A 144,179-nucleotide genomic window follows, 5' to 3' on the forward strand; every position below is an offset into this window, starting at 1 on the left:
ACATGGAAATATCTACACCGCTATCTGTATAAACATGGAAATATCTACACCGCTATGTGTATTAACGTGGAAATATCTCCATTGCTATCTGTATAAACATGGACATACCTCCACCCCAATCTGTATAAACATGAAAATATCTACACCGCAATCTCTATAAACTTGGAAATATCTACACCGCGATCTGTATAAACATGGAAATATCTACAGCGCTATCTCCATAAACATGGAAACTTCTACACAGCTATCTCTATAAACATGGAAATATCTGCACCGCCATCTGTATAAACATGGAAATACCTACAAATCATCTTTATAAACATGGAAATATCTACACAGCCATCTGTATAAACATGGAAATATCAACACCGCCATCTGTACAAACATGGAAATATCTACACCGCTATCTGAATAAACATGGAAATATCTACACCGCAGCCTGTATAAACATGAAAATATCTACATCGCTATCTCTATAAACATGGAAATATCTACACCGTGATCTGTATAAACATGGAAATATTTACACTGCTATCTGTATAAACATGAAAATATGTACACCGTTATCTGTATAAATATGGAAATACCTACATCGCTATCTCTATAAACATGGAAATATCTACAAAGCCATCTGTATAAACATGGAAATACCAACACAGTCATGTGTAGGAACATGGAAATATGTACACCGCGATCTGTATAAACATGGAAATATCTACACCGCGATCTGTATAACATGGAAATATCTACACCGCTGTCTGTATAAACATGGTAATATCTACACAGCTATCTCTATAAACATGGAAATATCTACACCGCAATCTGTATAAACATGGAAATACCTACAAAGTCATCCTTTTAAACATGGAAATATCTACACAGCCATCTGTATAAACATGGAAATATCTACAGAGCCGTCTGTATATACATGGAAATATCTACACCGCTATCTGTATAAACGTGGAAACAAATACACCACTTTTTGTATAAACAAGGAAATATCTACACCACCATCTGTTTAAACATGGAAATATCTACAGAGACATCTGTTTATACATGGAAATATCTACACCGCTATCTGTATAAACAAGGAAATATCAGCACTGCCATCGGTAAAAACATGGAAATAACTATACAGTCATCTGTATAAACATGGAAATATCTACAATGCCATCTGTATACACATGGAAATATCTACACAGCCATCTGTATAAACATGTAAATATCTACACTGCTATCTCTATAAGCATGGAAACATCTATACCGCCATCTCTATAAACATGAAAATATCTACACTGCCATCTCCATAAACATGGATCTAACTACTCCGCCATCTGTATAAACATGGAAATATCTACACAGTCATCTGTAGAAATATGGAAATATCTACAACGCTATCTCTATAAACATGGCAATAACTACACCGCTATCTCTATAAACATGGAAATATCTACACCGCTATCTCCATCAATATGGAAATATATACACCGCCATCTCTTTAAACATGGAGATATTTACAACGCCATCTACATAAACAAGAAAATATCTACATTGCCATCTATATAAACATGGAAATATATACACCGCCATCTCTATAAACATGAAAATATCTACACTGCCATTTGCAGAAAGATGGAAATACCTGCACCGCCATCTGTATAAACGTGGAAATATCTACACCGCTATCTCTATAAACATGGAAATATCTACACCGCAATCTGTACAAACATGGAAATATCTACACCGCTATCTGTATAAATATGAAATATTAAAACCGCTCTCTCTATAAAAATGGAAATATCTACACAGCTATCTGTATAAACATGGAAAAATCCTCACTGCTATCACTATGAACATGGATATATCTACACCGCTATCTCTATGAACATGGAAATATCTACACCGCCATCTCTATAAACATGGAAATAACTACACCGCCATCTGTATAAACATGGAAATATCTACACAGCTATCTGTATAAACATGGAAATACCTACACCGCTATCTGTATAAACATGGGAATATGTACACTGAGATCTGTATAAACATGGAAATATATACACCGCGATCTGTATAAACATGGAAATATCTTCACCATGATCTGTATAAACATGGAAATAGCTACACCGCCATCTGTATAAATATGGTAATATCTACACCACTATCTATATAAACATGGAAATATCTACACCGACATGTGTATAAACATGGAAATATCTACGTTGCCATCTGTATAAACATGGAAATATATGCACCGCAATCTGGGCAAACATGGAAATATCTACACCAATATGTGTAAAAACATGGAAATAACTACACCACTATCTGTATAAACATGGAAATATCTACACCGCGATCTGTATAAACATGGAAATATCTACACCGCGATCTGTATAAACATGGAAATATCTACAGCGCTATCTCTATAAACATGGAAACATCTACACAGCTATCTCTATAAACATGGAATTATCTACACCGCCTTCTGTATAAACATGGAAATACCTACAAAGTCATCTTTATAAACATGGAAATATCTACACAGCCATCTGTATAAACATGAAAATAACAACACCGCCATCTGTACAAACATGGAAATATCTACACCGCTATCTGTATAAACATGGAAATATCTACACCGCAGCCTGTATAAACATGGAAATATCTAAACCGCTATTTGTATAAACATGGAAATATCTACACCGCTATCTCTATAAACATGGAAATATCTACACCGTGATCTGTATAAACATGGAAATATTTACACTGCTATCTGTATAAACATGAAAATATGTACACCGCTATCTGTATAAATATGGAAATACCTACACCGCTATCTCTATAAACGTGGAAATATCTACACCGCCATCTGTATAAACATGGAAATACCTACACAGACATGTGTATATACATGGAAATATCTACACCGCTATCTATATAAAAATGGAAATAACTACACCGCTATCTGTATAAACACAGAAATATCTACACCGCCATCTACATATCCATGGAAATACCTGCGCCGCCGTCTGTATAAACATGGAAATATCTACACGTTCATCTGTGTATAGATGGAAACATCAACACCGCCATCTGTACAAACATGGAAATATCTACACCGCTATCTGTATAAACATGGAAATATCTACACCGCAGTCTGTATAAACATGGAAATATCTAAACCGCTATCTGTATAAACATGGAAATATCTACACAGCTATCTTTATAAACATGGAAATATCTACACCGTGATCTGTATAAACATGGAAATATTTACACTGCTATCTGTATAAACATGGAAATATCTACACCGTTATCTGTATAAATATGGAAATACCTACACCGCTATCTCTATAAACATGGAAATATCTACACCGCCATCTGTATAAACATGGAAACATCTGCACTGCGGTCTTTATAAACATGGAAATTTCTACACCACGATCTGTATTAACATGGAAATATTTACACCGCTATCTGTATAAACATGGAAATATCTACACCGCTATCTCTATAAACATGGAAATATCTACAAAGCCATCTGTATAAAGATGGAAATACCAACACAGTCATGTGTAGGAACATGGAAATATCTACACCACGATCTGTATAAACATGGAAATATCTACACCGCGATCTGTATAACATGGAAATATCTACACCGCTGTCTGTATAAACATGGTAATATCTACACAGCTATCTCTATAAACATGGAAATATCTACACCGCAATCTGTATAAACATGGAAATACCTACAAAGTCATCTGTTTAAACATGGAAATATCTACACAGCCATCTGTATAAACATGGAAATATCTACAGAGCCGTCTATATACATGGAAATATCTACACCGCTATCTGTATAAACGTGGAAACAAATACACCACTTTTTGTATAAACAAGGAAATATCTACACCACCATCTGTTTAAACATGGAAATGTCTACAGAGACATCTGTTTATACATGGAAATATCTACACCGCTATCTGTATAAACAAGGAAATATCAGCACTGCCATCGGTAAAAACATGGAAATACCTATACAGTCATCTGTATAAACATGGAAATATCTACAATGCCATCTGTATACACATGGAAATATCTACACAGCCATCTGTATAAACATGTAAATATCTACACTGCTATCTCTATAAGCATGGAAATATCTATACCGCCATCTCTATAAACATGAAAATATCTACACTGCCATCTCCATAAACATGGAACTAACTACTCCGCCATCTGTATAAACATGGAAATATCTACACCGCCATCTGTGTGAATAAGGAAATATCTATAATGACATCTGTATAAAGATATAAATATCTGCACCGCGAGCTGTATAAACATGGAAATATCTACATCGCTATCTGTATAAACGTGGAAATACCAACACCGCTATCGGTATAAACATGGAAATATCTACAAAGCCATCAATATAAACATGGAAATATCTACACCGCTATGTCTATAAACATGGAAATACCTACACCGCTGTCTCTATAAACATGGAAATATCCACACCGCCATCTGCATATCCATGGAAATATCTACAACGCCATCTGTATAAAGATGGAAATATCTACACGGAAATCTGTGTACAGATGGAAATATCAACACCGCCATCTGTACATACATGGAAATATCTACACTGATATCAGTATAAACATAGAAATACCTACACTGCAGTCTGTATAAACATGGAAATATCTACACCGGTATCTGTATAAACATGGAAATATCTACAATACGATCTGTATAAACCTGGAAATAACTACAATGCAATCTCTATAAATATGGAAGTATCTACACCGCCATCTGTATAAACATGGAAATAACTACACAGTCATGTGTAGCAACATGAAAATATCTACACCACCGTTTGTATAAACATGGAAATATCTACACCGCTATGTGTATTAACGTGGAAATATCTCCATTGCTATCTGTATAAACATGGACATACCTCCACCCCAATCTGTATAAACATGAAAATATCTACACCGCTATCTCTATAAACATGGAAATATCTACACTGCCATCTGTACGAACATGGAAATATCTACACAGTCATCTGTAGAAATATGGAAATATCTACAACGCTGTCACTATAAACATGGCAATATCTCCACCGCGATCTCTATTAACATGGAAATATCTACACCGCTATCTCCATCAACATGGAAATATATACACCGCCATCTCTATAAACATGGAAATATCTACACTGCCATTTGTAGAAAGATGGAAATATCTACACCGCGATCTGTATAAACAAGGAAATATCTACAGCGCTATCTCTATAAACATGGAAACATCAACACAGCTAACTCTATAAACATGGAAATATCAACACCGCCATCTGTATAAACATGGAATTACCTACAAAGTCATCTGTATAAACATGGAAATATCTACACAGCCATCTGTATAAACATGGAAATATCTACACAGCCATCTGTATATACATGGAAATATCTACACCGCTATTTGTATAAACAAGGAAATATTTACACAGCCATCTGTATAAACATGGAAATAACTACACCGCTATTTGTATCTACACCATGATCTGTATAAACATGTAAATATCTACACCACTCTTTGTATAAACAAGGAAATATCAACACCGCTATCTGTATAAACATGGAAATAACTACACCGCTATTTGTATAAACAAGGAAATATCTACACCGTGATCTGTATAAACATGGAAATAACTACACCGCTATCTCTATAAACATGGAAATATCTACACCTCTATCTCCATCAACATCGAAATATATACACCGCCTTCTCTTTAAACATGGAGATATCTACAACACCATCTACATAATCAAGAAAATATCTACGTTGCCATCTATATAAACATGGAAATATATACACCGCCATCTCTATAAACATGGAAATATCTACACTGCCATTTGCAGAAAGATGGAAATATCTGCACCGCCGTCTGTATAAACGTGGAAATATCTACACTGCTATCTGTATAAACATGGAAATATCTACACCGCAATCTGTATAAACATGGAAATATCTACACCGCTATCTGTATAAATATGAAATATCAAAACCGCTATCTCTATAAAATGGAAATATCTACACAGCTATCTGTATAAACATGGAAATATCCTCACTGCTATCTCTATGAACATGGATATATCTACACCGCTATCACTATGAACATGGAAATATCTACACCGCCATCTCTATAAACATGGAAATATCTACACCACCATCTGTATAAACATGGAAATATCTACACATCTATCTGTATAAACATGGAAATATCTACACCGCTATCTGTATAAACATGGAAATATCTACACCGCCATCTGTATAAACATGGAAATATCTTCACCACGATCTGTATAAACATGGAAATATCTACACAGCTATCTGTATAAACATGGTAATATCTACACCACTATCTATATAAACATGGAAATATCTACACCGCCATGTGTATAAACATGGAAATATCTACACCGCCGTCTGTATAAACATGGAAATATCTACACCGCAATCTGTGCAAACATGGAAATATCTACACCAATATCTGTAAAAACATGGAAATAACTACACCGCTATCTGTATAAACATGGAAATATCTACACCGCGATCTGTATAAACATGGAAATATCTACACCGCGATCTGCATAAACATTGAAATATCTACAGCGCTATCTCTATAAACATGGAAACATCTACAAAGCTATCACTATAAACATGGAAATATCTACACCGCCATCTGTATAAACATGGAAATACCTACAAAGTCATCTGTATAAACATGGAAATATCTACACAGCCATCTGTATAAACATGGAAATATCTACACAGCCATCTGTATATACATGGAAATATCTACACCGCTATCTGTATAAACATTGAAATAACTACACCGCTATTTGTATAAACAAGGAAATATCTACACCGCTATCTGTATAAACATGGGAATAACTACACCGCTATTTGTATAAACAAGGAAATATCTACACCGTGATCTGTATAAATATGGAAATAACTACACCGCTAATTGTATAAACAAGGAAATATCTACATCGCCATCTGTTTAAACATGGAAATATATACACAGACATCTGTTTATACATGGAAATATCTACACCGCTATCTGTATAAACATGCTAATAACTACACAGCTCTCTGCATAAATGTGGAAATATTTGCACCGCTATCCCTATAAACATGGTAATATCAACACCGCGATCTGTATAAATATGGAAATATCTACACCATGATCTGTATAAACATGGAAATATCTACACCGTGATCTGTATAAACATGGAAATATCTCCACCGTGATCTGTATAAACATGGAAATATCTACACTGCCATCTCTATAAACATGGAAATATCTACACCCCTGTCTGTATTAAGATGGAAATATCCACACCCCTATCTCTATAAACATGGAAAAATCAACACCGCTATCTCTATGAACATGGAAATATCTACACCGCTATCTGTAAAAACTTGGAAATATCTACACCGCTATCTGTATAAACATAGAAATACCTAAACTGCAGTCTGTATAAACATGGAAATATCTACACCGGTATGTGTATAAACATGGAAATATCTACACCACGATCTGTATAAACATGGAAATATTTACACCACTATCTGTATAAACCTGGAAATATCTACACTGCTATCTCTATAAATATGGAAATATCTACACCGCCATCTGTATAAACATGGAAATAACTACACAGTCATGTGTAGGAACATGGAAATATCTACAGCACCGTTTGTATAAAGATGGAAATACCTACAACGTTATCTGTATAAAGATGGAAATATCTACACAGTGATCTGTATAAACATGGAAATATGTACAGCACTCTCTGAATAAAGATGGAACTATCTACACCGCTATCTGTAAAAACATGGAAATATCTAAACCACTATGTGTATAAATATGGAAATATTTACACTGCTATCTCAATAAACATGGAAAAATCTACACCGCTATCTCTATAAACATGGAAATATCTACACCGCCATCTGTATAAACATGGAAATATCTACACCGCTATCTGTATAAACATGGAAATAACTACACCGCGATCTGTATAAACATGGAAATATCTACAACGCGATCTGTATAAACATGGAAAAATCTACACCGCCATCTGTATAAACATGGAAATATCTACACAGTCATCTGTATAAACCTGGAAATTTCTGCACTGTCATCTATATAAACATGGAAATATCTACAGAGAACTCTGTGTAAACATGGAAATATCGGCACAGCTTCCTGTATAAACATGGAAATATCTACACTGCTATCTGTATAAACATGGAAATATCTACACCGCTATGTATATTAACGTGGAAATATCTCCATTGCTATCTGTATAAACATGGACATATCTCCACCGCAATCTGTATAAACATGAAAATAACTACACCGCTATTTCTATAAACATGGAAATATCTGCACTGCCATCTGTAAAAACATGGAAATACCTATACAGTCATCTGTATAAACATGGAAATATTTACAATGCCATCTGTATACACTTGGATATATCTACACAGCCATCTGTAAAAACATGGAAATATCTACACAGTCATCTGTAGAAATATGGAAATATCTACACCGCTATCTCTATAAACATGAAAATACTTACACCACCATCTCTATAAACATGGAGATATTTACACCGCTATCTCTATAAACATAGAAATAACTACACCCCCATTTCTATAAACATGGAAATATCTACACCGCCATCTGAATAAATATGGAAATATCTACACAGACATCTGTATAAACATGGAAATATCTACACTGCCATCTGTATAAACTTGGAAATATCTACACTGACATCTATAGAAAACTGGAAATGTCTACAAAGCGATCTGTATAAATATGGGAATTTCTACACCGCTACCTGTATAAACATGGAAATATCTACACCGCTATCTTTATCAACATGGAAATAACTACACCGCAATCTGTATAAACACGGAAATATCTTAAATGCTATCTCAGTAAACATGGAAATATCTACACAGCTATCTGTGTAAACTTGGAAATATCTACACCGCTATCTGTGTAAATTTGACAAAACCTACACCGCAAACTGTGAAAAGATGGAAATAACTACACCGCTATCTCTGTAAACATGAAAATATCTACACCGATATCTGTATAAACATGGAAATATCAACACTGCCATCTGTATAAACATGGAAATATCTACAGCGCCATCTGTATAAACATGCAAATATCTACACCACGATCTGTACACACATGGAAATATCTACACAGCCATCTGTATAAACATGGATATATCTACACTGCTATCTCTATAAACATGGAAATGTCTACACCGCTATCTTTATAAACATGGAAATATCTACATCGCTATCTTTATAATCAGGGAAATATCTCCACCGCTATCTGTATAAACATGGAAATATCTATGCCGCTATCTGTATAAACATGGAAATATCTACACCGCTATCTGTATAAACATGGAAATATCTACAAATCTATCTGTGTAAACATGGAAATATCTACACCGCTCTCTGTGTAAACTTGGAAATATCTACACAGCTATGTGTGTAAAAATGGAAATATCTACACAGCAATCTGTGCAAAGATGGAAATATCTACACTGCTATCTCTGTAAACATGGAAATATCTACACCGCTATCTGTATAAACATGGAAATATCTATACCGCAGTCTCTATAAACATGGAAATATCTCCACCGCTATCTGTATAAACATGAAAATATCTACACTGCTTTCTGTATAAACATGGACATATCAACACCGCAATCTGTATAAACATGGAAATATCTACAACGCTATGTGTGTAAACATGGAAATATGTACACACCTATCTGTGTAAACTTGGAAATATCTACACAGCTATCTGCGTAAACATGGAAATATCTACACGGCAATCTGTGCAAAGTTGGAAATAAGTACACCGCTATCTCTGTAAACATGGAAATATCTACACCGCTACCTGTATAAACATGGAAATATCTACACCGCTGTCTGTATAAACAAGGAAATATCTACACCGCCGTCTGTAGAAACATGGAAATATCTACACCGCAATCTGTATAGTCATGGAAATACCTACACCGCTATCTGTATAAATATGGAAATATCTACACCGCTATCTCTATAAACATGGAAATACGTACACCACTTTCTCTATATACATGGAAATATCTACACTGCAATCTCTATATACATGGAAATATCTACACTGCCATCTTTATAAACATCAAAATATCTACACCGCCATCTTCAGAAACATGGATGAATCTACACCGCCATCTGTATAAACTTGGAAATATCTACACCACTATCTGTATAAACATGGAAATATCTTCAATTCCATCTGTATAAACATGGAAATATCTACACCGCCATCTGTATAAAGATGGAAATATCTACACCGCAATCTGTATAAATATGCAAATACCTACACCGCTCTCTCTATACACATGGAAATATCTACACCGCTATCAGTATAAACATGGAAATATCTCCACTCCCACCTGTATAAAGATGGAAATATCTACAAAGCGAACTGTATAAACATGGAAATATCTACACGGCTATCTGTATAAACATGGAAGTAGCAACACCGCTATCTGTATAAACATGGAAATATCTACACCGCTATCTCTATAAACATGAAAATACTTACACCACCATCTCTATAAACATGGAAATATTTACACCGCTATCTCTATAAACATAGAAATAACTACACCGCCATCACTATAAACCTGGAAATATCTACACTGCCATCTGCATAAACATGGAAATATATACACAGACATCTGTGTAAACTTGGAAATATCTACACCGCTATCTGTATAAACATGGAAATATCTACAACGCGATCTTTATAAACACGGAAATACCTACACCGGTATCTTTAAAAACACGGAAATACCTACACCGCTATCTCTATAAACAATGAAATATCTACAACGCTATCTATGTAAACATGGAAATATCTTCACAGCTATCTGTGTAAACTTGGAAATATCTACACCGCAATCTCTGTAAGCATGGAAATATCTACAACGCTATCTTTGTAAACATGGAAATATTTACAACGCTATCTGTGTAAACAGGGAAATATCTACACTGCTATCTGTAAAACGTGGAAATATCTACACCACTATCTGTATAACCCTGAAAATATATACACCGCTATCTGTATCAACATGTAAATAACTACACCGCTATCTGTATAAACATGGAAATATCTACAATGATATCTCTGTAAACATGGAAATATCGACAAAGCTATCTGTGTAAACTTGGAAATATCTACACCGCTATCTGAGTAAAGTTTGCAATGTCTACACCGCAATCTGTGCAAAGATGGAAATATCTTTACCGCTATATCTGTAAACACGGAAATACCTAACCGCTATATGTATAAACATGGAAATATCTACACTGCCATCTGTATACACATGGTAATATCTACACAGCCATCTCTATAAACATGGAAATATCTACACCGCTATCTGTAAAAACATGGAAATATCTACATCGCTATCTGTAGAAACAGGGAAATATCTCCATCGCTGTCTGTGTAAACATGGAAAAATCTACACCGCTATCTGCATATACATGGAAATATCTACACCGCTATCTGTATAAACAAGGAAATATCTACATCGCCATCTTTAGAAACATGGAAATATCTACACCGCCATCAGTATAAACAAGGAAATATCTACATCGCCGTCTTTAGAAACATGGAAATATCTACACCGCCATCTGTATAAACATGGAAATACCTACACCGCTACCTGTATAAAAATGGAAATGTCTACACTGCTATCTCTATAAACATGGAAATACCTACACCACTTGCACTATACACATGGAAATATCTACACCGCAATCTCTGTAAACATGGAAATATCTACACCGCCATCTATGTAAACATGAAAATATCTACTCTGCCATATTCAGAAACATGTGTGTATCAACACCGCCATCTGTATAAACATGGAAATATCTACACCACTATCTGTATAAAGATGGAAATATTTATACCGCTATCTCTATAAACCTGGAAATATCTACACCGCTATCTTTATAAACATGGAAATATCTACCCCGCCATCTGTATTAACATGGAAATATCTACACAGTCATCTGTATAAACCTGGAAATATCTACACTGTCATCTATATAAACATGGAAATATCTACAGAGAACTCTGTATAAACATGGAAATATCGGCAAAGCCATCTGTATATACATGGAAATATCTACACCGCTATCTGTATAAACATGGAAATATCTACAGAAAACTCTGTATAAACATGGAAATATCTGCACTGCCATCTGTAAAAACATCGAAATACCTATACAGTCATCTGTATAAACATGGAAATATCTACAATGCCATCTGTATACACATGGAAATATCTACACAGCCATCTCTATAAACATGAAAATATCTACACTGCCATCTCCATAAACATGGAACTAACTACTTCGCCATCTGTACAAACCTGGAAACATCTACACCGCCATCTGTGTGAATAAGGAAATATCTACAATGCCAGCTGTATAAAGTTATAAATATCTGCACCGCGAGCTGTAAAAACATGGAGATATCTACATTGCTATCTGTATAAACGTGGAAATACCAACACCGCTATCGGTATAAACATAGAAATATCTACAACGCCATCTATATAAACATGGAAATATCTACACTGCTATGTCTATAAACATGGAAATAACTACACCGCTATCTCTATAAACATGGAAATTTCTACACCGCTATGTGTATAAACACGGAAATATCTACACCGCTATCTGTATAAACATGGAAATATCTACACCGCGATCTGTATAAACATGGAAATATCTACACAGCTATCTCTATAAACATGGAAATATCTACACCGCCATCTGTATAAACATGGAAATACCTACAATGTCCTCTGTATAAACATGGTAATATCTACAAAGCCATCTGTATAAACATGGAAATATCTACACAGCCATCTGTATATACATGGAAATATCTACACCACTATCTGTATAAACATGGAAATAACTAGACCGCTATTTGTATAAATAAGGAAATATCTACACCGTGACTTGCATAAACATGGAAATATTTACACCGCTATCTGTATAAACATGGAAATTTCTACACCGTTATCTGTATAAATATGGAAATTTCTACACCGCTATCTCTATAAACATGGAAATAACTACACCGCCATCTGTATAAACATGGAAATACCTATACAGTCATCTGTGTAAACAAGGAAATATCTTCACCACCATCTGTATAAACATGGAAATATCTACAATGCCATCTGTATACACATGGAAATACCTACACGGAAATCTGTGTATGGATGGAAACATCAACACCGCCATCTGTACAAACTTGGAAATATCTACACTGCTATCTCTATAAACATGGAAATATATACACGGCGGTCTGCATAAACATGGAAATATCTACACCGGTATCTGTATAAACATGGAAATATCTACACCACGATCTGTATAAACATGGAAATATATACACCGCTATCTCTATAAACATGGAAATATCTGCACCGCTATCTCTATAGACATGGAAATATCTACAAAGCCATCGGTATAAACATGGAAATACCTACACAGTCATGTGTAGGAACATGGAAATATCTACACTGCCATCTGTATACACAAAGAAATATCTACACAGCCCTCTGTATAAATATTGAGATATCTGCATAGGCATCTGTATAAACATGGAAATATCTACACTGCAATCTGTATAAACATGGAAATATCTACACCGCAATCTGTATAAATATGAAATATCTAAACCGCTATCTCTATATAAGTGGAAATATCTACACTGCTATCTGTATAAACATGGAAATATCATCAATTCTATCTGTATAAACATGGAAATATCTACACCGCCATCTGTATAAACATGCAATTATCTCCACTGCTATCTCTATAAACATTGAAATATCCACACCGCCATCTATGTAAACATGAAAATACCTACACTGCCATATTCAGAAACATGGCTGTATCTACACCGCCATCTGTATAAACATCGAAATATCTACACCACTATCTGTATAAAGATGGAAATATTTATACCGCTATCTCTATAAACATGGAAATATCTACACCGCTATCTTTATAAACATGGAAATATCTACACCGCCATCAGTATTAACATGGAAATATCTACACAGTCATCTGTATAAACCTGGAAATATCTACACTGCCATCTATATAAACATGGAAATATCTACAGAGAACTCTGTATAAACATGGAAATATCGGCAAAGCCATCTGTATATACATGGAAATATCTACACCGCTATCTGTATAAACATGGAAATATCTACACCGCTATGTGTATTAACGTGGAAATATCTCCATTGCTACCTGTATAAACATGGACAAATATCCACCGGAATATGTATAAACATGAAAATATCTACACCGTTATCTCTATACACATGGAAATATCTACACTGCCATCTGTACAAACATGGAAATATCTACACAGTCATCTGTAGAAACATGGAAATATCTACACCGCTATCTCTATAAACATGGAAATAACTACACCGCTATCTCTATAAACATGGAAATATCTACACCGCTATCTCCATCAACATGGAAATATACACACCGCCATCTTTTTAAACATGGAGGTATCTACAACGCCATCTACATAAACAAGAATATATCTACACTGCCATCTATATAAACATGGAAATATCTACACCGCCATCTCTATAAACATGGAAATACCTGCACTGCCATTTGTAGAAAGATGGAAATATCTACACCGCCATCTGTATAAGCGTTGAAATATCTACACCGCTATCTGTATAAACATGGAAATATCTACACCGCGATCTGTATAAACATGGAAATATCTAAACCGCTATCTGTGTAAACATGGAAATATCCACACAGCTATCTCTACAAACATGGAAATATCTACACCGCAATCTGTATAAACATGGAAATACCTACAAAGTCATCTGTATAAACATGTAAATATCTAAACAGCCATCTGTATAAACATGGAAATATCTACACAGCCATCTGTATATACATGGAAATATCTACACAGCCATCTGTATATACATGGAAATATCTACACCGCTATCTGTATAAACATGGAAATATCTACACTGCTATTTCTATAAACAAGGAAATATCTACACCGCCATCTGTTTAAACATGGAAATATATACACAGACATCTGTTTATACATGGAAATATCTACACCGCTATCTGTATAAACATGCTAATAACTACACCGCTATCTGTTTAAATGTAGAAACATTTGCACCGCTATCCCTATAAACATGGTAATATCAACACCGCGATCTGTATAAACATGGAAATATCTACACCATGATCTCTATAAACATGGAAATATCTACACCACCATCTGTATAAACATGGAAATATCTACACCGTGATCTGTATAAACATGGAAATATCTACACCGCCATCTCTATAAACATGGAAATATCTACACCCCTATCTGTATAAACATGGAAATATCCACACAGCTATCTCTACAAACATGGAAATATCAACACCGCTATCTCTATGAACATGGAAATATCTACACCGCCAACTATATAAACATGGAAATATCTACAACGCGATCAGTATAAACATGGAAATATCTACACCGCTATCTGTATAAACATGGAAATATCTCCACTGCTAGCTCTATAAACATCGAAATATCTACACCGCCAACTGTATAAACATGGAAATACTTACAAAGTTATCTGTACAAACATGGAAATATTTACACCGCCATCTGTATAAACATGGAAATATCTACACAGCCATGTGTGTATACATGGAAATATCTACACCGCTATCTATATAAACATGGAAAAAAATACACCTCTATCTGTATAAACATGGAAATATCTACACCGCCATCTACATATCCATAGAAATATATGTGCCGCCATCTGTATAAACATGGAAATATCTACACGGTTATCTGTGTATAGATGGAAATATCAACACCGCCATCTGTACAAACATGGAAATATCTGCACTGCTATCTGTAAAAACATGGAAATATCTACACCGCGGTCTGTATAAAGATGGAAATATCTACACCACTATCTGTGTAAACATGGAAATATCTACACCGCTATCTCTATAAACATGGAAATATCTACAAAGCCATCTGTATAAACATGCAAATACCTACACAGTTATATGTAGGAACACGGAAATATCTACACTGCCATCTGTATAAACATGGAAATGTCTACACAGCCCTCTGTATAAATATGGGAATATCTGCATAGGCATCTGTATAAACATGGAAATATCTGCACCGCTATCTGTATAAACATGGAAATACCAACACCGCTGTCTCTATAAACATGGAAATATGTACACCGCTATGTGTATAAACATGGAAATATCTCCACTGCTGTCTGTATTAACATGGAAATATCTACACCGCGATCTGTATAAACATGGAAATATCTACACCGTTATCTGTATAAACATGGAAATATCTGAAAAGCTATCTCTATAAACATGGAAATACCTACACCGCCATCTGTATAAACATGGAAATACCTACAAAGTCATCTGTATAAACATGGAAATACCTACACAGCCATCTGTATATACATGGAAATATCTACACCGCTATCTGTATAAACCTGGAAATAACTACACCACTATTCGTATAAACAAGGAAATATCTACACGGCCATCTGTTTAAACATGGAAATATATACACAGACATCTGTTTATACATGGAAATATCTACACCGCTATCTGTATAAACATGCTAATATCTACACCGCTATCTGTATAAATGTGGAAATATCTACACCGCCATCTGTATAAACATGGAAATATCTACACCGCTATCTGTTTAAACATGGAAATATCTACACCGCTATCTGTATAAACATGGAAATATCTACACTGCGATCTGTATAAACATGGAATATCTACACCACGATCTGTATAAACATGGAAATATCTACAAAGCTATCTCTATAAACATGGAAATATCTACACCGCTATCTGTATAAACATGGTAATATCTACACCACCATCTATATAAACTTGGAAATATCTACACCGCCATCTGTATAAACATGGAAATATCTACGATGCCATCTGTAGAAAGATGGAAATATCTACACCGCCATCTGTGTAAATTTGGAAATATCTACACCGATATCTGTAAAAACATGGAAATATCTAAACCGCTATCTGTATAAACATGGAAATATCTACACCACGATCTGTATAAACATGGAAATATCTACACCGCGATCTGTATAAACATGGAAATATCTACACCGCCATCTGTATAAACATGGAAATATCTACAAAGCTATCTCTATAAACATGGAAATATCTACACCGCTATCTGTATAAACATGGAAATATCTACACTGTCATCTGTATTAACGTGGAAATATCTGAACTGCCATCTGTGGAAAGATGGAAATATCTACACCACGATCCGTATAAATATGAAAATACCTACACCGCTATCTGTGTAAAGATGGAAATATATACACCGCAATCTGTGCAAAGATGGAAATATCTACACTGCTATCTCGGTAAACTTGGAAATATCTACGCCACTATCTGTATAAACATGGAAATATCTACATCGCTATCTGTATAAACATGGATATATCTACACCGTTATCTGTATAAACATGGAAATATCTACACCGCTATCTGTATAAATATGGAAATATCTACACCGCCATTTGTGTAAACATACAAATTTCTACAGAGTCATCTGTATACACATGGAAATGCCTACACAGCCATCTGTATAAACATGGATGTATCTACACAACTATCTGTATAAACAAGGAAATACCAACAGCGCTATCTGTATAAACATGGAAATATCACCACCACAATCTCTGCAAACATGGAAATATCAACACCGCCATCTATATAAACATGAAAATATCTACACCGCCATCTCCATAAACATGGAATTATCTACACCGCCATCAGTATAATAATGGAAATATCTACACCGCTATCTGTATAAAGTTGGAAGTATCTACACCGCTATCTCTGTAAACATGGAAATATCTACACAGCCATCTGTATAAACATGGAAATATCTACACTGCTATCTCTATAAACATGGAAATATCTACACTGCTATCTCTATAAACATGGAAATATCTCCACCGCTATCTGTATAAACATGGAATTATCTACATCGCTATCTGTATAAACAGGGAAATAACTACACCGCTATCTGTATAAACATGGAAATATCTACACCGCGATCTGTATAAACATGGAAATATCTACACCGCTATCTCTATAAACATGGAAATATCTACACCGCCATCTGTATAAACATGGAAATACCTACAATGTCCTCTGTATAAACATGGTAATATCTACAAAGCCATCTGTATAAACATGGAAATATCTACACTGCCATCTCCATAAACATGGAACTAACTACTTCGCCATCTGTACAAACCTGGAAACATCTACACCGCCATCTGTGTGAATAAGGAAATATCTACAATGCCAGCTGTATAAAGTTATAAATATCTGCACCGCGAGCTGTAAAAACATGGAGATATCTACTTTGCTATCTGTATAAACGTGGAAATACCAACACCGCTATCGGTATAAACATAGAAATATCTACAACGCCATCTATATAAACATGGAAATATCTACACTGCTATGTCTATAAACATGGAAATAACTACACCGCTATCTCTATAAACATGGAAATTTCTACACCGCTATGTGTATAAACACGGAAATATCTACACCGCTAACTGTATAAACATGGAAATATCTACACCGCGATCTGTATAAACATGGAAATATCTACACAGCTATCTCTATAAACATGGAAATATCTACACCGCCATCTGTATAAACATGGAAATACCTACAATGTCCTCTGTATAAACATGGTAATATCTACAAAGCCATCTGTATAAACATGGAAATATCTACACAGCCATCTGTATATACATGGAAATATCTACACCACTATCTGTATAAACATGGAAATAACTAGACCGCTATTTGTATAAATAAGGAAATATCTACACCGTGACTTGCATAAACATGGAAATATTTACACCGCTATCTGTATAAACATGGAAATTTCTACACCGTTATCTGTATAAATATGGAAATTTCTACACCGCTATCTCTATAAACATGGAAATAACTACACCGCCATCTGTATAAACATGGAAATACCTATACAGTCATCTGTGTAAACAAGGAAATATCTTCACCACCATCTGTATAAACATGGAAATATCTACAATGCCATCTGTATACACATGGAAATACCTACACGGAAATCTGTGTATGGATGGAAACATCAACACCGCCATCTGTACAAACTTGGAAATATCTACACTGCTATCTCTATAAACATGGAAATATATACACGGCGGTCTGCATAAACATGGAAATATCTACACCGGTATCTGTATAAACATGGAAATATCTACACCACGATCTGTATAAACATGGAAATATATACACCGCTATCTCTATAAACATGGAAATATCTGCACCGCTATCTCTATAGACATGGAAATATCTACAAAGCCATCGGTATAAACATGGAAATACCTACACAGTCATGTGTAGGAACATGGAAATATCTACACTGCCATCTGTATACACAAAGAAATATCTACACAGCCCTCTGTATAAATATTGAGATATCTGCATAGGCATCTGTATAAACATGGAAATATCTACACTGCAATCTGTATAAACATGGAAATATCTACACCGCAATCTGTATAAATATGAAATATCTAAACCGCTATCTCTATATAAGTGGAAATATCTACACTGCTATCTGTATAAACATGGAAATATCATCAATTCTATCTGTATAAACATGGAAATATCTACACCGCCATCTGTATAAACATGCAATTATCTCCACTGCTATCTCTATAAACATTGAAATATCCACACCGCCATCTATGTAAACATGAAAATACCTACACTGCCATATTCAGAAACATGGCTGTATCTACACCGCCATCTGTATAAACATCGAAATATCTACACCACTATCTGTATAAAGATGGAAATATTTATACCGCTATCTCTATAAACATGGAAATATCTACACCGCTATCTTTATAAACATGGAAATATCTACACCGCCATCAGTATTAACATGGAAATATCTACACAGTCATCTGTATAAACCTGGAAATATCTACACTGCCATCTATATAAACATGGAAATATCTACAGAGAACTCTGTATAAACATGGAAATATCGGCAAAGCCATCTGTATATACATGGAAATATCTACACCGCTATCTGTATAAACATGGAAATATCTACACCGCTATGTGTATTAACGTGGAAATATCTCCATTGCTACCTGTATAAACATGGACAAATATCCACCGCAATATGTATAAACATGAAAATATCTACACCGTTATCTCTATACACATGGAAATATCTACACTGCCATCTGTACAAACATGGAAATATCTACACAGTCATCTGTAGAAACATGGAAATATCTACACCGCTATCTCTATAAACATGGAAATAACTACACCGCTATCTCTATAAACATGGAAATATCTACACCGCTATCTCCATCAACATGGAAATATACACACCGCCATCTTTTTAAACATGGAGGTATCTACAACGCCATCTACATAAACAAGAATATATCTACACTGCCATCTATATAAACATGGAAATATCTACACCGCCATCTCTATAAACATGGAAATACCTGCACTGCCATTTGTAGAAAGATGGAAATATCTACACCGCCATCTGTATAAGCGTTGAAATATCTACACCGCTATCTGTATAAACATGGAAATATCTACACCGCGATCTGTATAAACATGGAAATATCTAAACCGCTATCTGTGTAAACATGGAAATATCCACACAGCTATCTCTACAAACATGGAAATATCTACACCGCAATCTGTATAAACATGGAAATACCTACAAAGTCATCTGTATAAACATGTAAATATCTAAACAGCCATCTGTATAAACATGGAAATATCTACACAGCCATCTGTATATACATGGAAATATCTACACAGCCATCTGTATATACATGGAAATATCTACACCGCTATCTGTATAAACATGGAAATATCTACACTGCTATTTCTATAAACAAGGAAATATCTACACCGCCATCTGTTTAAACATGGAAATATATACACAGACATCTGTTTATACATGGAAATATCTACACTGCTATCTGTATAAACATGCTAATAACTACACCGCTATCTGTTTAAATGTAGAAACATTTGCACCGCTATCCGTATAAACATGGTAATATCAACACCGCGATCTGTATAAACATGGAAATATCTACACCATGATCTCCATAAACATGGAAATATCTACACCACCATCTGTATAAACATGGAAATATCTACACCGTGATCTGTATAAACATGGAAATATCTACACCGCCATCTCTATAAACATGGAAATATCTACACCCCTATCTGTATAAACATGGAAATATCCACACAGCTATCTCTACAAACATGGAAATATCAACACCGCTATCTCTATGAACATGGAAATATCTACACCGCCAACTATATAAACATGGAAATATCTACAACGCGATCAGTATAAACATGGAAATATCTACACCGCTATCTGTATAAACATGGAAATATCTCCACTGCTAGCTCTATAAACATCGAAATATCTACACCGCCAACTGTATAAACATGGAAATACTTACAAAGTTATCTGTACAAACATGGAAATATTTACACCGCCATCTGTATAAACATGGAAATATCTACACAGCCATGTGTGTATACATGGAAATATCTACACCGCTATCTATATAAACATGGAAAAAAATACACCTCTATCTGTATAAACATGGAAATATCTACACCGCCATCTACATATCCATAGAAATATATGTGCCGCCATCTGTATAAACATGGAAATATCTACACGGTTATCTGTGTATAGATGGAAATATCAACACCGCCATCTGTACAAACATGGAAATATCTGCACTGCTATCTGTAAAAACATGGAAATATCTACACCGCGGTCTGTATAAAGATGGAAATATCTACACCACTATCTGTGTAAACATGGAAATATCTACACCGCTATCTCTATAAACATGGAAATATCTACAAAGCCATCTGTATAAACATGCAAATACCTACACAGTTATATGTAGGAACACGGAAATATCTACACTGCCATCTGTATAAACATGGAAATGTCTACACAGCCCTCTGTATAAATATGGGAATATCTGCATAGGCATCTGTATAAACATGGAAATATCTGCACCGCTATCTGTATAAACATGGAAATACCAACACCGCTGTCTCTATAAACATGGAAATATGTACACCGCTATGTGTATAAACATGGAAATATCTCCACTGCTGTCTGTATTAACATGGAAATATCTACACCGCGATCTGTATAAACATGGAAATATCTACACCGTTATCTGTATAAACATGGAAATATCTGAAAAGCTATCTCTATAAACATGGAAATACCTACACCGCCATCTGTATAAACATGGAAATACCTACAAAGTCATCTGTATAAACATGGAAATACCTACACAGCCATCTGTATATACATGGAAATATCTACACCGCTATCTGTATAAACCTGGAAATAACTACACCACTATTCGTATAAACAAGGAAATATCTACACGGCCATCTGTTTAAACATGGAAATATATACACAGACATCTGTTTATACATGGAAATATCTACACCGCTATCTGTATAAACATGCTAATATCTACACCGCTATCTGTATAAATGTGGAAATATCTACACCGCCATCTGTATAAACATGGAAATATCTACACCGCTATCTGTTTAAACATGGAAATATCTACACCGCTATCTGTATAAACATGGAAATATCTACACTGCGATCTGTATAAACATGGAATATCTACACCACGATCTGTATAAACATGGAAATATCTACAAAGCTATCTCTATAAACATGGAAATATCTACACCGCTATCTGTATAAACATGGTAATATCTACACCACCATCTATATAAACTTGGAAATATCTACACCGCCATCTGTATAAACATGGAAATATCTACGATGCCATCTGTAGAAAGATGGAAATATCTACACCGCCATCTGTGTAAATTTGGAAATATCTACACCGATATCTGTAAAAACATGGAAATATCTAAACCGCTATCTGTATAAACATGGAAATATCTACACCACGATCTGTATAAACATGGAAATATCTACACCGCGATCTGTATAAACATGGAAATATCTACACCGCCATCTGTATAAACATGGAAATATCTACAAAGCTATCTCTATAAACATGGAAATATCTACACCGCTATCTGTATAAACATGGAAATATCTACACTGTCATCTGTATTAACGTGGAAATATCTGAACTGCCATCTGTGGAAAGATGGAAATATCTACACCACGATCCGCATAAATATGAAAATACCTACACCGCTATCTGTGTAAAGATGGAAATATATACACCGCAATCTGTGCAAAGATGGAAATATCTACACTGCTATCTCGGTAAACTTGGAAATATCTACGCCACTATCTGTATAAACATGGAAATATCTACATCGCTATCTGTATAAACATGGATATATCTACACCGTTATCTGTATAAACATGGAAATATCTACACCGCTATCTGTATAAATATGGAAATATCTACACCGCCATTTGTGTAAACATACAAATTTCTACAGAGTCATCTGTATACACATGGAAATGCCTACACAGCCATCTGTATAAACATGGATGTATCTACACAACTATCTGTATAAACAAGGAAATACCAACAGCGCTATCTGTATAAACATGGAAATATCACCACCACAATCTCTGCAAACATGGAAATATCAACACCGCCATCTATATAAACATGAAAATATCTACACCGCCATCTCCATAAACATGGAATTATCTACACCGCCATCAGTATAATAATGGAAATATCTACACCGCTATCTGTATAAAGTTGGAAGTATCTACACCGCTATCTCTGTAAACATGGAAATATCTACACAGCCATCTGTATAAACATGGAAATATCTACACTGCTATCTCTATAAACATGGAAATATCTACACTGCTATCTCTATAAACATGGAAATATCTCCACCGCTATCTGTATAAACATGGAATTATCTACATCGCTATCTGTATAAACAGGGAAATAACTACACCGCTATCTGTATAAACATGGAAATATCTACACCGCGATCTGTATAAACATGGAAATATCTACACCGCGATCTGCATAAACATTGAAATATCTACAGCGCTATCTCTATAAACATGGAAACATCTACAAAGCTATCACTATAAACATGGAAATATCTACACCGCCATCTGTATAAACATGGAAATACCTACAAAGTCATCTGTATAAACATGGAAATATCTACACAGCCATCTGTATAAACATGGAAATATCTACACAGCCATCTGTATATACATGGAAATATCTACACCGCTATCTGTATAAACATTGAAATAACTACACCGCTATTTGTATAAACAAGGAAATATCTACACCGCTATCTGTATAAACATGGGAATAACTACACCGCTATTTGTATAAACAAGGAAATATCTACACCGTGATCTGTATAAATATGGAAATAACTACACCGCTAATTGTATAAACAAGGAAATATCTACATCGCCATCTGTTTAAACATGGAAATATATACACAGACATCTGTTTATACATGGAAATATCTACACCGCTATCTGTATAAACATGCTAATAACTACACAGCTCTCTGCATAAATGTGGAAATATTTGCACCGCTATCCCTATAAACATGGTAATATCAACACCGCGATCTGTATAAATATGGAAATATCTACACCATGATCTGTATAAACATGGAAATATCTACACCGTGATCTGTATAAACATGGAAATATCTCCACCGTGATCTGTATAAACATGGAAATATCTACACTGCCATCTCTATAAACATGGAAATATCTACACCCCTGTCTGTATTAAGATGCAAATATCCACACCCCTATCTCTATAAACATGGAAAAATCAACACCGCTATCTCTATGAACATGGAAATATCTACACCGCTATCTGTAAAAACTTGGAAATATCTACACCGCTATCTGTATAAACATAGAAATACCTAAACTGCAGTCTGTATAAACATGGAAATATCTACACCGGTATGTGTATAAACATGGAAATATCTACACCACGATCTGTATAAACATGGAAATATTTACACCACTATCTGTATAAACCTGGAAATATCTACACTGCTATCTCTATAAATATGGAAATATCTACACCGCCATCTGTATAAACATGGAAATAACTACACAGTCATGTGTAGGAACATGGAAATATCTACAGCACCGTTTGTATAAAGATGGAAATACCTACAACGTTATCTGTATAAAGATGGAAATATCTACACAGTGATCTGTATAAACATGGAAATATGTACAGCACTCTCTGAATAAAGATGGAACTATCTACACCGCTATCTGTAAAAACATGGAAATATCTAAACCACTATCTGTATAAATATGGAAATATTTACACTGCTATCTCAATAAACATGGAAAAATCTACACCGCTATCTCTATAAACATGGAAATATCTACACCGCCATCTGTATAAACATGGAAATATCTACACCGCTATCTGTATAAACATGGAAATAACTACACCGCGATCTGTATAAACATGGAAATATCTACAACGCGATCTGTATAAACATGGAAAAATCTACACCGCCATCTGTATAAACATGGAAATATCTACACAGTCATCTGTATAAACCTGGAAATTTCTGCACTGTCATCTATATAAACATGGAAATATCTACAGAGAACTCTGTGTAAACATGGAAATATCGGCACAGCTTCCTGTATAAACATGGAAATATCTACACTGCTATCTGTATAAACATGGAAATATCTACACCGCTATGTATATTAACGTGGAAATATCTCCATTGCTATCTGTATAAACATGGACATATCTCCACCGCAATCTGTATAAACATGAAAATATCTACACCGCTATTTCTATAAACATGGAAATATCTGCACTGCCATCTGTAAAAACATGGAAATACCTATACAGTCATCTGTATAAACATGGAAATATTTACAATGCCATCTGTATACACTTGGATATATCTACACAGCCATCTGTAAAAACATGGAAATATCTACACAGTCATCTGTAGAAATATGGAAATATCTACACCGCTATCTCTATAAACATGAAAATACTTACACCACCATCTCTATAAACATGGAGATATTTACACCGCTATCTCTATAAACATAGAAATAACTACACCCCCATTTCTATAAACATGGAAATATCTACACCGCCATCTGAATAAATATGGAAATATCTACACAGACATCTGTATAAACATGGAAATATCTACACTGCCATCTGTATAAACTTGGAAATATCTACACTGACATCTATAGAAAACTGGAAATGTCTACAAAGCGATCTGTATAAATATGGGAATTTCTACACCGCTACCTGTATAAACATGGAAATATCTACACCGCTATCTTTATCAACATGGAAATAACTACACCGCAATCTGTATAAACACGGAAATATCTTAAATGCTATCTCAGTAAACATGGAAATATCTACACAGCTATCTGTGTAAACTTGGAAATATCTACACCGCTATCTGTGTAAATTTGACAAAACCTACACCGCAAACTGTGAAAAGATGGAAATAACTACACCGCTATCTCTGTAAACATGAAAATATCTACACCGATATCTGTATAAACATGGAAATATCAACACTGCCATCTGTATAAACATGGAAATATCTACAGCGCCATCTGTATAAACATGCAAATATCTACACCACGATCTGTACACACATGGAAATATCTACACAGCCATCTGTATAAACATGGATATATCTACACTGCTATCTCTATAAACATGGAAATGTCTACACCGCTATCTTTATAAACATGGAAATATCTACATCGCTATCTTTATAATCAGGGAAATATCTCCACCGCTATCTGTATAAACATGGAAATATCTATGCCGCTATCTGTATAAACATGGAAATATCTACACCGCTATCTGTATAAACATGGAAATATCTACAAATCTATCTGTGTAAACATGGAAATATCTACACCGCTCTCTGTGTAAACTTGGAAATATCTACACAGCTATGTGTGTAAAAATGGAAATATCTACACAGCAATCTGTGCAAAGATGGAAATATCTACACTGCTATCTCTGTAAACATGGAAATATCTACACCGCTATCTGTATAAACATGGAAATATCTATACCGCAGTCTCTATAAACATGGAAATATCTCCACCGCTATCTGTATAAACATGAAAATATCTACACTGCTTTCTGTATAAACATGGACATATCAACACCGCAATCTGTATAAACATGGAAATATCTACAACGCTATGTGTGTAAACATGGAAATATGTACACACCTATCTGTGTAAACTTGGAAATATCTACACAGCTATCTGCGTAAACATGGAAATATCTACACGGCAATCTGTGCAAAGTTGGAAATAAGTACACCGCTATCTCTGTAAACATGGAAATATCTACACCGCTACCTGTATAAACATGGAAATATCTACACCGCTGTCTGTATAAACAAGGAAATATCTACACCGCCGTCTGTAGAAACATGGAAATATCTACACCGCAATCTGTATAGTCATGGAAATACCTACACCGCTATCTGTATAAATATGGAAATATCTACACCGCTATCTCTATAAACATGGAAATACGTACACCACTTTCTCTATAAACATGGAAATATCTACACTGCAATCTCTATATACATGGAAATATCTACACTGCCATCTTTATAAACATCAAAATATCTACACCGCCATCTTCAGAAACATGGATGAATCTACACCGCCATCTGTATAAACTTGGAAATATCTACACCACTATCTGTATAAACATGGAAATATCTTCAATTCCATCTGTATAAACATGGAAATATCTACACCGCCATCTGTATAAAGATGGAAATATCTACACCGCAATCTGTATAAATATGCAAATACCTACACCGCTCTCTCTATACACATGGAAATATCTACACCGCTATCAGTATAAACATGGAAATATCTCCACTCCCACCTGTATAAAGATGGAAATATCTACAAAGCGAACTGTATAAACATGGAAATATCTACACGGCTATCTGTATAAACATGGAAGTAGCAACACCGCTATCTGTATAAACATGGAAATATCTACACCGCTATCTCTATAAACATGAAAATACTTACACCACCATCTCTATAAACATGGAAATATTTACACCGCTATCTCTATAAACATAGAAATAACTACACCGCCATCACTATAAACCTGGAAATATCTACACTGCCATCTGCATAAACATGGAAATATATACACAGACATCTGTGTAAACTTGGAAATATCTACACCGCTATCTGTATAAACATGGAAATATCTACAACGCGATCTTTATAAACACGGAAATACCTACACCGGTATCTTTAAAAACACGGAAATACCTACACCGCTATCTCTATAAACAATGAAATATCTACAACGCTATCTATGTAAACATGGAAATATCTTCACAGCTATCTGTGTAAACTTGGAAATATCTACACCGCAATCTCTGTAAGCATGGAAATATCTACAACGCTATCTTTGTAAACATGGAAATATTTACAACGCTATCTGTGTAAACAGGGAAATATCTACACTGCTATCTGTAAAACGTGGAAATATCTACACCACTATCTGTATAACCCTGAAAATATATACACCGCTATCTGTATCAACATGTAAATAACTACACCGCTATCTGTATAAACATGGAAATATCTACAATGATATCTCTGTAAACATGGAAATATCGACAAAGCTATCTGTGTAAACTTGGAAATATCTACACCGCTATCTGAGTAAAGTTTGCAATGTCTACACCGCAATCTGTGCAAAGATGGAAATATCTTTACCGCTATATCTGTAAACACGGAAATACCTAACCGCTATATGTATAAACATGGAAATATCTACACTGCCATCTGTATACACATGGTAATATCTACACAGCCATCTCTATAAACATGGAAATATCTACACCGCTATCTGTAAAAACATGGAAATATCTACATCGCTATCTGTAGAAACAGGGAAATATCTCCATCGCTGTCTGTGTAAACATGGAAAAATCTACACCGCTATCTGCATATACATGGAAATATCTACACCGCTATCTGTATAAACAAGGAAATATCTACATCGCCATCTTTAGAAACATGGAAATATCTACACCGCCATCAGTATAAACAAGGAAATATCTACATCGCCGTCTTTAGAAACATGGAAATATCTACACCGCCATCTGTATAAACATGGAAATACCTACACCGCTACCTGTATAAAAATGGAAATGTCTACACTGCTATCTCTATAAACATGGAAATACCTACACCACTTGCACTATACACATGGAAATATCTACACCGCAATCTCTGTAAACATGGAAATATCTACACCGCCATCTATGTAAACATGAAAATATCTACTCTGCCATATTCAGAAACATGTGTGTATCAACACCGCCATCTGTATAAACATGGAAATATCTACACCACTATCTGTATAAAGATGGAAATATTTATACCGCTATCTCTATAAACCTGGAAATATCTACACCGCTATCTTTATAAACATGGAAATATCTACCCCGCCATCTGTATTAACATGGAAATATCTACACAGTCATCTGTATAAACCTGGAAATATCTACACTGTCATCTATATAAACATGGAAATATCTACAGAGAACTCTGTATAAACATGGAAATATCGGCAAAGCCATCTGTATATACATGGAAATATCTACACCGCTATCTGTATAAACATGGAAATATCTACAGAAAACTCTGTATAAACATGGAAATATCTGCACTGCCATCTGTAAAAACATCGAAATACCTATACAGTCATCTGTATAAACATGGAAATATCTACAATGCCATCTGTATACACATGGAAATATCTACACAGCCATCTCTATAAACATGAAAATATCTACACTGCCATCTCCATAAACATGGAACTAACTACTTCGCCATCTGTACAAACCTGGAAACATCTACACCGCCATCTGTGTGAATAAGGAAATATCTACAATGCCAGCTGTATAAAGTTATAAATATCTGCACCGCGAGCTGTAAAAACATGGAGATATCTACATTGCTATCTGTATAAACGTGGAAATACCAACACCGCTATCGGTATAAACATAGAAATATCTACAACGCCATCTATATAAACATGGAAATATCTACACTGCTATGTCTATAAACATGGAAATAACTACACCGCTATCTCTATAAACATGGAAATTTCTACACCGCTATGTGTATAAACACGGAAATATCTACACCGCTATCTGTATAAACATGGAAATATCTACACCGCGATCTGTATAAACATGGAAATATCTACACAGCTATCTCTATAAACATGGAAATATCTACACCGCCATCTGTATAAACATGGAAATACCTACAATGTCCTCTGTATAAACATGGTAATATCTACAAAGCCATCTGTATAAACATGGAAATATCTACACAGCCATCTGTATATACATGGAAATATCTACACCACTATCTGTATAAACATGGAAATAACTAGACCGCTATTTGTATAAATAAGGAAATATCTACACCGTGACTTGCATAAACATGGAAATATTTACACCGCTATCTGTATAAACATGGAAATTTCTACACCGTTATCTGTATAAATATGGAAATTTCTACACCGCTATCTCTATAAACATGGAAATAACTACACCGCCATCTGTATAAACATGGAAATACCTATACAGTCATCTGTGTAAACAAGGAAATATCTTCACCACCATCTGTATAAACATGGAAATATCTACAATGCCATCTGTATACACATGGAAATACCTACACGGAAATCTGTGAATGGATGGAAACATCAACACCGCCATCTGTACAAACTTGGAAATATCTACACTGCTATCTCTATAAACATGGAAATATATACACGGCGGTCTGCATAAACATGGAAATATCTACACCGGTATCTGTATAAACATGGAAATATCTACACCACGATCTGTATAAACATGGAAATATATACACCGCTATCTCTATAAACATGGAAATATCTGCACCGCTATCTCTATAGACATGGAAATATCTACAAAGCCATTGGTATAAACATGGAAATACCTACACAGTCATGTGTAGGAACATGGAAATATCTACACTGCCATCTGTATACACAAAGAAATATCTACACAGCCCTCTGTATAAATATTGAGATATCTGCATAGGCATCTGTATAAACATGGAAATATCTACACTGCAATCTGTATAAACATGGAAATATCTACACCGCAATCTGTATAAATATGAAATATCTAAACCGCTATCTCTATATAAGTGGAAATATCTACACTGCTATCTGTATAAACATGGAAATATCATCAATTCTATCTGTATAAACATGGAAATATCTACACCGCCATCTGTATAAACATGCAATTATCTCCACTGCTATCTCTATAAACATTGAAATATCCACACCGCCATCTATGAAAACATGAAAATACCTACACTGCCATATTCAGAAACATGGCTGTATCTACACCGCCATCTGTATAAACATCGAAATATCTACACCACTATCTGTATAAAGATGGAAATATTTATACCGCTATCTCTATAAACATGGAAATATCTACACCGCTATCTTTATAAACATGGAAATATCTACACCGCCATCAGTATTAACATGGAAATATCTACACAGTCATCTGTATAAACCTGGAAATATCTACACTGCCATCTATATAAACATGGAAATATCTACAGAGAACTCTGTATAAACATGGAAATATCGGCAAAGCCATCTGTATATACATGGAAATATCTACACCGCTATCTGTATAAACATGGAAATATCTACACCGCTATGTGTATTAACGTGGAAATATCTCCATTGCTACCTGTATAAACATGGACAAATATCCACCGCAATATGTATAAACATGAAAATATCTACACCGTTATCTCTATACACATGGAAATATCTACACTGCCATCTGTACAAACATGGAAATATCTACACAGTCATCTGTAGAAACATGGAAATATCTACACCGCTATCTCTATAAACATGGAAATAACTACACCGCTATCTCTATAAACATGGAAATATCTACACCGCTATCTCCATCAACATGGAAATATACACACCGCCATCTTTTTAAACATGGAGGTATCTACAACGCCATCTACATAAACAAGAATATATCTACACTGCCATCTATATAAACATGGAAATATCTACACCGCCATCTCTATAAACATGGAAATACCTGCACTGCCATTTGTAGAAAGATGGAAATATCTACACCGCCATCTGTATAAGCGTTGAAATATCTACACCGCTATCTGTATAAACATGGAAATATCTACACCGCGATCTGTATAAACATGGAAATATCTAAACCGCTATCTGTGTAAACATGGAAATATCCACACAGCTATCTCTACAAACATGGAAATATCTACACCGCAATCTGTATAAACATGGAAATACCTACAAAGTCATCTGTATAAACATGTAAATATCTAAACAGCCATCTGTATAAACATGGAAATATCTACACAGCCATCTGTATATACATGGAAATATCTACACAGCCATCTGTATATACATGGAAATATCTACACCGCTATCTGTATAAACATGGAAATATCTACACTGCTATTTCTATAAACTAGGAAATATCTACACCGCCATCTGTTTAAACATGGAAATATATACACAGACATCTGTTTATACATGGAAATATCTACACTGCTATCTGTATAAACATGCTAATAACTACACCGCTATCTGTTTAAATGTAGAAACATTTGCACCGCTATCCCTATAAACATGGTAATATCAACACCGCGATCTGTATAAACATGGAAATATCTACACCATGATCTCTATAAACATGGAAATATCTACACCACCATCTGTATAAACATGGAAATATCTACACCGTGATCTGTATAAACATGGAAATATCTACACCGCCATCTCTATAAACATGGAAATATCTACACCCCTATCTGTATAAACATGGAAATATCCACACAGCTATCTCTACAAACATGGAAATATCAACACCGCTATCTCTATGAACATGGAAATATCTACACCGCCAACTATATAAACATGGAAATATCTACAACGCGATCAGTATAAACATGGAAATATCTACACCGCTATCTGTATAAACATGGAAATATCTCCACTGCTAGCTCTATAAACATCGAAATATCTACACCGCCAACTGTATAAACATGGAAATACTTACAAAGTTATCTGTACAAACATGGAAATATTTACACCGCCATCTGTATAAACATGGAAATATCTACACAGCCATGTGTGTATACATGGAAATATCTACACCGCTATCTATATAAACATGGAAAAAAATACACCTCTATCTGTATAAACATGGAAATATCTACACCGCCATCTACATATCCATAGAAATATATGTGCCGCCATCTGTATAAACATGGAAATATCTACACGGTTATCTGTGTATAGATGGAAATATCAACACCGCCATCTGTACAAACATGGAAATATCTGCACTGCTATCTGTAAAAACATGGAAATATCTACACCGCGGTCTGTATAAAGATGGAAATATCTACACCACTATCTGTGTAAACATGGAAATATCTACACCGCTATCTCTATAAACATGGAAATATCTACAAAGCCATCTGTATAAACATGCAAATACCTACACAGTTATATGTAGGAACACGGAAATATCTACACTGCCATCTGTATAAACATGGAAATGTCTACACAGCCCTCTGTATAAATATGGGAATATCTGCATAGGCATCTGTATAAACATGGAAATATCTGCACCGCTATCTGTATAAACATGGAAATACCAACACCGCTGTCTCTATAAACATGGAAATATGTACACCGCTATGTGTATAAACATGGAAATATCTCCACTGCTGTCTGTATTAACATGGAAATATCTACACCGCGATCTGTATAAACATGGAAATATCTACACCGTTATCTGTATAAACATGGAAATATCTGAAAAGCTATCTCTATAAACATGGAAATACCTACACCGCCATCTGTATAAACATGGAAATACCTACAAAGTCATCTGTATAAACATGGAAATACCTACACAGCCATCTGTATATACATGGAAATATCTACACCGCTATCTGTATAAACCTGGAAATAACTACACCACTATTCGTATAAACAAGGAAATATCTACACGGCCATCTGTTTAAACATGGAAATATATACACAGACATCTGTTTATACATGGAAATATCTACACCGCTATCTGTATAAACATGCTAATATCTACACCGCTATCTGTATAAATGTGGAAATATCTACACCGCCATCTGTATAAACATGGAAATATCTACACCGCTATCTGTTTAAACATGGAAATATCTACACCGCTATCTGTATAAACATGGAAATATCTACACTGCGATCTGTATAAACATGGAATATCTACACCACGATCTGTATAAACATGGAAATATCTACAAAGCTATCTCTATAAACATGGAAATATCTACACCGCTATCTGTATAAACATGGTAATATCTACACCACCATCTATATAAACTTGGAAATATCTACACCGCCATCTGTATAAACATGGAAATATCTACGATGCCATCTGTAGAAAGATGGAAATATCTACACCGCCATCTGTGTAAATTTGGAAATATCTACACCGATATCTGTAAAAACATGGAAATATCTAAACCGCTATCTGTATAAACATGGAAATATCTACACCACGATCTGTATAAACATGGAAATATCTACACCGCGATCTGTATAAACATGGAAATATCTACACCGCCATCTGTATAAACATGGAAATATCTACAAAGCTATCTCTATAAACATGGAAATATCTACACCGCTATCTGTATAAACATGGAAATATCTACACTGTCATCTGTATTAACGTGGAAATATCTGAACTGCCATCTGTGGAAAGATGGAAATATCTACACCACGATCCGTATAAATATGAAAATACCTACACCGCTATCTGTGTAAAGATGGAAATATATACACCGCAATCTGTGCAAAGATGGAAATATCTACACTGCTATCTCGGTAAACTTGGAAATATCTACGCCACTATCTGTATAAACATGGAAATATCTACATCGCTATCTGTATAAACATGGATATATCTACACCGTTATCTGTATAAACATGGAAATATCTACACCGCTATCTGTATAAATATGGAAATATCTACACCGCCATTTGTGTAAACATACAAATTTCTACAGAGTCATCTGTATACACATGGAAATGCCTACACAGCCATCTGTATAAACATGGATGTATCTACACAACTATCTGTATAAACAAGGAAATACCAACAGCGCTATCTGTATAAACATGGAAATATCACCACCACAATCTCTGCAAACATGGAAATATCAACACCGCCATCTATATAAACATGAAAATATCTACACCGCCATCTCCATAAACATGGAATTATCTACACCGCCATCAGTATAATAATGGAAATATCTACACCGCTATCTGTATAAAGTTGGAAGTATCTACACCGCTATCTCTGTAAACATGGAAATATCTACACAGCCATCTGTATAAACATGGAAATATCTACACTGCTATCTCTATAAACATGGAAATATCTACACTGCTATCTCTATAAACATGGAAATATCTCCACCGCTATCTGTATAAACATGGAATTATCTACATCGCTATCTGTATAAACAGGGAAATATCTCCACCGCTATCTGTATAAACATGGAAATATCTACACCGCTATCTTTATAAACATGGAAATATCTACACCGCTATCAGTATAAACATTTAAATACCTACAACGCTATCTGTGTAAACATGGAAATATCTACACAGATATCTGTGTAAACTTGGAAATATCTACACAGCTATCTGCGTAAACATGGAAATATCTACACCGCCATCTACATATCCATAGAAATATATGTGCCGCCATCTGTATAAACATGGAAATATCTACACGGTTATCTGTGTATAGATGGAAATATCAACACCGCCATCTGTACAAACATGGAAATATCTGCACTGCTATCTGTAAAAACATGGAAATATCTACACCGCGGTCTGTATAAAGATGGAAATATCTACACCACTATCTGTGTAAACATGGAAATATCTACACCGCTATCTCTATAAACATGGAAATATCTACAAAGCCATCTGTATAAACATGCAAATACCTACACAGTTATATGTAGGAACACGGAAATATCTACACTGCCATCTGTATAAACATGGAAATGTCTACACAGCCCTCTGTATAAATATGGGAATATCTGCATAGGCATCTGTATAAACATGGAAATATCTGCACCGCTATCTGTATAAACATGGAAATACCAACACCGCTGTCTCTATAAACATGGAAATATGTACACCGCTATGTGTATAAACATGGAAATATCTCCACTGCTGTCTGTATTAACATGGAAATATCTACACCGCGATCTGTATAAACATGGAAATATCTACACCGTTATCTGTATAAACATGGAAATATCTGAAAAGCTATCTCTATAAACATGGAAATACCTACACCGCCATCTGTATAAACATGGAAATACCTACAAAGTCATCTGTATAAACATGGAAATACCTACACAGCCATCTGTATATACATGGAAATATCTACACCGCTATCTGTATAAACCTGGAAATAACTACACCACTATTCGTATAAACAAGGAAATATCTACACGGCCATCTGTTTAAACATGGAAATATATACACAGACATCTGTTTATACATGGAAATATCTACACCGCTATCTGTATAAACATGCTAATATCTACACCGCTATCTGTATAAATGTGGAAATATCTACACCGCCATCTGTATAAACATGGAAATATCTACACCGCTATCTGTTTAAACATGGAAATATCTACACCGCTATCTGTATAAACATGGAAATATCTACACTGCGATCTGTATAAACATGGAATATCTACACCACGATCTGTATAAACATGGAAATATCTACAAAGCTATCTCTATAAACATGGAAATATCTACACCGCTATCTGTATAAACATGGTAATATCTACACCACCATCTATATAAACTTGGAAATATCTACACCACCATCTGTATAAACATGGAAATATCTACGATGCCATCTGTAGAAAGATGGAAATATCTACACCGCCATCTGTGTAAATTTGGAAATATCTACACCGATATCTGTAAAAACATGGAAATATCTAAACCGCTATCTGTATAAACATGGAAATATCTACACCACGATCTGTATAAACATGGAAATATCTACACCGCGATCTGTATAAACATGGAAATATCTACACCGCCATCTCTATAAACATGGAAATATCTACAAAGCTATCTCTATAAACATGGAAATATCTACACCGCTATCTGTATAAACATGGAAATATCTACACTGTCATCTGTATTAACGTGGAAATATCTGAACTGCCATCTGTGGAAAGATGGAAATATCTACACCACGATCCGTATAAATATGAAAATACCTACACCGCTATCTGTGTAAAGATGGAAATATATACACCGCAATCTGTGCAAAGATGGAAATATCTACACTGCTATCTCGGTAAACTTGGAAATATCTACGCCACTATCTGTATAAACATGGAAATATCTACATCGCTATCTGTATAAACATGGATATATCTACACCGTTATCTGTATAAACATGGAAATATCTACACCGCTATCTGTATAAATATGGAAATATCTACACCGCCATTTGTGTAAACATACAAATTTCTACAGAGTCATCTGTATACACATGGAAATGCCTACACAGCCATCTGTATAAACATGGATGTATCTACACAACTATCTGTATAAACAAGGAAATACCAACAGCGCTATCTGTATAAACATGGAAATATCACCACCACAATCTCTGCAAACATGGAAATATCAACACCGCCATCTATATAAACATGAAAATATCTACACCGCCATCTCCATAAACATGGAATTATCTACACCGCCATCAGTATAATAATGGAAATATCTACACCGCTATCTGTATAAAGTTGGAAGTACCTACACCGCTATCTCTGTAAACATGGAAATATCTACACAGCCATCTGTATAAACATGGAAATATCTACACTGCTATCTCTATAAACATGGAAATATCTACACTGCTATCTCTATAAACATGGAAATATCTCCACCGCTATCTGTATAAACATGGAATTATCTACATCGCTATCTGTATAAACAGGGAAATATCTCCACCGCTATCTGTATAAACATGGAAATATCTACACCGCTATCTTTATAAACATGGAAATATCTACACCGCTATCAGTATAAACATTTAAATACCTACAACGCTATCTGTGTAAACATGGAAATATCTACACAGATATCTGTGTAAACTTGGAAATATCTACACAGCTATCTGCGTAAACATGGAAATATCTACACCGCCATCTGTATAAACAAGGAAATATCTACACCGCCATCTGTAGAAACATGGAAATATCTACACTGCCATCTGTATAAACATGGAAATACCTTCACCGCTATCTGTAGAAATATGGAAATATCTACATCGCTATTTCTATAAACATGGAAATACCAACACCGCTTTCTCTATAAACATGGAAATATCTACATCGCAATCTCCATAAACATGGCTGTATCTACACCGCCATCTGTATAAACATGGAAATATCTACACCACTATCTGTATAAACATGGAAAAATCTTCATTGCCATCTTCATATAGATGGAAATATCTGCACAGCGAGTTGTATAATCATGGAAATATCTACACCGCTATCTCTATAAACATGCAAATACCTACAACGCCATCTCTAAACATGGAAATATCTACACCGCTATCTGTATAAACATGGAAATATCTACACCGCTATCTGTATATACCTGGAAAGATCTACACAGCTATCTGTATAAATATGGAAATATCTACAACGCTGTCTCTCTAAACATGGAAATGTATACACCGCTATCTGTATAAACATGGAAATATCTACATCGTTATCTCTATAAACATGAAAATATCTACACTGACATATGTATAAACATGGAAATAACTTCACAGTCGTCTATATAAATATGGAAATAACTACACCAACATCTGTATAAACATGGAAATGTCTGCACCGCTATCTTTATAAGCATGGAAATATCTGCAACTCTATCTGTGTAAACATAGAAATATCTCCACGGCTATTTGTGTAAACATGGAAATATCTGCACCACTATCTGTATCAAGATGGAAATATCTGCACCACTATCTGTAAAACTTGGAAATATCTACACCGCTCTCTGTATAAACCTGGAAATATCTACACCGATATCTGCATAAACAAGGAAATATCTACACCGCCATCTGTATAACATGGAAATGCCTACACCGCTATCTGTATAAATATGCAAAAATCCACACTGCTATCTCTATAAACATGGAAATAACTACACCGATTTCTCTATATTCATGGAAATATCTACACTGCAATCTCTATATACATGGAAATATCTACACCGCCATCTCTATAAACTTGAAAATATCTACACCGCTATCTTCAGAAACATGGATGTATCTACACCGCCATCTGTATAAACATGGAAATATCTACCCCACTATCTGTAAACATGGAAATATCTTCACTGCCATCTGTATAAACATGGAAATATCTACACTGCCATGTGTATAAAGATGGAAATATCTACACCGCAATCTGTATAAATATGGAAATAGCTTCACCGCTACCTCTATAGACATGTAAATATCTACACCGCTGTCTGTATAAACATGGAAATATCTACACTGCCATATGTATAAAGATGGAAATATCTACACTGCGTGCTGTATAAACATGGAAATATCTACCCCACTATCTGTATAAACATGGAAATAACTTCACTGCCATCTGTATAAACATGGAGATATCTACACCGCCATCTGTATAAAGATGGAAATATCTACACCGCAATCTGTATAAATATGGAAATAGCTACACCGCTACCTCTATAGACATGTAAATATATACACCGCTATCTGTATAAACATGGAAATATCTACACTGCCATCTGTATAAAGATGGAAATATCTACACCGCGATCTGTATAGACATGGAAATATCTACACCGCCATCTGTATAAACATGGAAATATCTACAAAGCTATCTCTATAAACATGGAAATATCTACACCGCTATCTGTATAAACATGGAGATATCTACACTGTCATCTGTATAAACATGGAAATATCTGAACTGCCATCTGTGGAAAGATGGAAATATCTACACCAAGATCTGTATGAATATGAAAATATGTACAACGCCATATGTGTAAACATGGAAATATCTACACAGCTATCTGTGTAAACTTCGAAATATCTACACAGGTATCTGTGTAAAAATGGGAATATCTACACGACAATCTGGGCAAAGAGGGAAATATCTACACCGCTATCTCTGAAAGCATGGAAATATCTACACCGCCATCTGTATAAACATGGAAATATCTACACCGCTATCTGTATAAACAAGGAAATATCTACACCGCCATCTGTAGAAACATGGAAATATGTACACCGACATCTGTATAAACATGGAAATACCTACACCGCTATCTGTACAAATATGGAAATATCTGCACCGCTATCTCTATAAACATGGAAATACCAACATGGCTTTCTCTGTAAAAATGGAAATATCTACATCGCAATGTCTATAGACATGGAATTACCTACACCGCCATCTCTATAAACATGAAAATGTCTACACCGCCATCTTCAGAAACATGGATGTATCTACACAGCCATCTGTATAACCATGGAAATATCTACCCCACTATCTGAATAAACATGGAAATACCTTCACTGCCATCTGTATAAACGTGGAAATATCTACACCGCCATCTGTATAAAGATGGAAATATCTACACCGCAATCTGTATAAATATGTAAATAGCTACACGACTACCTCTATAGACATGTAAATATCTACACCGCTATCTGTATAAACATGGAAATATCTACACTGCCATCTGTATAAACATGGAAATATCTACACCGCGAGCTGTATAAACATGGAAATATCTACACAGCTATCTCTATAAACATGGAAATACCATCACCGTTATCTGTATAAACATGGAAATATCTACACCGCTATTTCTATAAACATGAAAATACTTACACCACCATCTCTATAAGCATGGAAATATTTACACCGCTATCTCTATAAACATAGAAATAACTACACCGCCATCCCTATAAACATGGAAATATCTACACTGCCATCTGCATAAACATGGAAATATCCACACAGACATCAGTATAAACATGGAAATATCTACACTGCCATCTGTATAAACTTGGGAATATCTACACTGACATCTGTAGAAAGATGGAAATGTCTACAAAGCGATCTGTATAAACATGGGAATTTCTACACCGCTACCTGTATAAACATGGAAATATCTACACGGCTACCTGTATCAACATGGAAATAACTACACCGCAATCTGTATAAACATGGAAACATCTACAATGCTATCTCTGTAAACATGGAAATATCTACACAGCTATCTGTGTAAACTTGTAAATATCTACACCGCTATCTGTGTAAATTTGGCAATAAATACACCGCAAACTGTGCAAAGATGGGAATATCTACACCGCTATCTCTGTAAACATGGAAATATCTACAGCGCTATCTGTATAAACATGGAAATATCTACACTGCCGTCTGTATAAACATGGAAATATCTACAGCGCCATCTGTATAAACATGGAAATATCTACACTGCCATCAGTACACACATGGGAATATCTACACAGCCATCTGTATAAACATGGAAATATCTACAACACTATCTCTATAAACATGGAAATATCTACACCGCTATCTGTATAAACATGGAAACACCTACATCGCTACCTGTATAAACAGGGATATATCTCCACCGGTATCTGTATAAACATGGAAATATCTACACCACTATCTGTATAAACATGGAAATATCTACACCGCTAACAGTATAAACATGGAAATATATACAATGCTATCTGTGTAAACTTGGAAATATCTACCCAGCTATCTGTGTAAAAATGGAAATATCTACCCAGCAATCTCTGCAAAGATGTAAATATCTACACCGCTTTCTCCGTAAACATGGAAATATCTACACCGCTATCTTTATAAACATGGAAATATCTATACCGCAGTCTCTATAAACATGGAAATATGTCCACCGCTATCTGTATAAACATGGAAATATCTACACCGCTATCTGTATAATCATGGACATATCTACACCGCAATCTGTATAAACATGGAAATATCTGTCATGCTATGTGTTTAAACATGGAAATATCTACACCGCTATCTGTATAAACATGGAAATATCTACACTGCCATCTGTATAAATATGGAAATATCTACAGCGCCATCTGCATAAACATGGAAATATCTACACTGCCATCAGTACACACATGGAAATATCTACACAGCCATCTGTATAATCATGGAAATATCTACACCGCTATCTCTGTAAACATGGAAATATCTACACCGCTATCTTTATAAACATGGAAATATCTATACCGCAGTCTCTATAAACATGGAAATATGTCCACCGCTATCTGTATAAACATGGAAATATCTACACCGCTATCTGTATAATCATGGACATATCTACACCGCAATCTGTATAAACATGGAAATATCTATCATGCTATGTGTATAAACATGGAAATATCTCCACTGCTGTCTGTATAAATATGGAAATATCTACACTGTGATCTGTATAAACATGGAAATATCTACACCGCGATCTGTATAAACATGGAAATATCTACACAGCTATCTCTATAAACAAGGAAATACCTACACCGCGATCTGTATGAACATGGAAATACCCACAAATTCAGCTGTATAAACATGGAAATATCTACACAACCATCTGTATAAACATGGAAATATCTACACAGCCATCTGTATACACATGGAAATATCTACACCGCTATCTGTATAAACATGGAAATAACTACACCGCTATTTGTATAAACAAGGAAATATCTATACCGCCACCTGTTTAAACATGGAAATATATACACAGACATCTGTTTATACATGGAGATATCTACACCGCTATCTGTATAAAGATGCTAATAACTACACCGCAATCTCTATAAATGTGGAAATATTTGCACCGCTATCCCTATAAACATGGGAATATAGCACCACGATCTGTATAAACACGGAAATTTCTGCACCATGATCTGTATAAATATGGAAATATCTACACCGCGATCTGTATAAACATGGAAATATCTTCACCGTGATCTGTATAAACATGGAAATATCTACACCGCCATCTCTATAAACATGGAAATATCTACACCCCTATCTGTATAAACATGGAAATATCCACACAGCTATCTCTATAAACATGGAAAAATCAACACCGCTATCTCTATGAACATGGAAATATCTACACCGCCATCTCTATAAACATGGAAATATCTACACCGTGATCAGTATAAACATGGAAATATCTACACCGCTATCTGTATAAACATGGAAATATCTCCACTGCTATCTCTATAAACATCGAAATATCTACACCGCCATCTTTATAAACATGGAAATACTTACAAAGTTATCTGTATAAACATGGAAATATCTACACCGCCATCTGTATAAACATGGAAATATCTACACAGCCCTCTGTATAAACATGAAAATATCAACACCGCTATCCGTATAAACACAGAAATATCTACACCGCTATCCATATAAACATGGAAATATCTACACCGCTATCACTATAAACATGGAAATTCCTACACCGCTATCACTATAAACATGGAAATATCTACACCGCGATACGTATAAATATGGAAATATCTACACCGCTATCTCTATAAACATGGAAATATCTACACCACTATCTGTATAAACAGGGAATTGTCTACACCGCTATATCAATAAACATGGAAATATCTACAACGCTATCTGTGTAAACATGGAAATATCTACAACGCCATCTGTGTAAACATGTAAATATCTACACAGCTATCTTTGTAAACTCGGAAATATCTACACCACTATCTGTGTAAAGATGGAAATACCTACACCGCAATCTGTGCAAAGATGGAAATATCTTCACCGCTATCTCTGTACACACGGAAATATCAACACCACCATCTGCATAAACATGGAAATATCTACACTGCCATCTGTATAAACATGGAAATATCTACACAGCCATCTGTATAAACATGGAAATATCTACACCGCTATCTGTATTAGCATGGAAATACCTACACCGCTATCTGTATAAACATGAAAATATCAACACCGCTATCCGTATAAACACGGAAATATCTACACCGCTATCCATATAAACATGGAAATATCTACACCGCTATCACTATAAACATGGAAATTCCTACACCGCTATCACTATAAACATGGAAATATCTACACCGCTATATGTATAAATATGGAAATATCTACACCGCTATCTCTATAAACATGGAAATATCTACACCACTATCTGTATAAACATGGAAATGTCTACACCGCTATCTCAATAAACATGGAAATATCTACACCGCCATCTGTGTTAGCATGGAAATATCTACACCGCTAGCTGTATAAAAATGGAAATTTCTACACCGCTATCTTTAAAAACGTGGAAATATCTACACCGCTATCTGTATAAACATGGAAATATCTTCACCGCCATCTCTATAAACATGGAAATATCTACACCGCCATCTTTAAAAACATGGAAATATCTACACACTCATCTGTATAAACATGGAAATATCTACACCATCATCTGTATAAACATGGAAATATCTACACTGCCAGGAGCTCAAGAGCAGCCTGGGCAATACAGCAAGGCCTCATCTCTACAGAAAGATTAGAAATATTAGCTGGCCATGGTCGTGTGCACCTGTAGTCCCAGCTTCTTGGGAGGCTGAAGTGGGAGGGTCTACGGAGCCCAGGATTTTAAGGCTGCAGTGAGCTTGGATAACGACTGCACTCCAACCTGGATGACAGAACAAGAACCTGTTTTAAAAAAGAAAAAAGAAAAAAAAACCTAAAAACTAAAAACTGGATGTTGTTTGCTAGTAACTAAACAGCAAATTAATTGTAACATGCTTACATATCAACGATGTCTTTCTTCTTTGATCATAAACCTGCTCACTAAGAAGCTGCTGAAGTCCATGGTAGTGACAGGTACATGTCTGCATCCTTGTCCTGACCTGCATCTTCTTTGATTGTCCCCATCTTTGTCTCCGACTGGCACTGCCGAACCATCTTGCTACCTTATCAATGTTGTACTGAACCGGACTGCTAACTGATCAATGTTGTCGAGCTCACTGCACAAAGCTGTTCTTACAAGGTAGATTTCTGCCTGGAATAGCCATACTTACACTGTTTATATTCCTTACTCCTGACCCATCCAACGCAGCACAAGTTCTATTTATTGCCATAGAAACATAGGTCATTTGGAAACACCTCCTTCATTTCTATGGAATGTTCAAACATTTCTGACATTTTGGACTCTGTTCTAGCCTCTTGTTAAATATATCCAGAAAAGAGACAAAGCTTTATGGGTGGGCTATATGCACACATATGCTATAGAATAAGCTATCTAAATGCTTAAAAATACTTTCCATCTGTCACCGCACCTTAATAGGTACACAGAAATTAAGTATGTGTATATCTGTCTGTATAGATACGTATAAATATATATCCCCAAAACAAAAACTCATTCTCTTACTTATACATAGGTAGAATATAGGTGAATATACATATACATTTATATTTAGAACAAAAAAACCCTCAGCCTCTTTAGGGCCATGTGTTTTCTCTGAGTAATTGTCACAATTAATTAAAATACATGTGTATGCCTTTTTAGATAAATTTCATCAGACCAGTTTCTGTCTGGTTGGAAAATAATAACTGCCTATTTGCTAAGTGCCCCTGCCCCCATACTATGTTCCAGTGAACTAAAGACCTCTGGCAATCATATATTTACAACTCAGCAAGATTAAACAATTTATTGTTATTTATGACATCCAAGCTGGATCTTCTGTATTATATTCCACATTAGCATCTATCACCTTACATTTGGGAGATCCTGTCCAAAAAATGATTATGCCTCCTAACCAAACATTCAGCAGGGCTGCAGGAACAGGCCCCCTGAACAAACATCCTGCCAAAATACTTTAAAGCACCGTGAGCTGCCACAGCTGTGCATTTTCAGATGACTCAGCAGATTAGCGTGGAGTCTCTTAGCCTCTGCTTGGTCTGTTCCTTTCAGTGATCTCTCACATGGCCCAGTCCATTCGGTTTGAAAATCCTCATGAAATGAGCAGATTATGATCTGGCTTCAGTAGAGGGCCATGGGGTGGGCATGGAGGGGAGAGGGTTTGCTCTTAACACAGCCTGAGCCTCAGAAAGGTTTCAGATGGAAAAGCATGGCACTGACTCAGCTCATGCTTCACAGGAAATAATGCACAGACCACACCAAAAAAGCCCTTTATGTTGTGTGAAAGTCTATGCCAGAGCAGCTGCTGCCACCTCATGTACTGTGATAGAGTGTGCATGTGTGTGTTTGTGTGTGAATGAGTGTGAGTATGCACACAAATGTGTGCTGGGAGGGGGAGGAGATTGCACCTTCCACAGTCGCCACCTCAGCCTTAGCTAGCAGCGTGGAGAATTGCCAAAAGTCAACAGGAAGCTGCACCAAAGCAACTGTGATCACCACATCAGCAGGCGCTTTCTGGTTAGTAAAGCTACTGGGACTGAAAAACACACACGATCTCGTCCTTCTTTTATTTTAATCAGAGCAAAATATTTTTATAATAATTGTGTTATATGAATAAATAATTCATAACGCTGTAACCCATTATCACATTAAATCCTCCCAACAACCCTAGAAGATATGTAGACAAGTATTATTACTTTCCCTATTTTTATAAATGAGGAAATAACCCCCAGAAGGCTAGGCGACTTCCCCACGGTCATAGAAGTTGCAAACAGTAGTATCATGATTCAAATCCAAAGCTTCTCCTTTTGTCTTTATCATTTTAATTTTGAAGGTAATGCATATGCATGTATGATCTTTTAAATCCAGAGATGTATATGGAATAGATAGGAAAAGGGACTCTCCTTCCCCATTATACACCCCCTCCACCCAAGCTATATACACTGTTGAGTAGAGTATGTCCTTTCAATCCTATTTTCTATGCCTACATTATATACAGAAAAGCAGGATTACGTTACACACAATATTCCAGTCATTGCTGTTTTTCACCAACAAGCTATCATTCACATCTTTTTCATACTACATATAAATTTATATCCTTTATTTTAGGGGTGTATATTGTGCAGTTGTGTCATAAATTATGTACCTGTTCTCTGTTGAACATATAGATTTTTTCTGAGTTTTTCCTTAGCAAAATGCTGCAGTGAGTACCCTTGTACACAGATGTTTGTACATTTGTTCTAGAAAAATCTACAGTAAAGATTCTTAGATTAAGAGATTCCCAGGTTATTAGAAAACTACTCTATTAATTTAGATATATACTTCCAAATTGCCTGACCAAAAAGTTATGTCAATTTAACTTCTATGAACAGTATACAAACATGACAATTTTCCATCACCTACACCAACTCTGGGTAATTTCATCTTTTTTACAAGTTGATGGATTGTTTTAATTTATATTTCTCTGGTTATTAATAAGGTTGGCCACCTGTTCATGTGTTATTATTGATGATATTTGTATTGAATTGTTTGAATTTTCTTGATTTCAAAAAACGTTTTACATGTCATAGATATTAAATATTTGTTGTAAAACTCTCCTTCCAGTATTGTGTATGTGTTTGGTCAAGTAGAATAAACTCTCGTCCTCTGATTTCAGATTCCTTTCTCTTTCCATTAGAAATCCCTAAATGTAAAACTACATATTGATAGCTAAATACCAGGATGTTTACTAGAGAAAAAGAATACAAAGGCAATAATTAAATATTATATTTATACAAAATACCTACTAGTACAAACTTAAAAAGAGAAAGTAAAAGTCAAATGCTTCTACGACTTCAGACTAAGAAAAAGAACTTTTGAGGTTGAATGTTCCTGAAATTTTTCTTTTCATACAACTACGGACATGACTTCAAAAGTTGATGTGACTAAAAAATGTAAGATATGAAAGATATTTAAAGACTCAGAGAAGGTGGATTTTCATTTTAACAAGTCACATATATATTCTAGATATCCTCTTATTCGTAACTAAGAGAGTCAAATCAGATGAAAGACTCTAAAAATTTCCCTTTGACTGTGTTAAGTAGAAGTAGTAGAGGCATATTGGCCAAATCTTGAGTGTTTGCAAATTGACTATTAAGGCTATAGGCTGGCACAGGTCATTGAAGCCCTAGCTTTTTATCTTTAATTTTAAAATCCCCAAACAATGTATACTAATTTTTCTTGTCCATTATTTCCAAATAATCTTGTTTAAAGGTTATTACAGTGCTTGCTCATGTTACTGTTGTCTAACAGAAGGGTATCCGGGGCCTTAAAACTGAGAGGGTTAGGATTAATGATTCCAATACCTATGCTTGGACATCTCCAAAAGTGGGTTCCAACTTCTTGTCCTCAAGTCTGTATAGAAACTAGCAAACTTCCAGAGTTCACAAAAGGCTCAAAGAGAACAGATGTTTTATAGAAAATTCTTAGAGCAAGTTTCACGCATAATGTTGCTGATGCGTGTCTGCCTTTTCAATAAACATCACTATGCATTATCACAAGATTTAATAAAGCAGCTTAGTTAAAAATGCCATCTGGGTCTCTGGACACATTAAACAAAGCTTAAAATAACCACCCCAGCAACTGGGAGGACCCAGCTGTTCTCATAATCTGTCCCACTCCTTTTACTTCCCCATAAAAAGAGTGAATGAAGACCACAGACTAAAAGCATCCAGAAGGAACTGACACAAACAGGGAGATAGTTGGAGCCAAGGGCTCCTGTAAGTTTGCTATTGCTCACATAATAGATTTGCTAATTCCACAACCTGCGGATGGTGATTAAGAACGGGAAGCAGAAAGAGGGAAGAGAGAATCATAGAAGGGCTCATTCAAGTTTTCTAATGTATCACAAACCTGTCCTCCCTAATGTCTGGATCATAGCAGCCCATTCCATTCACCTATTCTCTAGTGAACTCCAATAGAAAATACAAAGCCATCACCACCCAGTTCTTTTTCCCTTCTAGAGATGAGATATTAGCCACCCAATCCCAGATTCTCAGATCCATTCCAGGAAAGAAGCCCTAGGTATTGAAGCACAGCTTTCCCTCCCTCCCTTCTTTCTTCCACCCCAAGATTTGTTCCCCAGATAGTTCTAGTAAATGCAAAACCAAGTATATTCTCATTCTTTAGAGCAACCAGCTTTTCATGGCCAACTGGAATCAAACACAACCTGCACAAACATCTATCTGGAGGACACTCCCAAGGCTCCTACTGAGCCAGCCTTCTGCATACCACTGCATTTCAGCTTCCTAGTTCACAAGACACTGAGACATTCTTGAATTCTGCAAGGTGCACTGTGTGTTAATATCTTGGCTGCTCATCATGTGGCCAATAAAGGGCATGACTAGTCAACAAATAAATTTTCTCTTGGCTAAAACTTGCAACAAAACTGTAAGCTGTTTACCAAGGGGCCCACTACAGGTTATATTCAATATATACAGTCAAATCCTAACTATCTGAGATATATTCAGTTGACCATACACCTTTATATTTCAGTAAAAGGTCTTTACATTTCCCAGTGCTATCGATGTTACAAAGTGCTTTCATATGCAGTGCTTCATCTGATTTCCAGGATAATTAAATGATCCTGTCATACCTGATTTTTAGATGAGGAAACAAGTGGTTTCTGGGTATTTCAAGAGGCTAACGCATCTGCCCTCCAACTTGTATGTGAAAACCAAAAACAAAATTCCAAGGCCCTTCAACCATCTGAATGGACTTTGACTCTTTTGGTCAATATATGGCAGAGCTAGGAAAAGAAGGTGAGTCTTCCAGCTGCTGATACAGGGTTTTTTCTGCCATACTCCATTACCTCCAAGGCTAAAGTCAAAAGAGGGTGTGGTTATCACATGGAAAAATCTGGTTTGGATTTCCCAAATGTGTATGTAGTATTTGGGGATTTACCTTAATTTAACCTACAGTTCTTTTGGGTTGTAACAGTCTGACTCCATTTTTGAAAACAAAACAAAATCGATTTTAAATGCTGAATTATAGATCTTTGCTGTCCAGTATGGTAGCTACTAACCACTTATGGTTATTTGCATTTCTATTTTAATTAATTAAAATTCAGTAAAATGCAAAATTCAGTTCTTCAGTTGCTCTAGCCACATTTCAAGTGTTACAGTAGTCACATATGGCTAGTGGCTGGGACAATGCAGATTATAGAACAGTTCCATCATCAAAGAAACTTCTATTGAACAGTGCTATTATATAATGTCATCTCCAGAGAAAGAAGACTTTAGAAAAAGTCAGAAATGGCCGGGTGCAGTGGCTCACACGTGTAATCCCAGCACTTTGGGTGGCCAAGGCAGGCAGATCCCTTGAGGTCAGGAGTTCAAGACCAGCCTGGCCAACATGGTGAAACCCCGTCTCTGGTAAAAATACAAAAAATTAGCTAGGCGTGGTGGTGCATGCCTGTAACCCCAGCTACTCAGGAGGCTGAGTTGGGAGAATCACTGGAACCCAGGAGACAGAAGTTGTAGTGAGCCAAGATTGTGCCACTGCACTCTAGCCTGGGTGACAGAGCAAGACTCCATCTCAAAAAAAAAAAAAAAAGAAAAAGAAAAAGTCAGAAACATCTTGAGGCAGGCATAGTGCTGTCATCTGTCCAATATTGAAGATGATTTAAGAATAAGAAAGAAGAAGAGAACAAAGAAGAGAAAAAGAAGTTGCCTTAGGTGTACCTACCCAGAAAAGGACAAGGGCATTCCTGTAGTCATTGTGTTGTATTTTAGCTCTTAAACTTTTTAAGAGATTAGAATAATTTGACACATAGAAGATCTAAACCACTGAAGAGGCTCTGAAGCAGATAAAAGTAGAAAGAAAATAAAAAACTAATTAGTTACAAACTAAGCTTAACCACAATTGGTTTAAACGATACTATTTACTCTTCACATGATTGGTTTTTCTTTTGCTTTATAGTATGACATAGTTTATATCTTTAAAGGGGAATTAAAATATTTCTGGGAATTTTTAAAAGTAAGTTCACACAGCCACATAAAAACTACAGAAACAGATAAAACCTATCTTCTCATTTATTCCCTAATCCATTCAAATTAAATATAAAAATCCAAGCAGCCACAGTGATATTCAAAAAAGCAAAAGTGAGACAAAACAAAATTCATTTGTCACCTGTGGAGGTAGTTAGCTCACCTAATCTTCACTCCAAACACCAGTAATTTTTAAAAGACAGAAATAAACATATGTTCTGCCTTCCCGGAAGGAACTATGTTTCAGGGTAGCCAAATAACCCAGTTGTGAAGAAAATGGTCTGCTTATAGAAAAATGCCAGCTAAAACATGTAGATAGAATTAGAGAATTAGAAATTCACCATTTTGAAACCCCTAATGAAATAATCAACTCAAGCAAGGATCATTAATAAATGCTAAAACAATCAAGTAACTATTGATACAGAATATAACTGAATATACTCATGGTACAAAGTTCACGTCACAGACTACTGACTTGACCCAAGGGGGAATATAGCAGAGGAGATAGGCAGTGATCACCCTAACCTTGCGATCATCTCACCATCACTAATGATGGGATGTGAATACACATTATTGCCTATGAAATAGTCTTTAAAAAAAGAAGTTGAACCTGAATCTAACTAAACCTTGCAATGGGCTGAACGTGTATGTCTTCCCCAAATTAATATGTTGACATCCTAACCCCAAAGGTGCTGGTATTAAAAGGTGGGGCCTTTAGGGGGTCATTAGATCATAAGGACAGAGGCTTCATGATTGGAATTAGTGCCCTTATAAAAGAGGCCCCAGAGAGCTAGCTAGTCTCTCCCACTATGTGAGGGCCCAGCAAGAAGGCCAATCTATGAACCAGAAAGTTGGTCCTAACCAGATATCAAAACCACATGCTCCTTGATTTTAAACTTGCTAGCCTCTAGGACTGTGAGAAATAAATTTCTGTTCTTTATAAGTCATCCAGTTTTTGGTATTTTGTTATAGCAGGCCTAAAAGCCTTTAGAACTAACTTCCAGTTAACCAGGAAAAAACAGAGTGAAAAGTTAAATGACACCATAAAAAGCAACCAGAAAATTCCAGAAGGGGAAATATTCTACAGGACAACTGACTAGTTTTTCAACAAGTCAATTTCACTAAATAAATACATAAACAAAGAGTATGGGTATTTTCCAGGTTAAAAAAGTCTTGAGCTAAATAATCAAATGCAATGTGTATCCCTTGATTAGAAGAAACTAATTTGAACAAACCAGCCACAAAAGATATTTCAGGGAGACCAAGCTGGAAGGATCACTTGAGGCCAGGAGTTTGAGACCAGCCTGGGCAACGTAGTAAGACCTCCATCTCTACAAAAACAATAAATTAGCTGGGCATGGTGGTGTGCACCTCTAGTCCTAGCTACTCAGGAAGCTGAGGCAGGAAGATCACTTGAGCCCAGGAGTTTGAGGCTGCAATGAGCTATGATTGTTTCACTGCACTTCAGGCTGTGTGAAAGAGCAAGACTTTGTCTCAAAAAATAAAAGGACATTTCATAATAATTGAGGAAATCTGAATGTGGACTGGGTAATAAATGATATAAAAAAGCCATTTTTTATTTTGTTTGAAAACATGATTTTGTAACTATACAGGAAAATGTTCTTATTTTTTTAGAAATCTGTACTAAAGAATTTAGGGGTAAAATATCATTTTCTTTAATATACTTTCAAACACAAGCAAAAAATAGTCATGACACAAATATAGCAAAATGTTTACAATCTATGTTCTATGCTTGCCTGTGAGTGCCATTAATCTCATCTGTCTGCTTTTCTGAAAGTTTGAAAATTTCAAAGTTTTATAATAAATTTTTTTACATCCCATAATTTTATAATAATTTTTTTAAAGTTTGAAGCAAATCAACAACTATAGCTTCAAAAATATCCTGACCCACAATAAACATTGAACAGGGTATATTTCTCCCATTTCCTAAAAAAGTTGGCCCAGGAAGGAGTATGAGAGCTGCCATAGCTCTCCCAAGGCTCATTATTCTCCATCACTCCACGGGATATCCCAAAATAAATTTTTAAAAAAGTTGTTTAAATTTATAATGTTTTTGATTCTATAATAATTTTATAATAAAATAATTGTAAAATGTTTTTGATTTTATAATTTATAAAAATTTTTATACATGTTTATGTTTGAAATGTCTATTTCAAACTTTATGAGATATTAAAATATAAGTAATATAGTTCATCATTTTAGAAATGCCATGCTTTTCTTCTCCAGCAATTACATAATCAAAGAGTAACTGTAGTTTTTCCTAGAACATTGCTTTGTAGGCTGGGCATGGTGGTTCATGACACTTTAGGAGGCCAAGGCAGGCAGATCTCTTGAGATCAGGAGTTTGAGACTAGACTGGGCAACAGAGAAACCCTATGAGTAGTAAAAACACAAAAATCAGCTGTGCATAGTGGCGTGCACCTATAGCCCCAGCTACTCAGGAGGCTGAGGTGGGAAGATCACCTGAATCTGGGGAGGTCAAGGCTACAGTGAGCCAAGACTGTACCATTGCACTCCAGCCTGGGCAACAAAGTGAGACCCTGTGTCAAAAAAAAAAAAAATGAAATTTAATTGAAAAAAAGAAAATTGCTTTGTAAAATTAATTTTTCAATCAAAACCAAGATTTTTCAGATATAGAGAATGCAGCCCACTGGTCAGATTTGTCAGTTCAAAGAGAATAAATTCTAGTTTCCTATTTTTCTGGCCTGCTTATGATTATCCAATAGGATATCAAAAAAGACCAAAGCCTTTGGGATCCATGTTCAGTATTCCTGAGTCTAACTCAGGATGCCAAATCAGGAGACAAGCACATTCTCATCAATTTTCAATCATTCGAGACCAATTTTGCTTATAATTATCCAGTTCTTTTAGACCACCTTTCTCCTGAAGCCAGCCTTATGGCTATTCACTTCACTTTAGCATAAGCCCCCAAGAAGGTGAACAAAATGAGGAAACGATTGGTTAAAGTTGGCATTTGAAATTCTGAAACATGTCCACCATTCCCTTCACCCATGCCCGCCCCTCTTAGAAGTAGTACTTTCAGATTATTTAAGAGTCGATGCTTCTATGTGGATTTTGTCATCTGTCCTTTATAACAGCTAGTGCGTTTAATTTGACTCTATTTTCAGCATATATTGACCTATGCTAATTATCTGTTAAAATAAATTCCACTCTTAGAGTTAATAAAGTGTGTGTGTCATGGAAGACCCATTGAAGTAAGAAGCTGAGGAGCCCTTATGGTAAAGTGGGACAAGAAATAATAAGACATAATAATTTTCCCATGCAAATCAACAACCGTAGCTTCAAAAATATCTTGACCCACAACAAGTATTGGACAGGCCATGTTTCTCTCACTCCCTAAAAAATTGGCTCGGGAAGGAGTATGAGAGCTCCCATAGCTCTCCCAAGGCTCATTATTCTCCATCACTCCACAGGAACAGCCTGTCAGAGAAGAGTGAAAGACCATTTGTCAACCTCTCTTCAACTCCCTGATTCTAGCCAAACTTCATCAATCTCAAGTGAGGAGCCAGAGAGAAATCAAACCCCATATATCCAGCATCATTGTCTACTGGAGTCAAAAATCACAATTCCACTACCCACCCCAACACCATTGGCCCTGTTTCTCCCAATTGCTTTTTATTGTGTTTTTTAAAAAATCCTCTTTCCCCATCCCTGCAACACCGAGAAGGAGGAATTATAGTAGATAAATATGAAGCATGGAGATCCTTTAAAAATGTTTTTAATAATAAATGAGAAAATGAAAAGGAGAGGGTTGGGAAGGAAGGAGGGAATTCAAATGCCAGGGAATTGTGCAGTTTCGCTTTTAAAGATGTTAACACTCATTTATACATCTGCAAGACACTCCCCTTAAAGAAAAGTTCTGTGAGTGTGGGTCTGGTTGCATGAATAAGGATAAAATTACTTTTTTAGACGATGTTTCCCACATATCATTCAGAGACCCCTGAAGTTAGGTATCCCTCTTGTAGATGTCCTTGAGATGCTGCTGGACCTGGGAAAGAGGAAACTGGGATACGGGTCTATGCCAAAAGGTGCTTCTAGTTATAGGACAGAGAGGAAAGGGGCAGAGGGAGAAAAACCCGAGGTCTGAGAATCTGGATTGCAGAAAACTACCGAGGTCGTGGGAGAAGGGAGAGAAAACAAGGATGAAAAGCGAAAGGGGAAGAGGCATGAAATGTTGTCAAATGTCAAAAGGCATTTGGAGAGAAGTTGGGAATTGCATTAAGAAAACCACTGCAAATCTCGTTTCAGACCATTTAGAGATATGCCCCCTGGGAACTGCGAGCTCAGGCTGTTTAGCATCAAACAAATGGATCCACTCCATCCCTACCCTAATTAAATAAATCATTCAGTAATTCCACTGGGTTAAAGAACCAAAATATTAAAAACCTTCAGGGCCTACTCTTGCCAAATATGTCAGGGATCGTGTGTGTGTGTGTGTGTGTGTGTGTGTGTGTGTGTGTGTGTGTGTGTGTGTTCTGAGACACCACTACTGTTAAATAGGCAGAGCTAAGACTTAGGGGACTGGCAGATTATTGCAAAAAGGGCACGGGGCAGAGGGACTATGTTGTGAGCCTGGGAAAGAAGTTTGTGTGGGGACTGTGGGCAGTGAACGCGTTGGGAACAATATGGAAAACTGGGAGCTGCCTTGGAATCTACAGGGCCGGGTAAGAGAATGTCCGAAAGAAAAATGCGCAGGTGCGGGATGTGTGCAGAGTCGGAGAAGAGTCCAGGGCGCCCGGAGTGGCTCCAGGAACGACGGACACCCCTCAAGGCTTTGGGGGCAGTGGGTACTAATAGAACCCAGTGTCCGGGGTGCGCCAGGGAGGCTGCAAGCACGGTGGGAGTGGGGCGCTGGAGGGTGAGGACGCGGGAGTGAGGAAGCAAAGCCTGGGCCGGGCAGGGGCCTCCCAGCTGGGCCTGGAGGCAGCAGGGGAACAAGGGCTAGGAGAGGGCATGGCGGCAGCGCGGCGGGAAGCGAGGGGCATCTGGACACTCACCCCGTTGGCCATGGCCATCAGCCCCACGATCTCGATGGCCGTCCTGCTAAAGTACCTGCCGTCGCTGCCCACCACCGTGGTGCAGCCCCGACGGTCGTGCAGGTCAATGGACGATAGCACGCTCTGGATGAATTTGGGCAGGTAGTTGCGCTGGCCCTCGAAGAGGCCGGTAGGTCGCTGCAGAACCCCGCCGCCGGCCCGCCGCGAGTCCTCGTAGGGCACGGTGGGCACTGTCAGCACCGGGATGGGGCTCCTCTCCGTGGTGCCTCCTGGCCGGTCCTGCTGTGGCTCCCAGGGCTGGAGGGAATCTGCAGCCTGCCGGGGGCCTCCACCAGCCTGGCCGCGTGCCGGGACTCCGCCTCGCGCCCGGGCCCCCTCTCCGGCAGGTCGGCACCCTTCGCCCTGCGCCCGCCCGCCTGGGGACCGCCCGCCCCTCCTCTCCACGCGGCCGCTCGCTGACTCCCTCGACGGAGATTGCTTCTGCCTTCCTGTAAAGTTTTCTCCCGCCCACCTTCTCCGCTGCCAGACCGCCCGAGGTGTCCTCAGTTCCTCCCCAAGTTGGACTCACTTTTGGGGTGTCCCAAAAGCCTGATTCCAGGGCCTGCTAGCCCGACCCCGGTGACGCCTGCACCCGCGCCTGGCCCCAGCCTTCACGCGCGATTGCCGCCCTCCGCGGCACACCCTCCGCCAGAAAACAGCCGGCGGGCGGCGAGACTTTGGGCAGAGTCCGGGTTCCTCTCCGGCGCCAGGCCCGTCTCCCTGTCTCCCTGGGAGTGCGCAGCCTACACGCACCAGTTTCTCTTTAGAACAAGCATGGGGAGGGATTTGGGAGGGGGCTGAAACCTTTTGCCATCAGCGAACAGCCTCAGCCAAAAATAACCCTGGAAAGGCGAGCTAAGAATGGTTATCTCCTGCCAGCGCTGAAATCGGAGGCTTGGTGCTGCGTGTGGGGTGTGTGTGTGTGTGTATGTGTGTGTGTACCCTCCCACCCCGACCATTTGTTGAAGGGAATCACCACTGTCAGACTTCAATCCAACAGGACCCACTCGAGCCATCCACACTTTCCCCAGCCTCCTCCAAAACAGCACACTTTCCGGTATGGACAATTCTTTTTTTTTTTTTTCACTTGTTTGTTTGTTTTGGTGGTTGCAACAGCAGCAACACAGACGACACATATTTCCCTATTCTTCTCGCCCTTCTCACCCTCCCTACCCAGCTCCTGCCTTAGAAACAGGCTTGGCCTACACTGTATCTGTCCACACTGCCTGAACTCTTCCCTGAATTAATCGTTTTCAATAGGAGGGGACTAAATCCCTTATTAATGCCCTACCAGGAGTGAATGAATAAAGCCAAGTTAAAGGGGAACTGGGTACCACATACTGTGCTAGGTTCCTTTGCATGTATCCTTTCATTCTGCTGGAGCTAAAGATGTTCTGCCTCCTCTCCATAAAACGCACCCAAACTCCAAAACCAGGAAATTCTCCATAGAAAATAGGAGTGAAGAGAGAAAAGACTAACAGGATAAACCCCAAAGCAGGAAGAAAGTTTTGTCTCCCATTTTGCTCAAGGAATTTTTGGACCCACCAAGGCTACTGTCCTGAAAGATCCTGCTGCTTCTCCTTCCCCAAATATTGTCCACTTCCTGAGAGTAAGGCTGACTTGCCGCAGGCTTATAAAGTGTTTGGTCACAGTAAGACAACTGTGAGTAATAACACACATTGTATACTGTTTTGCAATTGATAAAATGCTTTGCATCTGTTTTTTCTTTGGAGGCTGAAGAAAAGAAGAATGGTATTCACGCAGTTCCCATTTTACAGATGAAAACAAGAGGACTTTTTCTGTGAAGTCAGGAAAGTGGTTACAGTGGTACTTTCCGCCTGTCCAAATTATGTATTGCCCCTCCCCTTTCTATTAATAACATTGAAGTGTGATGGGACAACCACTGAAGCTGTCAGTTGAAACCTGCTGGGACTTTTTAGCCATTCTCTTCAACATAAAGAATGGCTGTTTTTGGAGGGGGTGAGAGGAATGGGGAAATGTTGTCAAAGAGTACAATGTTTTAGTTGAGACAGGAAGAATACATTTTGTTGAGATCTACAGCACAGCATGGTGACTGTAGTTTACAATGAAGTATTGTGTATTTCAAAATTGCTAAGACAATAAATTTCAAATGATCTCACCACAAAAAAGATAGGTTTTGAGATGATGAATCTATTAATTCTCTGGATTTAATTATTCCACAATGTATACATATATCATAACATCACATTATACCTCCGTAAATACATACAATTTTAATTTGTCAATTAACATTTTTTAAAAGAATAGTGTGGCCAGTTGGGGAGGTAGTTTTTTTTTTTTTTTTCCTCTAGTCTCTACTCAGTCTCCAAGATCCCATTCCCCATAAAGTTCCTGTCACCCAGGTGGAGTGCAGTGGCACAATCATGGCTCACTGCACCCTCTCCCTCTTGGGCTCAAGCGATCCTCCCTCCTACAGGTACATGCCACCACGCCCAGCTAATTTTTGTAGTTTTTGTAGACATGGGGTTTCACCATGTTGCCTAGGCTGGTCTCGAACTCCTCAGCTCAATCAATCTGCCCACTTTAGCCTCCCACAGTGCTGGGATTACAGGTGGGAGCCACCAAGCCCAACCCATAAAGTTCCTAACTTTTTATCTCCCTGGGAGTGCACAGCCTACACACACCAGTTTCTCTTTAGAACATACTTAAGAGTCTTGGCTTAGCATCCAACAGACAGAACTTTAACACTTCTACGGATCTGTGCACCTGTCTATGGTGTGGGGTTTTTAAGATCTCTTTCTAATGACACTTTATTTTGCAAAGCAGGACAGTTTCATTCCCAGAAGAGCAGGTATGGTAAATCCTTTGTTCCAGTAGCGAAGACAATGATCCAAACCCTAAGCCTCAGAGAAGCCCAGAAACGCTCCAGGCCTCCATTTCTCTGCTCCTAGCACCTGCCTCTCTCTTGACATCAACATCATTCTCCCCTCTCACAGCCCAGCTCCTTCCACAGACCCAGGGATTAGGCACCAGCACCTCAGACTAGATTTTAGAGAATTACCATTCAAGAGGCAATCCTCTTCCCTTGGTTCCAATTTCAAGGTTCTCAAAGACTGGAACAGGGCTAGTTTGAGGCAATGTGCCCCATCGCATAGCCAGAAAGAACCTTACAGTGAAAAGGAAAACAATTCTTCCAAAGTAAGGGGGTGCTGATCCCAGAGGGAGGACAGATGGGCAACCAAACAGTAACCAGGCCACCACATGCTTCACACTCACTGATCAAGGATTTCTAAAACCACTTTTCTTTTCTCTGAATTTACATAGGACTTTGTATCACTCATAAAGGAATGTCTTATAGGCTAATAAAACCTTTCTATTCATGCTTATACTTAACATTTAGGCTAGGATAATTTCCTAACCTCAGTGTCCTCACTATAAGATGGGAATTATTATAATCCCTACCTCATAAATTGTTGGGAGGATTAAAATACTTAGTAAAGTGCCTGACTAATAGAAAGGCATTCAATAAATGTTAGCTATTCATGGTGTCATCATCATTATATTTACCATTATTACTAATCTCCTGTATTGCAAGAATTACAGTTTATATTTTTGTAGACCATCACTGTAGCTAAAGGGTCTTTGGGCCATAGGTGATATTCCATAAAGGTTGGTTAAATTGATCTGTGGTTTTTGACTATGGAAACTCAGAACTCCCTCAAAATGTACAAAACAGATTTACCTGCTAAATAAATCTCTTCGAAGCTGACCCCAGGTTTAATTGAATTAATTCCAATGAATTTGTCACAATGATGGAGAAAGGAAACTTAGAGGGCCCCACAGTTGTTTGCTGGTAAAATGAGAAATTTGGATTAGATCAATGTTTCCCAAACTATTTTCCTCAGAATGTTAGTGCCCCTCGAATCCTGCACAAAGCAAGAGTTTCATGACCAAGTAGCTTTTAAAACTCCTGTACACTCTACTCCCATTCTTCACAATGCACACTTTCATATTAAAAGTTCTGAGAGGTCCTCAACAGAAGACATCACTTAACTTTTTTTTTTTTTAAGACAGATTCTCACTCTGTCACCCAGGCTGGAGTACAGTGGCCACCACTCCTGGCCTAAAATTTTTTTAACCTGGTGCTTCCCAATCTAAACTCACAGGGACCAGTTTTCTTAATGAAAGAGAATCAGACTAGCTTGTAACCATAGCTGGTGACACTCCCCTGCCCCATTCCTTGTATGTCCTCAGTGGACTAGGTCAGGAATAAATAAATTTTCCTGATTCTCAAGGGCTGGTCACTCCTTTGCACTGAGCTCAAAGCTTCTCTGTAGCATGGGTCACAATGAATGGTAGCCCTGATAGCCTAGAGTAGCCTTTCAGCCTTCTCTGAGCCTCTAAAGACTGAGGATCCTTGGCATGAAATGGAGCAACTGATATACCCTTGCTTCCCCTGGGGACTCTCTTGCTGTCAAAAAGGAATCAGCCATCATCTCCATCTAGAGAATATACTATCTGACTCAGCTTGACCAGCCTATCCCAAAATGAGAATCTGGGTAAAATAAGCATTGAAACACTTCATTCCTTGTAGATTCACAAAACATATTAGCATATTAAAGACTATGAAGTTCTGCAGGAAAAAAAAACCTATTTAACTTTAATCCAACATTGCCAAGTTTTATTTGACCATGGAAGATTTTTCCAAAACACTTACAAACAGATCAAGGACATTAATCTTTCATGAAACACTAGATCCCCAGGGTCCTCTCCAGCTACATCATTCTGTGATTTTCTTTTTTATTTATGATGCATTAAAAGATTAATCTCTATCAGACTTCCATTTAGAAATTCACCAGAATGTGCAAAGGCAGCAGGTAAAATTGCTGAAGGGTATTATAAAAATACCCTCCAGTGATTTTTGAAACTTAAACTGAAATATTTATATAACTATATATTTCAGTTTGTATATTATATATATATGTATATACACACATATATATGTGTGTATATATATTGGTGTATGTATATCTATATCTATGTATATATGGCATTATATCCATTTTACAGATGCAGAAACTGAGCTTTAGAGGGGGTGAGCAATTGGTCCAAAGCCACACAGCACACAGGTAGTCATTGATAAAGGTAAAAACAAGAGTTGAAGCCTGAGGTGTAAGGACACAGAGACAAGTACACAAATGTTTACAAGTTACACATATGACACGTGCCTTTAACATGAATTTCTTGAACATTCATTTAGAGGCCTTACAATGAAGACATCAGAGTGGCAGCAAGTTCTGTTGGAATCAGGGGAGCGTGTTCTTGTATAATCCCCTGGCTAACAGGAAAGCACACTGATTTGGCCCATGGTAGTTATACACTCCCATTGAGTCAGGGGCCACTTCTATGCACATAGGAGGTGCTAAAAATATGCTGTTGACTCATTGCTTCTAAGAGCAGAAGAAATGCCAAAAGTATAGGACAAGAGGCAGAAAAGCACACGGAAAAATGTCGTAGGGCAGTCCTCTGAGGAAGTGTTAGATCCCTTTGAAATCTGTCCAAACACTTTCTTGTGCTGGGGAAAGTCAATTCCATATTTCAAGCAACCCCACATGTCATACGAGTATCTTGTACGTGTTTGTGTACTCGTGTCTGTGAACTTACATCTCAGACTTCAACTTCTCGCTCCCCACCCTTATCAATGACTGCCTGCATGGCCTTGGGCAAGTTGCTTTCCCTCTTCAAAGCTCAGTTTCTGCATCTATAAAATGGACATAATGCTACCTACCTCATGGGGTTAGTGATCACATTTAAGGAGCTAATATGTGGAAATTGCTTACACACTACCTATCACATAATAAGGGTTTAATAAGTGTTTGATGTAATTGTTTTGATTATTACTACTATTACTAAAATAATAATTACTACAATAATAATGATTCTTATTCTCTATATTAGTATTATCTTTGAAAATGGGCATGGATTATGTCTATGTAACACTTTTGGCACAATATCTAGCATTATATCACACACAAATTAGAGAATTCATGTTATTAAGGATGAAAAAATATTTTTACTGACCCTTAAATTCTTCGTAAGTAACTGCAAAAGAAGCCATTATCCCAACACATGAAATAAAAAAAAAAAAATTCAGTTCCTCTGGAGTTTGTTTTTGGAGGTAGCCACAGGATACCTAATTTTTTTTTCTTTTCAGAGAGACCGAGGGGCTCACTAGGTTGACCAGGCTGGTCTTGAACTCCTGGTCTCAAGCCATCCTCCCACCTCAGCCTCCCAAAGTGCTGGGATTACATGCATGAGCCACCACATCCAGCCTACCTAAAATATTGAATGCTGTTAATAAATCTCCTGAGGCCAGCATAAGAAGGTGATGGGCAAAACTAATGCAGGTATGTTTTTCTGGCTTTTTCATGTATTGGGCCAAACTTTGAAAAGCACTTATTATTAATGGCTAACTTGCAAAATTTGTGATTTATTAAAAGCGGATTTTAATTGTTTTACCTAAAAATAATAGGCCTCTGATCTGCCAAAGATGAAGATTTAATTTCTAGGTGTTCCCCACAATACCTAGAAACATCAGTGGAATCGAGTATTAAACACTTTAGAACTATTCTCATCAAAGTTCTTTAATATATAATACAGCAAAAGAAAAGTTTCTTTTCTAAAGGCTTCTCTATACTTTTTTTAATAGTTGAATTTCATTTTTGAAGGCTCCTAAAAAGAATAGAATTTAGATCTTTATTAAAGAGGAAATATATTTTCCATGTTTAATTTAAATTACATTCCATCAGTAATTTGCAATCTTAGCCTACACGGAATTTCTTTTTTTGGTAGTTTTTATGTTTGGGCTTTAGGAGGGGATTCCCAATAATCTCTATATAAATATTTCTAATCTCTATATAAATATTTTAACATTTCAATGTAAATTAGTTTTTTAAAGCTATTTTATCCATAAAAATAATAAATTTGCATGGCTGAGGGTGAAATAATGTGTTACCAGGACCCCTCAGTTTTGGGGGTTGTGAGTAGATCCCATCTTCATGTTCCTCCAGCCCAGCCCAAGCCTGGCTCAGGGCCTCCTCCCCCATTTGCCAGGAACCACCATCCCCAGGGATTCTATGTGCCCTGCCTGACCAGTGTTCTCCATCAGAGTTTACCAATCTTTTGTTCATTCCCTCAGAGCACAGCTAAGCAAGAGTACACTAATTTGAAAATTAACTCAAGCAAATAGAGGAACAATATCCCCAACACATTGCATTTTAACATAGGGTTTCCTGGACACACTGTTTCAACCCAAGAGTTGGGCTAATTGTAGGAGTTCCATCTGCTAAAATACGGCTGTCAGCTTCAGAGGGAAATTCATGAACGTCTTCGTAGTTTGTTTTTACGTTTCACTTGGCACTGTTTCTAAAATTTCCTCTGAAGCCAAAAAATAAGTTATTTCCCAGCACACTGGGCACTTTTCATTTATCATTGGATTGATTTTTGTAACTTGCAGTAGGAGCTGAAATCGACCAGGGGGTTCTTATCCAACAGACAGCAGCAAAACTCTTTGTGTATCTGCGTTCCTTTCAACAAGCGTGACTTCCTCAATGGCATCATTCGTGAGCGTAACACAGAGCTCAGCAATAACGTTTCTTCACTAACCCTACCAGGTATCCAACATAGGATGTTACTTCCTTTCACTGTTTTCCGACTCCTGGCAGATATTAATCATTGGGATTTGGGAACAAGGAAATAGAATTTCTGAGAATGCTTGGGAATTCCCAAATTCATATGATTTTCATAACACTTCACTTACAAGTTTTTGAAAAATAATAAGTGACTATAATAACAAGCAAATAGTCGTTTTTTTCTGTAACAGGATTATATGAAAAGTTTTAGTAGTCTTCTGTTTTTAAAAGATATGATAACAAATGATGATTTCTTATTATTAGGAGCCAACATATTGTAACAAGATTATAAAATCCAATAGCATTAATAGAGAAAACATTAAAAAGAAATGAATATTATCACAAAATAAATGCTAAAGAAAAGTCCTTTAAAGATTGAAAGGTAACACCACAAATACTTAATGCTTTAATCGTTGTTTACATGACATTGTTAAACAAGGCATCAATCATCCCCTCCAATACCATTTAAATAACATAACATTCTGATCTCCTGGCAAGATGAATAGCACTAGAAAGAAGCAACTGTCAAAATCGCCGATTTAAGGGCATATTTTGTTTCTAAAACTTGGCATTTCTTAGAAAACCTCTCATAGGATTTGTAAAACATATACTATGCCTATGAACACATTAATATTTATTTGCAGAAATGGTTCACTGTTAGCAGTGGACAAGGCCATGAACACACACTTGTAACACAGCAACAGATACAAGAAAGTCTGACTGAGGCTCCTTTACTGCTCCTGTCCTGTTCACCTTAACTTTCATCTCCACATGTCAGTGCTTCCTCATCTTGCTTGACTTGAAGTCAGTGCATTTCTTCAAGTCAGTAAGTTCTCTATACTGACTATTAAGCTGTAATTTTCACAGGAAAATTAGAATGTTCCTTCCCATTTTCCTAATTTCTCAACTGATTTTTCTCAGAATTCAGAATCCATAACTATTGAAATGCCAGGAGAGAATTTCCAAATGGAAATGCTGTTCCCTTCGTCCATTTTCAGAAGAAACCGTAGGATAGTGTTATCCTTCTCTTCTCCAATTTTTTTTTTTTCCTGCAAACTTATGGTTATCACCTCTTTAAGTGAGTAGCTCATAATTTTGCCTCCCCTGCAAATGGTCCCAAAACAGTGAAGTGGGTCCTCTTTAGCTGTGTCTTTAGTACATAATCCTGCATTTCTGACCATATGCAGGGAGTGTGACCCAGGGAAGGATCCCTGACTCAATGGGATTTCTCTTGCTGTCTCTAGAATTTGAACACTGGAACCCAGACGTACAGAGGCTGGGAGCCATCGTGGTGTGCTATATTGATGACGGCAGCAGTGGGTGGTGTGGGGGCAGTTAATTGACAGCTACCTGTTGCTGACATCCCAGGAACTGCCTGAACCTCCTCTTTCCCAGTCATAAGATATCTAAGATTCTGCAGTATTCTTCATTAAATCCTAGCATGGTTTAAGCTAGCCAGAATTCGGTTCTGTTGCTTTCAATCAACAGAACCTTAGCTAATACGTTGTTATTTCCTGGTCTTTGTTCCTTTAATTCTCCAGGAAAAGAAGGGAAAATGGCTTATTGGTTTTAAAAAGAGACAAGGGACAACATACCATTTATGCAAAATTTAGAAGCACTCAAAGGAAACTCTGGAAAGTTCCTGAGACATACCTAGGTAGGATCAGCATAAAACTTGAACAGTGTATCTAGATCATGGTTGCCATGGTTGCCTTGACACAATGAACATCTGTATCAAGATCATATTTTCTTGGTGGGACAGAGAGAAGCACAAGGCGGGACTCACATTTACAGTAATCCTTGTTTTCCAGGGACCATACAACCCAGTTTGTCCAGAGCTGTTCATCTTAAGTTTGTTATCCCACCATAATTATAAATAGAACCTCCTTTTTCTCTCAAGAATATCCCACTTTGGATGATAATTTCTGTGACTACCCATTAAGAATATTTAATAACTATAGAAAACTGCTTCTCTATATTTTTTGTATGTTTGAAACATTTTATAACAAAAATATCTTTAAAGTTATCACCTACACAGAATATAGCTGCCAAATGCTCCTACTCTGCTATTCTAACCATGAATCCCTCTGGGGCCCCTTCCTCCTACGACGCTTGTGAGGATGAAATAAAATAAGCTCTATGAAGTGCCCAACAGTGACCAACACTGAATAAAATACAGCCACCATAGGTGGCCTTCCCTTATGTTCACCAAACTCCTGATAAGTTATTCGGTGATGTTTTAATCTTAATATTTTATGTAGATTATACATTCATCTGATTCAAAATGCAAAAGGTACAAAAGCGTATACAGTTAAAAGTTTCCCAACCCACTACCATTTATCTCCCTGGAGGCAACTGTTTCCAGATTTTTGAATATCCTGAAAGAATATCATATGTATGGAAAAGAAAGATTATATATTTATATGCATCTGTGTATGCATTTTCCTATGAGAGGCTCACAAAGTCTCCTTGAAGAGATATCATTATTACAAATACCCCTCAATTTACAATAGGGTTATATTCCAATAAACTTATGAAAATAATGTAAGCTGAAAATGCATTTAATACACTTAACCTACTAAACATCATAGCTTAGCTCGGCCTACCTTAAACACTCACATTAACCTATAGTTAGGCAAAATCATCTAACAGAAAGCCCATTTTATAATAAAGTGGGCTTTGAATATCTCATGTAATATAATGAATACTGTACTGAAAGTGGAAAACAGAATGGTTGTATGAGTACTCAAAGTACAGCTTCTGCTGAATGTGTATTGCTTTCAAACTATCTTAAAGTTGAAAAATCATAAGTCAAAATATTCTAAGTCAGGGATTGTTTGTACTTCTACTTTACATGATGAAATTGAGCCTTGAAAAGATTAAGTGACTCGCCCAAGGTCACACTGGCAGTTAAATAGTGAAACTTGGATCCAAATTGTTCAGTCACTACATGTATTGTCTTGAAATTTGAAAAAGTGGAAGAGGAATTAAACTACTAAATTGAAGGACTATTTTAGGCATAGAAGAAGCAGATGCCTTCATGTTCAAGTGATTGTGAAAAGCCCACTTGCCCCAAAATATGTCTCCTGGTCATATGAAATTCCACCATTTCAGATTTTTACCTGGGGATTTAGAGTAATCTGCTGTTTTCCTAGAGCTCCCCTAAAATAGAAATGGAAACTTTTGGAAGGCTAAATATATGCTAACAATGGAAAACTCATTTTCTCCCCTTCGTAAGGCAAGGTACTGAAGGAGGGGGCCCTACGGGCTGTGCAGGGACATCCTGGAGGCATGGGGAGAAGAAACTGAAAGGCAAGTTTGTATGGAACAAAGAATACCGATCTCAGGATTCTCCCTTGAACCTGCCCTAACTTTGTTCAAATAGACTTAGCCACTGACCTGCTGTCAAAAGACCACAGCCAATCTGACTTGTTTTCAATATAATGATGAATATTGATTTGGTCCCTTCATCCAACATTCTCAGCTGGATCTTTTTTGACCAAGGATATACATTACTAGGTGAGTACAGGCAGTTAATTCTTCCACACGGGACTTCGCAGTTTCTGAGTTAACCAGAATCACCCACCTTAACATCTGCCAGTTTATACCCCAAGTCCTGACCACTGCCCCCTACCTGCTATGCCTCATGTTTTCAATAGAGCATAAAATCAGAAATGAAAGATGAAACATCATAGCCAATATCACAGAAATACAAAGGATCCTAAGAAACTGCTAGGTATAATTACACACTAACTAATTGGATCATCTAGAAGAAATGGATAAATTCCCAGACACATAAAACCTACCAAGATTGACTCATGAAGAAATTTAAAAATTCGAACAGACTAATAGCAAGCAAGGAGGTTGAATCAGTAAGAAAATGTCTCCTATCAATGAAAAAACCAAAACCAGATGGCTTCCCAGATTAATTCTACCAAATATTTTAATAAGAACGAATACCAGTCCTTCTCAAACTCTTCCAAAAAGCTGAAGTGGAGGGAATACTTCCAAACTCATCTTACAGGGCCAGCATTACCCTGATTCCAAAGCCAGACAAGAACACTACAAGAAAGGAAAATGACAGGCCAATATCCTTGATCTACATAGATGCAAAAATCCTCAACAAAATCCTAGCAAACCAAATTCAATAGCACATTGAAAGAATCATTCACCATGATCATGTCATGGTTCAACATAAGCAAATCAATACATATAATATACCATATTAGAAAAATAAAGGATAGAAACTATATGGCCATCACAATAGATATAGAAAAAGCTTTTGACAAAATTCGAAACCCTTTCATGGTGAAAAAAAAAACACCCAACAGATCACGTATTGAGGGACTGTATCCCAACAAAATAAAGGCCATATATGACAAACCCATAGCTAACACCATGATCAATGGTGAAAAGGTGAAACTTTTCCTCTACCATCAGGAACAAGACAAGGATGCCCACAGACACCACTTCTCAGGGTAATTTGGCAAAAGAAAGAAATAAAAGGCATCTTAATAGGAAAGGAAGAAGTGAAACTGTCTCTACTGACGGCATGATCTTGTTATATATAGAAAACCCTACAAACTTCACTAAAGAAAGGTTAGAACTCAACACAAAGAAGGGAACAATAGACACTGGGGGACTCCAAAGGTGGGAGGGAAGGATGGTGGGAGCAAGGGTTGAAAAACTACCTATCGATTACTATGCTCACTGCTTGGGTGGTGGGATCATTAGAAGCCCAAACCTCAGCACCATGCAATATACCTGTTTAAGAAACCTGTACATCTACGCTCCTGACTCTAAAATGAAACATGCAATATTTAAAAAACAAAAACAAATAAATAAATTTTGAAAACTGTTAGAACTGAACTGATAGGTGATATCAGTAAAGTTGTAGGATACAAAATCAACATATAGAGCCTTGAACACAGCAACATCCAGCTGTCTGACACGAAAGTCTCAGGGGCAATAAAACCTCTATATGAACTCAGAAACAATGAGCTAAGTTGTGTTTATGTCTGAAAGGATGTTAAGAACTTCATTCATGTTACATCAGAGCCAACAGAAAGAACCAACAGGAAACCTGTACCCAACAAACAGAAATGACAAGATGAAGGGAAAGCAGAGGTAAGGGCTTACCTTAGAAAGGGCAAGTGATTAGCTCAATATACAATACAATGTTTGCTCCTGAGCCAAAAATTTGTACAATAATTTGGATATTACTTGCACAACCAGAAAAATCAGCCACTCATTAGGAAAATGCGTTTCAGTAGAAGTCTTAGGACTCAGCTATCTATAATAACATGAAAAGACAATATTTTCATCCAAAATGAGTATTTTTGTCTTGGCTTGTTATTCTAACGTCAACAGCCTCTAAATAAACTGTTGAAGTACATGATATAACCACCTCTTTCTCCATCTTTCCCATTGCTCCCATAGGGTTTCAGTTGTGCAATTTCACCATTAGCAAAGCTTTTTGCTGAAATCTGGCTTTTCAAAGGGAGAGTATCCAGAAACAGAAGATGCTGATCTGGGAGGCTCTTCCTAATAGAACTGCTGCTTCAGTTTAACTTGAAAAAGCCCACACCCAGTTCCTAATGACAAACATCTGAACACCGGGTTCAGATGTTTGAACACCTGAGCAAGACCATGCTATGCCTCCTGCTCGCTCTGTTCTATAAGCAACCCACAGATTGCTCCCTGTGAAGAGGAGCCTGCCAGGGGAGCAGCATTCCACCAGACCCTGATTTAGCAAGATATTTCCGTATCATTCCCCCAACCAGCTGGAAGTCCTCCACTGCTCTTGTGTAAAAATCTAACTCATCTCGCTGAATTTCCTGATTTAAAAGTCTAATTCATTTCACCAAAAGTGTGACAGAAGGAAACCAAGTACACCATCTCTCTCTTACCAAACCAAAGCTATTGCATGTGCATTCTTGGGGGAAAACATGGTCCAAATATGTTATGGAGGGGGTGCCAGCCCAGTGTCATCCTCTTACTATTGCCATAGGATCTTGGCTGATGGCATCAGAGGAAAAACAAGTTTATCGATTACTTTCAACCATTAAGCTCACTCCTCCATGAAAAATAAGTCACAAGTCCAATGTCTCTTATTAAAATAAGCACTGCAAAATATAAAGGAGTCACAGTTTTAAAATGGGACACACGTTCTCTAAGCAGTGAACCATGTTAGAGGTGCACTGTTTACATTGTATAACGTCCCCTGGAGCCAGGGTTAGGAAGCGCATCTGTTCTTTGGTGTTCTGGGATGAAGGAGAAAGGAAAATGTGCTGCCAGAAGTGCGTGGGAAGGAGCCCATGAGATAAAGGAAGTAAATCCATTTGCTGATTGCAATAATAATGGTAATACACGAAGCTATACATACATACATACATACATACATGCAAATTTTCACATTTTTTTAAAAAAAGAACTTAAGGCTTCCACTCATCTAATCAGCCCTTATGAACTCTCCTGATTAGCTGCAAGGAAAATCTTCCTTTCTCCTCTTTCTTGCACCATCCTGGGCTCCCTTTTGACTTTTTTTTTTTTTAACTTATAAACGATCAGCTCATATTCTGAAGTTTGTAGTCCCCTCCCGCCCCCTCTCTCTCTATACGGCTCATTTACATTGGCAGCTGTCGTGCTGCTGGGCATCCTCAAACCCACAAGTTTCCCTTTAATGTTTGAGCAGACAAACATGATCATGCACTAGGCATCACTGTGCCACTCAAAATGCTTTTTTGTTTTTTTTATTGCATCTGAGAGAAATCTCAAGGTTGCAAACCTGGAGTCAGAATTGTCTCCATGTGTCTCAGTGGGAAGAGTATCGTGTGAAGAAACAAGTTGATTCTACTAATCAAAAGGAATTTTTTTTGATATCAGGTCATCCTCCGAATGAATTTATATTACCGAGTGGAGGGTCACATGAAGAAAATGGTCAAACAGCACCACCTAGAGCAAGAGCTGAGAAGTGCAGTGGAGCCGGGCTGTGTCAGGAAAGAGAAGCAAGCTGGGGCCTGGCTCAGCGCTCTCCCCTCTGCTCCTGTCTGCACGGAAAGATTAGGATGACAGTGGCAGGAAGCCTGTGCACCTAGTATGCATCACTTGAAGGGAACACACAGATTCCAGTAAACAGTTGGAAGGAAATGTTAATACCAGGCTCTGCTAAACAATATGAAATGACTCCTAGATGAGACAAGCAACTTTCATCAAAGTTCCCTGATACCTGAAAAGACAGCCCAGGGGATCCTGCACTACATGTGGTGTATGTAAATTAAGCGGGTTTTTTTCCCCTTTGTAATCAAGGCTCATACACAAACAAAATCACACTTTAGAAACGGCCTATTTCAACTTGTAACTAGCTTGCTTTCAGGGGCTCCAGGTCAAAAAGAAATAGAGCACAAAGACGCTTTCTCCTTAGGGATCATACACAAATTCACTCTGTCCGTTTCTTTCCCACATGGAGCAACAAAGCCGTCAGACCTCTCCATCCACACATCAGGTCCTTCCTGATTAAAGTGAGATAAATCACAGCCCTCTCTCTCCAGATGGCAGGCGACAAGAGGGGGATGCTTGCCTCAAGAAGTCCTCCCCATCCCTCTGCATTCATGCAAGCCCGAGCGGAGAGATGCAAGAAATTACGGATGCATTTTAATTCCCCAGACACTGCAATTAAAAATGGAAATTTTTTGGCCACGCCTGTTGGCTCACGCCTGTAATCCCAGCACTTTCAGAGGCCGAGGTTGGCGGATCACCTGGGGTCAGGAGTTCGAGACCAGCCTGGCCAACATGGTGAAACCCTGTCTCTACTAAAAATACAAAAATTAGCTAGGAATGGTGGTGGGCGCCTGTAGTCCCAGCTACTCGGGAGGATGAGGCAGGAGAATCACTTGAACCCGGGAGGCAAAGTTTGCAGTGAGCCAAGATCGCACCACTGCACTCCACTCTGGGTGACAAAGGAAGACTTCATCTCAAAAAATGTTTTTAAAAAATGGAAGTGTTGTTCTTTCATTTGTAAATGTGTTTTGGTAAAAGAGGGGCAGTTTAAGCAACCCTTTCTATTGTCTACATTGTTAAAATTCATCCGACATGGACTCTTGACTCCGTTTTGCCTGGGCAGACCCAATTCAAGCATTTACAACAGCTATAACCTCCTCAAATCAAAAAGAGGAATCAGCATTATTGCTAAGTTCAAATAAGGTCTTGTTTTATTTCATTTTTATTTTTGAATGCAGCCATTCCTCCATGTGCTGTCATCAGGTAAGATTGTCAGTCCTGATTAGGTAAAGGTATTATTACAAAATGCAATTCTTAAAAATTCAGTGTCTAACTACACTTTTAATAAGCCTTTCCCCCTCCCCTATGTATTCTCCCTTAGACAACCCTTCTCAAATTTAAAATCACAGAAACTAAAATATGATGCCTAAAGAGAGCCTAGCGACTGCCAAGTCCTCTAATTTGATGAGTGGGAGTACTGAAGCCCAGAGGAGGTCAAGTAATTTGTTCCCAATGTGTTAGAGAAGAAGAAAATGACCAGCTGGGAAATCCCACTCATGTCAAGGCAGAGGCACAGGGCCACAGACTGTGGTTGAATTGTGCCACACTCCTACATCCTTCTTTAGGAATCACAGAACATTCCTGTGTTGAGTCGGAGTCACTGACTTCCTTTTCAGGCTGATTGAGTTCTGTCCTTACAGGCTGCGACAAGAAGTTTTGGTATTATGCTACACCAAGACCATTTATCTAGTTCAAGAAATGCACAGTCCTTAGAGCCCAGCAACTTTCCCCATGTCCAGTAAATGTAGCTTCTCCATTAGAAGCTGTCAGAATGGAGCCTTCTGGCTCATCTTGATTTTGATTTGTGCAAGAATGAATGGTTGTGCTAAGACAGCTTTCCTAGCTGATAGAGAGCGAAACTTTTTTCTCATCATCTATAAAAAAATTAAATTAGAACTTTTTTCTCATAATCTGTGAAAAAATATTAAATTAAATCTGGCTCGTCTTGATTTTGATTTGTGCAAGAATGAATGGTTGTGCTAAGACAGCTTTCCTAGCTGATAGTGAGCAAAACTTTTGTCTCATAATCTATAAAAAATATTAAATTAGAAGCATAGAGTTTATTTCATGACTTTTATCTTCCTGCAATTTTCTTGTGGGCATAAATGATTTGTTTTTATCCTGCCTGCCCCCCAATCCCTTTTCCAAGAGACTAAAAGAGTATCTAGTGCAAAGTGGAGACTCAAATATTTTTTAATAAACAGTGATCCCAGCCACCCAGTGCATGTTGCCAAATGCCAACCCCATAAATAATCAAACACATCATCTCATTCAGCCAATCAAAATCAAGTGCTACCTATTTTTTTAAGTTTTCATAGCCCTTGGGCATCTGCTTTCTCAGCATTTCCCAAACTTGAGTCATTCTCATCCTGCCTTCCTAATTTTGATCTGTCAATTACCTCTACTATTATTTATTTCATATATTTTTAAATAGACCCACTTTTGAAACTTAAATACACGCCTTTTAAAAGGAAGCTTTCTTACTACTATACATCAAAAGCCATTATTACTTGTTCTAAGTACTCATAACAAGATGGTCACAACTATTAAAATTTACTAATGTGCATCCACATACTCTCTAAATTCATGGAGCATCTGCACACACTTTAAGAAACAATTCTGCATTACTCACTCAATTTTCTTGACATCCTTCTGAGGCAGGACAAACCTTGGGCCCAAAGAATTGAGGTAGGAGTCCAAGCAAGTTGCCAGCCACATAAAGGCAAACCTTGGCTCGGAAGTCAGGACTACCAGCCCCTAGGTTATGGTTCATGCTCTTTCCTCTGCTCTCCAGAACCTCCTATCTCCAAGTGTAGTAAGCAGCCCAGATGCAGCAGCATCCTCTAGAGACTTGTTAAAAATGCAGAAGCTCAGGCTCCACCCCAGGCCTATGCAGACTGAATCTGCATTTTAACAAGGTCCAGGTAATTCACGTGCACATTAAGTTTGAAAAGGCCTGGTCTAGATCAGCGGTTCTCTAACTTAGCAGCACATTAGAACCATCTGTAGAGACTTTAAAAATACCAGTGCCTGGGCTTCACCTCCCAGAGAATCTGACTTAAGTGTCTGGGGTTTGCCCTGAGTCTAGGTATTTTTAAAAACTCCTCAGCTTACACAAAGCTGGCAGGGCCGGGCACAGTGGCTCATGCATATAATCCCAGCAGTTTGTGAGGCCAAAGTGGGCAGATTGCTTGAGTCCAGGAGTTTGAGATTAGCCTGGGCTAAAACCCCATCCCTACAAAAAAAAAAAAAATACAAAAAGTAGTTGGGCATGGTGGTGGCACATACCTGTAGTCCCGGCTACTCAGGAGGCTGAGTCCTCACTTCAACCCAGGAGGTCACGGTCTGGTCAACAGAGCAAGACCCTGTATCAAAACAAACAAACAAGCAAACAAAAAATGCTAGCAGCTTACCAGCTAGGGAGGCCTGTAGAGCCAAGTTTTCCAAATGGGGCTACATTAGTTGTTCCAGAACTTTAGCTGCATCAAAACCACCTGGATGGCTTGTTCAGCTACAGAGGGTCTGGCCATGCCCCTAGAGTTTCCAGCTGAGGGTCTGGAATGAGGCCCGATGATTTGCATTTCTAACAATCTCCAGGTGATGCTGATGCTGTGGGTCCAGGGACCACATTTTGAGAATCTATGCTAAATGAATCGGAGAAGACCAAAGCTCAAACTTATTCCAAGAACTTTTCAAGGCCCACCTGCAAGTTGTAGTGGAAGTAAGCATCTAAGGGTGCAAAAAAGTTTCACTGTAGACTAAGGCCTTTTACCTGAGCTCTCAAATGTTCACATTTCTCTTATCAACCTAAATAACAAACAGAGAGAGGCTCTCCACAAGAAAAAGATATTCGTTTGGAAACAGAGCCTTGCAATAGAAACAGGCAAGCCAGAGTAAACTATATGCATATTCACGGAGGTAAAGGAAGACAAAAGAAAAAATGAGGAAGATTATATGATCATTTGGAAACGATTATCCTTGGCTACAAAGATCAATAACAAAGGTGATGCCAGGCACAGGTTGGACAGGCAGTTGTTGGGCAAATATCCTTCAAAAGCATTGTTGTGTGCAAAGTTGCAATGGGCTTTGTGCAAGATTGTGTTTTTTGCAGTCTTCTGTGATAAGTTTTTGTTATCAGGCATACAAGCCCAAGAATCCTTTATTGCATGACCTTCCCTGGCTCTATTTGTCAGGGTTTTGGTTAGGGGAGAGGTATTTTTAACACTCTCAATGTAAAAAATGCCATAAGGTAGGTACCCCAATTGCTTGTTTCGTCTTCATAAAATAACTTTTCCACCCGAACAAAGTCTACACATAAATTGTAAAAATACCCTGGCATGCAGTCCCTGGAAAAGTCTGAAGTCATTCTCGGGGTTCCCACCCAGGTGGGCAAGCGTAGCCACCACAGATAAACACAAAGTAGGGGTCACCGCTGGGGTTCAGTGGCAGGCAGTGGCCCTGGTTCTGATATTTGGCTGAAAACACAGCTCCTCTTTGTCACCCTCAGGACATTTCAGCTATTTCCTAGATAATAATCTCACTTCACCCTGCACAAAACAGGCACATGATCATGTCACTCTGACCTGGTTTGAGTCCAAGGAGAATTTTGTTTTTAAAATAATTTAGGTTAGTAGTTAAAATATGAACTTTGGGCCAGGAGTGGTGGCCCATGCCTATAATCCCAGCACTTCGTGAGGCCAAAGTGGGCAGATTGCTTGAGTCCAGGAGTTTGAGACTAGCCTGGGCTAAAACCACATCCCTACAAAAAAAAAAAATACAAAAAGTAGTTGGGCATGGTGGTGGCACATACCTGTAGTCCCGGCTACTCAGGAGGCTGAGTCCTCGCTTGAACCCAGGAGGTCACGGTCTGGTCAACAGAGCAAGACCCTGTATCAAAACGAAGAAACAAACAAACAAAAAATGCTAGCAGCTTACCAGCTAGGGAGGCCTGTAGAGGCAAGTTTTCCAAATGGGGCTACATTAGTTGCTCCAAAACTTTAGCTGCATAGAAACCACCTGGATGGCTTGTTCAGCAACAGAGGGTCTGGCCATGCCCCTAGAGTTTCCAGCTGAGGGTCTGGAATGAGGCCCGATGATTTGCATTTCTAACAATCTCCAGGTGATGCTGATGCTGTGGGTCCAGGGACCACATTTTGAGAATCTATGCTAAATGAATCGGAGAAGACCAAAGCTCAAACTTATTCCAAGAACTTTTCAAGGCCCACATGCAAGTTGTAGTGGAAGTAAGCATCTAAGGGTGCAAAAAAGTTTCACTGTAGACAAAGGCCTTTTACCTGAGCTCTCAAATGTTCACATTTCTCTTATCAACCTAAATAACAAACAGAGAGAGGCTCTCCACAAGAAAAAGATATTCGTTTGGAAACAGAGCATTGCAATAGAAACAGGCAAGCCAGAGTAAACTATATGCACATTCACGGAGGTAAAGGAAGACAAAAGAAAAAATGAGGAAGATTATATGATCATTTGGAAATGACTATCCTTGGCTACAAAGATCAATAACAAAGGTGATGCCAGGCACAGGTTGGACAGGCAGTTGTTGGGCAAATATCCTTCAAAAGCATTGTTGTGTGCAAAGTTGCAATGGGCTTTGTGCAAGATTGTGTTTTTTGCAGTCTTCTGTGATAAGTTTTTGTTATCAGGCATACAAGCCCAAGAATCCATTATTGCATGGCCTTTCCTGGCTCTATATGTCAGGGTTTTCGTTAGGGTAGGGCTATTTTTAACACTCTCAATGTAAAAAATGCCGTAAGGTAGGTACCCCAATGATTTGTTTGGTCTTCATAAAGTAACTTTTCATAAAATCTCTGTAAACGTGGAAATATCTACACCGCTATCTCTGTAAATGTGTAAAAATTTACAACGCTATCTGTATAAACATGGAACTATTTACACCACCGTCTCTATAAACATGGAAATATCTACACCGTTATCTGTATAAACATGGAAATATCTACATCGCTATCTGTATAAACAGGGAAATATCTCCACCGCTATCTGTATAAACATGGAAATATCTACACCGCTTTCTGTATAAAGATGGAAATATCTACACCGCTATCTGTATACACATGGAAATATATACAATGCTATCTGTGTAAACATGGAAATATCTACACAGCTATCTGTGTAAACTTGGAAATATCTACACAGCTATCTGTGTCAAAATGGAAATATCTACACTGCAATCTGTGCAAAGATGGAAATACCTACACTGCTATCTCCGTGAACATGGAAATATCTACACCGCTATTTGTATAAACATGGAAATATCTATACCGCAGTCTCTATAAACATGAAAATAACTCCACTGCTATCTGTATAAACATGAAAATATCTACACCGCTATCTGTATAATCATGGACATATCTAAACCGCAATCTGTATAAACATGGAAATATCTACCACGGTATGTGTGTAAACATGGAAATATCTACACAGCTATCTGTGTAAACATGGAAATATCTACCACGGCAATCTGTGCAAAGATGGAAATAACTACAACGCTATCTCTGTAAACTTGGAAATATCTACACTGCTACCAGTATAAATATGGAAATATCTACACCGCTGTCTGTATAAACAAGGAAATATCTACACCGCCATCTGTAGAAACATGGAAATATCTACACCGAAATCTCTATAAACATGGAAATACCTACATCGCTATCTGTATAAATATGGAAATATCTACACCACTGTCTCTATAAACATGGAAATACCTACACCGCTTTCTCTATAAACATGAAAATATCTACACTGCTATCTCTATATACATGGAAATATCTACACCTCCATCTCTATAAACATGAAAATATCTACACCGCCATCTTCAGAAACATGAATGTATCTACACCGCCATCTGTATAAACATGGAAATATCTACACCACTATCTGTATAAACGTGGAAATATCCTCACTGCCATCTGTATAAACATGGAAATATCTACACCGCCATCTGTATAAAGATGGAAATATCTACAGCGCAATCTGTATAAATATGGAAATAACTACACCGCTATCTCTATAGACATGGAAACATCTACATCGCTATCTGTATAAACATGGAAATATCTACACTGCCATCTGTATAAAGATGGAAATATCTACACCGCGAGCTGTATAAACATGGAAATATCTACACCGCTATCTGGATAAAGATGGAAATACCAACACCGCTATCTGTATAAACATGGAAATACCTACACCGCTATCTCTATAAACATGAAAATACTTACAACACCATCTCTATAAACCTGGAAATATTTACACCGCTATCTCTATAAACTTAGAAATAACTATACCGCCATCTCTATGAACATGGAAATATCTACACCGCTATCTGCATAAACATGGAAATATCTACACAGACATCTGTATAAACATGGAAATATGTACACCGCCATCTCTATAAACATGAAAATATCAACACCGCCATCTTCAGAAACATGGATGTATCTAAACCGCCATCTGTATAAACATGGAAATATCTACACCACTATCTGTATAAACATGGAAATATCTTCACTGCCATCTGTATAAACATGGAAATATCTACACCGCCATCTGTATAAAGTTGGAAATATCTACACCACAATCTGTATAAATATGGAAATACCTACACCGCTATTTCTATAGACATGGAAATTTCTACATCGCTATCTGTATAAACATGGAAATATCTACACTGCCATCTGTATAAAGATGGAAATATCTACACCGCGAGCTGTATAAACATGGAAATATCTACAGCGCTATCTGTACAAACATGGAAATACCAACACCGTTATCTGTATAAACATGGAAATATCTACACCGCTGTCTCTATAAACATGAAAATACTTACACCATCATCTCTATAAACATGGAGATATTTACACCGCTATCTCTATAAACATAGAAATAACTACACCGCCATCTCTATAAACATGGAAATATCTACACCGCCATCTGCATAAACATGGAAATATCTCCACAGATATCTGTATAAACATGGAAATATCTACACTGCCATCTGTATAAACTTGGAAATACCTACACTGACATCTGTAGAAAGATGGAAATGTCTACAAACAGATATGTATCAACATGGGAATTTCTACACCGCTACCTGTATAAACATGGATATATCTACACTGCTATCTGTATCAGCATGGAAATAACTACACCACAATCTGTATAAACATGGAAATATGTACAATGCTATCTCTGTAAACATGGAAATATCCACACAGCTATCTGTGTAAACTTGGAAATATCTACACCCCTATCTGTGTAAATTTGGCAATACCTACACCGCAATCTATGCAAAGATGGAAATACCTACACCGCTATCTCTGTAAACATGGAAATATCTACACCGATATCTGTATAAACATGGAAATATCTACACTGCCATCTGTATAAACATGGAAATACCTACACGGCTTTCCCTATAAACATGAAAATATCTACACTGCTATCTCTATATACATGGAAATATCTACACCTCCATCTCTATAAACATGAAAATATCTACACCGTCATCTTCAGATACATGGGTGTAACTACACCGCCATCTGTATAAACATGGAAATATCTACATCACTATCTGTAAGAACATGGAAATACCTTCACTGCCATTTGTATAAACATGGAAATATCTACACCGCCATCTGTATAAAGATGGAAATATCTACACCGCAATCTGTATAAATATGGAAATAACTACACCGCTATCTCTATAGACATGGAAATATCTACACCGCTATCTGTATAAACATGGAAATATCTACACTGCCATCTGTACAAAGATGGAAATATCTACACCGCGAACTGTATAGACATGGAAATATCTACACCGCTATCTGTATAAAGATGGAAATACCAACACCGCTATCTGTATAAACATGGAAATACCTACACCACTCTCTCTATAAACATGAAAATAATTACACCACCATCTCTATAAACATGGAAATATTTACACCGCTATCTCTATAAACTTAGAAATAACTATACCGCCATCTCTATGAACATGGAAATATCTACACCGCTATCTGCATAAACATGGAAATATCTACACAGACATCTGTATAAACATGGAAATATCTACACCGCCATCTCTATAAACATGAAAATATCTACACCACCATCTTCAGAAACATGGATGTATCTACACCGCCATCTGTATAATCATGGAAATATCTACACCACTATCTGTATAAACATGGAAATATCTTCACTGCCATCTGTATAAACATGGAAATAACTACACAGCCATCTGTATAAAGATGGAAATATCTACACCGCAATCTGTATAAATATGGAAATACCTACACCGCTATCTCTATAGACATGGAAATATCTACACTGCTATCTGTATAAACATGGAAATATCTACACTGCCATCTGTATATAGATGGAAATATCTACACCGCGAGCTGTATAAACATGGAAATATCTTCACCGCTATCTGTATAAACATGGAAATAACAACACCGTTATCTGTATAAACATGGAAATATCTACACTGCTAACTCTATAAACAAGAAAATACTTACACCACCATCTCTATAAACATGGAGATATTTACAACGCTATCTCTATAAACATAGAAATAACTACACTGCCATCTCTATAAACATGGAAATATCTACACCGCCATCTGAATAAACATGGAAATATCTACACAAACATCTGTATAAACATGGAAATATCTACAGTGCCATCTGTATAAACTTGGAAATATCTACACTGACATCTGTAGAAAAATGGAAATGTCTACAAATCGATCTGTATAAACATGGGAATTTCTACATCGCTACCTGTATAAACATGGAAATATCTACACCGCTATCAGTATCAACATGGAAAAACTACACCGCAATCTGTATAAACACGGAAATATCTACAATGCTAACACTGTAAACATGGAAATATCTACACAGCTATCTGTGTAAACTTGGAAATATCTACACCGCTATCTGTGTAAATTAGGCAATACCTACACCGCAATCTGTGCAAAGATGGAAATACCTACAACGCTATCTCTGTAAACATGGAAATACCTACACCGCGATCTGTATAAACATGGAAATATCTACACCGCGTTCTGTATATACATGGAAATATCTGCACCGCTATCTGTAAAAACATGGAAATATCTACACAGCTATCTCTATAAACATGGAAATATCTACACCGCCATCTGTATAAACATGGAAATACCTACAAAGTCATCTGTATAAACATGGAAATATCTACACAGCCATCTGTATAAACATTGAAATATCTACACAGCCATGTGTATATACATGGAAATATCTACACCGCTATCTGTATAAATGTGGAAATATTTGCACCGCTATCCCTATAAACATGGTAATATCAACACCGCGATCTGTAAACATGGAAATACCTACACCATGATGTGCATAAACATGGAAACATCTACACCGTGATCTGTATAAACATGGAAATATCTACACTGCCATCTGTATAAACATGGAAATATCTACACCAATATCTGTATAAACATGGAAATATCCACACCGCTATCTCTATTAACATGGAAAAGTCAACACCGCTATCTCTATGAACATGGGAATATCTACACCGCCATCTCTATAAACATGGAAATATCTACACCGCGATCAGTATAAACATGGAAATATCTACACCGCTATCTGTATAAACATGGAAATATCTCCACTGCTGTCTCTATAAACATCGAAATATCTACACCGCAATCTGTATAAACATGGAAATACTTACAAAGTTATCTGTATAAACATGGAAATAACTACACCGCCATCTGAATAAACATGGAGATATCTACACAGCCATGTGTATATACATGGAAATATCTACACCGCTATCTATATAAACATGGAAATAACTACACCGCTTTCTGTATAAACATGGAAATATTTACACCACGGTCTGTATAAACATGGAAATATCAACACCGCTATCTGTATAAACATGGAAATATCTACACCGCTATCTCTATAAACATGGAAATATCTACACCGGGATCTGTATAAACATGGAAATATTTACACGGCTATCTGTATAAACATGGAAATATCTACACCGTTATCTGTATAAACATGGAAATATCTACACCGTTATCTGTATAAACATGGAAATATCTACACGGCTATCTCTATAAACATGGAAATATCTACAATGCCATCTGTAAAACATGGAAATACCTATACAGTCATCTGTATAAACATGGAAATATCTACAGCACCATCTGTATAAATATGGAAATATCTACAATGCCATCTGTATACACATGGAAATACCTACATGGCAATCTGTGTATAGATGGAAAAATCAACACCCCCATTTGTACAAACATGGAAATATCTACACCGCTATCTCTATAAACATGGAAATATCTACACTGTGGTCTGTATAAACATGGAAATATCTAAACTGGTATCTGTATAAACATGGAAATATCTACACCACGATCTGTATAAACATGGAAATAAATACACGGCTATCTGTATAAACATGGAAATATCAGCACCGATATCACTATAAACATGGAAATATCTACAAAGCCATCTGTATAAACTTGGAAATACCTACACAGTGATGTGTAGGAACATGGAAATATCTACACTGCCATCTGTATAAACATGGAAATACCTACACAGCCCTCTGTATGAATATGGAAATATCTCCATAGGCATCTGTATAAACATGGAAATATCTGCACCGCTATCTGTATAAACATGGAAATATCTACACCACTATCTGTATAAACATGGAAATATCTTCACTGCCATCTGTATAAACATGGAAATATCTACACCGCCATCTGTATAAAGTTGGAAATATCTACACCACAATCTGTATAAATATGGAAATACCTACACCGCTATCTCTATAGACATGGAAATTTCTACATCGCTATCTGTATAAACATGGAAATATCTACACTGCCATCTGTATAAAGATGGAAATATCTACACCGCGAGCTGTATAAACATGGAAATATCTACAGCGCTATCTGTACAAACATGGAAATACCAACACCGTTATCTGTATAAACATGGAAATATCTACACCGCTGTCTCTATAAACATGAAAATACTTACACCATCATCTCTATAAACATGGAGATATTTACACCGCTATCTCTATAAACATAGAAATAACTACACCGCCATCTCTATAAACATGGAAATATCTACACCGCCATCTGCATAAACATGGAAATATCTCCACAGATATCTGTATAAACATGGAAATATCTACACTGCCATCTGTATAAACTTGGAAATACCTACACTGACATCTGTAGAAAGATGGAAATGTCTACAAACAGATATGTATCAACATGGGAATTTCTACACCGCTACCTGTATAAACATGGATATATCTACACTGCTATCTGTATCAGCATGGAAATAACTACACCACAATCTGTATAAACATGGAAATATGTACAATGCTATCTCTGTAAACATGGAAATATCCACACAGCTATCTGTGTAAACTTGGAAATATCTACACCCCTATCTGTGTAAATTTGGCAATACCTACACCGCAATCTATGCAAAGATGGAAATACCTACACCGCTATCTCTGTAAACATGGAAATATCTACACCGATATCTGTATAAACATGGAAATATCTACACTGCCATCTGTATAAACATGGAAATACCTACACGGCTTTCCCTATAAACATGAAAATATCTACACTGCTATCTCTATATACATGGAAATATCTACACCTCCATCTCTATAAACATGAAAATATCTACACCGTCATCTTCAGATACATGGGTGTAACTACACCGCCATCTGTATAAACATGGAAATATCTACATCACTATCTGTAAGAACATGGAAATACCTTCACTGCCATTTGTATAAACATGGAAATATCTACACCGCCATCTGTATAAAGATGGAAATATCTACACCGCAATCTGTATAAATATGGAAATAACTACACCGCTATCTCTATAGACATGGAAATATCTACACCGCTATCTGTATAAACATGGAAATATCTACACTGCCATCTGTACAAAGATGGAAATATCTACACCGCGAACTGTATAGACATGGAAATATCTACACCGCTATCTGTATAAAGATGGAAATACCAACACCGCTATCTGTATAAACATGGAAATACCTACACCACTCTCTCTATAAACATGAAAATAATTACACCACCATCTCTATAAACATGGAAATATTTACACCGCTATCTCTATAAACTTAGAAATAACTATACCGCCATCTCTATGAACATGGAAATATCTACACCGCTATCTGCATAAACATGGAAATATCTACACAGACATCTGTATAAACATGGAAATATCTACACCGCCATCTCTATAAACATGAAAATATCTACACCACCATCTTCAGAAACATGGATGTATCTACACCGCCATCTGTATAATCATGGAAATATCTACACCACTATCTGTATAAACATGGAAATATCTTCACTGCCATCTGTATAAACATGGAAATAACTACACAGCCATCTGTATAAAGATGGAAATATCTACACCGCAATCTGTATAAATATGGAAATACCTACACCGCTATCTCTATAGACATGGAAATATCTACACTGCTATCTGTATAAACATGGAAATATCTACACTGCCATCTGTATATAGATGGAAATATCTACACCGCGAGCTGTATAAACATGGAAATATCTTCACCGCTATCTGTATAAACATGGAAATAACAACACCGTTATCTGTATAAACATGGAAATATCTACACTGCTAACTCTATAAACAAGAAAATACTTACACCACCATCTCTATAAACATGGAGATATTTACAACGCTATCTCTATAAACATAGAAATAACTACACTGCCATCTCTATAAACATGGAAATATCTACACCGCCATCTGAATAAACATGGAAATATCTACACAAACATCTGTATAAACATGGAAATATCTACAGTGCCATCTGTATAAACTTGGAAATATCTACACTGACATCTGTAGAAAAATGGAAATGTCTACAAATCGATCTGTATAAACATGGGAATTTCTACATCGCTACCTGTATAAACATGGAAATATCTACACCGCTATCAGTATCAACATGGAAAAACTACACCGCAATCTGTATAAACACGGAAATATCTACAATGCTAACTCTGTAAACATGGAAATATCTACACAGCTATCTGTGTAAACTTGGAAATATCTACACCGCTATCTGTGTAAATTAGGCAATACCTACACCGCAATCTGTGCAAAGATGGAAATACCTACAACGCTATCTCTGTAAACATGGAAATACCTACACCGCGATCTGTATAAACATGGAAATATCTACACCGCGTTCTGTATATACATGGAAATATCTGCACCGCTATCTGTAAAAACATGGAAATATCTACACAGCTATCTCTATAAACATGGAAATATCTACACCGCCATCTGTATAAACATGGAAATACCTACAAAGTCATCTGTATAAACATGGAAATATCTACACAGCCATCTGTATAAACATTGAAATATCTACACAGCCATGTGTATATACATGGAAATATCTACACCGCTATCTGTATAAATGTGGAAATATTTGCACCGCTATCCCTATAAACATGGTAATATCAACACCGCGATCTGTAAACATGGAAATACCTACACCATGATGTGCATAAACATGGAAACATCTACACCGTGATCTGTATAAACATGGAAATATCTACACTGCCATCTGTATAAACATGGAAATATCTACACCAATATCTGTATAAACATGGAAATATCCACACCGCTATCTCTATTAACATGGAAAAGTCAACACCGCTATCTCTATGAACATGGGAATATCTACACCGCCATCTCTATAAACATGGAAATATCTACACCGCGATCAGTATAAACATGGAAATATCTACACCGCTATCTGTATAAACATGGAAATATCTCCACTGCTGTCTCTATAAACATCGAAATATCTACACCGCAATCTGTATAAACATGGAAATACTTACAAAGTTATCTGTATAAACATGGAAATAACTACACCGCCATCTGAATAAACATGGAGATATCTACACAGCCATGTGTATATACATGGAAATATCTACACCGCTATCTATATAAACATGGAAATAACTACACCGCTTTCTGTATAAACATGGAAATATTTACACCACGGTCTGTATAAACATGGAAATATCAACACCGCTATCTGTATAAACATGGAAATATCTACACCGCTATCTCTATAAACATGGAAATATCTACACCGGGATCTGTATAAACATGGAAATATTTACACGGCTATCTGTATAAACATGGAAATATCTACACCGTTATCTGTATAAACATGGAAATATCTACACCGTTATCTGTATAAACATGGAAATATCTACACGGCTATCTCTATAAACATGGAAATATCTACAATGCCATCTGTAAAACATGGAAATACCTATACAGTCATCTGTATAAACATGGAAATATCTACAGCACCATCTGTATAAATATGGAAATATCTACAATGCCATCTGTATACACATGGAAATACCTACATGGCAATCTGTGTATAGATGGAAAAATCAACACCCCCATTTGTACAAACATGGAAATATCTACACCGCTATCTCTATAAACATGGAAATATCTACACTGTGGTCTGTATAAACATGGAAATATCTAAACTGGTATCTGTATAAACATGGAAATATCTACACCACGATCTGTATAAACATGGAAATAAATACACGGCTATCTGTATAAACATGGAAATATCAGCACCGATATCACTATAAACATGGAAATATCTACAAAGCCATCTGTATAAACTTGGAAATACCTACACAGTGATGTGTAGGAACATGGAAATATCTACACTGCCATCTGTATAAACATGGAAATACCTACACAGCCCTCTGTATGAATATGGAAATATCTCCATAGGCATCTGTATAAACATGGAAATATCTGCACCGCTATCTGTATAAACATGGAAATATCTACACCACTATCTGTGTAAACATGGAAATATCTTCACTGCCATCTGTATAAACATGGAAATATCTACACCGCCATCTGTATAAAGTTGGAAATATCTACACCACAATCTGTATAAATATGGAAATACCTACACCGCTATCTCTATAGACATGGAAATTTCTACATCGCTATCTGTATAAACATGGAAATATCTACACTGCCATCTGTATAAAGATGGAAATATCTACACCGCGAGCTGTATAAACATGGAAATATCTACAGCGCTATCTGTACAAACATGGAAATACCAACACCGTTATCTGTATAAACATGGAAATATCTACACCGCTGTCTCTATAAAGATGAAAATACTTACACCATCATCTCTATAAACATGGAGATATTTACACCGCTATCTCTATAAACATAGAAATAACTACACCGCCATCTCTATAAACATGGAAATATCTACACCGCCATCTGCATAAACATGGAAATATCTCCACAGATATCTGTATAAACATGGAAATATCTACACTGCCATCTGTATAAACTTGGAAATACCTACACTGACATCTGTAGAAAGATGGAAATGTCTACAAACAGATATGTATCAACATGGGAATTTCTACACCGCTACCTGTATAAACATGGATATATCTACACCGCTATCTGTATCAGCATGGAAATAACTACACCACAATCTGTATAAACATGGAAATATGTACAATGCTATCTCTGTAAACATGGAAATATCCACACAGCTATCTGTGTAAACTTGGAAATATCTACACCCCTATCTGTGTAAATTTGGCAATACCTACACCGCAATCTATGCAAAGATGGAAATACCTACACCGCTATCTCTGTAAACATGGAAATATCTACACCGATATCTGTATAAACATGGAAATATCTACACTGCCATCTGTATAAACATGGAAATACCTACACGGCTTTCCCTATAAACATGAAAATATCTACACTGCTATCTCTATATACATGGAAATATCTACACCTCCATCTCTATAAACATGAAAATATCTACACCGTCATCTTCAGATACATGGGTGTAACTACACCGCCATCTGTATAAACATGGAAATATCTACATCACTATCTGTAAGAACATGGAAATACCTTCACTGCCATTTGTATAAACATGGAAATATCTACACGGCCATCTGTATAAAGATGGAAATATCTACACCGCAATCTGTATAAATATGGAAATAACTACACCGCTATCTCTATAGACATGGAAATATCTACACCGCTATCTGTATAAACATGGAAATATCTACACTGCCATCTGTACAAAGATGGAAATATCTACACCGCGAACTGTATAGACATGGAAATATCTACACCGCTATCTGTATAAAGATGGAAATACCAACACCGCTATCTGTATAAACATGGAAATACCTACACCACTCTCTCTATAAACATGAAAATAATTACACCACCATCTCTATAAACATGGAAATATTTACACCGCTATCTCTATAAACTTAGAAATAACTATACCGCCATCTCTATGAACATGGAAATATCTACACCGCTATCTGCATAAACATGGAAATATCTACACAGACATCTGTATAAACATGGAAATATCTACACCGCCATCTCTATAAACATGAAAATATCTACACCACCATCTTCAGAAACATGGATGTATCTACACCGCCATCTGTATAATCATGGAAATATCTACACCACTATCTGTATAAACATGGAAATATCTTCACTGCCATCTGTATAAACATGGAAATAACTACACAGCCATCTGTATAAAGATGGAAATATCTACACCGCAATCTGTATAAATATGGAAATACCTACACCGCTATCTCTATAGACATGGAAATATCTACACTGCTATCTGTATAAACATGGAAATATCTACACTGCCATCTGTATATAGATGGAAATATCTACACCGCGAGCTGTATAAACATGGAAATATCTTCACCGCTATCTGTATAAACATGGAAATAACAACACCGTTATCTGTATAAACATGGAAATATCTACACTGCTAACTCTATAAACAAGAAAATACTTACACCACCATCTCTATAAACATGGAGATATTTACAACGCTATCTCTATAAACATAGAAATAACTACACTGCCATCTCTATAAACATGGAAATATCTACACCGCCATCTGAATAAACATGGAAATATCTACACAAACATCTGTATAAACATGGAAATATCTACAGTGCCATCTGTATAAACTTGGAAATATCTACACTGACATCTGTAGAAAAATGGAAATGTCTACAAATCGATCTGTATAAACATGGGAATTTCTACATCGCTACCTGTATAAACATGGAAATATCTACACCGCTATCAGTATCAACATGGAAAAACTACACTGCAATCTGTATAAACACGGAAATATCTACAATGCTAACTCTGTAAACATGGAAATATCTACACAGCTATCTGTGTAAACTTGGAAATATCTACACCGCTATCTGTGTAAATTAGGCAATACCTACACCGCAATCTGTGCAAAGATGGAAATACCTACAACGCTATCTCTGTAAACATGGAAATACCTACACCGCGATCTGTATAAACATGGAAATATCTACACCGCGTTCTGTATATACATGGAAATATCTGCACCGCTATCTGTAAAAACATTTAAATATCTACACAGCTATCTCTATAAACATGGAAATATCTACACCGCCATCTGTATAAACATGGAAATACCTACAAAGTCATCTGTATAAACATGGAAATATCTACACAGCCATCTGTATAAACATTGAAATATCTACACAGCCATGTGTATATACATGGAAATATCTACACCGCTATCTGTATAAATGTGGAAATATTTGCACCGCTATCCCTATAAACATGGTAATATCAACACCGCGATCTGTAAACATGGAAATACCTACACCATGATGTGCATAAACATGGAAACATCTACACCGTGATCTGTATAAACATGGAAATATCTACACTGCCATCTGTATAAACATGGAAATATCTACACCAATATCTGTATAAACATGGAAATATCCACACCGCTATCTCTATTAACATGGAAAAGTCAACACCGCTATCTCTATGAACATGGGAATATCTACACCGCCATCTCTATAAACATGGAAATATCTACACCGCGATCAGTATAAACATGGAAATATCTACACCGCTATCTGTATAAACATGGAAATATCTCCACTGCTGTCTCTATAAACATCGAAATATCTACACCGCAATCTGTATAAACATGGAAATACTTACAAAGTTATCTGTATAAACATGGAAATAACTACACCGCCATCTGAATAAACATGGAGATATCTACACAGCCATGTGTATATACATGGAAATATCTACACCGCTATCTATATAAACATGGAAATAACTACACCGCTTTCTGTATAAACATGGAAATATTTACACCACGGTCTGTATAAACATGGAAATATCAACACCGCTATCTGTATAAACATGGAAATATCTACACCGCTATCTCTATAAACATGGAAATATCTACACCGGGATCTGTATAAACATGGAAATATTTACACGGCTATCTGTATAAACATGGAAATATCTACACCGTTATCTGTATAAACATGGAAATATCTACACCGTTATCTGTATAAACATGGAAATATCTACACGGCTATCTCTATAAACATGGAAATATCTACAATGCCATCTGTAAAACATGGAAATACCTATACAGTCATCTGTATAAACATGGAAATATCTACAGCACCATCTGTATAAATATGGAAATATCTACAATGCCATCTGTATACACATGGAAATACCTACATGGCAATCTGTGTATAGATGGAAAAATCAACACCCCCATTTGTACAAACATGGAAATATCTACACCGCTATCTCTATAAACATGGAAATATCTACACTGTGGTCTGTATAAACATGGAAATATCTAAACTGGTATCTGTATAAACATGGAAATATCTACACCACGATCTGTATAAACATGGAAATAAATACACGGCTATCTGTATAAACATGGAAATATCAGCACCGATATCACTATAAACATGGAAATATCTACAAAGCCATCTGTATAAACTTGGAAATACCTACACAGTGATGTGTAGGAACATGGAAATATCTACACTGCCATCTGTATAAACATGGAAATACCTACACAGCCCTCTGTATGAATATGGAAATATCTCCATAGGCATCTGTATAAACATGGAAATATCTGCACCGCTATCTGTATAAACATGGAAATACCTACACCGCTGTCTCTATAAACATGGAAATATGTACACCGCTAATTGTATAAACATGGAAATATCTCCACTGCTTTCTGTATAAACATGGAAATATCTACACGACGATCTGTATAAACATGGAAATATCTACACCGCTGTCTGTATAATCATGGAAATATCGACACAGCTATCTCTATAAACATGGAAATATCTACACCGCCATCTGTATAAACATGGAAATACCTACAAAGTCATCAGTATAAACATGGAAATATCTACACAGCCATCTGTATAAACATGGAAGTATCTACACAGACATCTGTATATACATGGAAATATCTACACCGCTATCTGAATAAACATGGAAATAACTACACCGCTATTTGTATAAACAAGGAAATATCTACACCGCCATCTGTTTAAACATGGAAATATATACACAGACATCTGTTTATACATGGAAATATCTGCACCGCTATCTGTATAAACATGCTAATAACTACACCGCTATCTGTATAAATGTAGAAATATATGCACCGCTTTCCCTATAAACATGGAAATAACTACACCGCGATCTGTATAAACATGGAAAATCTACACCGCCATCTACATATCCATAGAAATATCTGTGCCGCCATCTGTATAAACATGGAAATATCTACACGGTCATCTGTGTATAGATGGAAATATCAACACCGCCATCTGTACAAACATGGAAATATCTACACAGCCATCTCTATAAACATGGAAATTGCTACAATGCTATCTCTATAAACACGGAAACATCTACAATGCCATCTGTAAAAACATGGAAATACCTATAGAGTCATCTGTATAAACTTGGAAATATCTACACCACCATCTGTATAAACATGGAAATATCTACAATGCCATCTGTATACACATGGAAATACTTAAGTGACAATCTCTGTATAGATGGTAGCATCAACAACGCCATCTGTACAAACATGGAAATATCTACACCGCTGTCTCTATAAACATGGAAATACCTACATTGCGGTCTGTATAAACATGTAAATATCTACACCGGTATCTGTATAAACATGGAAATATCTACACCACGATCTGTAGAAACATGGAAATATTTACACCGCTATCTGTATAAACATGGAAATATCTGCACCGCTATCTCTATAAACATGGAAATATCTACAAAGCCATCTGTATAAACATGGAAATACCTACACAGTCATGTGTAGGTACATGGAAATATCTACATCGCCTTCTGTATAAACACGGAAATATCTACACTGCTATCTGTATAAATATGAAGTATCTAAACCGCTATCTCTATGAAAATGGGAATATCTACACTGCTATCTGTAGAAACATGGAAGTATCCTCACTGCTATCTCTATGAGCACGGATATATCTACACCGCTATCTCTATAAACATGGAAATATCTACACCGCAATCTCTATAAACGTGGAAATATCTACACTGCCATGTGTATAAACATGGAAATACCTACAGCGCTATCTGTATAAACATGGAAATATCTACACCGCTATCTGTATAAACATGGAAATATCTACACCGCGATCTGTATAAATTTGGAAATAACTACACCGCAATCTGTATAAACATGGAAATATCTACACTGCGTTCTGTATATACATGGAAATATCTGCACCGCTATCTGTAAAAACATGGAAATATCTACACAGCTATCTCTATAAACATGGAAATATCTACACCGCCATCTGTATAAACATGGAAATACCTACAAAGTCATCTGTATAAACATGGAAATATCTACAGAGCCATCTGTATAAACATTGAAATATCTACACAGCCATGTGTATATACTTGGAAATATCTACACAGCTATCTGTATTAACATGGAAATAACTACACCGCTATTTGTATAAACAGGGAAATATCTACACCGCCATCTGTTTAAACATGTAAATATATACACAGTCATCTGTTTATACATGGAAATATCTACACTGCTATCTGTATAAACATGCTAATAACTACACCGCTATCTGTATAAATGTGCAAATATTTGCACCGCTATCCCTATAATCATGGTAGTATCAACACCGCGATCTGTATAAACATGGAAATATCTACAATATGATCTGTATAAACATGGAAATATCTACACCACGATCTGTATAAACATGGAAATAACTACACCGCGATCTGTATAAACATGGAAATATCTACACCGCCATCTGTATAAACATGGAAATATCTACACAGCCATGTGTATATACATGGAAATATCTACACCGCTATCTATATAAACATGGAAATAACTACACCGCTATCTGTATAAACATGGAAATATCTACACCGCCATCTACATATCCATAGAAATATCTGTGCCGCCATCTGTATAAACATGGAAATATCTACACGGTCATCTGTGTATAGATGGAAATATCAACACCGCCATCTGTACAAACATGGAAATATCTACACCGCTATCTGTATAAACGTGGAAATATCTACACCGCGGTCTGTATAAACATGGAAATATCTACACCGCTATCTGCATAAACATGGAAATAACTACACCGCTATCTATATAAATATGGAAATATCTGCATCATGATCTGTATGAACATGGAAATATTTACACCGCTATCTGTATAAACATGGAAATACCTTCACAGTTATCTCTATAAATATGGAAATATCTACACCGCTATCTCTATAAACATTTAAATATCCACACAGCCATCTGTATAAACATGGAAATAGCTACACTGCTATCTCTATAAACACGGAAATATCTACAATGCCATCTGTAAAAACATGGAAATACCTATAGAGTCATCTGTATAAACTTGGAAATATCTACACCACCATCTGTATAAACATGGAAATATCTACAATGCCATCTGTATACACATGGAAATACCTAAATGACAATCTGTGTATAGATGGTAGCATCAACAACGCCATCTGTACAAACATGGAAATATCTACACCGCTATCTCTATAAACATGGAAATACCTACACTGCGGTCTGTATAAACATGTAAATATCTACACCGGTATCTGTATAAACATGGAAATATCTACACCGTTATCTGTATAAACATGGAAATATCTACACCGTTATCTGTATAAACATGGAAATATCTACACGGCTATCTCTATAAACATGGAAATATCTACAATGCCATCTGTAAAACATGGAAATACCTATACAGTCATCTGTATAAACATGGAAATATCTACAGCACCATCTGTATAAATATGGAAATATCTACAATGCCATCTGTATACACATGGAAATACCTACATGGCAATCTGTGTATAGATGGAAAAATCAACACCCCCATTTGTACAAACATGGAAATATCTACACCGCTATCTCTATAAACATGGAAATATCTACACTGTGGTCTGTATAAACATGGAAATATCTAAACTGGTATCTGTATAAACATGGAAATATCTACACCACGATCTGTATAAACATGGAAATAAATACACGGCTATCTGTATAAACATGGAAATATCAGCACCGATATCACTATAAACATGGAAATATCTACAAAGCCATCTGTATAAACTTGGAAATACCTACACAGTGATGTGTAGGAACATGGAAATATCTACACTGCCATCTGTATAAACATGGAAATACCTACACAGCCCTCTGTATGAATATGGAAATATCTCCATAGGCATCTGTATAAACATGGAAATATCTGCACCGCTATCTGTATAAACATGGAAATACCTACACCGCTGTCTCTATAAACATGGAAATATGTACACCGCTAATTGTATAAACATGGAAATATCTCCACTGCTTTCTGTATAAACATGGAAATATCTACACGACGATCTGTATAAACATGGAAATATCTACACCGCTGTCTGTATAATCATGGAAATATCGACACAGCTATCTCTATAAACATGGAAATATCTACACCGCCATCTGTATAAACATGGAAATACCTACAAAGTCATCAGTATAAACATGGAAATATCTACACAGCCATCTGTATAAACATGGAAATATCTACACAGACATCTGTATATACATGGAAATATCTACACCGCTATCTGAATAAACATGGAAATAACTACACCGCTATTTGTATAAACAAGGAAATATCTACACCGCCATCTGTTTAAACATGGAAATATATACACAGACATCTGTTTATACATGGAAATATCTGCACCGCTATCTGTATAAACATGCTAATAACTACACCGCTATCTGTATAAATGTAGAAATATATGCACCGCTTTCCCTATAAACATGGAAATAACTACACCGCGATCTGTATAAACATGGAAATATCTACACCGCCATCTACATATCCATAGAAATATCTGTGCCGCCATCTGTATAAACATGGAAATATCTACACGGTCATCTGTGTATAGATGGAAATATCAACACCGCCATCTGTACAAACATGGAAATATCTACACCGCCATCTGTATAAACATGGAAATTGCTACAATGCTATCTCTATAAACACGGAAATATCTACAATGCCATCTGTAAAAACATGGAAATACCTATAGAGTCATCTGTATAAACTTGGAAATATCTACACCACCATCTGTATAAACATGGAAATATCTACAATGCCATCTGTATACACATGGAAATACTTAAGTGACAATCTCTGTATAGATGGTAGCATCAACAACGCCATCTGTACAAACATGGAAATATCTACACTGCTGTCTCTATAAACATGGAAATACCTACATTGCGGTCTGTATAAACATGTAAATATCTACACCGGTATCTGTATAAACATGGAAATATCTACACCACGATCTGTAGAAACATGGAAATATTTACACCGCTATCTGTATAAACATGGAAATATCTGCACCGCTATCTCTATAAACATGGAAATATCTACAAAGCCGTCTGTATAAACATGGAAATACCTACACAGTCATGTGTAGGTACATGGAAATATCTACACCACCTTCTGTATAAACACGGAAATATCTACACTGCTATCTGTATAAATATGAAGTATCTAAACCGCTATCTCTATGAAAATGGAAATATCTACACTGCTATCTGTAGAAACATGGAAGTATCCTCACTGCTATCTCTATGAGCACGGATATATCTACACCGCTATCTCTATAAACATGGAAATATCTACACCGCAATCTCTATAAACGTGGAAATATCTACACTGCCATGTGTTTAAACATGGAAATACCTACAGCGCTATCTGTATAAACATGGAAATATCTACACCGCTATCTGTATAAACATGGAAATATCTACACCGCGATCTGTATAAATTTGGAAATAACTACACCGCAATCTGTATAAACATGGAAATATCTACACTGCGTTCTGTATATACATGGAAATATCTGCACCGCTATCTGTAAAAACATGGAAATATCTACACAGCTATCTCTATAAACATGGAAATATCTACACCGCCATCTGTATAAACATGGAAATACCTACAAAGTCATCTGTATATACATGGAAATATCTACAGAGCCATCTGTATAAACATTGAAATATCTACACAGCCATGTGTATATACTTGGAAATATCTACACAGCTATCTGTATTAACATGGAAATAACTACACCGCTATTTGTATAAACAGGGAAATATCTACACCGCCATCTGTTTAAACATGTAAATATATACACAGTCATCTGTTTATACATGGAAATATCTACAACGCTATCTGTATAAACATGCTAATAACTACACCGCTATCTGTATAAATGTGGAAATATTTGCACCGCTATCCCTATAAACATGGTAATATCAACACCGCGATCTGTATAAACATGGAAATATCTACACCATGATCTGTATAAACATGGAAATATCTACACCGCGATCTGTATAAACATGGAAATACCTACACCGCGATCTGTATAAACATGGAAATATCTACACCGCCATCTGTATAAACATGGAAATATCTACACAGCCATGTGTATATACATGGAAATATCTACACCGCTATCTATATAAACATGGAAATAACTACACCGCTATCTGTATAAACATGGAAATATCTACACCGCCATCTACATATCCTTAGAAATATCTGTGCCGCCATCTGTATAAACATGGAAATATCTACACGGTCATCTGTGTATAGATGGAAATATCAACACCGCCATCTGTACAAATATGGAAATATCTACACCGCTATCTGTATAAACGTGGAAATATCTACACCGTGGTCTGTATAAACATGGAAATATCTACACCGCTATCTGCATAAACATGGAAATATCTACACCGCTATCTATATAAACATGGAAATATCTGCATCATGATCTGTATAAACATGGAAATATTTACACCGCTATCTGTATAAACATGGAAATATCTTCACAGTTATCTCTATAAATATGGAAATATCTACAACGCTATCTCTATAAACATTTAAATATCTACACAGCCATCTGTATAAACATGGAAATAGCTACACTGCTATCTCTATAAACACGGAAATATCTACAATGCCATCTGTAAAAACATGGAAATACCTATAGAGTCATCTGCATAAACTTGGTAATATCTACACCACCATCTGTATAAACATGGAAATATCTACAATGCCATCTGCATACACATGGAAATACCTAAATGACAATCTGTGTATAGATGGTAGCATCAACAACGCCATCTGTACAAACATGGAAATATCTGCACCGCTATCTCTATAAACATGGAAATATGTACAAACCCATCTGTATAAACATGGAAATACCTACACAGTCATGTGTAGGTACATGGAAATATCTACACCGCAATCTGTATAAACACGGAAATATCTACACCGCTATCTGTATATATATGAAGTATCTAAACCGCTATCTCTATGAAAATGGAAATATCTACACTGCTATCTGTATAAACATGGAAATAACTACACCGCTGTCTCTATAAACATGGAAATATGTACACCGCTAATTGTATAAACATGGAAATATCTCCACTGCTTTCTGTATAAACATGGAAATATCTACACCACGATCTGTATAAACATGGAAATATCTACACCGCTGTCTGTATAATCATGGAAATATCTACACAGCTATCTCTATAAACATGGAAATATCTACACCGCCATCTGTATAAACATGGAAATACCTACAAAGTCATCAGTATAATCATGGAAATATCTACACAGCCATCTGTATAAACATGGAAATATCTACACAGACATCTGTATATACATGGAAATATCTACACCGCTATCTGTATAAACATGGAAATAACTACACCGCTATTTGTATAAACAAGGAAATATCTACACCGCCATCTGTTTAAACATGGAAATATATACACAGACATCTGTTTATACATGGAAATATCTACACCGCTATCTGTATAAACATGCTAATAACTACACCGCTATCTGTATAAATGTGGAAATATTTGCACCGCTTTTCCTATAAACATGGAAATAACTACACCGCGATCTGTATAAACATGGAAATATCTACACCGCCATCTACATATCCATAGAAATATCTGTGCCGCCATCTGTATAAACATGGAAATATCTACACGGTCATCTGTGTATAGATGGAAATATCAACACCGCCATCTGTACAAACATGGAAATATCTACACCGCTATCTGTATAAACGTGGAAATATCTACACCGCGGTCTGTATAAACATGGAAATATCTACACCGCTATCTGCATAAACATGGAAATAACTACACCGCTATCTGTATACATGGAAATATCTGCACCATGATCTGTATAAACATGGAAATATTTACACCGCTATCTGTATAAACATGGAAATATCTTCACAGTTATCTCTATAAATATGGAAATATCTACACCGCTATCTCTATAAACATGGAAATATCTACACAGCCATCTGTATAAACATGGAAATAGCTACACTGATGTCTCTCTAAACACGGAAATATCTACAATGCCATCTGTAAAAACATGGAAATACCTATAGAGTCATCTGTATAAACTTGGAAATATCTACACCACCATCTGTATAAACATGGAAATATCTACAATGCCATCTGTATACACATGGAAATACCTAAGTGACAATCTGTGTATAGATGGTAGCATCAACAACGCCATCTGTACAAACATGGAAATATCTACACCGCTGTCTGTATAAACATGGAAATACCTACACTGAGGTCTCTATAAACATGTAAATATCTACACCGGTATCAGTATAAACATGGAAATATCTACACCACGATCTGTAGAAACATGGAAATATTTACACCGCTATCTGTATAAACATGGAAATATCTGCACCGCTATCTCTATAAACATGGAAATATCTACAAAGCCATCTGTATAAACATGGAAATACCTACACAGTCATGTGTAGGTACATGGAAATATCTACACCGCAATCTGTATAAACACAGAAATATCTACACCGCTATCTGTATAAATATGAAGTATCTAAACCGCTATCTCTATGAAAATGGAAATATCTACACTGCTATCTGTATAAACATGGAAGTATCCTCACTGCTATCTCTATGAGCACGGATATATCTACACCGCTATCTCTATAAACATGGAAATATCTACACCGCAATCTCTATAAACGTGGAAATATCTACACTGCCATCTGCATAAACATGGAAATACCTACAGCGCTATCTGTATAAACATGGAAATATCTACACCGCTATCTGTATAAACATGGAAATCTCTACACCGCGATCTGTATAAATATGGAAATATCTACACCGCAATCTGTATAAACATGGAAATATCTACACCGCGTTCTGTATATACATGGAAATATCTGCACCGCTATCTGTAAAAACATGGAAATATCTACACAGCTATCTCTATAAACATGGAAATATCTACACCGCCATCTGTATAAACATGGAAATACCTACAAAGTCATCTGTATAAACATGGAAATATCTACAGAGCCATCTGTATAAACATTGAAATATCTACACAGCCATATGTATATACTTGGAAATATCTACACAGCTATCTGTATAAACATGGAAATAACTACACCGCTATTTGTATAAACAAGGAAATATCTACACCGCCATCTGTTTAAACATGTAAATATATACACAGACATCTGTTTATACATGGAAATATCTACACCGCTATCTGTATAAACATGCTAATAACTACACCGCTATCTGTATAAATGTGGAAATATTTGCACCGCTATCCCTATAAACATGGTAATATCAACACCGCGATCTGTATAAACATGGAAATATCTACACCATGATCTGTATAAACATGGAAATATCTACACCGCGATCTGTATAAACTTGGAAATATCTACACCGCGATCTGTATAAACATGGAAATAGCTACAACCCTATCTGTATAAACATGGAAATATCTACACTGCCATCTCTATAAACATGGAAATATCTACACCTCTATCTGTATAAACATCTAAATATCCACAGAGCTATCTCTATAAACATGGAAAAATCAACACCGCTATCTCTATGAACATGGAAATATCTACACCGCCATTTCTATAAACATGGAAATATCTACACCGCGATCAGTGTAAACATGAAAATATCTACACCGCTATCTGTATAAGCATGGAAATATCTCCACTGCTATCTCTATAAACATCGAAATATCTACACCGCGATCTGTATAAACATGGAAATACTTACAAAGTTATCTGTATAAACATGGAAATATCTACACCGCCATCTGTATAAACATGGAAATACCTACACAGCCATGTGTATATACATGGAAATATCTACACCGCTATCTATATAAACATGGAAATAACTACACCGCTATCTGTATAAACATGGAAATATCTCCACTGCTATCTCTATAAACATCAAAATATCTACACCGCCATCAGTATAAACATGGAAATACTTACAAAGTTATCTGTATAAACATGAAAATATCTACAACGCCATCTGTATAAACATGGAAATATCTACACAGCCATGTGTACATACATGGAAATGTCTACACCACTCTCTATATAAACATGGAAATAAGTACAGCGCTATCTGTATATACATGGAAATATCTACACCACCATGTACATATCCATAGAAATATCTGCACCGGCATCTGTACAAACATGGAAATATCTGCACCGCTATCTGTATAAACATGGAAATATCTACACCGCGGTCTGTATAAACATGGAAATATCTACACCGCTATCTGTATAAACATGGAAATTTCTACACCGCTATCTCTATAAACATGGAAATATCTACACCGTGATCTGTATAAACATGGAAATATTTACACCACTATCTGTATAAACATGGAAATTTCTACACCGTTATCTGTATAAATATGGAAATATCTACACCGCCATCTCTATAAACATGAAAATATCTACACTGCCATCTCAATAAACATGAAAATATCTACACTGCCATCTCCATAAACATGGAACTAACTACCCCGTCATCTGTATATACATGGAAACATCTACACCGCCACCTGTGTGAATAAGGAAATATCTACAATGCCATCTGTATAAAGATATAAATATCTGCACCACGAGCTGTATAAACATGGAAATATCTACATCGTTATGTGTATAAACGTGGAAATACCAACACCGCTATCAGTATAAACATGGAAATATCTACAACGCCATCTATATAAACATGGAAATATCTACACCGCTATGTCTATAAACATGGAAATACCTACACCGCTATCTCTATAAACATGGAAATATGTACACCGCTGTCTGTATAAACATGGAAATATCTACATCGCTATCTGTATAAACATGGAAATATCTACACTGCGATCTGTATAAACATGGAAATATCTTCACCACGATCTGTATAAACATGGAAATATCTACACCGCTATCTGTATAAACATGGTAATATCTACACCACCATCTATATAAACATGGAAATAGCTACACCACCATCTGTATAAACATGGAAATATCTACAATGCCATCTGTAGATAGATGGAAATATCTACACCGCAATCTGTGTAAACATGGAAATATCTACACCGATATCTGGAAAAACATGGAAATATCTACACTGCTATCTGTATGAACATGGAAATAGCTACACCGCGATCTTTATAAACATGGAAATATCTACACCGCGATCTGTATAAACATGGAAATATCTACACAGCTATCTCTGTAAACATGGAAATACCTACACCGCGATCAGTGTAAACATGGGAATATCTACACCGCTATCTGTATAAGCATGGAAATATCTCCACTGCTATCTCTATAAACATCGAAATATCTACACCGCCATCTGTATAAACATGGAAATACTTACAAAGTTATCTGCATAAACATGGAAATACCTACACCGCCATCTGTATAAACATGGAAATACCTACACAGCCATGTGTATATACATGGAAATATCTACACCGCTATCTATATAAACATGGAAATACCTACACCGCTATCTGTATAAACATGGAAATATCTCCACTGCTATCTCTATAAACATAGAAATATCTACACCGCCATCTGTATAAACATGGAAATACTTACAAAGTTATCTGTATAAACATGGAAATATCTACAACGCCATCTATATAAATATTGAAATATCTACACAGCCATGTGTACATACATGGAAATGTCTACACCACTCTCTATATAAACATGGAAATAAGTACAGCGCTATCTGTATATACATGGAAATATCTACACCACCATGTACATATCCATAGAAATATCTGCACCGGCATCTGTATAAACATGGAAATATCTACACGGTCATCTGTGTATAGATGGGAATACCAACACCGCCATCTGTACAAACATGGAAATATCTGCACCGCTATCTGTATAAACATGGAAATATCTACACTGCGGTCTGTATAAACATGGAAATATCTACTCCGCTATCTGTATAAACATGGAAATTTCTACACCGCTATCTCTACAAACATGGAAATATCAACACCGTGATCTGTATAAACATGGAAATATTTACACCGCTATCTGTATAAACATGGAAATTTCTACACCGTTATCTGTATAAATACGGAAATATCTACACCGCCATCTGTATAAACATGGAAATACCTATACAGTCATCTGTATAAACATGGAAATATCTACACCACCATCTGTATAAACATGGAAATATCTACAATGCCATCTGTATACACATGGAAATACCGACACGGCCATCTGTGTATAGATGGAAACATCAACACTGCCATCTGTACAAACATGGAAATATCTACACTGCTATCTCTATAAACATGGAAATATCTACACTGTGGTCTGTATAAACATGGAAATATCTACACCGGTATCTATATAAACATGGAAATATCTACACAACGATCTGTATAAACATGGAAATATCTGCACCGCTATCTCTATAGACATGGAAATATCTACAAAGGCATCTGTATAAACATGGAAATACCTACACTGACATGTGTAGGAACATTTAAATATCTACACTGCCATCTGTATAAACATAGAAATATCTACACAGCCCTCTGTATAAATATGGAGATATCTGCATAGGCATCTGTATAAACATGGAAATATCTCTACCGCTATCTGTATCAACATGGAAATACCTACACCGCTGTCTCTATAAACATGGAAATATGTACGCCACTATGTGTATAAACATGGAAATATCTCCACTGCTCTCTGTATAAACATGGAAATATCTCCACCGTTATCTGTATAAACATGGAAATATCTACAGCGCCATCTCTATAAACATTGAAATATCCACACTGCCATCTGTAAAAACATGGAAATATCTACACAGTCATCTGAATAAACATGGAAATATCTACACCACCATCTGTATAAACATGGAAATACCTACAATACCATCTGTATACACATGGAAATATCTACACAGACGTCTGTATAAACATGGAAATATCTACACTGCCATCTGTAGAAAGATGGAAATATCTACACCACTATCTCTATAAATATGGAAATATCTACACCGCCATCTCTATAAACATGAAAATATCTACACTGCCATCTCCACAAAAATGGAAGTATCTACTCCACCATGTGTATAAACACGGAAATATCTACACCACCATCTGTGTAAACATGGAAATATCTACACTGCTATCTGTATAAACACGGAAATATCTACACCGCCATCTGCATGTCCATGGAAATATCTACGCCGCCATCTGTATAAACATGGAAATATCTACACGGCCATCTGTGTATAGATGGAAATATCAGCACCGCCATCTGTACAAACATGGAAATATCTACACCGCTATCTCTATAAACATGGAAATATCTGCACTGCCATCTGTAAAAACATGGAAATACCTATACAGTCATCTGTATAAACATGGAAATATCTACAATGCCATCTGTATTCAAATGGAAATATCTACACGGCCATCTGTATAAACATGTAAATATCTACACTGCTATCTCTATAAACATGGAAATATCTACACCGCCATCTCTATAAACATGAATATATCTACACTGTCATCTCCATAAACATGGAACTTACTACTCCGCCATCTGTATAAACATGGAAACATCTACACCGCCATCTGTGTGAATAAGGAAATATCTACAATGCCATCTGTATAAAGATATAAATATCTGCACCGCGAGCTGTATAAACATGGAAATATGTACATCGCTATCTGTATAAATGTGGAAATACCAACACCGCTATCGGTATAAACATAGAAATATTTACAATGCCATCTATATAAACATGATAATATCTACACCGCTATGTCTATAAACATGGAAATAACTACACCGCTATCTCTATAAACATGGAAATATCTACACCACTATCTGTATAAACATGGAAATATCTACAAAGCTATCTCTATAAACATGGAAATATCTACACCGCCATCTGTATAAACATGGAAATATGTACATCCCTGTCTGTATAAATGTGGAAATACCAACACCGCTATCGGTATAAACATAGAAATATCTACAATGCCATCTATATAAACATGGAAATATCTACACCGCTATGTCTATATACATGGAAATAACTACACCGCTATCTCTATAAACATGGAAATATCTACACCGCGATCTGTATAAACATGGAAATATCTACACAGACATCGGTATATACATGGAAATATCTACACCGCTATCTGTATAAACATGGAAATAACTACACCGCTATTTGTATAAACAAGGAAACATCTACACCGCCATCTGTTTAAACATGGAAATATATACACAGACATCTGTTTATACATGGAAATATCTACACCGCTATCTGTATAAACATGCTAATAACTACACCGCTATCTGTATAAATGTGGAAATATTTGCACCGCTTTTCCTATAAACATGGAAATAACTACACCGCGATCTGTATAAACATGGAAATATCTACACCGCCATCTACATATCCATAGAAATATCTGTGCCGCCATCTGTATAAACATGGAAATATCTACACGGTCATCTGTGTATAGATGGAAATATCAACACCGCCATCTGTACAAACATGGAAATATCTACACCGCTATCTGTATAAACGTGGAAATATCTACACCGCGGTCTGTATAAACATGGAAATATCTACACCGCTATCTGCATAAACATGGAAATAACTACACCGCTATCTGTATACATGGAAATATCTGCACCATGATCTGTATAAACATGGAAATATTTACACCGCTATCTGTATAAACATGGAAATATCTTCACAGTTATCTCTATAAATATGGAAATATCTACACCGCTATCTCTATAAACATGGAAATATCTACACAGCCATCTGTATAAACATGGAAATAGCTACACTGATGTCTCTCTAAACACGGAAATATCTACAATGCCATCTGTAAAAACATGGAAATACCTATAGAGTCATCTGTATAAACTTGGAAATATCTACACCACCATCTGTATAAACATGGAAATATCTACAATGCCATCTGTATACACATGGAAATACCTAAGTGACAATCTGTGTATAGATGGTAGCATCAACAACGCCATCTGTACAAACATGGAAATATCTACACCGCTGTCTGTATAAACATGGAAATACCTACACTGAGGCCTCTATAAGCATGTAAATATCTACACCGGTATCAGTATAAACATGGAAATATCTACACCACGATCTGTAGAAACATGGAAATATTTACACCGCTTTCTGTATAAACATGGAAATATCTGCACCGCTATCTCTATAAACATGGAAATATCTACAAAGCCATCTGTATAAACATGGAAATACCTACACAGTCATGTGTAGGTACATGGAAATATCTACACCGCAATCTGTATAAACACGGAAATATCTACACCGCTATCTGTATAAATATGAAGTATCTAAACCGCTATCTCTATGAAAATGGAAATATCTACACTGCTATCTGTATAAACATGGAAGTATCCTCACTGCTATCTCTATGAGCACGGATATATCTACACCGCTATCTCTATAAACATGGAAATATCTACACCGCAATCTCTATAAACGTGGAAATATCTACACTGCCATCTGCATAAACATGGAAATACCTACAGCGCTATCTGTATAAACATGGAAATATCTACACCGCTATCTGTATAAACATGGAAATCTCTACACCGCGATGTGTATAAATATGGAAATATCTACACCGCAATCTGTATAAACATGGAAATATCTACACCGCGTTCTGTATATACATGGAAATATCTGCACCGCTATCTGTAAAAACATGGAAATATCTACACAGCTATCTCTATAAACATGGAAATATCTACAACGCCATCTGTATAAACATGGAAATACCTACAAAGTCATCTGTATAAACATGGAAATATCTACAGAGCCATCTGTATAAACATTGAAATATCTACACAGCCATGTGTATATACTTGGAAATATCTACACAGCTATCTGTATAAACATGGAAATAACTACACCGCTATTTGTATAAACAAGGAAATATCTACACCGCCATCTGTTTAAACATGTAAATATATACACAGACATCTGTTTATACATGGAAATATCTACACCGCTATCTGTATAAACATGCTAATAACTACACCGCTATCTGTATAAATGTGGAAATATTTGCACCGCTATCCCTATAAACATGGTAATATCAACACCGCGATCTGTATAAACATGGAAATATCTACACCATGATCTGTATAAACATGGAAATATCTACACCGCGATCTGTATAAACTTGGAAATATCTACACCGCGATCTGTATAAACATGGAAATATCTACAACCCTATCTGTATAAACATGGAAATATCTACACCGCCATCTCTATAAACATGGAAATATCTACACCTCTATCTGTATAAACATCTAAATATCCACAGAGCTATCTCTATAAACATGGAAAAATCAACACCGCTATCTCTATGAACATGGAAATATCTACACCGCCATTTCTATAAACATGGAAATATCTACACCGCGATCAGTGTAAACATGAAAATATCTACACCGCTATCTGTATAAGCATGGAAATATCTCCACTGCTATCTCTATAAACATCGAAATATCTACACCGCGATCTGTATAAACATGGAAATACTTACAAAGTTATCTGTATAAACATGGAAATATGTACACCGCCATCTGTATAAACATGGAAATACCTACACAGCCATGTGTATATACATGGAAATATCTACACCGCTATCTATATAAACATGGAAATAACTACACCGCTATCTGTATAAACATGGAAATATCTCCACTGCTATCTCTATAAACATCAAAATATCTACAACGCCATCAGTATAAACATGGAAATACTTACAAAGTTATCTGTATAAACATGAAAATATCTACAACGCCATCTGTATAAACATGGAAATATCTACACAGCCATGTGTACATACATGCAAATGTCTACACCACTCTCTATATAAACATGGAAATAAGTACAGCGCTATCTGTATATACATGGAAATATCTACACCACCATGTACATATCCATAGAAATATCTGCACCGGCATCTGTACAAACATGGAAATATCTGCACCGCTATCTGTATAAACATGGAAATATCTACACCGCGGTCTGTATAAACATGGAAATATCTACTCCGCTATCTGTATAAACATGGAAATTTCTACACCGCTATCTCTATAAACATGGAAATATCTACACCGTGATCTGTATAAACATGGAAATATTTACACCACTATCTGTATAAACATGGAAATTTCTACACCGTTATCTGTATAAATATGGAAATATCTACACCGCCATCTCTATAAACATGAAAATATCTACACTGCCATCTCAATAAACATGAAAATATCTACACTGCCATCTCCATAAACATGGAACTAACTACCCCGTCATCTGTATATACATGGAAACATCTACACCGCCACCTGTGTGAATAAGGAAATATCTACAATGCCATCTGTATAAAGATATAAATATCTGCACCACGAGCTGTATAAACATGGAAATATCTACATCGTTATGTGTATAAACGTGGAAATACCAACACCGCTATCAGTATAAACATGGAAATATCTACAACGCCATCTATATAAACATGGAAATATCTACACCGCTATGTCTATAAACATGGAAATACCTACACCGCTATCTCTATAAACATGGAAATATGTACACCGCTGTCTGTATAAACATGGAAATATCTACATCGCTATCTGTATAAACATGGAAATATCTACACTGCGATCTGTATAAACATGGAAATACCTTCACCACGATCTGTATAAACATGGAAATATCTACACCGCTATCTGTATAAACATGGTAATATCTACACCACCATCTATATAAACATGGAAATAGCTACACCACCATCTGTATAAACATGGAAATATCTACAATGCCATCTGTAGATAGATGGAAATATCTACACCGCAATCTGTGTAAACATGGAAATATCTACACCGATATCTGGAAAAACATGGAAATATCTACACTGCTATCTGTATGAACATGGAAATAGCTACACCGCGATCTTTATAAACATGGAAATATCTACACCGCGATCTGTATAAACATGGAAATATCTACACAGCTATCTCTGTAAACATGGAAATACCTACACCGCGATCAGTGTAAACATGGGAATATCTACACCGCTATCTGTATAAGCATGGAAATATCTACACTGCTATCTCTATAAACATCGAAATATCTACACCGCCATCTGTATAAACATGGAAATACTTACAAAGTTATCTGCATAAACATGGAAATACCTACACCGCCATCTGTATAAACATGGAAATACCTACACAGCCATGTGTATATACATGGAAATATCTACACCGCTATCTATATAAACATGGAAATACCTACACCGCTATCTGTATAAACATGGAAATATCTCCACTGCTATCTCTATAAACATCGAAATATCTACACCGCCATCTGTATAAACATGGAAATACTTACAAAGTTATCTGTATAAACATGGAAATATCTACAACGCCATCTATATAAATATTGAAATATCTACACAGCCATGTGTACATACATGGAAATGTCTACACCACTCTCTATATAAACATGGAAATAAGTACAGCGCTATCTGTATATACATGGAAATATCTACACCACCATGTACATATCCATAGAAATATCTGCACCGGCATCTGTATAAACATGGAAATATCTACACGGTCATCTGTGTATAGATGGGAATACCAACACCGCCATCTGTACAAACATGGAAATATCTGCACCGCTATCTGTATAAACATGGAAATATCTACACCGCGGTCTGTATAAACATGGAAATATCTACTCCGCTATCTGTATAAACATGGAAATTTCTACACCGCTATCTCTACAAACATGGAAATATCAACACCGTGATCTGTATAAACATGGAAATATTTACACCGCTATCTGTATAAACATGGAAATTTCTACACCGTTATCTGTATAAATACGGAAATATCTACACCGCCATCTGTATAAACATGGAAATACCTATACAGTCATCTGTATAAACATGGAAATATCTACACCACCATCTGTATAAACATGGAAATATCTACAATGCCATCTGTATACACATGGAAATACCGACACGGCCATCTGTGTATAGATGGAAACATCAACACTGCCATCTGTACAAACATGGAAATATCTACACTGCTATCTCTATAAACATGGAAATATCTACACTGTGGTCTGTATAAACATGGAAATATCTACACCGGTATCTATATAAACATGGAAATATCTACACAACGATCTGTATAAACATGGAAATATCTGCACCGCTATCTCTATAGACATGGAAATATCTACAAAGGCATCTGTATAAACATGGAAATACCTACACTGACATGTGTAGGAACATTTAAATATCTACACTGCCATCTGTATAAACATAGAAATATCTACACAGCCCTCTGTATAAATATGGAGATATCTGCATAAGCATCTGTATAAACATGGAAATATCTCTACCGCTATCTGTATCAACATGGAAATACCTACACCGCTGTCTCTATAAACATGGAAATATGTACGCCACTATGTGTATAAACATGGAAATATCTCCACTGCTCTCTGTATAAACATGGAAATATCTCCACCGTTATCTGTATAAACATGGAAATATCTACAGCGCCATCTCTATAAACATTGAAATATCCACACTGCCATCTGTAAAAACATGGAAATATCTACACAGTCATCTGAATAAACATGGAAATATCTACACCACCATCTGTATAAACATGGAAATACCTACAATACCATCTGTATACACATGGAAATATCTACACAGACGTCTGTATAAACATGGAAATATCTACACTGCCATCTGTAGAAAGATGGAAATATCTACACCACTATCTCTATAAATATGGAAATATCTACACCGCCATCTCTATAAACATGAAAATATCTACACTGCCATCTCCACAAAAATGGAAGTATCTACTCCACCATGTGTATAAACACGGAAATATCTACACCACCATCTGTGTAAACATGGAAATATCTACACTGCTATCTGTATAAACACGGAAATATCTACACCGCCATCTGCATGTCCATGGAAATATCTACGCCGCCATCTGTATAAACATGGAAATATCTACACGGCCATCTGTGTATAGATGGAAATATCAGCACCGCCATCTGTACAAACATGGAAATATCTACACCGCTATCTCTATAAACATGGAAATATCTGCACTGCCATCTGTAAAAACATGGAAATACCTATACAGTCATCTGTATAAACATGGAAATATCTACAATGCCATCTGTATACAAATGGAAATATCTACACGGCCATCTGTATAAACATGTAAATATCTACACTGCTATCTCTATAAACATGGAAATATCTACACCGCCATCTCTATAAACATGAATATATCTACACTGTCATCTCCATAAACATGGAACTTACTACTCCGCCATCTGTATAAACATGGAAACATCTACACCGCCATCTGTGTGAATAAGGAAATATCTACAATGCCATCTGTATAAAGATATAAATATCTGCACCGCGAGCTGTATAAACATGGAAATATGTACATCGCTATCTGTATAAATGTGGAAATACCAACACCGCTATCGGTATAAACATAGAAATATTTACAATGCCATCTATATAAACATGATAATATCTACACCGCTATGTCTATAAACATGGAAATAACTACACCGCTATCTCTATAAACATGGAAATATCTACACCACTATCTGTATAAACATGGAAATATCTACAAAGCTATCTCTATAAACATGGAAATATCTACACCGCCATCTGTATAAACATGGAAATATGTACATCGCTGTCTGTATAAATGTGGAAATACCAACACCGCTATCGGTATAAACATAGAAATATCTACAATGCCATCTATATAAACATGGAAATATCTACACCGCTATGTCTATATACATGGAAATAACTACACCGCTATCTCTATAAACATGGAAATATCTACACCGCGATCTGTATAAACATGGAAATATCTACACAGACATCTGTATATACATGGAAATATCTACACCGCTATCTGTATAAACATGGAAATAACTACACCGCTATTTGTATAAACAAGGAAACATCTACACCGCCATCTGTTTAAACATGGAAATATATACACAGACATCTGTTTATACATGGAAATATCTACACCGCTATCTGTATAAACATGCTAATAACTACACCGCTATCTGTATAAATGTGGAAATATTTGCACCGCTTTTCCTATAAACATGGAAATAACTACACCGCGATCTGTATAAACATGGAAATATCTACACCGCCATCTACATATCCATAGAAATATCTGTGCCGCCATCTGTATAAACATGGAAATATCTACACGGTCATCTGTGTATAGATGGAAATATCAACACCGCCATCTGTACAAACATGGAAATATCTACATTGCTATCTGTATAAACATGGAAATATCTACACTGCGATCTGTATAAACATGGAAATATCTGCACAGCTATCTCTACAAACATGGAAATATCTACACCGCTATCTGTATAAACATGGTAATATCTACACCACCATCTATATAAACATGGAAATATCTACACCGCCATCTGTATAAACATGGAAATATATACAATGCCATCTGTAGAAAGATGGAAATATCTACACAGCAATCTGTGTAAACATGGAAATATCTACACCGATATCTGGAAAAACATGGAAATATCTACACCGCCATCTGTATAAACATGGAATTATCTACACCGCTATCTGTATAAACATGGAAATATCTACACAGCTATCTGTATAAACATGGAAATATCTACACCGCCATCAGAATAAACATGGAAATACCTACAAAGTCATCTGTATAAACATGGAAATGTCTACACAGCCATCTGTATAAACATGGAAATATCTACACAGCCATCTGTATATACATGAAAATATGTACGCCGCTATCTGTATAAACATGGATATAACTACACCGCTATTTGTATAAACAAGGAAATATCTACACCGTGACTTGTATAAACATTGAAATATTTTCACCGCTATCTGTATAAACATGGAAATTTCTACACCGTTATCTGTATAAATATGGAAATATCTACACCGCTGTCACTATAAACCAGGTAATATCCACACCGCCATCTGTGTAAACATGGAAATACCTATACAGTCATCTGTGTAAACATGGAAATATCTACACCACCATCTGTATAAACATGGAAATATCTACAATGCCATCTGTATACACATGGAAATACCTACACGGCAATCTGTGTATAGATGTAAACATCAACACCGCCATCTGTACAAACTTGGAAATATTTACACTGCTATCTCTATAAACATGGAAATATAAACACTGCGGTCTGTATAAACATGTAAATATCTACACCGGTATCTGTATATACATGGAAATATCTACACCACGATCTGTATATACATGGAAATATATACACCGCTATCTGTATAAACATGGAAATATCTGCACCGCTATCTCTATAGACATGGAAATATCTACAAAGCCATGTGTATAAACATGGAAATACCTACACAGTCATGTGTAGGAACATGGAAATATCTACACTGCCATCTGTATACACATAGAAATATCTACACAGCCTTATGTATATATATGGAGATATCTTCATAGGCATCTGTATAAACATGGAAATATCTACACCGCAATCTGTATAAACATGGAAATATCTACACCGCTATCTGTATAAATATGAATTATCTAAACATCTATCTCTATAAAAGTGGAAATATCTCCAATGCTATCTGTATAAACATGGAAATATCTTCAATTCTATCTGTATAAACATGGAAATATCTACACCGCCATCTGTATAAACATGGAAATATCTCCACTGCTATCTCTATAAACATCGAAATATCTACAACGCCATCTGTATAATCATGGAAATACTTACAAAGTTATCTGTATAAACTTGGAAATATCTACACCGCTAACTGTATAAACATGGAAATATCTACACAGCCATGTGTAGATACATGGAAATATCTACACCTCCATCTATGTATCCATGGAAATATCTGTGCCGCCATCTGTATAGACGTGGAAATATCTACACGGTCATCTGTGTATTGATGGAAATATCAACACCGCCATCTGTACAAACTTTGAAATATCTGCACCGTTATCTCTAAACATGGAAATATCTACACCACGGTCTGTATAAACATGGAAATATCTACACCACTATCTATATAAACATGGAAATATCTACACCGCTATCTCTATAAACATGGAAATATCTACACCGTGATCTGTATAAACATGGAAATATTTACACCGCTATCTGTATAAACATGGAAATTTCTTCACCGTTATCTGTATAAACATGGAAATAACTACACCGCAATCTGCATGTCCATGGAAATAACTACACCGCCATCTTTATAAACATGGAAATAACTACACGGCCTTCTGTGTATAGATGGAAATATCAACACCGCCATATGTGCAAACATGGAAATATTTACATCGCTATCTCTATAAACATGGATATATCTGCACTGCCATCTGTATAAACATGGAAATAACTATACAGTCATCTGTATAAACATGAAAATATCTCCACTGCCATCTGCATAAACATGGAACTAACTACTCCGCCATCTGTATAAACATGGAAACATCTTCACCGCCATCTGAGTGAATACGGAAATATCTACAATGCCATCTGTATAAAGATATAAATATCTGCACCGCGAGCTGTATAAACATGGAAAATCTACATAGCTATCTGTATAAACGTGGAAATACCAACACCGCTATCGATATAAACATGGAAATATCTACAACGCCATCTATATAAACATGGAAATATCTACACTGCTATGTCTATAAACATGGAAATACCTACACCGCTAATTCCATAAAGATGGAAATATCTACACCGCTATCTGTATAAACATGGAAATATCTACACCGCTATCTGTATAAACATGGAAATACCTACAACACGATCTGTATAAACATGGAAGTATCTACACCACGATCTGTATAAACATGGAAATATCTTCACCACAATCTTTATAAACATGGAAATATCTACACCGCTACCTGTATAAACATGGTAATATCTACACCACCATCTATATAAACATGGAAATATCTCCACTGCTATCTCTATAAACATCGAAATATCTACACCGCCATCTGTATAAACATGGAAATATCTACACAGCCATGTGTATATACATGGAAATATCTACACCGCTATCTATATAAACATGGAAATAACTACACCGCTATCTGTATAAACATGGAAATATCTACACCGCCATCTACATATCCATGGAAATATCTGCGCCGCCATCTGTATAAACATGGAAATATCTACAAGGTCATCTGTGTATAGATGGAAATATCAACAACGCCATCTGTGCAAACATGGAAATATCTGCACCGCTATCTGTATAAACATGGAAATATCTACACCGCTATCTCTATAAACATGGAAATATCTGCACCGTGATCTGTATAAACATGGAAATATCTACACCGCTATCTGTATAAACATGGAAATATATACACCGCTATCTCTATAAACATGGAAATATCTACACCGCTATCAGTATAAACATGGAAATATCTGCACCGCTATCTCTATAAACATGGATATATCTACAAAGACATCTGTATAAACATGGAAATACCTACACAGTCATGTGTAGGAACATTTAAATATCTACACTGCCATCTGTATAAACATAGAAATACCTACACAGCCCTCAGTATAAATATGGAAATATCTGCATAGGCATCTGTGTAAACATGGAAATATCTCCACCGTTATCTGTATAAACACGGAAATATCTACAGCATCATCTCTGTAAACATTGAAATATCTGCACTGCCATCTGTAAAAACATGGAAATATCTACACAGTCATCTGAATAAACATGGAAATCTCTACACCACCATCTGTATAAACATGGAAATACCTACAATACCATCTGTATACACATGGAAATATCTAGACAGACATCTGTATAAATAGGGAAATATCTACACGGCCATCTGTATAAACATGGAAATATTTACACTGTCATCTGTAGAAAGATGGAAATATATACACCGCTATCTCTATAAATATGGAAATATCTACACCGCCATCGCTATAAACATGAAAATATCTACACTGCCATCTCCATAAAGATGGAAGTATCTACTCTGCCTTGTGTATTAACACGGAAATATGTACACCACTATCTGTGTAAACATGGAAATATCTACGCCGCCATCTGTATAAACATGGAAATATCTACTCGGCCATCTGTGTATACAAGGAAATATCAACACCGCCATCTGTGCAAACATGGAAATATCTACACCGCTATCTCTATAAACATGGAAATATCTGCACTGCCATCTGTAAAAACATGGAAATACGTATACAGTCATCTGTATAAACATGGAAATATCTACAATGCCATCTGTATACACGTGGAAATATTTACACAGCCATCTGTATAAACACGTAAATATCTACACTGCTATCTCTATAAACATGGAAATATCTACACCGCCATCTCTATAAACATGATAATATCTACACTGCCATCTCCATAAACATGGAACTAACTACTCTGCCATCTGTATAAACATGGAAACACCTACACCGCCATCTGTGTGAATAAGGAAATATCTACAATGCCATCTGCACAAAAATATAAATATCTGCACCGCGAGCTGTATAAACTTGGAAATATCTACATCGCTATCTGTATAAACGTGGAAATAGCAACACCGCTGTCGGTACAAACATGGAAATATCTACAACGCCATCTATATAAACATGGAAATATCTACACCGCTATGTCTATAAACATGGAAATACCTACACCGCTATCTCTATAAACATGGAAATATCTACACCGCTATCTGTATAAACATGGAAATATCTACACCGCTATCTGTATAAACATGGAAATATCTACACAGCCATCTGTATATACATGGAAATATCTACACCACGATCTGTATAAACATGGAAATATCTTCACCACGATCTGTATAAACATGGAAATATCTACACCGCTATCTGTACAATCATGGTAATATCTACACCACCATCTATATAAACATGGAAATATCTACACCACCATCTGTATAAACATGGAAATATCTACAATGCCATCTGTAGAAAGATGGAAATATCTGCACCGCAATCTGTGTAAACATGGAAATATCTACAACGATATCTGTAAAAACATGGAAATATCTACACCACCATCTGTATAAACATGGAAATATCTTCAATGCCATCTGTATAAACATTCAAATACCTACACGGCAATGTGTGTATAGATGGAAATATCAACACCGCCATCTGCAGAAACATGGAAATATCTACACTGCTATCTCTATAAACATGGAAATACCTACACTGCGGTCTGTATAAACATGGAAATATCTACACCGGTATCTGTATAAACATGGAAATATCTGCACCGCTATCTCTATAAACATGGAAATATCTACAAAGACATCTGTATAAACATGGAAATACCTACACAGTCATGTGTAGGAACATTTAAATATCTACATTGCCATCTGTATAAACATAGAAATATCTACAAAGCTCTGTGTATAAATATGGAAATATCATCATAGGCATCTGTGTAAACATGGAAATATCTTCCCCGCTATCTGTATAAACATGGAAATACCTACACCGCTGTCTCTATAAACATGGAAATATGTACACCGCTATGTGTATAAACATGGAAATATCTCCACTGCTCTCTGTATAAACATGGAATTATCTCCACCGTTATCTGTAAACATGGAAATATCTACAGCGCCATCTCTATAAACATTGAAATATCTACACTGCCATCTGTAAAAACATGGAAATATCAACACCGCCAACTGTATAAACATGGAAATATCTACACCACCATCTGTATAAACATGGAAATACCTACAATACCATCTGTATACACCTGGAAATATCTACACAGACATCTGTATAAATATGGAAATAACTACACGGCCATCTGTATAAACATGGAAATATCTACACCGCCAACTGTATAAACATGGAAATATCTACACCACCATCTGTATAAACATGGAAATACCTACAATACCATCTGTATACACGTGGAAATAACTACACAGCCATCTGTATAAACATGTAAATATCTACAAGGCTATCTCAATAAACATGGAAATATCTACACCGCCATCTCTATAAACATGAAAATATCTACAACGCCATCTCCATAAATATGGAACTAACTACTCCGCCATCTGTATAAACATGGAAACATCTACACCGCCATCTGTACACCGCTATCTCTATAAATATGGAAATATCTACACCGCCATCTCTATAAACATGAAAATATCTACACTGCCATCTCCATAAAGATGGAAGTATCTATTCTGCCATGTGTATTAACACGGAAATATGTACACCACTATCTGTGTAAACATGGAAATATCTACGCCGCCATCTGTATAAACATGGAAATATCTACTCGGCCATCTGTGTATACAAGGAAATATCAACACCGCCATCTGTGCAAACATGGAAATATCTACACCGCTATCTCTATAAACATGGAAATATCTGCACTGCCATCTGTAAAAACATGGAAATACGTATACAGTCATCTGTATAAACATGGAAATATCTACAATGCCATCTGTATAGACATGGAAATATCTACACAGCCATCTGTATAAACATGTAAATATCTACACTGGTATCTCTATAAACATGGAAATATCTACACCGCCATCTCTATAAACATGAAAATATCTACACTGCCATCTCCATAAACATGGAACTAACTACTCTGCAATCTGTATAAACATGGAAACATCTACACCGCCATCTCTGTGAATAAGGAAATATCTACAATGCCATCTGTATAAAGATATAAATATCTGCACCGCGAGCTGTATAAACATGGAAATATCCACATCGCTATCTGTATAAACGTGGGAATACCAACACCACTATCAGTATAAACATGGAAATATCTACAACGCCATCTATATAAACATGGAAATATCTACACCGCTATCTGTATAAACATGGAAATATCTACACCGCTATCTCTATAAACATGGAAATAACTACACCGCGATCTGTAAAAACATGGAAATATCTACACCGCAATCTGTATAAACATGGAAATATCTTCACCACAATCTGTATAAACATGGAAATATCTACACCGCAATCTGTGTAAACATGGAAATATCTACTCCTCTATCTATAAAAACATGGGAATATCTACACAGCTATCTGTATAAACATGGAAATATCTACACGGCGATCTGTATAAACATGGAAATATCTACACCGCTATCTGTATAAAGATGGAAATATCTACGCAGCTATCACTATAAACATGGAAATAACTACACCGCCATCTGTATAAACATACAAATACCTACAAAGTCATCGGTATAAACATGGAAATACCTACACAGCCATCTGTATAAACATGGAAATATCTACACCGCCATCTGTATAAACATGGAAATAACTACACCGCTATTAGTATAAACAAGGAAATATCTACACCGTGATCTGTATAAATATGGAAATATCTACACCACCATGTCTATAAACATGGAAATATCTACACCCATATCTGTATAAACATGGAAATATCCACACCGCTATCTCTATAAACATGGAAAAATCAACACCGCTATCTCTATGAACATGGAAATATCTACACCGCCATCTCTATAAACATGGAAATATCTACACCACGATCAGAATAAACATGGAAATATCTACACCGCTATCTGTATAAACATGGAAATACTTACAAAGTTATCTGTATAAATATGGAAATATCTACACCGCCATCTGTATAATCATGGAAATATCTACGCAGCCATGTGTATATACATGGAAATAACTACACCGCTATCATTATAAACATGGAAATAACTACACCGCTATCTGTATAAACATGGAAATATCTACACCGCCATCTACTTATCCATGGAAATATCTGCGCCGCCATCTGTATAAACATGGAAATATCTACACGGTCATCAGTGTATAGATGGAAATATCAACACCGCCATCTGTACAAACATGGAAATATCTGCACCGATATCTGTATAAACATGGAAATATCTACACAGCGGTCTGTATAAACATGAAAATATCTACACCGCTATCTGTATAAACATGGAAATATCTACACGGCTATCTCTATAAACATGGAAATATCTACACCACTATCTGTATAAGCATGGAAATGTCCACACCGCTATCGCTATAAACATGGAAAAATCAACACCGCTATCTCTATGAACATGGAAATATCTGAACCGCCATCTCTATAAACATGGAAATATCTACACCACGATCAGAATAAACATGGAAATATCTACACCGCTATCTGTATAAACATGGAAATATCTCCACTGCTATCTCTATAAACATCGAAATATCTACACCGCCATCTTTATAAACATGGAAATACTTACAAAATTATCTGTATAAACATGGAAATATCTACACCGCCATCTGTATAAACATGGAAATATCTACACAGCCATGTGTATATACATGGAAATAACTACACCGCTATCTATATAAACATGGAAATACCTACAAAGTCATCTGTGTAAACATAGAAATATCTACTCAGCCATCTGTATAAACATGGAAATATCTACACAGCCATCTGTATATACATGGAAATATCTACTCCGCTATCTTTATAAACATGGAAATAACTACACCGCTATTTGTATAAACAAGGAAATATCTACACCGCCATCTGCTTAAAGATGGAAATATATACACAGACATCTGTTTATACATGGAAATATCTACAACGCTATCTGTATAAACATGCTAATAACTACACCGCTATCTGTATAAATGTGGAAATATTTGCACGGCTATCCCTATAAACATGGTAATATCAACACCGTGATCTGTATAAACATGGAAATATCTACACCATGATCTGTATAAATATGGAAATATCCACACCGCTATCTCAATAAACACGGAAAAATCAACACCGCTATATCTATGAACATGGAAATATCTACACCGCCATCTCTATAAACATGGAAATATCTACACCGCAAACAGTAAAAACATGGAAATATCTACACCGCTATCTGCATAAACATGGAAATATCTCCACTGTTATCTCTATAAACATCAAAATATCTACACCGCCATCTGTATAAACATGGAAATACTTACAATGTTATCTGTATAAACATGGAAATATCTACACCGCCATCTGTAGAAACATGGAAATATCTAAACAGCCATGTGTATATACATGGAAATATCTACACCGCTATATATATAAACATGGAAATAAGTTCACGGCTATTTGTATAAACATGGAAATATCTCCACTGCTGTCTCTATAAACATCGAAATATCTACACTGCCATCTGTATAAACATGGAAATACTTACAAAGTTATCTGTATAAACATGGAAATATCTACACCACCATCTGTATAAAAATGGAAATATCTACACAGCCATGTGTACATACATGGGAATATCTACACCGCTCTCTATATAAACATGGAAATAACTACACCGCTATCTCTATATACATGGAAATATCTACACCGCCATCTACATATCCATAGAAATATCTGCGCCGCCATCTGTATAAACATGGAATTATCTACACAGTCATCTGTGTACAGATGGAAATATCAACACCGCCATCTGTACAAACATGGAAATATCTACACCGCGGTCTGTATAAACATGGAAATATCTTCACCACTACCTGTATAAACATGGAAATATCTACACCGCTATCTCTATAAACATGGAAATATCTACACCGTTATCTGTATAAGCATGGAAATATTTACACCGCTATCTGTATAAACATGGAAATTTCTACAATGCCATCTGTATACACATGGAAATACCTACACGGCAATCTGTGTATAGATGGAAACATCAACACCGCCATCTGTACAAACATGGAAATATCTACACTGCTATCTCTATAAACATGGAAATATCTACACTGCGGTCTGTATAAACATGGAAATATCTTGACCGGTATCTGTATAAACTTGGAAATATCTACACCACGATCTGTATAAACATGGAAATATATACACCGCTGTCTGTATAAACATGGAAATATCTGCACCGCTATCTCTATGGACATGGAAATATCTACAAAGCCATCTGTATAAACATGGAAATACCTACACAGTCATGTGTTGGAACATGGAAACATCTACACTGCCATCAGTATAAACATAGAAATATCTACACAGACCTTTGTATAAATATGGAAATATCTGCATAGGCATCTGTGTAAACATGGAAATATCTGCACTGCTATGTGTATAAACATGGAAATACCTACACCACTGTCTCTATAAACATGGAAATATGTACACCGCTATGTGTATAAACATGGAATTATCTCCACTGCTGTCTGTATAAACATGGAAATATCTCCACCTTTATCTGTTTAAACATGGAAATATCTACAGCGCCATCTCTATAAACATTGAAATATCTACACTGCCATCTCTAAAAACATGGAAATATCTACACAGTCATCTGAATAAACATGGAAATATCTACACCACCATCAGTATAAACATGGAAATACCTACAATACCATCTGTATACACATGGAAATATCTAGACAGACATCTGTATAAATATGGAAATATCTACATGACCATCTGTATAAACATGGAAATATCTACACTGCCATCTGTAGAAAGATGGAAATATTTACACTGCTATCTCTATAAATATGGAAATATCTACACCGCCATCTCTATAAACATGAAAATAACTACACTGCCATCTCCATAAAGATGGAAGTTTCTACCCCGTCATGTGTATAAACACGACAATATCTACACCACCATCTGAGTAAACATGGAAATAACTACACCGCTATCTGTATAAACATGGAAATATCTACACGGCCATCTGTGTATAGATGGAAATATCAACACCGCCATCTGTGCAAACATGGAAATATCTACATCGCTATCTCTATAAACATGGAAATATCTGCACTGCCATTTGTAAAAACATGGAAATACGTATACAGTCATCTGTATAAACATGGAAATATCTACAATGCCATCTGTATACATATGGAAATATCTACAGAGCCATCTGTATAAACATGTAAATATCTACACTGCTATCTCTATAAACATGGAAATATCTACACAGCCATCTGTATAAACATGTAAATATCTACACTGTTATCACTATAAACATGGAAATATCTACACTGCCATCTCTATAAACTTGAAAATATCTACACTGCCATCTCCATAAACATGGAACTAACTACTCAGCCATCTGTATAAACATGGAAACATCTACACCGCCATCTGTGTGAATAAGGAAATATCTACAATGCCATCTGTATAAAGATATAAATATCTGCACCGCGAGCTGTATAAACATGGAAAATTTTCATAGCTATCTGTATAAACGTGGAAATACCAACATCGCTATCGGTATAAACATGGAAATATCTACACCGCCATCTGTATAAACATGGAAATATCAACAATGCCATCTGTAGAAAGATGGAAATATCTATACCGCAATCTGTGTAAACATGGAAATATCTGCACCGCTATCTGTAAAAACATGGAAATACCTACACCGCTATCTGTATAAACATGGAAATATCTACACCACGATCTGAATATACATGGAAATATCTACCCCGTGATCTGTATAAACATGGAAATATCTACACCGCTATCTGTATAAACATGGAAATATCTACACAGCTTTCTGTATAAACATGGAAATATCTAAACTGCCATCTGTATAAACATGGAAATACCTACAAAGTCATCTGTATAAACATGGAAATATCTACACAGCCATCTGTATAAACATGGAAATATCTACACAGCCATCAGTATATACATGGAAACATCTAAATCGCTATCTGTATAAACATGGAAATAACTACACCGCTATTTGTATAAACAAGGAAATATCTACACCGTGATCTGTATAAACATTGAAATATCAACACCGCCATCTCTATAAACATGGAAATATCTACACCCTTATCTGTATAAACATGGAAATATCCCCACTGCTATCTCTATAAGCATCGAAATATCTACACCGCCATCTGTAGAAACATGGAAATACTTACAAAGTTCTCTGTATAAATATGGAAATATCTACACCGCCATCTGTATAAACATGGAAATATCTACACAGTCATGTGTATATACATGGAAATATCTACACCGCTATCCATGTAAACATGGAAATAACTACACCGCTATCTGTGTAAACATGGAAATATCTACACCGCCATCTACATATCCATGGAAATATATGCGCCGCCATCTGTATAAACATGGAAATATCTACACGGTCATCTGTGTACAGATGGAAATACCAACACCGCCATCTGTACAAACATGGAAATATCTACACCGCTATCTGTATAAACATGGAAATATCTCCACCGCGGTCTGTATAAACATGGAAATATCCACACCGCTATCTGTATAAACATGGAAATATCTATACTGCTATCTCTATAAACTTGGAAATATCTACACCCTGATCTGTATAAACATGGAAATATCTACACCGCTATCTGTATAAACATGGAAATATCTACACCGCTATCTCTATAAACATGGAAATATCTACACCGAGATCTGTATAAACATGGAAATGTCTTCACCACCATCTATATAAACATTGAAATATCTACACCGCCATCTGAATAAACATGGAAATATATACAATGCCATCTGTAGAAAGATGGAAATATCTACACCGCAATCTGTGTAAACATGGAAATAGGTACACCGCTATCTGTAAAAACATGGAAATATCTACACCGCTATCTGTATAAACATGGAAATATATACACCGCGATCTGTATAAACATGGAAATATCTACACCACGATCTGTATAAACACGGAAATATCTACACCGCTATCTGTATAAACATGGAAATATCTACACAGCTATCTCTATAAACATGGAAATATCTACACCGCCATCTGTATAAACATGGAAATACTTCCAAAGTCATCTGTATAAACATGGAAATACCAACACAGCCATCGGTAGAAACATGGAAATATCTACACAGCCATCAGTATATACATGGAAATATCTACACCGCTATCTGTGTAAACATGGAAATAACTACACCGCTATTTGTATAAACAAGCAAATATCTACACCGTGATCAGTATAAACACGGAAATATCTACGCCGCCATCTCCATAAACATGGTAATATCTACACCGCTATCTGTATAAATGTGGAAATATCTACACCGCTATCTGTATAAACATGGAAATATCTACACCGCGATCTGTATAAACATGGAAATATCTACACCACGATCTGTATAAACATGGAAATATCTTCACCACGATCTGTATAAACATGGAAATATCTACACCGCTATCTGTATAATCATGGTAATATCTACACCACCATCTATATAAACATGGAAATATCTACACCACCATCTGTATAAACATGGAAATATCTACAATGCCATCTGTAGAAAGATGGAAATATCTGCACCGCAATCTGTGTAAACATGGAAATATCTACAACGATATCTGTAAAAACATGGAAATATCTACACCGCGATCTGTATAAACATGGAAATATCTACACCGCTATCTGTATAAACATGGAAATATCTACACAGCTATCACTATAAACAAGGAAAATCTACACCGCCATCTGTATAAACAGGGAAATACCTACAAAGTCATCTGTATAAACATGGAAATATCTACACATCCATCTGTATAAACATGGAAATATCTACACAGCCATCTGTATATACATGGAAATATCTACACCGCTATCTGTATAAACATGGAAATAACTACACCGCTATCAGTATAAACAAGGAAATACCTACACCGTGATCTGTATAAACATGGAAATATCTACACCGCTATCTCTATAAACATGGAAATATCTACAACCCTATCTGTATAAGCATGGAAATATCCACACCGCTATCTCTATAAACATGGAAAAATCAACACCGCTATCTCTATGAACATGGAAATATCTACACTGCTATCTCTATAAACATCGAACTATCTACACCGCCATCTGTATAAACATGGAAATACTTACAAAGTTATTTGTGTAAACATGGAAATATCTACACTGCCATCTGTATAAACATGGAAATATCTACACAGCCATGTGTATATACATGGAAATAACTACACCGCTATCTATATAAATATGGAAATATCTACACCGCTATCTGTATAAACATGGAAATATCTACACCGCTATCTGTATAGACATGGAAATATCTACACCGCGATCTGTATAAACATGGAAAAATCTACACCGCGATCTCTATAAACATGGAAATATCTTCACCACAATTTGTATAAACATGGAAATATCTACACCGCTACCTGTATAAACATGGTAATATCTACACCACCATCTATATAAACATGGAAATATCTACACCGCCATCTGTATAAACATGGAAATATCTAAAATGCCATCTGTAGAAAGATGGAAATATCTACACCGCAATCTGTGTAAACATGGAACTATCTATACCGCCATCTGTAGTCACATGGAAATATCTACACCTCTATCTGTATAAACATGGAAATATCTACACCGCGATCTGTATAAACATGGAAATATCTACACAGCGATGTGTATAAACAGGGAAATATCTACACCGCTATCTGTATAAACATGGAAATATCTACACAGCTATCTCTATAAACATGGAAATATCTACACCGCCATCTGTATAAACTTGGAAATACCTATACAGTCATCTGTGTCAACATGGAAATATCTACACCACCATCTGTATAAACATGGAAATATCTTCAATGCCATCTGAATACGCATGGAAATACCTACACGGCAATCTGTGTATAGATGGAATCATCAACACCGCCATCTGTACAAACATGGAAATATCTACACTGCTATCTCTGTATACATGGAAATATCTACACTGCGGTCTGCATAAACATGGAAATATCTACACCGGTATCTGTATAAACATGGAAATATCTACACCATTATCTGTATATACATGGAAATATATACACCGCTATCTGTATAAACATGGAAATATCTCCACCGTTATATGTATAAACATGGAAATATCTACAGCGCCATCTCTATAAACATTGAAATATCTGCACTGCCAATAGTAAAAACATGGAAATATCTACACAGTCATCTGAATAAACATGGAAATATCTTCACCACCATCTGTATAAATATGGAAATACCTACAATACCATCTGTATACACATGGAAATATCTACACAGACATCTGTATAAATATGGAAATATCTACACCGCCATCTGTATAAACATGGAAATATCTACACTGCCATCTGTAGAAAAATGGAAATATCTACACCGCTATCTCTATAAATATGGAAATATCTACACCGCCATCTCTATAAACATGAAAATATCTACACTGCCATCTCCATAAAGATGGAAGTATCTACTCTGCCATGTGTATAAACACGGAAATATCTACACCACTATCTGTGTAAACATGGAAATATCTACACCGCTATCTGTTTAAACATGGAAATATCTACAGCGCCATCTTCATGTCCATGGAAATATCTACGCCGCCATCTGTATAAACATGGAAATATCTACACGGCCATCTGTGTATAGATGGAAATATCAACACCTCCATCTGTAGAAACATGGAAATATCTACACCGCTATCTCTATAAACATGGAAATATCTGCACTGCCATCTGTAAAAACATGGAAATACGTATACAGTCATCTGTATAAACATGGAAATATCTACAATGCAGTCTGTATACACATGGAAATATCTACACTGCTATCTCTATAAACATGGAATTATCTGCACTGCCATCTGTAAAAACATGGAAATACGTATACAGTCATCTGTATAAACATGGAAATATCTACAATGCCATCTGTATACACATGGAAATATTTACACAGCCATCTGTATAAACATGTAAATATCTACACTGCTATCTCTATAAACATGGATGTATCTACACCGCCATCTCTATAAACATGATAATATCTACACTGCCATCTCCATAAACATGGAACTAACTACTCTGCCATCTGTATAAACATGGAAACACCTACACCGCCATCTGTGTGAATAAGGAAATATCTACAATGCCATCAGTACAAAAATATAAATATCTGCACCGCGAGCTGTATAAACTTGGAAATATCTACATCGCTATCTGTATAAACGTGGAAATAGCAACTCCGCTGTCGGTACAAACATGGAAATATCTACAACGCCATCTATATAAACATGGAAATATCTACACCGCTATGTCTATAAACATGGAAATACCTACACCGCTATCTCTATAAACATGGAAATATCTACACCGCTATCTGTATAAACATGGAAATATCTACACCGCTATCTGTATAAACATGGAAATATCTACACCACGATCTGTATAAACATGGAAATATCTTCACCACGATCTGTATAAACATGGAAATATCTACACCGCTATCTGTATAATCATGGTAATATCTACACCACCATCTATATAAACATGGAAATATCTACACCACCATCTGTATAAACATGGAAATATCTACAATGCCATCTGTAGAAAGATGGAAATATCTGCACCGCAATCTGTGTAAACATGGAAATATCTACAACGATATCTGTAAAAACATGGAAATATCTACACCGCGATCTGTATAAACATGGAAATATCTACACCGCTATCTGTATAAACATGGAAATATCTACACAGCTATCACTATAAACAAGGAAAATCTACACCGCCATCTGTATAAACATGGAAATACCTACAAAGTCATCTGTATAAACATGGAAATATCTACACATCCATCTGTATAAACATGGAAATATCTACACAGCCATCTGTATATACATGGAAATATCTACACCGCTATCTGTATAAACATGGAAATAACTACACCGCTATCAGTATAAACAAGGAAATACCTACACAGTGATCTGTATAAACATGGAAATATCTACACCGCTATCTCTATAAACATGGAAATATCTACAACCCTATCTGTATAAGCATGGAAATATCCACACCGCTATCTCTATAAACATGGAAAAATCAACACCGCTATCTCTATGAACATGGAAATATCTACACCGCCATCTCTATAAACATGGAAATATCTACACCGCGATCAGAATAAACATGGAAATATCTAGACCGCTAACTGTATAAACATGGAAATATCTCCACTGCTATCTCTATAAACATCGAAATATCTACACCGCCATCTGTATAAACATGGAAATACTTACAAACTTATTTGTGTAAACATGGAAATATCTACACTGCCATCTGTATAAACATGGAAATATCTACACAGCCATGTGTATATACATGGAAATAACTACACCGCTATCTATATAAACATGGAAATAACTACACCGCTATCTGTATAAACATGGAAATATGTACACCACCATCTACATATCCATGGAAATATCTGCGCCGCCAGCTGTATAAACATGGAAATATCTACACGGTCATCTGTGTATAGATGGAAATATCAACACCGCCATCTGTACAAACATGGAAATATCTGCGCCGCTCTCTGTATAACCATGGAAATATCTACACCGCGGTCTGTATAAACATGGAAATATCTACACCGCTATCTGTATAAACATGGAAATATCTACAACGCTATCGCTATAAACATGGAAATATCTAAACCGTGATCTGTATAAACATGGAAATATGTACACCGCTATCTGTATAAACATGGAAATTTCTACACCGTTATCTGTATAAATATGGAAATATCTACACCGCTATCTGTATAAACCTGGAAATATCTACACCGCTATCTGTATAAACATGGAAATATCTACACTGCGATCTGTATAAACATGGAAATATCTACACCGTGATCTGTATAAACATGGAAATATCTTCACCACAATCTGTATAAACATGGAAATATCTACACCGCAACCTGTATAAACATGGTGATATGTACACCACCATCTATATAAACATGGAAATACGTACACCGCCATCTGTATAAACATGGAAATATCTACAATGCCATCTGTAGAAAGATGGAAAAATCTACACCGCAATCTGTGTAAACATGGAACTATCTACACCGCTATCTGTAAACACATGGAAATATCTACTCCGCTATCTGTATAAACATGGAAATGTCTACACTGCGATCTGTATAAACATGGAAATATCTACACCGTGATCTGTATAAACATGGAAATATCTACACCGCTATCTGTATAAACATGGAAATATCTACACAGCTATCTCTATAAACATGGAAATATCTACACCGCGATCTGTATAAACATGGAAATATCTACACCGCTATCTGTATAAAGATGGAAATATCTACACCGCTGTCTGTATAAACATGGAAATATTTACACAACTATCTCTATAAACATGGAAATATCTACACCGCCATCTGTATAAACTTGGAAATACCTACAAAGTCATCTGTATAAACATGGAAATATCTACACCGCCATCGGTATAAACATGGAAATATCTACACAGCCATCTGTATATACATGGAAATATCTACACCGCTATCATTATAAACATGGAAATAACTACACCGATATTTGTATAAACAAGCAAATATCTACACCGTGATCTGTATAAAGATGGAAATATCTACACCGCCATCTCTATAAACATGGAAATATCTACACCCCTATCTGTATAAACATGGAAATATCCACACCGCTATCTCTGTAAACATGGAAAAATCAACACCGCTATATCTATGAACATGGAAATATCTACACCGCCATCTGTATAAACATGGAAATATCTACACAGCCATGTGTATATACATGGAAATATCTGCAACGCTATCTATATAAACATGGAAATAACTACACCGCTATCTGTATAAACATGGAAATATCTACACCATCATCTACATATCCATGGAAATATCTGCGCCGCCATCTGTATAAACATGGAAATATCTACACGGTCATCTGTGTACAGATGGAAATACCAACACCGCCATCTGTACAAACATGGAATTATCTGCACCGCTATCTGTATAAACATGGAAATATCTACACCGCGGTCTGTATAAACATGGAAATATCCACACCGCTATCTGTATAAACATGGAAATATCTACACCGCTATCTCTGTAATCTTGGAAATATCTACTCCGTGATCTGTATAAACATGGAAATATCTACACCGCTATCTGTATAAACATGGAAATATCTACACCGCTATCTCTATAAACATGGGAATATTTACACTGCTATCTTTATAAACATGGAAATATCTGCACTTCTATCTCTATAAACATGGAAATATCTACACCGAGATCTGTATAAACATGGAAATGTCTTCACCGCAATCTGTATAAACATGGAAATATCTACACCGCTACCTGTATAAACATGGTAATGTCTACACCACCATCTATATAAACATGGAAATATCTACACCGCCATCTGAATAAACATGGAAATATCTACAATGCCATCTGTAGAAAGATGGAAATATCTACACCGCAATCTGTGTAAACATGGAAATAGGTACACCGCTATCTGTAAAAACACGGAAATATCTACACCGCTATCTGTATAAACATGGAAATATCTACACCGCGATCTGTATAAACATGGAAATATCTACACCACGATCAGTATAAACATGGAAATATCTACACCGCTATCTGTATAAACATGGAAACATATCCACTGCTATCTCTATAAACATCGAAATATCTACACCGCCATCTGTATAAACACGGAAATACTTACAAAGTTATGTGTATAAACATGGAAATAAATACAACGCTATCAATATAAACATGGAAATAACTACACCGCTATCTGTATAAACATGGAAATATCTACACCGCTATCTACATATCCATGGAAATATCTGCGCTGCCATCTGTATAAACATGGAAATATCTACACGGTCATCTGTGTATAGATGGAAATATCAACACCGCCATCTATACAAACATGGAAATATCTGCACCGCTATTTGTATAAACATGGAAATATCTACACCGCGGTCTGTATAAACATGGAAATATCTACACCGCTATCTATATAAACATGGAAATATCTACACCGCTATCTCTATAAACATGGAAATATCTACACCGTGATCTCTTTAAACATGGAAATATTTACACCTCTATCGGTATAAACATGGAAATTTCTACACCGTTATCTGTATAAACATGGAAATATCTACACAGCTATCTCTATAAACATGGAAATAACTACACCGCCATCTGTATAAACTTGGAAATACCTATACAGTCATCTGTGTCAACATGGAAATATCTACACCACCATCTGTATAAACGTGGAAATATCTTCAATGCCATCTGAATACGCATGGAAATACCTACACGGCAATCTGTGTATAGATGGAAACATCAACACCGCCATCTGTACAAACATGGAAATATCTACACTGCTATCTCTATATACATGGAAATATCTACACTGCGGTCTGCATAAACATGGAAATATCTACACCGGTATCTGTATAAACATGGAAATATCTACACCATTATCTGTATATACATGGAAATATATACACCGCTATCTGTATAAACATGGAAATATCTGCACCGCTATCTCTATAAACATGGAAATATCTACAAAGACATCTGTATAAACATGGAAATACCTACACAGTCATGTGTAGGAACATTTAAATATCTACACTGCCTTCTGAACAAACATAGAAATATCTACACAGCCCTCTGTATAAATATGGAAATATCTGCATAGGCATCTGTGTAAACATGGAAATATCTGCACCGCTATCTGTATAAACATGGGAATACCTACACCGCTGTCTCTATAATCATGGAAATATGTACACCGCTATGTGTATAAACATGGAAATATCTCCACTGCTCTCTGTATAAACATGGAAATATCTCCACCGTTATATGTATAAACATGGAAATATCTACAGCGCCATCTCTATAAACATTGAAATATCTACACTGCCAATAGTAAAAACATGGAAATATCTACACAGTCATCTGAATAAACATGGAAATAACTTCACCACCATCTGTATAAACATGGAAATACCTACAATACCATCTGTATACACATGGAAATATCTACACAGACATCTGTATAAATATGGAAATATCTACACCGCCATCTGTATAAACATGGAAATATCTACACTGCCATCTGTAGAAAGATGGAAATATCTACACCGCTATCTCTATAAATATGGAAATATCTACACCGCCATCTCTATAAACATGAAAATATCTACACTGCCATCTCCATAAAGATGGAAGTATCTACTCTGCCATGTGTATAAACACGGAAATATCTACACCACTATCTGTGTAAACATGGAAATATCTACACCGCTATCTGTTTAAACATGGAAATATCTACAGCGCCATCTTCATGTCCATGGAAATATCTACGCCGCCATCTGTATAAACATGGAAATATCTACACGGCCATCTGTGTATAGATGGAAATATCAACACCGCCATCTGTAGAAACATGGAAATATCTACACCGCTATCTCTATAAACATGGAAATATCTGCACTGCCATCTGTAAAAACATGGAAATACGTATACAGTCATCTGTATAAACATGGAAATATCTACAATGCAGTCTGTATACACATGGAAATATCTACACTGCTATCTCTATAAACATGGAATTATCTGCACTGCCATCTGTAAAAACATGGAAATACGTATACAGTCATCTGTATAAACATGGAAATATCTACAATGCCATCTGTATACACATGGAAATATTTACACAGCCATCTGTATAAACATGTAAATATCTACACTGCTATCTCTATAAACATGGAAATATCTACACCGCCATCTCTATAAACATGATAATATCTACACTGCCATCTCCATAAACATGGAACTAACTACTCTGCCATCTGTATAAACATGGAAACACCTACACCGCCATCTGTGTGAATAAGGAAATATCTACAATGCCATCAGTACAAAAATATAAATATCTACACCGCGAGCTGTATAAACTTGGAAATATCTACATCGCTATCTGTATAAACGTGGAAATAGCAACTCCGCTGTCGGTACAAACATGGAAATATCTACAACGCCATCTATATAAACATGGAAATATCTACACCGCTATGTCTATAAACATGGAAATACCTACACCGCTATCTCTATAAACATGGAAATATCTACACAGCTATCTGTATAAACATGGAAATATCTACACCGCTATCTGTATAAACATGGAAATATCTACACCGCGATCTGTATAAATATGGAAATATCTACACCACGATCTGTATAAACATGGAAATATCTTCACCACGATCTGTATAAACATGGAAATATCTACACCGCTATCTGTATAATCATGGTAATATCTACACCACCATCTATATAAACATGGAAATATCTACACCACCATCTGTATAAACATGGAAATATCTACAATGCCATCTGTAGAAAGATGGAAATATCTGCACCGCAATCTGTGTAAACATGGAAATATCTACAACGATATCTGTAAAAACATGGAAATATCTACACCGCGATCTGTATAAACATGGAAATATCTACACCGCTATCTGTATAAACATGGAAATATCTACACAGCTATCACTATAAACAAGGAAAATCTACACCGCCATCTGTATAAACATGGAAATACCTACAAAGTCATCTGTATAAACATGGAAATATCTACACATCCATCTGTATAAACATGGAAATATCTACACAGCCATCTGTATATACATGGAAATAACTACACCGCTATCAGTATAAACAAGGAAATACCTACACAGTGATCTGTATAAACATGGAAATATCTACACCGCTATCTCTATAAACATGGAAATATCTACAACCCTATCTGTATAAGCATGGAAATATCCACACCGCTATCTCTATAAACATGGAAAAATCAACACCGCTATCTCTATGAACATGGAAATATCTACACCGCCATCTCTATAAACATGGAAATATCTACACCGCGATCAGAATAAACATGGAAATATCTACACCGCTAACTGTATAAACATGGAAATATCTCCACTGCTATCTCTATAAACATCGAAATATCTACACCGCCATCTGTATAAACTTGGAAATACTTACAAACTTATTTGTGTAAACATGGAAATATCTACACTGCCATCTGTATAAACATGGAAATATCTACACAGCCATGTGTATATACATGGAAATAACTACACCGCTATCTATATAAACATGGAAATAACTACACCGCTACCTGTATAAACATGGAAATATCTACACCACCATCTACATATCCATGGAAATATCTGCGCCGCCAGCTGTATAAACATGGAAATATCTACACGGTCATCTGTGTATAGATGGAAATATCAACACCGCCATCTGTACAAACATGGAAATATCTGCGCCGCTCTCTGTATAACCATGGAAATATCTACACCGCGGTCTGTATAAACATGGAAATATCTACACCGCTATCTGTATAAACATGGAAATATCTACAACGCTATCGCTATAAACATGGAAATATCTAAACCGTGATCTGTATAAACATGGAAATATGTACACCGCTATCTGTATAAACATGGAAATTTCTACACCGTTATCTGTATAAATATGGAAATATCTACACCGCTATCTGTATAAACATGGAAATATCTACACCGCTATCTGTATAAACATGGAAATATCTACACTGCGATCTGTATAAACATGGAAATGTCTACACCGTGATCTGTATAAACATGGAAATATCTTCACCACAATCTGTACATGGAAATATCTACAACGCAACCTGTATAAACATGGTGATATGTACACCACCATCTATATAAACATGGAAATACGTACACCGCCATCTGTATAAACATGGAAATATCTACAATGCCATCTGTAGAAAGATGGAAATATCTACACCGCAATCTGTGTAAACATGGAACTATCTACACCGCTATCTGTAAACACATGGAAATATCTACACCGCTATCTGTATAAACATGGAAATGTCTACACTGCGATCTGTATAAACATGGAAATATCTACACCGTGATCTGTATAAACATGGAAATATCTACACCGCTATCTGTATAAACATGGAAATATCTACACAGCTATCTCTATAAACATGGAAATATCTACACCGCGATCTGTATAAACATGGAAATATCTACACCGCTATCTGTATAAAGATGGAAATATCTACACCGCTGTCTGTATAAACATGGAAATATTTACACAACTATCTCTATAAACATGGAAATATCTACACAGCCATCTGTATATACATGGAAATATCTACACCGCTATCATTATAAACATGGAAATAACTACACCGATATTTGTATAAACAAGCAAATATCTACACCGTGATCTGTATAAAGATGGAAATACCTACACCGCCATCTCTATAAACATGGAAATATCTACACCCCTATCTGTATAAACATGGAAATATCCACACCGCTATCTCTGTAAACATGGAAAAATCAACACCGCTATATCTATGAACATGGAAATATCTACACCGCCATCTGTATAAACATGGAAATATCTACACAGCCATGTGTATATACATGGAAATATCTGCAACGCTATCTATATAAACATGGAAATAACTACACCGCTATCTGTATAAACATGGAAATATCTACACCATCATCTACATATCCATGGAAATATCTGCGCCGCCATCTGTATAAACATGGAAATATCTACACGGTCATCTGTGTACAGATGGAAATACCAACACCGCCATCTGTACAAACATGGAAATATCTGCACCGCTATCTGTATAAACATGGAAATATCTACACCGCGGTCTGTATAAACATGGAAATATCCACACCGCTATCTGTATAAACATGGAAATATCTACACCGCTATCTCTATAATCTTGGAAATATCTACTCCGTGATCTGTATAAACATGGAAATATGTACACCGCTATCTGTATAAACATGGAAATATCTACACCGCTATCTCTATAAACATGGGAATATTTACACTGCTATCTTTATAAACATGGAAATATCTACACCGAGATCTGTATAAACATGGAAATGTCTTCACCACAATCTGTATAAACATGGAAATATCTACACCGCTACCTGTATAAACATGGTAATGTCTACACCACCATCTATATAAACATGGAAATATCTACACCGCCATCTGAATAAACATGGAAATATCTACAATGCCATCTGTAGAAAGATGGAAATATCTACACCGCAATCTGTGTAAACATGGAAATAGGTACACCGCTATCTGTAAAAACACGGAAATATCTACACCGCTATCTGTATAAACATGGAAATATCTACACCGCGATCTGTATAAACATGGAAATATCTACACCACGATCAGTATAAACATGGAAATATCTACACCGCTATCTGTATAAACATGGAAACATATCCACTGCTATCTCTATAAACATCGAAATATCTACACCGCCATCTGTATAAACACGGAAATACTTACAAAGTTATGTGTATAAACATGGAAATAAATACAACGCTATCAATATAAACATGGAAATAACTACACCGCTATCTGTATAAACATGGAAATATCTACACCGCTATCTACATATCCATGGAAATATCTGCGCTGCCATCTGTATAAACATGGAAATATCTACACGGTCATCTGTGTATAGATGGAAATATCAACACCGCCATCTATACAAACATGGAAATATCTGCACCGCTATTTGTATAAACATGGAAATATCTACACCGCGGTCTGTATAAACATGGAAATATCTACACCGCTATCTATATAAACATGGAAATATCTACACCGCTATCTCTATAAACATGGAAATATCTACACCCCTGTCTGTATAAACATGGAAATATCCACACGGCTATCTCTGTAAACATGGAAAAATCAACACCGCTATCTCTATGAACATGGAAATATCTACACCGCCATCTCTATAAACATGGAAATATCTACACCACGATCAGTATAAACATGGAAATATCTACACCGCTATCTGTATAAACATGGAAATATCTCCAATGCTATCTCTATAAACATCGAAATACCTACACCGCCATCTCTATAAACATGGAAATACTTACAAAGTTATCTGTATAAACATGGAAATAACTACACCGCTATCTGTATAAACATGGAAATATCTACACCATCATCTACATATCCATGGAAATATCTGCGCCGCCATCTGTACAAACATGGAAATATCTGCACCGCTATCTGTATAACCATGGATGTATCTACACCGCGGTCTGCATAAACATGGAAATATCTACACCGCTATCTGTATAAACATGGAAATATCTACACCGCTATCTCTATAAACTTGTAAATATCGACACCGTGATCTGTATAAACATAGAAATATTTACACCGCTATCTGTATAAACATGGAAATTTCTACACCGTTATCTGTATAAATATGGAAATATCTACACCGCTATCTGTATAAACATGGAAATATCTACACCGCTATCTGTATAAACATGGAAACATCTACACCGCGATCTGTATAAACATGGAAAAATCTACACCGCGATCTCTATAAACATGGAAATATCTTCACCACAATCTGTATAAACATGGAAATATCTACACCGCTACCTGTATAAACATGGTAATATCTACACCACCATCTATATAAACATGGAAATATCTACACCGCCATCTGTATAAACATGGAAATATCTAAAATGCCATCTGTAGAAAGATGGAAATATCTACACCGCAATCTGTGTAAACATGGAACTATCTATACCTCCATCTGTAGTCACATGGAAATATCTACACCTCTATCTGTATAAACATGGAAATATCTACACCGCGATCTGTATAAACATGGAAATATCTACACAGCCATGTGTATAAACAGGGAAATATCTACACCGCTATCTGTATAAACATGGAAATATCTACACAGCTATCTCTATAAACATGGAAATATCTACACCGCCATCTGTATAAACTTGGAAATACCTATACAGTCATCTGTGTCAACATGGAAATATCTACACCACCATCTGTATAAACATGGAAATATCTTCAATGCCATCTGAATACTCATGGAAATACCTACACGGCAATCTGTGTATAGATGGAAACATCAACACCGCCATCTGTACAAACATGGAAATATCTACACTGCTATCTCTATAAACATGGAAATATCTACACTGCGGTCTGCATAAACATGGAAATATCTACACCGGTATCTGTATAAACATGGAAATATCTACACCATTATCTGTATATACATGGAAATATATACACCGCTATCTGTATAAACATGGAAATATCTGCACCGCTATCTCTATAAACATGGAAATATCTACAAAGACATCTGTATAAACATGGAAACACCAACACAGTCATGTGTAGGAACATTTAAATATCTACACTGCCTTCTGAACAAACATAGAAATATCTACACAGCCCTCTGTATAAATATGGAAATATCTGCATAGGCATCTGTGTAAACATGGAAATATCTGCACCGCTATCTGTATAAACATGGGAATACCTACACCGCTGTCTCTATAATCATGGAAATATGTACACCGCTATGTGTATAAACATGGAAATATCTCCACTGCTCTCTGTATAAACATGGAAATATCTCCACCGTTATATGTATAAACACGGAAATATCTACAGCGCCATCTCTATAAACATTGAAATATCTACACTGCCAATAGTAAAAACATGGAAATATCTACACAGTCATCTGAATAAACATGGAAATATCTTCACCACCATCTGTATAAACATGGAAATACCTACAATACCATCTGTATACACATGGAAATATCTACACAGACATCTGTATAAATATGGAAATATCTACACCGCCATCTGTATAAACATGGAAATATCTACACTGCCATCTGTAGAAAGATGGAAATATCTACACCGCTATCTCTATAAATATGGAAATATCTACACCGCCATCTCTATAAACATGAAAATATCTACACTGCCATCTCCATAAAGATGGAAGTATCTACTCTGCCATGTGTATAAACACGGAAATATCTACACCACTATCTGTGTAAACATGGAAATATCTACACCGCTATCTGTTTAAACATGGAAATATCTACAGCGCAATCTTCATGTCCATGGAAATATCTACGACGCCATCTGTATAAACATGGAAATATCTACACGGCCATCTGTGTATAGATGGAAATATCAACACCGCCATCTGTAGAAACATGGAAATATCTACACCGCTGTCTCTATAAACATGGAAATATCTGCACTGCCATCTGTGAAAACATGGAAATACGTACACAGTCATCTGTATAAACATGGAAATATCTACAATGCAGTCTGTATACACATGGAAATATCTACACTGCTATCTCTATAAACATGAAAATATCTGCACTGCCATCTGTAAAAACATGGAAATACGTATACAGTCATCTGTATAAACATGGAAATATCTACAATGCCATCTGTATACACATGGAAATATTTACACAGCCATCTGTATAAACATGTAAATATCTACACTGCTATCTCTATAAACATGGAAATATCTACACCGCCATCTCTATAAACATGATAATATCTACACTGCCATCTCCATAAACATGGAACTAACTACTCTGCCATCTGTATAAACATGGAAACAACTACACCGCCATCTGTGTGAATAAGGAAATATCTACAATGCCATCTGTACAAAAATAAAAATATCTGCACCGCGAGCTGTATAAACTTGGAAATATCTACATCGCTATCTGTATAAACGTGGAAATACCAACACCGCTGTCGGTACAAACATGGAAATATCTACAACGCCATCTATATAAACATGGAAATATCTACACCGCTATGTCCATAAACATGGAAATACCTACACCGCTATCTCTATAAACATGGAAATATCTACACTGCTATCTGTATAAACATGGAAATATCTACACCGCGATCTGTATAAACATGGAAATATGTACACCACGATCTGTATAAACATGGAAATATCTTCACCACGATCTGTATAAACATGGAAATATCTACACCGCTATCTGTATAATCATGGTAATATCTACAACACCATCTATATAAACATGGAAATATCTACACCACCATCTGTATAAACATGGAAATATCTACAATGCCATCTGTAGAAAGATGGAAATATCTACACCGCAATCTCTGTAAACATGGAAATATCTACAACGATATCTGTAAAAACATGGAAATATCTACACCGCGATCTGTTTAAATATGGAAATATCTACACCGCTATCTGTATAAACATGGAAATATCTACACCGCGGTCTGTATAAACATGGAAATACCTACACTGCTATCTGTATAAACATGGAAATATCTACACCGCTATCACTATAAACATGGAAATGTCTGCACCGCAATCTCTATAAACATGGAAATATCTTCACCACAATCTGTATAAGCATGGAAATATCTACACCGCCGTCTGTATAAACATGGAAATATCTACAATGCCATCTGTAGAAAGATGGAAATATCTACACCGCAATCTGTGTAAACATGGAACTATCTACACCGCCATCTGTAGTCACATGGAAATATCTACACCGCTATCTGTATAAACATGGAAATATCTACAACGTGATCTGTATAAACATGGAAATATCTACACAGCGATCTGTATAAACATGGAAATATCCACACCGCTATCTGTATAAACATGGAAATATCTACACCGCTATCTGTATAAACATGGAAATATCTACAACGTGATCTGTATAAACATGGAAATACCTATACAGTCATCTGTGTCAACATGGAAATATCTACACCACCATCTGTATAAACATGGAAATATCTTCAATGCCATCTGAATACGCATGGAAATAACTACACGGCAATCTGTGTATAGATGGAAACATCAACAACGCCATCTGTACAAACTTGGAAATATCTACACTTCTATCTCTATAAACATGGAAATATCTACACTGCGGTCTGTATAAACATGGAAATATCTACACCGGTATCTGTATAAACATGGTAATATCTACACCACCATCTATATAAACATGGAAATATCTACACCACCATCTGTATGAACATGGAAATATCTACAATGCCATCTGTAGAAAGATGGAAATATCTACACCGCAATCTGTGTAAACATGGAAATATCTACAATGATATCTGTAAAAACATGGAAATATCTACACCGCGATCTGTATAAACATGGAAATATCTACACCGCTATCTGTATAAACATGGAAATACCTACAAAGTCATCTGTATAGACATGGAAATAGCTACACAGCCATCTGTATAAACATGGAAATATCTACACAGCCATCTGTATATACATGGAAATATCTACACCGCTATCTGTATAAACATGGAAATAACTACACCGCTGTCATTATAAACAAGGAAATATCTACACCGTGATCTGTATAAACATGGAAATATCTACACCGCTATCTCTATAAACATGGAAATATCTACAACCCAATCTGTATAAGCATGGAAATATCCACACCGCTATCTCTATAAACATGGAAAAATAATCACCGCTATCTCTATGAACATGGAAATATCTACACTGCCATCTCTATAAACACGGAAATATCTACACCGCGATCAGAATAAACATGGAAATATCTACACCGCTGTCTGTATGAACATGGAAATATCTCCACTGCTATCTCTATAAACATCGAAATATCTACAGCGCCATCTGTATAAACATGGAAATACTTACAAAGTTATTTGTATAAACATGGAAATACCTACACCGCCATCTGTATAAATATGGAAATATCTACACAGCCATGTGTATATACATGGAAATAACTACACCGCTATCTATATAAACATGGAAAAAACTACACCGCTATCTGTATAAACATGGAAATATATACACCGCCATCTACATATCCATGGAAATATCTGCGTCGCCATCTGTACAAACATGGAAATATCTACACGGTCATCTGTGTATAGATGGAAATATCAACACCGCCATCTGTACAAACATGGAAATATCTGCACCGCTATCTGTATAACCATGGAAATATCTACACCGCGGTCTGTATAAACATGGAAATATCTTCACCACAATCTGTATAAACATGGAAATATCTACACCGCCACATGTATAAACATGGTAATATCTACACCACCATCTATATAAACATGGAAATATCTACACCGCCATCTGTATAAAGTTGGAAATATATACAATGCCATCTGTAGAACGATGGAAATATCTACACCGCAATCTGTGTAAACATGGAAATATCTACTCCTCTATCTATAAAAACATGGGAATATCTACACCGCTATCTGTATAAACATGGAAATATCTACACCGCGATCTGTATAAACATGGAAATATCTACACCGCCATCTGTATAAAGATGGAAATATCTACGCAGCTATCACTATAAACATGGAAATAAC

This window comes from Pan paniscus, chromosome 19 (assembly GCF_029289425.2).
Source record: "Pan paniscus chromosome 19, NHGRI_mPanPan1-v2.0_pri, whole genome shotgun sequence".
Taxonomy (NCBI): domain Eukaryota; kingdom Metazoa; phylum Chordata; class Mammalia; order Primates; family Hominidae; genus Pan; species Pan paniscus.